Source organism: Malaclemys terrapin, chromosome 6 (assembly GCF_027887155.1).
Source record: "Malaclemys terrapin pileata isolate rMalTer1 chromosome 6, rMalTer1.hap1, whole genome shotgun sequence".
NCBI lineage: Eukaryota > Metazoa > Chordata > Testudines > Emydidae > Malaclemys > Malaclemys terrapin.
In genome coordinates, this window is record NC_071510.1 from 69,629,313 (window position 1) to 69,751,208 (window position 121,896).

The 121,896-nt window shown below is 40.6% G+C and overlaps 2 protein-coding genes across 5 annotated transcripts; both read left to right on the forward strand.

Annotated features, from left to right (window-relative positions):
- The first annotated feature begins 11,096 nt into the window (after nucleotides 1–11,096).
- Nucleotides 11,097–42,252, forward strand: NUDT12 (nudix hydrolase 12). Of its 2 annotated transcripts, none has more exons than XM_054031861.1 (7): nucleotides 11,097–11,130; nucleotides 16,938–17,151; nucleotides 21,188–21,768; nucleotides 23,222–23,389; nucleotides 29,439–29,552; nucleotides 32,338–32,537; nucleotides 35,759–42,252. In XM_054031861.1, the coding sequence occupies exons 2-7, from the start codon at nucleotides 16,946–16,948 to the stop codon at nucleotides 35,867–35,869; spliced, it is 1,380 nt and encodes a 459-aa protein (XP_053887836.1). In that variant the 5' UTR covers nucleotides 11,097–11,130; nucleotides 16,938–16,945; the 3' UTR covers nucleotides 35,870–42,252. The 2 variants fall into 2 exon arrangements, with proteins under 2 accessions (XP_053887836.1, XP_053887837.1); XM_054031862.1 differs by lacking the exon at nucleotides 11,097–11,130 and adding an exon at nucleotides 12,019–12,102.
- A 2,226-nt stretch (nucleotides 42,253–44,478) lies between these two features.
- Nucleotides 44,479–113,300, forward strand: LOC128839862 (uncharacterized). Of its 3 annotated transcripts, XM_054033203.1 has the most exons (13): nucleotides 44,479–47,640; nucleotides 51,941–52,033; nucleotides 53,277–55,850; nucleotides 60,063–60,254; nucleotides 67,264–67,431; nucleotides 68,373–68,474; nucleotides 78,113–78,223; nucleotides 81,446–81,624; nucleotides 97,786–97,943; nucleotides 99,757–99,799; nucleotides 109,824–110,010; nucleotides 112,197–112,332; nucleotides 113,046–113,300. In XM_054033203.1, the coding sequence occupies exons 2-13, from the start codon at nucleotides 51,976–51,978 to the stop codon at nucleotides 113,143–113,145; spliced, it is 4,008 nt and encodes a 1,335-aa protein (XP_053889178.1). In that variant the 5' UTR covers nucleotides 44,479–47,640; nucleotides 51,941–51,975; the 3' UTR covers nucleotides 113,146–113,300. The 3 variants fall into 3 exon arrangements, with proteins under 3 accessions (XP_053889178.1, XP_053889180.1, XP_053889179.1); XM_054033204.1 differs by lacking the exon at nucleotides 44,479–47,640 and having other exon boundaries at nucleotides 51,282–52,033; XM_054033205.1 differs by lacking the exons at nucleotides 97,786–97,943; nucleotides 99,757–99,799.
- The last annotated feature ends 8,596 nt before the right edge of the window (nucleotides 113,301–121,896 follow it).

Here is a 121,896-nt window from a genome sequence, read left to right on the forward strand (position 1 = left end):
AGGGGTGAGCCTTGGAAAAGGAGCTAGAGAGGGGATGACTGCATGAGGAGTCTGTGGAGGCTTTAAGTGGATTTGCCTAGCATCACAAAGGAAATCTGAGTCAGAGAGAGGGACAGAATCCACTTCTGAGCCAGCATTTGACAGCCTTAACCATGAGACTTCTCTCTCTGCAGTCCCCTGCCCATTATACTACATACACACTCTACAACTTCTACAATAAATGAAGCAGGAGTCTTACAGACAACAGCTTTTTTTCACAACAGAGTCCCGACTCATCGTCAGAGCAGGGTCCATATGGCAGGGGTCCTTTTGAAAAAATAGTCAAGTAATTAAAGACTGTATCATAATGTGAACACACAACAAAAGGCCAAGTTAAGGTTGTACAGGCAATCTTAATTCTGGCATTTCCTAATGGTTGAGTGCTTGACTTTGCAACCTTAATAATCTTTTAATATAGTTTTGTGTGTGATACTGCAAATATTGATTATTCTAATAATTTATGTAGGTTACTGATATGATTAATACTGTAATGACAGAGGTGCCACTTTGGGGAAATAGGTAGACTATGGTAACCCAACAAGTACCCAGAGAAAAGAGATGGTATTTGGGGGGGGGGGGAGGAGTATTAGGAAGGGAGCTTATTCAGGCATTAAGGAAGGGGAAGGAAGCTTTAATATCTACCTTCTCTCTAATTTTTTGCTGATGTTACAATACTGGATACCCCCATACGATTGGAACTTTGTAGCCAATAGTCATGCAAAAATTACAGATATTTCATTGGTGTTGCAGTTTTTCTAAATCTGAATATTTCAGAAGTAGATAGACATATTCAAAATGCTGAGTTTTTCTCAAACATCATGACTAATGGCTCATAGTTCATTAATGGGTTTGCCTTTTACCAACTTTCATGCCAGATGCTAATCCTCTAATTACATTTAAACTTCAGCATTTTTACCTACTTCCTTTAAAATAATAATTCAATCAAATATGTGCAAGTTTTGGGGTTAATATTTTTGTTTTCTGCTCCATTCAAACTATTTATTAATCTCACTCTTTTTAGGAAAATTAGAAGTGACCAGCCCTGCCTAAAATGTAGTGCCTATAGAAGTCAAATATATTTATCATTATTAAATAGATAAGACAGTAAAAAGGCCAAGGTTTCAACACAGCAATGCCTTTCATATAAGGAAACAAAGAAATAACCAACTCAAATGATATTTGATTCATTCTGTCTCGTCAAGAATAGAATGTCATGGTTGTGTCAAAGCTAACAAAAAGCCTTCCATTAATACCACTTAGTTGACTGAGGGAATAAGAAGCTTTATTGAATACATCCAACTTTGCTAAAAGGTCTTCCAGGGAACTAACTGAAAATCTCTAAGGACCTAATCTGAACTCAGTAAAAAGATTCCTGTTGTCTTCAGTGGGCTTTGGATGAGGCCCTACATGTCCTGTGCCAGCAAGCATCAGTTCTTAGGATGGAGTCTGTGGGGACTGTGTCTACTTTGATTATAGTACAGTTATGGTTAGAAACACCGAGAGGATTATTCTGGGGCATTACAATTGCTATTCAAGAATCCCAGTCCGATCATACTGATTTCCACCTGCCTCATCTAGCCTTAAATCCCTAGGTATGCCTTACAGTTCTGAGCTGAAGCCAAAGTGTTAAAAGATTAATCCATTATAATGCACTGTACAAAATCCAAAATGTTTGGCAACATACTCCTTTCCCAGATCCACCATTATTACTTTTCTTCACTTTCAATGAACAACTTATAATGAAAGCTGCCTTTTAGCCTTCACCTAGTGTGGTAACCCTTGGGGAAAATGAGTTGCTGTAAGAGATGTTAAAATGAGGTAATAAGAATGCAATACAGGCCCAAATGAGGAACTGGCAAACCTTCGATAATTTTGCTGCTGTTTCAGAATGAGTGTGAATAACTTCAAAAGAAATTATTTTTGTCTGTACTCTGATTCCAACTCTGAGACTTTATTCAGGCTAGGATGTGATTTATTCATCTTTTCCTCTATTTTTTGTTAGACAATAAATATCACATTTCACGCTTCTTCTAATACCAACTCTGAATCTACGTAATCAGACACATCACACAATTTGTTGAAAAAACTGTCTTATTTATAAAACAAATGTGTTCTACCCACTTGTGTGTATTTCTTCACTGCACTAGCAGAGGACAAGCTTTCTCTCCATAATTTGCCTGACTCTGGAGTACTGGAAGATAATACAGTGAAACTCTCAGCATGCCAGGTACCCTTCAATCAGCATGAAGAAATCTCTTTTTAAAAAGTTATTTCCAGATATACATTCCCACATTTACTTTTGTGATTCAGAAACACATTACTATTCTCTAATAATAAATTAACCAGTACATAGAAATAGAAAATACATAGCAAGGCAAAAGCCCTGTGGTTTTAAATATTAAATCATCTGTCCCTACAGTGCAACAGGCCTGGATTCCATGCATTGCAGAGTGTAGAAGATGCTGAGCTCTCAACCACTGGGTGGAAGGAATTAATGTGCATTGCAGATACTCACTCAGTAGAGGGTCACTGACTGCATTGCCTGGGCAACATTCCCTGCCAGCCAATTTAAAGAATACACTGAGCACTCACCGCTCTTGAAAGGAACTGCTTTGTCTCTCTCCAGGTGAAAGATTAGGTGTTGCTATCACAATCAAGTCAAATTTAAAGTATAGGAAATCAAAAAATACATATTGAGAAAATGTACTCTGCTTTTGTATGCATTCAAAGACATACATACAGTACTTAAAACTGCCTGAAAATATTAACAACTAGTGATCGGAGGATGCAGATTGCATCTTGATTAAGTGTAGGCTCTAGGATTTGTAATAGATGAAATCAAACAAGCTATTTTTTCAATATTTCTACCAGCATAGGACATGTCCGATCAGACCCAGGAAAGAGACCCCTTCTGGTTTGAATACAACACAGAATCAAAAGTGTAGAGATGGGTGTGTAGCCAGAGATTTTAATCTGACCTCCCCTAAAAATTCATTAGGGTGAGTGGGTAATTTTGATTTTCCTGTTCAGGTCCATATCTAATAATAGTAATAAAATTATTATTTTAAAGCCTAAACACATGATTAAATAACATTTTTAAACCCTCGTTAAAACTCATACAAATATAAACAAAGAGAGTCAAATGTAAAAAGAAGTGGGGAATCGGAGCTTTGCATGGGTAAGTATTTGGACTAAATATAGTGACGCAATTTGAATATGGTAACTGAAGTGCTACAGTCAGTTTTGTAATATTTTACTCTAAATGGATTAAAATACAATAAAGACACCGAAGTGCTATTTAGTCTAAATATTCAGAAGAAGAAATCAAGCCAAGTAAATGACATAAAATGTGTACTACTCAATGATGAATTTATTGTATCAATTAACCTCAACATGCCCACAAAAATCTTTCAAGTGATGTTAATTTTGCTCCATTTCAGGCACATTCCTGTGTCATGGTGGCTAATTTATTAAATACACAGCAAAATGAAATATCATTATCTATATAGCATTACTGTGGTACATAGATTCTTACAACAGCTAAGATACTGGTCATAACTAACAGCAAAATCTCCCCCCCCGCGCCCCTCAAAAGCTTATGATTTAAGACCCAAATCCTGCTACCTACCCCTATATAAGTAAGGAAGGCCCTTAATGACTGCACAATTGCCACAGTTCCTTTCTACAGGGGGAGGAGATTTGACCATGGAGAGGTCATTCAGGGGAACTGTTCCACAGCAGTTCTCTTCAGCAAGACAGAACAGGGGAGTTCAGGTAGACCGTGGGAGATATAATTGCAGACCCAACCTTTATAAATCAGGGAGGAGGTTCATGGGGCCTAGCAGATTCTGATGAGCATTCCATACCCTTTGCGAGGAGGATTTCATAGATGCAGCTTCTACGCAGATCTATAGCCCAAAGCCTATTTATTCAGGCTTTGCCCAGGGGCCCAGAATATGACACTAAGGCACTTTGTCTAAACTGGCAACTGAACGACAAAACTTTTGTCTTTCAGAAGTGTTAAAAAAAACACACACACCCCCCAAAAGACAAAAGTTTTGCTGATGACAAGTGCTGGTGTGAAAAGCGCTTTGTCGGGAAGAGCACTCTCCCGCCGACAAAGCAAATGCAGAAATGCCGCTTGTTGGGGGTGGAAGTTTTTTGTCAGGAGGAGAGCACTCTCCTGCTGACAGACAGTGGCTACACTGTGTGCCTTTTAGCAGCACGGCTGTAGCGACACAGCCATGTCACTAAAAGCTGAATGGTGTAGACATAGCCAAAGTAACAAATTATAAGTATTTATTCAGAAATAAACTGATACTGGGGTAGTTTAACATATATAGGTATATTAGCATGCACATGCAAGAAAAAAAATCCTAAAACACATAGTAAAATAAATTTAAGACTCAGATAAAATTACCATTGACATGAGTGATTTTTGTGTGTTTGTTTGTACCCTAAGAGAACATAAATCAGCTATTTTAAGAGCAAGAGAAATGTAGTCTCTCACAGGTTATTGAGTGTTGAGGTATGAGTTTGTTTAGCTATACTCCCATCACAAATGCTATTTCAAGTTGCCACGTGTGTGGGATAATAAAGGTATAGCCAAAAGGAACATTAACAACTTAAAGCCTATTAAACTGTGCCTAATATTCCAAGCTAAAGTATTTGCTTGATACTGATGCCACTTTACTGACCAGTACCAGAATTCAGTGCCTTGCAAAACAGTTTCTGGGTTGGACCATAAATCAGTGATGCAGAGTCAGATATTTTCATAATGTAACTTTATTTATAAAATGTACAAGTCATGTTCCCTTGAACAGTAGTGGTAACAGACAGCACACAGCAACTCCATCCTGTAGAAACATCAGGTAACATGTTTTTGCCCAGAAGTCTTGCACCTCTCTTTCTCTCCAGGGTATCAACCATATCTCTGCCTAATGCACAATATCCTCTTTCTACCTTAGCCCTGGTCTACACCAGTTGGTCGAACTTAGCCGCGTTAGGTCTATTTTTATAAGCAATGCGGCTACACAACCAACCCCGTTCCATTGACCTAAAGGGCTCTTAAAATCAACTGCTGTACTCCAGAATCACAAACAAGCTCCAGCATGGAGCAAATGGGAGACACTGGATCTGACTGCTGTATGGGGAGAAGAATCTGTGCAGGCAGAACTCCGATCAAAAAGAAGAAATGCTAATATATATGCCAAAATCGCACAGGGCATGGTGGAGAGAGGCTAAAACAGGGACACGCAGCAGTGCCGCGTGAAAGTTAAGGAGCTCAGGCAAACCTACCACAAGACAAAGGAGGCAAACAGTCACTCTGGGTCAGAGCCCCATACATGCTGCTTCTATGATCAGCTGCATGCCATTCTACGGGGGACCCTACCAGTATCCCATGACTGTCTGTGGACACCTGCAAGGGGGGAGTCTCACGCAACATGGAGGAGGATTTTGTGGATGAGGAAGAGGAAGAGAATGCACAGCAGGCAAGCGCAGCAGGCAAGCGGAGAATCCATTCTCCCCGGTAGCCAGGACCTTTTCATCACCCTGGAACCAATACCCTCCCAAGATGGGTTCCCAGACCCTGAAGGCGGAGAAGGCACCTCTGGTGAGTGCACATTTGTAACTACACTACAGGGGTTAAAAGCAATTGTGTTTAATGTTTAATTTGCTCTGAAGAATTGGGATGCATTAGCAGCCAGTACAGCTACTGGAAAAGTCTGTTAACGTGTCTGGGGATGGAGTGGGAATCCTCCAGGGGCATCTCCATGAAGCTCTCCTGGAGGTACTCTGAAAGCCTTTGCAGAAGGTTTCTGGGGAGGGCTGCCTTATTTTGTCCTCCACAGTAGGACCCTTTACCATGCCAAGCCAGTAACAAGTAGTCTGGAATCATTGCAACACAAAGCATGGCAGCAAATGGTCCTGGGTTTTGGCCGCATTCATGCAACATTCGGTCTTTATCTTTCTGTGTCAGTCTCAAGAGAGTGCTATCATTCATGGTCACCTGGTTAAAATAGGAGAATTTTTATAAGGGAACAGTAAAAGGACCCCATTCATGATGGGCTGTTTGCACTTGGCTAAACGGGATCATCCCGGAGAATAGCCACGCGGTGGCGGGAGGGGTGTGCTGCACATCTAACCCAAAACCGCAGCCCCTCCTTTTAAACAGCAAACCCAACTGGCATTGCTTGCTATGGGACAGGAGGGCACTGCAGTTTGAAACCATTCCCACGTGAAGGCAGAAGAAGCCAACCCCGCATACCCTTTGGCTTACCATGGCTACCTGGAAACCGAATTCTGTTGCCCAGCTGTGTGTGATGTGTCACCATATCGGCAGGCACTCAATATAAAAGGCAAAATGTGACCTTGTACCTAAAGCAAATGTGCTGTCTTCTGTGAATTGCTTGATTCACTGTGAAAGAGTCTCCCTTTTGTTCTCAGACATGTATCTTCTTAAATTTTACTCTCCCTTTTTATCCCCCCTGCAGGTGCAAATGTTTCTATGCTCCCTGTATCATCTCCAGCCCTGAGGTTATCGCAGATCAGAAGGAGAAAAAAATGCACTCGTGATGACGTTTTCCCAGCTCATGCAGTCTTCCTGCACTGATAGGGCACAGCTGAATGCATGGAGGCATTCGGTGGCAGAGGCCAGGAAAGCATTCAGTGAATGTGATCAGAACACACAGGAGCAGATCCTGAGGCTAATGGGGGAGCAAACAGACATGATCAGGCATCTGGTAGAGCTGCAGGAAAGGCAACAAGAGCACAGACCGCGGCTGCATCCATTGTATAACCTCCTGCCCTCCTCCCCAAGTTCCATATTCTCCTCATCCAGATGCCCAAGAATGTGGGGTGGGAGAGACTCCGAGCACCCAGCTACTCCACTCCCGAGGATGGCCCAAGCAACAGAAGGCTGTCATTCAAACAGTTTTGATTTGTAGTGTGGCTACAATAAGCAATGTGGCCTTGTCCTTCCCCACCCCACCCAGGCTACCTTGTCAGTGATCTCGCATTCTTTATTTATTAAAAAATGTATGGATTCAAAACAATAGGGACTTTATTTCCTTTGCCAGTGGGGAGGGGGATTGGCTTACAGGGAAGTAAATTCAACAAAGGGGGCGGTTTTGCATCAAGGAGAAACACACAACTGTCACACCGTAGCCTGGCCAGTCATGAAACTGGTTTTCAAAGCTTCTCTGATGTGCAGCACGCCTAGCTGTGTTCTTCTAATCACCCTGGTGTCTGGCTGTTCAAAATTGGCCGCCAGGCGATTTGCCTCAACCTCCCACCCTGCCATAAACATCTCCCCCTTACTCTCTCAGATATTATGGAGCACACCACAAGCAGCAATAACAATGGGAATATTGGTTGTGCTAAGGTCTAACCTAGTCAGCAAACCACGCCAGCAAGCTTTTAAAGGTCCAAAGGCACATTCTACCACCATTCTGCACTTGCTCAGCCTATAGTTGAACTGCTCCTTACTACTGTCCAGGCTGCCTGTGTATGGCTTCATGAGCCATGGGAGCAAGGGGTAGCTGGGTCACCAAGGATAACTATTGGCATTTCAACATCCCCAACAGTAATTTTCTGGTCTGGGAAGTAAGTCCCTTCTTGCAGCTGCTCAAACAGCCCGGAGTTCCTAAAGATGCGAGCATCATGCACTTTTCCTGGCCATGTTGATGTCAGAGAAACGTCCCTTATGATCCACCAGTGCTTACAGCACCATTGAAAAGTAGCTCTTGTGGTTTATGTACTGGTTGGCAAGGTGGTCAGTGCCAAGGTAGGGATATGCATTCTGTCTCTCGCCCCACCACAGTTAGGGAACCCCATTGCAGCAAAGCCATCCACTATGACCTGCACATTTCCCAGAGTCACTACCCTTGCTAGCAGAAGGTTAGTTATTGCCTTGGCTACTTATATCACAGCAGCTCCCACAGTAGATTTGCCCACTCCGAATTGATTCCCGACTGATCGGTAGCAGTCAGGTGATGCAAGCTTCCACAGGGCTATCGCCACTCGCTTCTCAACTGTCAGGGCAGGTCTCATCTTGATATTCCTGCGCTTCAAGGCGGGGCAAAGCAACTCACACAGTTCCATGAAAGTGGCCTTACGGATGCAAAAGTTGCGCAGCTTCTGGGAATCATCCCATACCCACAACACTATGCCGTCCCACCAGTCTGTGCTTGTTTGCCGGGCCCAGAATTGGCGTTCCACTGTATCAACCTGCACCACTGCCGACATGCTGTCCCAATTGCCACATCCTGTGCTTTCAGGAACGTCTGTGTCCATGTCCGCCTCACAGTCGTCTTCGTGCTGGCGTTTCCTAGCCAGGTTCTGCACATACTGCAGGATAACGCGCGAGGTGTTTGCAATGCTCACAACAGCAGCGGTGAGCTGAGTGGGCTCCATGCTTGCAGTGCTATGGCATCTACACGGGTAACCCAGGAAAAAAGGCACAGAATGATTGTTTGCCGTTGCTTTCAAGGAGGGAGAGAGGGGAGACTGACGACATGTACCCAAAACAACCCGCAACAATATTTTTGCCCCATCAGGCATTGGGCGCTTAACCAAGAATTCCACTGGGCAGTGGGGATGTGGGATAGTTACTCACAGTGCACCACTCCGTGAGTCGATGCTAGCCACGGTACTGAGGATGCACTCCGCCAACCTACTGCGCTTAGAGGGGACATACACAATTGACTGTATAAAATCGCTTTCTAAAGATTGACTTCTATAAATCCAACCCAATTTCCTAGTGTAGACATACCCTTAGTCTGAGAGTTTTACACCTGGAGAATCCCTATTTCAAGGCTGCTCATCAAGACCGTATGGCCCAGTCAAGTGCTCACTTTCCTTTTGCACAGCTGCTTTTCAACACAAACGAACCTCAGAGCTTCAGCTGTCTGACAAAGGAGAGTGCTTTAACCGACACAATTCTCTTACCGACTGAGTGCACTTATTGCAAGGCATTCCAGCTCCTTCTGTGAGGAGTTTCATCCTGGGTGCTTATATGTCAATGACCCTAATGAGCAAGTCAGAACCATGTACAACTTCCAAATATACTCCGCAGGGACTTGAAAGCCTATAGGGCATTTGTAAATACTTAATAAACACATAAATTTTGAACTACTTAATATGTTCCCTAAATCATTTATAATGAAGCATGTAACATTTAACCATTAACGTTGACTATTTAAATAATTCACATAGAACTGGACATAATTGAGTTAATTACAGAGCAGTATTATTTAAGAATAAACTTTGCTTTTACATCTAGCCCTCTGTAATGTGAAGCAAGGTGCCTAAATCAGTTTTAGACACCACTGCAATTGACAAAATCGCTGCTCAGCTGCCACCTAATCCTGTAAGTGCCTAAACTCACTTGGCACCTAAATTTCCATTGTAAAAATTCCCGAGGTGCCTACATATTTGCCCCTGAGCATGTGCACTGCTGTCTCACTCTAGGTGTCCGGATCCGTATCTCCCCATTAAGTCCCACTGCAATCCAGGAACAAGGCAAAATAGGCAGAGGAGTCTCATCCATGGGGCCCAATCCAGCTGGCATGTTTATGGGCCACATACCAGATCAGGTCCCATTCAAAATATAACCAGAGGAGAAGATGGTATCCACCTTACCACTTTCAGCCTAGTGGTTAAAGCAGTCATCTGGGATGAGAAAGACCTGAGTACAAATTCCCTCTCTGACTGATAGGAGGATGGATTTGAAGAGCTGTCTCTCCACCTCTCAGGTGAATACTCTAACCATGGAGCTATGGCTATTCTAACGTTGGATGCTCTCAAACTTTCCTGGTGAACCTGTTGCTCTTTGGATAAATACTTAAGAGTCATTAGGCCAAAGACAGTCATTAAAGAGAGAATATGAATCTGTACATTTGGGGTTAGCATGACCACTTGCAAGGTGTAAGATACAGGGTCCAGTCCTCCTGCACCAGCGACTTTTTCATTATTTGTAGCTAGTGGAACAGTTTTAACAGAAGAGAATGAGGGGGCCTCATCAGAATAATCCATAGCTCAGTGGTTACAGCACTCTTTTAGGATTAGAAGAGGAGTTTCCTACTTATTTTCTTCTCATAAGACAAGGGAGAATTGACCTGGTCTCCCAGGTCCCAGGGAAGTGCTCTAATCATTAGTCTAAAAGTTATAAGGTGGGCAGCAGCATCACCTCCTCACACCTCTAGACACTTTGTGTGGAGCAAGGCAAGCATCTCATTCTCACAAGAAATGCCTTAGGTGCCTAAATCATCTGACTTCAATAGAAGGGTTCCCAGACTGTGGGTGACTAGCAGAGACAAGCACCTCCTGCCAACTGCAACTTAGGTGCCTAGCTCAGTGCAAGAGGAAGGGCTTGTTACGCACCCCTCTCGTCAGCATCTTCCCTTGGCTAGTTGAGGCAGCTCCCCACTTAGCATACTGGTTTCTGTTAATCCCATTCTTAGTAGGGTTGCCAACCCTAAAGGAATTAAAGATTATGTCACATGGTTAAATCTCCAGGAATACATCCAAACAAAATTGGCAACCCTAATAATTAGGTGCCCAGCTCTCCCCATTCATTGTATGGGGGGGAGCCGAGGCTCCCAACTCAGGCTTTGCAGCTAATAGGGCTGTTCCTCTGATGTTTTCTAAGCATAATGCTCAGTGTTGCAATCTCTTAAGTCCCTGTGCGGACCCAGGCCCCGGTGCTCAGCACCTGCTAGTGCAGGCGGAACAAGGCACAGAGCTGAGCCCGTGGGTTGAGCCAGGCGCTATGGACACCCGGCCGGCGTGTTGTCGCCAGCTGGCAGGGCACATGGGAGGACCGGGCTCGGGGCAGCCAGGCTTCCGCACCCGGGCCCTGCACTAACCAAGCTCGGGGCGCCCGAGCTGCGACTGAAACGGACCCGGGGCCTGCAGCCGCTGGGAAACCGGGCGCGCGGGGCGCAAGCACTAGCCAGCCGGCGCCAACTACGGTTCCCAGGATGCAGCGCGCGAGTCGCCGGAAGTGCGGGCGCTTCTGTTCTGCCCGACCGGAAGCGGATGGTGGTGAGGTTTGTTTCTCTTCCGTCTGCGGCCGCCTCCTCCATAACGGTAATGGTAGCGCCCCGGGGAGCGGGGTTTGTCCAGCGCCTCGAACCGGCCTCTCTGTCCGCCCTCCCGCCCGTGCTGGGGGGGCTGAGGCTCGCACCGTCCCAGCCCCGCCTTCATGTGAGCCGCTGCTCGCCTCTCAGCAGTGCGGCCCTTCGCGCCGCTGCAGGCCCGGCGCGCCCCCTCCTCAGGCTCCTGGGGGCTCGTAACCAGACGGTTCCACCTTAGCGGTTATGAGACCAGAAACTGCCTAACGGAAACCTGGCTGGTGCAGCGCGGGCACGTGGGTTTTCCTGCCCTGTTGAAAAACCGGTTGTCACGCAGGTGCCAGCGAGGTGCGGCTGTCACCTGTCCAGAGCAGCCTTAACAAGACCAGGACAGACTCTAGTCCTGTAAAAACAACAAGGAGTCTGGTGGCACCTTAAAGACTAACAGATTTATTTGGGCATAAACTTTCATGGGTAAAAAAACACTTCTTCAGATGCATAGAGTGAAAGTTACAGATGCAGGCATTATATACTGACACGTGGAGAGAAGGGAGTTACTTTGCAAGTGGAGAACCAGTGTTGACAGGGCCAATTCAATCAGGGTGGATGTAGTCCACTCCCAATAATAGATGAGGAGGTGTCAATTCCAGGAGATGAAAAGCTGCTTCTGTAATGAGCCAGCCACTCCCAGTCCCTATTCAAGCCCAGATTAATGGTGTTAAATTTGCAAATGAATTTTAGTTCTGCTGTTTCTCTTTGAAGTCTGTTTCTGAAGTTTTTTTGTTCAATGATAGAGACTTTTAAATCTGTAATAGAATGACCAGGGAGATTGAAGTGTTCACTTACTGGATTATGTATGTTACCATTCCTGATGTCCGATTTGTGTCCATTTATTCTTTTGCAGAGGGACTGTCCAGTTTGGCCAATGTACATGGCAGAGGGGCATTGCTGGCACATGATGGCATATATAACATTAGTGGATGTGCAGGTGAATGAGCCCTTGATGGTGTGGCTGATGTGGTTGGGTCCTCTGATGGTGTCGCCAGAGTAGATGTGGGGACAGAGTAGGCAACGAGGTGTGCTACAGGGATTGGTTCCTGGGTTGGTGTTTCTGTGGTGTGGTGTGGTGTGTAGTTGCTGGTGAGTATTTGCTTCAGGTTGGGGGGTTGTCTGTAAGCGAGGACTGGCCTGCCTCCCAAGGTCAGTGAGAGTGAGGGATCATTTTCCAGGATAGGTTGTAGATCATAGATAATGCGCTGGAGAGGTTTTAGCTGGGGGCTGTATGTGATGGCCAGTGGTGTTCTGTTATTGTCCTTGTTGGGCCTGTCCTGTAGTAGGTGATTTCTGGGTACCCGTCAGATTGACAGAGCAAGACATTTTACGAATGCTTGATAAAGATCTCGTAGGTGTTTGTCTCTGAGGGATTGGAGCAAATTCGGTTGTATCTTAGGGCTTGGCTGTAGACAATGGATCGTGTGATGTGTCTTGGATGGAAGCTAGAGGTGTGTAGGTACGTATAGCGGTCAGTAGGTTTCCGGTATAGGGTGGTGTTTATGTGACCATCACTTATTTGCACTGTATTGTCCAGGAAGTGGATCTCTTGTGTGGACTGTTCCAGGCTGAGGTTGATGGTGGGGTGGAAATGGTGCCACCAGACTCCTTGTTGGTTTTGTAGATACAGACTAACACGGCTACTCCCTGATACTCTATCCCCGTGGTTCTCAACCTGCTCTGTCCATCCCTCATGGAAGGAAACCCAAGTCCTGTCTTCCTTCTTTAAGAGTAAGGTTGGGGGGTTTAGCACCTTCAATTCCCATGTCGTTGGCCTATACAATGTGGCTGGCAGGGTGTGAAAATGGGAGAAATCTACAGTTCAATAGAAATTGTTTTTATGGAAACGTGCCCAGAAATATTTTTAATAAACCACATAGATTGATCACAATACACAATTTTGATTTTGTTCTCTTTCCTGAAAAAGTACACGTATCAATATTTCCATCTTTAATGTTTTTGAAATACATTTTTTAGACTTGGTAAAAAGTTTATCTCAAGTATATTTTTTCTGAGAGTATTCCTTTTTTTTTTTTTTTTCATATTGTGTGGCACACTACCAAAATGAAATTAGTAAGGATCACAGTTTGTGAAGCGGACTGGACTAAATGACCTCTTGAGGTCCCTTCCAGTCCTTTGATGCTAAGCCTTGGTCCAGGGTGGTTTATTTTTATAGATTCATAGATTCTAGGACTGGAAGGGACCTTGAGAGGTCATTGAGTCCAGTCCCTTGCCCTCATGGCAGGACCAAATACTGTCTAGACTGTCCCTGTTAGACATTTATCTAACCTACTCTTAAATATCTCCAGAGACGGAGATTCCACAATCTCCCTAGGCAATTTATTCCAGTGTTTAATCACCCTGACAGTTAGGAACTTTTTCCTAATGTCCAACCTAAACCTCCCTTGCTGCAGTTTAAGCCCATTGCTTCTTGTTCTATCCTTAGAGGCTAAGGTGAACAAGTTTTCTCCCTCCTCCTTATGATACCCTTTTAGATACTTGAAAACTGCTATCATGTCCCCTCTCAGTTTTCTCTTTTCCAAACTAAACAAACCCAATTATTTCAGCCTTCCTTCATAGGTCATGTTCTCAAGACCTTTAATCATTCTTGTTGTTCTTCTCTGGACCCTCTCCAATTTCTCCACATCTTTCTTGAAATGCGGTGCCCAGAACTGGTCTAAACTGGAGTATTGTGTCCTAACCAGCGCAGAATAGAGTGTAAGAATGACTTCTCGTGTCTTGCTCACAACACACCTGTTAATACATCCCAGAATCATGTTTGCTTTTTTTGCAACAGCATCACACTGTTGACTCATATTTAGCTTGTGGTCCACTATACCCCCTAGATCCCTTTCTGCCGTACTCCTTCCTAGACAGTCTCTTCCCATTCTGTATGTGTGAAACTGATTTTTCCTTCCTAAGTGGAGCACTTTGCATTTGTCTTTGTTAAACTTCATCCTCTTTACCTCAGACCATTTCTCCAATTTGTCCAGATCATTTTGAATTATGACCCTGTCCTCCAAAGCAGTTGCAATCCCTCCTAGTTTGGTATCATCTGCAAACGTAATAAGCATACTTTCTATGCCAATATCTAAGTCATTGATGAAGATATTGAACAGAGCCGGTCCCAAAACAGACCCCTGCAGAACCACACTTGTTATGCCTTTCCAGCAGGATTGGGAACCATTAATAACAACTCTCTGAGTATGGTTATCCAGCCAGTTATGCACCCACCTTATAGTAGCCCCATCTAAATTGTATTTGCCTAGTTTATAAGAATATCATGTGAGACTGTATCAAATGCCTTACTGAAATCTAGGTATACCACATCCACAGCTTCTCCCTTATCCACAAGACTTGTTATCCTATCAAAGAAAGCTATCCAATTGGTTTGACACGATTTGTTCTTTACAAATCCATGCTGGCTATTCCCTATCACTTTACCACCTTCCAAGTGTTTGCAGATGATTTCCTTAATTACTTGCTCCATTATCTTCCCTGGCACAGAAGTTAAAGTAACTGGTCTGTAGTTTCCTGGGTTGTTTTTATTTCCCTTTTTATAGATGGGCACTATATTTGCCCTTTTCCAGTCTTCCGGAATCTCTCCTGTCTCCCGTGATTTTCCAAAGATAATAGCTAGAGGCTCAGATACCTCCTCTATTAGCTCGTTGAGTATTCTAGGATGCATTTCATCAGGCCCTGGTGACTTGCAGGCATCTAACTTTTCTAAGTGATTTTTAACTTGTTCTTTTTTTATTTTATCTGCTAAACCTATTAGTATTATTCCATTATACTTCACAATTGGTATCAAGGAGGATGCATCTTCTGTGGCCTGTCATTGAATTGGGCCTTTTAACATGGCAATTAAAGTATTTCTTAAAATATATTTTTATATATATACACTAGAGACCACACTCAATTTTGAACTTTATTGTTTTCATTTAACATATAGAGAATCTAGATTCCTTATTGGTAAATCTGAGGCTGAAACTTTATTTTTTTTCTTGGGGCTATAAAACTATATATATAATAAATTTAGTACTGGTGAGAGTTGCTGGATTAGCTATTTAGTGCTTTGAAAATCCTGCATATTTAGAACGAGGCAATGATTGTGCAAGCTTCCAAACTGACCTGTCAGTGTGCCTTTCTGACCATCTAAATAAAGGGGACCACCTCTGAGTGAAATGGTTCCATTTCCATGACCATCTGTGCATGTGAGTCCCCAGACCCCCCCCCCACCTCATTTCCCCCACTTCCTGTATGGCTCCTGGGATACCCCGTCCACTTCAAAATGCCCTGCTTCCCCTGCCAGCAGAGCTCTCCGCAGCCCTGGCTGCATGGGCCAGCTCCTTTGGCCACGCCAGATGTTCATAGCCTGATTGTGGGGGGGAAGGGGGTCGAGTCCACTCTCCTCCCCCCTCAGCTGCTGGGACTGTGGTGCCAGCAGCGGTGTCACTCCTGGCTGGGGCCCTTCAGTACTGTGTCTTCTGTCTCAGCCTCTAAGACAGTCAAGAAGTATTTGATGGTGTCTGTTGTTACTTGAGCACCTGTGTTTACTTTCAATTCACTGTATCTTCAAGCCTCTCGTAAAGTTAGTTTTCTTTCGTGAAGGAAAATGTGTAAGGAAAGATATTTTGTCATGTGAGTTTTGATATAAAGAAACTTGCTTGGTGATGACAATTTAATTAGAAATTAATGGCCGTACTTGGTCAGACCAGTGGTCAATCTAGCACAGGATCCTGTCTTTCAACAGTGGCCAGTGCCAGATGCTTCAGAGGGTATGAGTAGAACAGGGCAATTTATCAAGTGATCCCTCCCAGGTCAGCCAGTCCTAACTTCTGGCAGTCAGAGGCTTAGGGACACCCAGAGCATAAGGTTGCATCCCTGACCTGACCATCATGGTTAATAGCCGTTGATGGATCTGTCCTCCTCCTTACCTGATTCTTTTTTGAACTAGTTATACTTTTGGCCTTCACAACATCCCCTGGCAGTGAGCTCCACAGGTTGACTGGATTGTATGAAGAAGTACTTCCTTATGTTTGTTTTAAACAATGCCTATTAATTTCATTGGGTTACCCTTAGTTCTTGTGTTATATGAAGGAGTAAATAACACTTCCATATTCACTGTCTCCACACCATTCTGAATTTTATAGACCTCTATCATATCCCCACTTAGTCATCTCTTCTAAAATGAACAGGTTCAGTTTCATTAATCTCGCCTCAAATGGAAGCTATTGCATACCCCCGATCATTTTTGTTGCCCTTCTGTGTATATTTTCCAATACTAATATATCTTTTTTTAAATGAGGCAACCAGAACTTAGGCAGTATTCAAAGTGTGGGCGTACCATGGATTTATATAGTGGTGTTATGATATTTACTCTATTATCTATCGCTTTCCTAATGGTTCTTAACATTCTGTTAGCTCTTTTGACTTGCTGCTGCATGTTGAGCAGAGGTTTTCGGGGAATTATCCACAATGACTCCAAGATCTCTTTCTTAAGCTGTAACAGCTAATTTGGGCCCCATTATTTTGTATGTTTGGAATATATTTTCTAGTGTACATTATTTGACATTTATCAACATTGAATTTAATTGATTTTCTTAAATTTGACACTACACATGAAATTGTTATGATTGTATCATTTTTCCTGGTGATAATTGTGGGTGAGTTTTGTTGATCTACAAGTTATATTTTTCTTTATCCTTTCTTTTTTAAATAATATAAAATCCAAATTTTGTTCAGACATATTTCTGTTTTTTTTTAACATAGCTGAGACAATGACAAACATTGAAAGGAACCCCACGCACCAAATGATTTCTCAGCTGCACAGTTTTGCTGCTACTGGAAACAAGATCAGATTGACAGCGCTATGCAGTCATTCTCCATCCCTTATCAATGAAGCTGCTGAGAATGGTTGGACAGCCTTGATGTATGCTGCCAGAAATGGACACTTTGAGATTGTACAAATTCTTCTTGAAAAAGGGTAAGAAAGTTAGAGTGTCCTTTACTTAGGATTTAATTATGTCCTTCCTGCCCCATTGATCAATGTCTCTGAATGACCACTATATACAGATCCATATGAACATCTTTCTTCTCTGAAGTTACCTCCTGTGTTGGGGTCTCACTCAGTTCCTCATGCCAGACTGGTGGAACTCTCCTATCGCTTAAAGTTATTTTCATTCCTGAGAGTAGTGGTAACAGGAAAAGCATGAGCCATGCCCTAAACTGGACATTGCACACCTCCCCTTGCATGTATAAGTTGAATATGTTAAATTTAATAAATCTAAATATTCCAGTTATTTTTTCCTCAAAGCCTTAACCTTAATCCAGCACTTGCCTTTGTATTGTAGTGCAAAAAGATCACATCAAGTCACAAAGAATGAAAATCATATTTACAGGATATGGGACTGTATTCTGGAAAGCAGTGATTCTGAAAAGGACTTAGAGTCTTGTTAGATAATTAATTGAATATGAGCTCCTAGTATGATGCTATGTCTAGAGGGACTAATACAGGGGTGGGCAAACTTTTTGGCCTGAGGGCCACATCTGGGTGGGGAAATTGCAAGCAGGACCATGAATGTAGGGCTGGGGTTTGGGAGGGAGTGCGCGGTGTGGGAGGGGGTGCGGTGTGCAGGAAGGGGCTCAGGGCAGGGGGGTTGGGGTGCAGGAGGGGTGTGGAGTGAAGGAGGGGGCTCAGGGCAGGGAGGGGTGTGGACTGCGGGAAGGGGCTCAGGGCAGGGGGTTGGGGTGTGGCAGGGAGCTCAAGGCAGAGGGTTAGGGGCTCAGGGCTGGCAATCCCATAGGCCAGATCCAGCCTATGGGCCGTATTTTGCCCACCCCTGGACTAATATAATCCTTGGAGGTATAAATGAAGAGTAAGGAGTTGATATTACATCTGTATAAAACATTGGTGAGACCACTACTGGAATTCTGTATCCAGTTTTGTTTCCACACAAAAAAGATACTGAAAAATTAAAGGGAGTTTTAAGGCTACAAGAATTATTTGAAACATGCAAAAACACCTTACATTGAGCCTCAAGGGAGTTCAGTCTATTTATCTTATTGAAGAGAAGGGTAAGAGGCAACTTGATCGTAATCTACAGATACCTACTCAGCAGAAGATGGGGCTCTTTAATCTAACAGACAAAGGCACAACAAGATCCAATGGTTGGAAATTGAAGCTAGAAAAAATAAAACTGGAAATAAGGGGCAAATTTATAACAGTGAAACTAATTAACCACTGGAACAGATTACTAGAGGGTGTAGCTTAGGGTAGTCAATAGGTGAATCGCGGGCCAAAATCTGGACCGCCAGAGGCTTTTGAACAGTCCTCAAATATTTACTTATCATTTTTATTATTTTCTATGGAGTTTGGACCTTGACTATACCTTGACCAAGAAATTTGGACCTTGACAAAAAATAATTGACTACCCTGGATGTATATTCTCGATCACTTGAAGTCTGAATCAAGATTGAATGTCTTTCTAAAAGATGCTCAAATTCAGTCACAAATTAATGGACTTAAGGCAGGACTTGTGGGGTGAAATACTCTGGTCTGTGTGTTAGACTGGATGATCTTAATGGCCTCTTCTTGTCTTAAAGTCTACTAATCTATGAAGTATTTTTTCTTCCACTTTTATTTTCATTTTTCTAAGGCACATATTTTCATCTTGAATTGGCTTTTTTTTCTCTGAGCGTTGCTTTCCATGCAGTCAAAGGAGTTTATTGAAATATTCAGAGGGGCAGCATTTGTGCTAAACATGATAAGTAGGGGACTTACCTCTCACTCTGTCCCGTTACCCTCAAGGGTAAAAAAACCTTAAGAGTTAGGGAAGTTTTGTCAATCTCTTGCTAAGGAGCTAAAACTCAGAACTGAGATTCTTGAAAAGTGAAAGCTTCAGGGAAGTAGAATTACAAGATTAAATCATTTTGTTTTACATTGTTTAAAAAATATTTCCCAATCCAATCTTTACTATAAATTCCCCACTGATTGTTATAAGCAAGCATCAGTACCAACAGAAAATAGCTCATGGAGAAACACAAAGCAGTTGAAACATACAGGTGAATCTGACCCAATATCTACTTTTTTTTTGTGTGTGTGTGTGATTTATGGTGATGCTGTTGTCCATCATCCACCGGGGTTTGTATTTACAAAAACAAGTGCATTCTTTTCCTGACTTCCCAATCATAGTATTTCAGAACTTTCTGTTTCCCAAAATTGCTATTTTCAATATAAGAATTCATAGCATGCTGTTGCTCGGTGATTTTAAAATTGGTTTATAAGAAAATATTTTAAACTTGAAGCATTTTACAAAGTGAGGATCAGATTTTCCCCATAGAAGATGATTGTTAGGGCATGTGCTTAGCTCCCAGTTGAGAGAACTGGTGTTGCATGTCCATATGTGAGGGTAGAATTTGTCCCTGAATGAACAAATAATCCTAATCGGAAAAGGAAAATTCACAAGTCAAATTGTATGGGAGTATGGATTGGTTTCATATTATTTATGCTTGTGATCTTTTCCTCCTAGTCTGAAACAGATTATATGCACTGAAATACCAGGTATTCTAACATTTTTTTTATGAATAGTTTAATATATGCCCTACAGCAGTGTTTCTCCAGCGCTTTCATTCTGTGGACAGCTCTGTAAGAGAAAGATATTTCTGTGGATCAACTCATCTCCCAAAGCATGATTTTAAAATGCTCATTCTGCAGACCTCTGAGAAAGGGTTCCAGAATCTTTGCCTCTTTTAAGTGTCACACTTGTTTCCAAGATAGTCCATTGTGATGCTACTAAGGCTGAAATGTTTCTTCTTTGAATGAATTAGGCAAGAAAAGTAGAGTGATTACAAACAAAAATATTTTCTTGAAAGTAGAAATGTTTTGCTAACAGGCTATTTCCCTGATTCTTCTTTGATGTTGTTGCCTCTGCATATTCTCACTTGTGGAATATGCCTTTTAGTACCATTGATCTTTGGGATCCTTCTAGAAAGCATCGCCCACTCCAGCTGCAGGAGCTCCCTCTTGCAGCACTGAACGTTCAGAGCCAAAGCTATAAAAGGGCTATGTGGTCCATCTGCCTTAGTTCTTCTCCTTCTGCAGGGGAATCTATTCTCTCTAGGCCTGGAGCAATTTCTGGGTTTTGATCCAGGACTCCCTTAATTTCTGATGTTGTATTGCATTAAAGTTAATTAGGTAGTTACAAATTTTCTCGGAGCTCTACTGTCCTGCGACACGAGTACGAGTAGAGAAGTTATTTTACCTCTATATTGGGCATAGATGTGACCACTGCTGGAAATCTGTGTCCAATTCAAGAAGGTTGTTGATAGATTAGAGAGGGTTCAGAGAAAAGCCTCAAGAGTGATTAAAGGATTAGAAAAACCTGTCTTTATAGACTCAGGCAGCTCATTCTGTTTAGATTAACAGAGAGAAAGTTACAAGGTGACTTGATTACTGTCTATGAGTGCCTACCTGGGGAATAAATATTTGATAATGAGCATTTCAGTCTACCAGAGAAAGGCATAACGTGATCCAGTGTCTAGACACATTCAATCTGGAAACAAGGTGTACATTTTTAACAATGAGGGTTATTAATTATTGGAACAGTTTACCATGGGTCATGGTGGATTCTACATCCTGGCAATTTTAAAATAATATTTGGATGTTATTCTAAAAGGTATGCTATAGGAATTATTTTGAAGAAGTTCTGTGGCTGTTATACAGGAGGTCAGACTAAATGATCATAGTGGTCCCTTCTGGCCTCAGAATCTAAGACTCCAACAATTGGATTGAGCAGGAGGGAATGAAGGTGTTGGGAACATATGGTCATTTTATCATCACATTTCTAAATGTTCAGTGCTGTGAAGGAGTATGTACATGGCCCCAATTGGGACTACTTTTCTAAAGGGCCCCAAAGTTCAATGGCAGTGTGGATGTATCTCACAGTGAGAATATGCTCCAGCAAGACTCTTACAGAATCACAGTCACTATGGTAACCATCATTTTTCTTTTCTGTTTATAGGTGTGACAGGTCCATTGTCAATAAATCGAGCCAGACTGCATTAGACATTGCTAAATTTTGGGGATATAAGCATATAGCTAATTTACTAGCGAATGTTAAGGGTGGACAGAAGCCTTTTTTCCTGCCAAACGATAAAATAGAGTATGAAAATTATTTTAGCAGGACACTTCTGGATAGAAGGAGTGATAAAAGAACAGATTCTAAATGGTTAAACACAAAACAAAACCATCCAGCCACGGTATACATCCTTTTCTCAAATTTAAACCCATTAGTCACTTTGGGTGGAGGGAAAGATGGTTCCCAGCAGCCTGAAGTCAGGCTTTGCAGGCTGTGCCACAAGGATGTAAAGGAATACATGAGCCAGACTGAAAAAGTCACCTTGATTTTTCTTGGAGTAGAACTTCAGTTGACTACTCTGAATGGAGGAATTCTGAAGGAAGATGAAGAAGATGGACTGGTTGCTTGGTTTGCCCTCAGCATAGATGCTACCTTTGCTGAACAGTTTAAACAGAGGCATGAAGACTGTTATTTTCTTCATCCTCCAATGCCTGCACTGCTGCAGTTGCCTGAAAAAGAAGCTGGTAAGATGTCCAAAATGTAACTTTTAGCAATTGTCTAGTCAGAAAAGAGCAACTGGGAAGTGGGAGCAGGGCCATGGAAGGGCTCCTGTATTGGCTCCTATTTGCCCCTTTCCTACTGATTAGTTGCATGATCTTCAGCAAATCCCTACCCAATTTGTGTGCTTCAGTGATGCCCATAATAAGCTGTAATAATATATATCTTCCACATAGCAGAGTTTTGTTGTTTAATTGTTTGAAGTATGTGTTGCAATCCTCACATAAAAGGTGCAACATTTTTTATAGAAAGATTGAATTAAAAAAAGACAGCCAACTAGTACAGGCAAATTCCGTTGTTTACAGGGGTTTTAATTAGAGATCCATGACCTGATTTTTTCACTAGCTACAACTGGTTGTGTAAAAATTTGCATACACAGTTGAAAGATATTAATGTCTGCAAAACCAGACAATAATATTGCAACTGTATGCAATATCTGTGGGGAACATGTTGCATTAAGTGTATGAGTGGTTTATGTAACACTGGCCCACGGATTTAATTTACCTCTAAGTGGGGAGGGTTCTACTGCTCCACCAGGAACTAAAAACAATAGGGAGTGATTAAGGTGACTCACTTAATTATAAACACCCCACCAGAGAAGTACTACCTCCGGGGAAGGCTTTCATATACTGGTTCAGACAGGATTTTTCAGAAACCAACAAACAAAGAAAGAGCTTGTAATATAAAAAGACTGAGTTTAAATTAACTCAGGACCATCTTTCTGAACCAGCAAACAGACAGGACCTTATATCCAAGATGACCCCCAATCCTTGCAGAAGGATTGGAAAGTCTATAAGACTGATCGGTGACTCCCTAATATGTTTAGTGTTTTCTTTATGTTTTCTCTGTAATGCTTTTACCTTAAGGATAAATGTTCTTGCTTAGAAAAAATCTCTGGTATAATTTGTAGCTGCTGGCAATAAATACACTGTTTATAGCACTTGGAGACAGCAAAGCACAGGCGCTGGCTTTTAGGCAGACTGGCTTGCTTGGGATATTGCAGTGTAAGGCAGGGAGCTGTATAGTCTTAAAACTCCTGGTCAGGAGGGAGAGAGACACGGGTCTCCCTCCAAAAGAGGTGCTTGCTGGGAGCTGAAACCTTAAGTGGATACTATCTAGAGATCACGGGAGGGGGAATACAGGTACAGTTACCCTGAAACTGTTATGTCCTGCACTAGTGTAAATGACTGCACAGGGTTCAGGACAATGCAGGCCTTAAATTAACATAGTTACAAGGAAAAATAGATAAGGGAATTTGAACAATATGAGATTATCAAGAAGACATTTTAAACGGTGGTTTTAGTTTGATTTTCCTGTTGAATTACGAGAATTTTCTTGTTGTGCTATATATTTTAAAAGATTAGAAGGCTTGTAATTTGATTTTATGTGACTCTAGCATTTTGGTGCATTCTTTTAAAGGAGTAGTAGCCCAGGCTAGATCTGTTCTAGCATGGCATAACCGATACCAATTCTGTCCAACATGTGGCAGTGCAACCAAGATTGAAGAAGGAGGCTACAAGTCGACCTGCTTAAAAGAAGACTGTCCCAGTCTTCAAGGTGTTCACAATACATCGTACCCAAGAGTTGGTAAGAATATCATAAAAATAAACAATTGGCTGAAGAAGACTGGCTTGTATCATAGAATCAGAAATGTAGAATTGGAAAGAACCTTGATAGGCCATCTAGTCCAATCCCCTGCACTGAAGCAGGATTAAGTATTATCTAGACTATCCCTTATAGTTGTTTGTCTAACTTTGTTCTTTAAAACCTCCAATGACAGAGATTCCACAAACTCCTTAGGTAATTTGTTCCAGTGCTTACCTGCCCCTACAGTTAGGAAATTTTTCCTAATGTCTAATTTAAATCTTCCTTGTTGTAATTTAAACCCATATTTTTTGTCCTGCCCTTAATGGATTAAGAGAAAAATTTATCACCTTCCTTTTTATACCATTCTTTTACCTATTTGAGACTTATCATGTGCCCTCCTCAGTCTTCTCTTCTCCAGATTAAACAAACCCAGTTTTTTCAGTCTTTCCTCATAGATCATGGTTTCTAGACCTTTAATCATTTTCGTTATTCTCCTCTGGACTTTTTCCAGTTTGTTCACATCTTTCCCAAAGTGTGATGCCCAGAACTGGACACACTACTCCATTTGAGGACTTATTAATGCTGAGCAGAGAGGGGAAAAAATACTTCTAATGTGTTTTTTGCAGCACTCCTGCTATAAATCACAGAATGATGTTTGCTTTATTTGCAACAGTATTACATTTTTGACTCTCATTTAGTTTGTGATCCACTATAGCCCCCAGATCCTTTTCTGCAATACTCCTTAGCCAGTCATTTCCCGTTTGGTATTTGTGCAACTGATTATTCTTTCCTAAGAGCAATACTTTGCATTTGTCCTTATTGAATTTCATCTTATTTATTTCAGACCATTTCTTATTCCAATCCTGTCCTCGAGCCCCTCTCAGCTTAGTGTCATCAACAAACTTTACACATATACTTTCTGTGCCATTATCCAAATCATTTATTAAGAAATTGACTAGAACCAGGCCCAGGACAGATCCCTGTGGGAACCAACACAATATTTCCTTCCAGCTAGATTATGAACCGTTGATAACTACTCTCTAAGTACAGTTTTCCAGTCAGTTGTGTGCCCACCTTATAGTAGGTTTGTGTAAGCTATATTTCTCTAGTATGCTTATGAGAACATCAGATGAAATAGTTGTCAGCATGCCTCAGTGGGTCACAGCTGAGAATACCAGGTTCAGGACAAACTGCTGAGAAATAGGGCAGACTCACCCCAAACTGGTGGTTATTCTATTCTTATATTATACCACGCCAGTAACAAAAGTAAACTTCTGTCTCACCATGCTGGTTAACAGGAAGTCACAGATGCAGTCTCCTTGGGCATTCCAGCCATTGTCTTACCACCCAGACACTGGCCTCTATGATGAATGGTTACTTAAAATCAGTTTAATCACATATAGAGTCCTCTAATCCCAAGAGGTCAGCCACATAGCCAGGTAAATATATAACTCAGATCTGTCCCAATAATCATGCTGCTGCTAATCCTTTAGTAACTAAAATCTAAGGGTTTATTAATAAAAAAAAAAAAGACAGGAGTTAAAAATGGTTAATAGATCGTATACATACAAATAGTTGCAAAGTCCTTATATTATGTTTGTACAATGATTGGAATAGACTGCTAGCTTGTAAAGTCTCCCTGGTAATTTCCAAAAGATTGGAAAGTCCTCAGTCCATAGTTTAAAATGCTCTGTTTTGTTGTAAGTCCATACACCAGAGAATCAGGGCAGGAAAGGCAAAATGGAGATATCTCAGGGGTCTTTTACACTCTTTGCCATATGCCTGGAAAGTTACTGGCTCAAGATGGAGTCCAGAGTCACATGAGCATATCACATATCTTTACATGCTTCGATGACTCACATGGGCAGCCATTACCCATATACTTGCTGAGGCATCCTCAGGAAGGCTTATTGGGCAGGATGAGTTTCTTCTATGGCCCGCTGTTAGAGTGAAATATCCTTAATGGGCCATCAAGCTTGACTAGTCCACTCACAATGGGCTGGCAAGACTAGATGTAAGCTACCTTGTTGTTGTTACCCCAGGAACAAACACATTTGAGATATGGATACATAGCCAATATTCATAACTTCACATGGATTTAAACAAGATAATCTTATTTAGCAAATCATAACTTCTGTATCGACACCTTAAATGATATACTTTGTACAAGATGTGTTGCAAATGCATAACAGTGGTATAAATGGTCATATTCAATCATACAGCTTCAGAACTTCGGGGGGAGGGATAGCTCAGTGGTTTGAGCATTGGCCTGCTAAACCCAGGGTTGTGAGTTCAATCCTTGAGGGGGCCACTTGGGAATCTGGGGCAAAATCAGTACTTGGTCCTGCTAGTGAAGGCAGGGGGCTGGACTCAATGACCTTTCAAGGTCCCTTCCAGTTCTAGGAGATGGGATATCTCCATTATTTGAATTTGAATTTGAAAGAACGGTATCAAAAGCCTTACTGAAATCAAGATATATCACATCTATTGCTACCCCCCTCCCGCCCATCCACAAGGCTTGTTACCCTGTCAAAGAAGGGTGTTAAGTTGGTTTAACATGATTTGTTATTGACAAATCCATGTTGCCTGTTACTTAGCTTATTATCTTCTAGATGCTTACAAATTGATTATTTGATTTTTGTTTGCTCCATTATCTTATTCACATTATCTTATTATTCACTACTTACTTCACTGTATTCATGTACCTTAATCCCTTTTAATTCTCCCATCCTCTTCACTCAGTCCCTCCAAGTCTTTTTTTCAACTGTCTCCCAAGACCCCACTCTGTCAGTTTTATTCAAGGTAAAGTAGTCCAAGCTTCTCTGTCTTTCTTTGAGTTGTGCATGACAAAAAAAAAAGTTTTAATTCAACTTCAGCCTGTTGTGTTGCTGTGCAGAGCACTAAAAATCCTATGTTACAACAATGTAAGCAAATTATTAACATAACATTATCCTCTTCATCCACATAGCATCCAGGCCCTCATCATCTCAGGTCTTGATTATTGCATCCTCCTTCACTCTGGCCTTGACAAATCCGATCTATTCCCACTTACGTCCGTTCCAAGTGATGATGCAACAATCATTTTTCTGGGACATTGCTTTGACCACATGACGCATCTCTCTGTGTTCCTCCACTGGCTCCCTTTCTCCACTGCATCAGTCATAAGCTAGTTGTCTTTACTTTTAAGGGCCTTCATGGCCTAACCCTGCCCAACCTGTCTTCTCTTAGATGATATAGGGACATTGATGCAAGCCTTCATTCTGCAAAAGATGCCAGTTTTGGTTGTCCCATTTTTTTAAATTTTCCATCAAGAACATTCAACTTTCTCTCATGCTGCCTTTCATCATAAGAAGGGCTTGCCATAGATATCCACAAAGACACCTCATCATCCTTCTTCAAATCCTTTTAAAAACTCGTCTGCCATGTTGCTTACAAAAAAAGTTCTGTGGTGCTTAGGCAACTGTTTCTGCTGCGAGCACTCTTTTTCACGCCTTTGTTTCATGCTATTATTTCCTTGTGCCATCTGTTTGTTTTATCTACCTGCTATCTGTGGTCTGGTACTTAGATTGTAAACCCTTCAAAGCAGGGACTATCTTTGTATTATATACTTGTTCAGTGCTTCATACAAAATGCCTCAGACTCTAGGTGTTACTCCAATACAGATAACATTACAGTGGGGCATCACAATGCGCTTACATCTTACAGTCTGAAATAATTTTTAAGACAGTAAAATGATTCAGCAATCAGTGCTTAAAGGTCTGCCCCAGAAAAACTGCAACAGTTCTAGAAAATCCATGATAAATGGTGAGCCTGGCAAGAGATCTCATAGAGCTGGAATCTTTTCTTTTGTTATCCATGTAACATCTGCACTTGGAAAGTTGTTTGAGAATTTGTCGTTTTAAGCTTGTGCCGAAATCCATAATCTAGCATCTTTTTACCGTAAAGGTTAATTTATAGAATTGTTTTGCTTGCATTCTGAATGTTGTACATATTGTGCAAAAGGTGGTTATTTCATTTAATTATAAAAAGATGTTTAGAACTGTACTGTAAACTAGAATAGGGACAGCTGTGCAATATAGAGGATACTTACTTCAAAGACTAAAGAAACTATTTTAAGTAGCAAGCTTTTGTAACAAACAGGTAAAATTCAGGGGGGGGGAATTGCCTGCTCCTGAAACCCTTGTCATGTAAAAAGATACATGCCCATAGGTAACAAATGAGAGAATTCTGTCCTTTCTTTCCAGTTACAGAGTTGTGGACTTTCTGCCAGGGAAATATAAAACATTTGAAGTAAATTAAACAAGTAAACAGCTTTCCTACCTATGCCTTGTCATCATATTTTCCTTTATTTCCTTCTTAGTTTCTCTCTTTCCCTGTTGGCCCTTTAGTATATCCTATCCTATCTCTTAGAACTGGAAGGGACCTTGAAAGGTCATCAAGTCCAGCCCCCCTATATGTTGAATATATATTCCACATTTATTTTCTTGAAATTTATGCTTTTTTTAATCCATTTAAGTTAGTTAAATGGCCCCCATTACCTTAGTATCTAAGCACCTCACAGTCTTTAGATCCTCACAACACCTTTATGAGGAAGGAAGTACTATTATCCCTGTTTTGCAGGTGGAGAACTAAGCCCTGTAGAGGCTAAGTGACGTGCCCAAAATCACACAAGAAGTCTGTGGTAGAGCGGGGACTTGAACCCTAGTCTCCCAGGTCCTAAGCTACTGTCTTAATCACTGGACCATCCTTCCTCTCCTTAGCCTTTCAAAAGCTTGAGTTACTGCATCTTTCCTCTCATTCCATTGTCTCACCATCTTTTTTCTTGTATCTTCACCCTTTAACCTCTTTTTCTTTCCCCTCACTCTGTAGTGTGTCCCTCCCAATCATAGTATGTTGTATGTCTGGCCCTTCTCTCTCCTCTTTTGTCTGTTGCTTCACCTTTTTATTAATCCTACCTACTCCACTCTTCTCTTGTGCTCTGTGGACTGCAGTGCAACTTACTAAAATCATTAGTAATTTTTTCTTTACAGTCTACAGCAGAACACACTAAGAAAAGTAGTAAGATTAAATGAAAGATTGCTGAGCCAGCATTTGTTGGTGATACCTTTTTCTAAAAAAGCTGGTAGCCAGCAGGACTTGAAATACTACAATGTGCTCCATGGCAGGTACTTTTTGAATAAGACACCAATCTTTGATAAGCATTTGCCTAGTGAGATTGATAAATCAGTCATTCTAACAGAGGGGAAAATACAAGAAGAAGGATCAGTGAGGCAAGAAAGATAAAGCACGTAGGATGAATACCAAGGCAGAGAGAGAGAGAAAGGGAAGGCAAAAAGAAAACATAGATATTAGGATGGTTAAATCAGGGAGAGGCAACCAAGAAGGGAAAGAGATAACCAAAGACTGGTATAGAAAAATGGGAGGCTCAATGTAGATATGACTGATGGAAGGGAGAAAACAAAATAGAAAATTAAAAGAGAGAAACAGGGAGAGGAGAGGGAAGATGGATAAAAAATCCAAAGGAGAAAATGAGAACTAGAAACCAAGAGAAGGAAATAAAAGGGTAAAAATGAAAAAACATGACAACATTTAGGTAATTATAATAACAACATCTAGCTCTTTTATAGTGCTTTTCATTTGGAAATACATCCCATAGATCTGTGACTGAGGAAGAGGTAATGGCTTATCATTCTTGCTGCTGAAATTGTTGCTTTCTGTTGGATGTGTAACTAAGTTAATGCTGTGGGTACTTCTACAAATTGCATACAGTTGCAGGTAATTTATATCCTGGCTCTCAATCCTTGGCTAGTTAAGTACCCCCATTAGGCATGTGTATTACAAAGATAGGTGAATAGAGATCTTGTTAAAAAAACACACCCTGATAATACCTGCGTTGGGGCATTTACAGAATTGGACTTTCAAGCTCTTAACTGTACTATATCTGTATTTCCACCATGAATATTGAACAAAGAATTATACATGCCTGCAATTTGTTACTATATTTCGACCCCCAAAAAAGTTAAATATATTTCTTTCACGTGCATTCCAGATCCTGTAGTGATTATGCAAGTCCTTCATCCAGATGGGAACCAGTGCCTTTTAGGCAGGCAGAAGAGGTTTCCTCCTGGCATGTTTACCTGCCTTGCTGGATTTGTAGAGCCTGGTGAGATTTTCTTCATGACTTTGATGTCAATTCATTTTGTATTTCTATCCCACTTACCCTTGAAATTGCCTGGAGCTTTTCAAAAGGATTTTCCTGCAAATTGATTTTAAATAGTGCTGTACTTTGAAAAGAATGTCAGAAGTTTGATCCACATTAGGTCAACTAAATGTGTATATTATCTATTAGGCATGTTTTATAATAAATATTCCACACACCTTACATATTGGCAGTTGATTTTTTTTAAAGAAACATTTGTCAACTTGAATATTTTTTTAGGTTAATTTCAAAAAATTCCATTTTATGATAGAGCATTCCATGCCCTAAGTTTTAAAAAAAAAATCTTTATGCAACTATATAAGGATTTTTTTCTGTTCCCCTCATGGTATTTATGAGTATATTTTTGGCCAGGAAGAAACTGAAATTGAACTCAACAGGACTGCTCATGCTTAAAATTTAGCATGTGCTTAAGTTTTTGCAGAATCAAGGCCTAATTGACTGTACAGATGAAAGTGAAAGTTGAAAAAGCTTTGTAAAATGCACAAGGTAAAGTGAAGATACTTTTTTTCTGCTAGCTGTTTTCAGCAATAATAGTCTCAGGTAGTAACATAATTATAGTGGGTACAAAATTTTCAGACAGAAATGAGATTTGCAGTTTGTTGGCATCCCTTTCAGCTGAAACCTCTTTTCCTTTATTGTCTAGAGAATTTAGTACAAATAAACTGTACTCATTCACTACTATGAGGTTTTGGTACAAATGAACAGCAGGGGAAAAGGAGGGCACTTGGCTACACATATTAAGGACAGAGATTGAGGCTTAATATTGAATTACTTGGTTTTTGTCACTATCCACAACTGTGATTTAAACATAGTTTTCTGTATTGACTTTCCTTTGTTTTGGAAAAAAGGGGCAAAAATTATTTCATGAAACACTTACTCTAATATGTCTTATTCACTAAAGAGACCATAATGCATACCTAGGTCCAAAAATTCTTTGTGTGACTGACTTCTGCTATATGGTTGAATGAACTGATTCAGATAAAATAAGAATTGACTCAAATATTATTTTAGAGGTTGAAAAAGTTCGGATTTTTTTTTCCACTTCCTCACTTGTCCCACCTTCTCTTGTATTTTGCATTATTGTACCTCTTTGCACTTTTTGGTTTTGAGTAGACATAAAGTTCTGAAATACAAGGACACCCGTTAGAGTATTTCCAGGCTGAATTAAAGACTGTATTATCAGAAATCTCATGAGCCAGCATATTTTCATGCTATCTTCATACTAGTTTTGCTTATCAAAAAGATTTGGATAGTTTGGATAAACAACCAGTGAGCTTCCCAACTCTTCCAGGTTCACCCATCAGCTAATTATTTACTTGAAAAACCTTTTAACAATCAAGTGTTGGAGAACAAACATAATTTTTGAAAGGACAGCCTCTTATCTGGCAGCAAAGCGCCTAGTTGGTTGAACTCAACCTTTTGCATTAATAGGCTAGCCTCTTACTAGTCAGAATAGAAAACACAAAAGATGCACAGTATATTAAGATCTGCCTGAGAGAAATTCCAGTGACTGGAGATACAGTTTAAACTTCAGAGAAGGGAATTTTGGAAATATCTGCAGATAAGACCCTATGTTGATGCATGGGTTATCTACTTTAAGGAGCCTTTGACCACAGAATTTAAGGAAGAGGTTAGGAGTTATCTCATATAACAGTAATGCCTGTGTTATAATTTAATTTGGGCAGGGAAGATGTCACTTGCATATCTAAAGCAAAGATGGAAGAAAATAATTGGATATTATCCACAAAAGAAAAGTAGCAAGAGGAACTGTCAAGATATAATAGAGCTAGAATTCTGAGTTTTATATTACTGTACCAAGGGGTACTGGTCACCATTCAGTTTGGCAAAAGAGTGGTGTATTTCTTTATGCTAGAGATCTTCCAGAATAAAGGTGACATTTATTCATGTTTAAGTCATACCTGACAGCTCAAAAATAAGAGCCAGAAGGTAGGAAAATTAAGGAAAAAATTAACTGACTTCAGCCATTTCCCATGTACAAATAATAAATTATAAACCTATCCAGTGCACATATGCCAACAGTGTATAAATATTAATGTTCCTGAGGGTGGAGTTAAAGTTTTCCATTACAGTTTGAGTTAGAGGAATTTAGTGTCTGTTTTGTGTTTCTTTATATGTTGTGAGGTGCAAAGGAAGCTCCTTGAAGAGAGGAAGAATGTGTCAGAGTGGGTAATGTAGGCATGTGTTTGAGTGTATTTAAATATCCACCATCTTTTTACTGTTGATTGTCATATTTTGAGAGGCTTAGTTAAATTTTAAACTGTAACATTCCACTATTATAGTCATAGTACAAACCTTAAATTAAATTAACAAAATTATTTACCTGTTATAGTGAGCAAATGATTATTTGTTTCAAAGTTAATTTGAGGTAAAGTGTGTTATATTTTCTATACATTTTGCATAGTAATTTCAAGGAGTAATGGTAGCTTTACATAGGAAATACACATTACGATGCTGGTACTCTCATATTTTTATAGTATTTATTTTATTTTATTTTTATTCATTTTGAAAATGTTGCTTTAGTGCCTGCCTTTCTTTTATTACACTTCTGCTTCTCATACTGCAGATCTGTGTCCCATTCTGGGAATTGGACCCCTGTAGATAATTGTTCAAGGCAATTTTAAATCTTTTGAGTCAGTTCAAAGCACAGAATGTAATCCTTGCTTGGAGAATTTTCATCAGATGCTTGTTCTTTCCCCTTTTTGATTAGGGGAAACAATAGAAGATGCTGTTCGAAGAGAAGTAGAGGAGGAGAGTGGAGTCAAAATTGGCCATGTTCAGTATGTCTCTTGTCAACCATGGCCAATGCCCTCCTCCCTAATGATTGGTTGCTTAGCTGTTGCAGTGTCTACAGAAATTAGAGTCGACAAGAATGAAATAGAGGATGCCCGTTGGTTCACTAGAGAACAGGTAAAGTTCAATTTAATTTCTTTCTCTCATTGATTGTTCTGTGACTGTATCAGTTCTGGTGTACAATAGGAATGCACCCTTTTTCAGCAAGTTGAATAGGTGTTTATACGCACCACATCATACAGTGATTACATTGTAATTGTAAATTACACATAGCCAGAGAAAGATAGCTACTCATAAAAGACTGCGTGATGAATGCTGTGCCCACTGCAAGCCCATTTAAGACATTCTTGCTATGCTTAACTATTCAGTGCTTCTCTTTGGGCAGTATCTATTGTTCGTTATTCTACAATTCTTGGATGGAATTTTAAACATAACTATAAAACAAATTACATGAGGCTTTTTTGTTGTTGTTGCTGAATTCCTTCTGCCACCTTTTCTGTCGGATAGCGTTTACATTGTTATATAAACTTTAAACGGCAAGTTCTTTGCAGTCAGGTCCTTATTGTCTTATACAAATAAAGCAAATGTGCGTCTATAAATTTGTATAAATAACAAACAAAAACTACATTCAGCAACAGTGAAGGTGGCATCAGGCCATATCCCTCCACCTAAAACCTTAAAAGCATGGAAATAAGTTAAGGGGAAAGATATGTGCATTCTTTTCCACCTTCATATTGCTTTCACTTCCATCTCCTACAGATCCCTGCTCTATTTTTATTATGGAATTCTTCACTATCTGAAGGAAGGAGGAGTCAGTGTGTAGCATTGTGCAGCATTTATATGCTATGCAGTCATGTGTTTTATTAGCATATTAAAACAGGACTGGGGAGGGGGGCTATATCCTGTATGCTCATGATAGAAATTAAAATAAAGTTTATTGAAAAACACATGTATGCATCCAGTTCAGCCTGAGTAATACAGCAGTACTCCAGTTATCTGAATCACCTACTCATCTCCATTTCAGTTTGAATAATCAGAAATTTAGTATATTGGGATTCTCCTGTCTTCAGTCTGTAAATTTCCTTGATGGTTTCAGTCTTCTGTATTATCTAAGTTGTGCAGGAGTGAAGCATGCAGCTCCATTCCCCATATACTGAAATCCTATGTAAAGCTCCATTTTTACAAGGCAACATGCTGTAGTTTAGTGAATAGGCAAGTTGGGGTTATCAGAGTTCAGTAAATTAGTATTCTACTATACATAGAGCCTAAACCGAGCCTTCCTGTGCATTACTTTTTTTTGTTTCTCTGTCTAAATTTGTAATGAAAATGGAGAATAATTTATTTTCAAATTTTTCAGAAGGGAGTGTCTAAAATTAGGTTCTTAAATCTATATGTAGACGCTGAATAAGAGTGGCCTGATTTTCAGAAGTGCTGAGCTCCCACAAATTTTATGGAAGTCAAGGGGAGGTGCAGGTGCTCAGCACCTTTGAAAATCAAGCCACTTTTATTTAGAAGCCTAACTTAAAGTATCTGTTTGCCAATTATTTTCATAAAGCAGAAAGTAGGATGAACTGGATACTTTAAATACAATAGAGATTTCTCAAAAGATGATTGAAAGATTATGGGGCAAATGTAAACTTTCAGTGAAGTTTCATAGCCTTACACCAGTTCTGAATTTGGCTTTACATGTTGTAAGAGATTTGTGTATTATAAATAAGGTTAAGATTTTGTCACAGTTATTTTTAGTAAAAGTAAACTGTGACCTTTTACTAAAAATAACCGGGGGGGGAGGAGGTGTAGGGGGACTGACAGTTCTGGGGTGCCCACCACCCTAGAGCACAGGGCTGAAGCAGAAAATGTCACGGAAGTCTCTGAAAGTCACAGGATCCATGACTTCCATGACAATATCTTATCCTTAATTATAAAGAATCTACCAGAAACTAGTTTTAAAATAGTGCAAATATGTCCATAGCATGTAAAACACAATTTTATAAGGTGATGGTACTATGTGACTGTCTTATTGTAATTGTAAGGTAATGCACATTGGAAGGAGTAATTTTAACTAATGTACACATTTCTGGGTTTTAAATTAAATGTGACTATGTTGTAAAAGACCAAGGCATCGTTGCAGAGAATTCAGTGAAAATATCTTCTCCATTCTCATTGGAGGTCAATGCCCCAGACTCCAAATAGTAGAAAAAAAGAATGAAATAGAAAATAATAATAAAAATATTATAATGCCACTATATATATCAACAATACACCCTCAACTGGAGTGTGTTCAAGTTCTGTCATTCCATCAGAAAAAAGATACCACAGAATACGAAGTCATACTAAGACAAGCAGTGAAAGTGGTTAGAAGCACAAAAAGTCTTCCATGTGAGGAAAGATTGAAAAGGATTGTTCAGTAAGGAAAATACAAATAAGAGAGGGCATGATAGAGGTATAAATTAATGAATGATATAGAGAAAGTAAATCAGGAGCACCTCTTTACTGTTTCTCATAATACAAAACCAAGGGAGCCATTCATAAAAATAGACAGCAAATTTAAAATTGATAAAAGGAAATGCTTTTAATAAACACACCATATAATCTCTGCAACTCATTGCCCTGAGGGACCGTTAGGCCAAGATCTTAATAGTGTCACGCATCTTTCAGAGCAGTAGCAAATGTTGGGGCTTTGCAAGTCAGTTTCCCATTAAAGAAGAAATTAGTGGCATGGAGTCTGGGTATATTCTTAGAGCAACTTGTTTATTTTAAACAGTATATGCAGGTTTTGAACACAAGTGGTCACAAACAGCATGTGGGGTAACCCCTTTTTCTAGGGATCTCAGCCCAAATACCAATACCTGCTTTTCAGGAACAACTCTGCCTCAAGAATTTAATTAGCAAATTCCATTACTGCTTACCACAGCTCCCTAAAAATCTGTATCAGAAAATAAACAACACAACATTTTTTTCCCAGACTAAAAGCTTGTTCACACGCAAAGAAAAAGAACTTGTCGGATAGTGTAACAGTGCCATCTGGTGATTCCTGCCCTAGCAATCAGCTACACAAAAAGATTAGTCATGTATATGGTTAGTGAGAGTGTACACAGTTACTTTAGAATAATAAGCTTGAATGCTTTAGGGCATAATTCACTTGCTGCCTGATAGGTTAGAAAGCCTTCCCTCTTTTTTCTTGCACCTTCCTCTGATGCATCTGGTAATGGCCTCCATACTGGACTTGGAGAAGACCACTAGATCACTCCAGTATGGAAACTCCTATTTTCATAAAATGATAGATTCCGTGTGTTTATAAGACTAATTGACCAAAACAAAATCTGTATGTATTGCAGGTCGTGGACGTTCTCATTAAAGGAAACCAGCGTTCTTTCTTTGTGCCACCGAGTCGAGCTATTGCACACCAGTTGATAAAACACTGGATTGGAATGAATGCTAATCTTTAAATTCGAGGAACTGAGTTCTTTGAGTTAAATTACTGTTTCCAGTGACTGCTAATGTAAATAAATTAGAAATAATTGGTCATTTAGTGAAGTGGTGACCACTTGAGTTTCTTGGTCCTTTGACTCCTGAGATATACTTGCACTCAGTGATTCTTTTCAGAAATTTGTTGGAGTGGGACAGTCACCCACTGATTACCCCAAACAAAAACGTCAACATTAAAGTATAATTTTGAAGGTTTTTTTATAATCGGGTTATTCTGCCCTTCGCTATCCCTCCTTTTATTTTCCAGGACTCGTCTGAGCTCTTCTAGATCTACTATTTTTGTTTGAGACATTGTTAAAATCAGCCGTGGTGTAAGTTGTGACAACTCCGCTAATTATGCCTGCTGTGTCTGAGATTCTTTTCCTCTGTGTTTACCTGCAATTTTGTTGTTTGTTTTTCCTTTTTCTCTCCTTTTTCCTCTTTCTTGTTCTATACCTTCCTCACTTTCCCTTTTTTATCCTCCCTCCCTTTTGGCCGTTCGTCACTCCCTCCTACCCCAACGAACACTTAGCATTACATTTTAGCAGCAATGTTAGCATTTAATTCTAGAAGCTCTATTAGCAACAGGTATCACATGCTGGTAGTACATTCATTAGAAGCTAGGTGTGTAATGCTTTTTATAGCTTATATGATTAGTGTTGCTGATGCTAGAGTTTGAGCCAGCAATCTTGTGTGGATCCTGTCACCTCATTAACATATTGTCCAAACATTATTTTAAAGACCTTTTGCAATATTGTGTTTGCAATAAATGGGGGTGAGGATGGCTGCTCCAGAAGCTTAAATATTAGATACTGTTATAAGCAGCCACAGACTTGTTGACTGGTAGACAGCAAACAAGATTGCAGTTGATTGGCTTCTTTGGTCAGTGCAAATTAGTGTAGAGACTTCAGAAGACAAGTAGATTAAACTAGACAAAAAAGACACCAGAATTAATGACAGTTCATCTAAATACAAAATAGTGTTTTTTAAAATTTGAAGCATTAAGGAATGCTGCTTATATGAGTAATATATAATCAAAAATGATAGGTAACTTAAAAATACCAAATCTAAATGTAATGAAGAGAAGACAGCATTTTTAAACAATAAAATATTAATTTATTGATGTACGTTTAACATTAGTAATTTACGGTACTGTTTCAGATTTTGTGCCTTAATTATAAATTAGTGAGGAGAATTCAAATTACTTTCTTTCCAAATTAAAGGCTATAAAGTGTACTACAGTAGAAGCTCGTTTGCAGCAACACCTTGTAAGAGCAACTGCCGCTAACGAGCAACATTTCCCCTGGGAACAATTTCCTTACTGCTATTTTTCCACTTGGTAACAGCAACATAGCCGCTGCATAAGAGCGACATTTGTGACATCACATCCAGAGGTGGAGATTGTGTGTGTGGGGGGGGGACATGTATGAGCATTGCACCCCTTCCCCCCCCCCCACTGCATCATTCCACTCCCAACACAGGTGACCGCAAGGCAGTGAGAGACCTTAAAAAACTGATACCGACCACCCCACCAAATCAATCTTAGGTGCCGCAGCACCAACAAAACCATGGCCACCAACACCTTTATTGGCACCGACATCCCAGTCAGCCCCGACCAAACCTGTGGCACCAAGTAAACCGTCGACACCAATACGACCTCCTGCACTGACAAGACCCTTGGCACCAGGCAAGCCTTCTACTCTTATCTGCTGGCCAAACCAAAGAATGTACACCTCTCTCAGCACTGACACAACCATTAGTGTTGATGATGCTCCTCCTCCCACCTCCACAGGAGTTCAGATACCCTAAAGATGTGCTGGTATTGATATGCCTGATTCACCACTACCCAGACATAAGCTTCCTCCACTCATGCCTTTTCTCCAGAGTCACAGCACTGCTCCCTTTCCCCTCTGAGGACAGTACCACCTTTCCCTAGTGAGGAAGAGGAGGAGGAATACTCCGTCCCACCCTTATATTCAGGACAGGCACAAAAAGCGTCCTCTACACATCCTCATTATTCACAAACCAGAACCAAACCACGGCCCTGGTATGGACCGCCATGGATGCAACTGTACTTGCCAATCCCTCTACATTGGCCATATTGGGGTCCCTGGGCCATGTACAGAGCACAATTTCCAAACCCTCCTATAGAACAGAGCCAGACACACCCATGCTTGCCATCTTCATCAGTTTCTTGACCACCAGAGGCCCGATCCACTCCCAATAGAGGACCATGAAGAAGAACGGGAGGAGATTACAGCACCACTCCATTTTTCTTCCTCTTCCCTCAGTGAAACTAGCATGCCTCCATCCCCTATGTCAGCCGACGATTTCAAACATTTCCAGAAGCTGTTTGGCAGGATCGCAGACTCCCTCCAGAACCCTCTGGAGGAAGTGAGAGAGCAACAGCACAAGCTGCTCAATATCCTGCACTCCTTTACACTGACGAAGGTAGCCCTCCCTACCAATGAGGCCCTCTTGGACCCCTGGCCAAGGTTCTCCAGTAGACCCCTGGATCCATCCTTTCAACCTGCAAGCAAGTGGACAAGAAATATTACAACCTTACTAAGAACATGGAATTTCTCTTTTCTCATCCCACTCCAAACTCTCTGGTTGCCATGCAGTTCATGAGAAGGGATGCCAATACCACTCAACGTCAACCCCTTATGACAGGGACTGGAAGTGACTGGCTCTATTTAGTTGCAAGGCTTAGTCCTGTGCCACACTTCAGTTCCGAATCTCCAGTGATGAGGCTCTCATGGTCAAATACAACTATGTAAACTAAGATACAGGAATTCTGCCAGGATCTTCCCGACAACAAGGAAGAGCAACTCCAGGCACTCGTATCTGAAAGACACTTGTTGGCTTTTATGGGTTTACAAGCATCTTTGGACTCTGCTGATACACCTGCCCATTCCAGCACGACAGCCGTAGTGATGAGATTGAGCATCATGGCCACACCTATCCAGACTCCCTGAGAAAGCACAAACTACTGTTGAAGACCTACCATTTGAGGGTACCAAATTATTCATCAAATGCACCGATTAGTCCCTACATAAAGGACTCTCAAGCAACTCTGCTCTCTCGGCATCTATATTTGAGTGCTTCATAAGATGCAAGGGGTCTGAGCCTGAGTCGTCGTCATAGCTCCAGCATGGCCACAACAGATTTGGTATACTTACCTCCTTCACATGACCATATGTCCTCAAATCACTCTGCGACCAATTCCACACCACCTCTCACAAGTGCGGGTCAAATCCTCCATCCCAATCCACAGCTCCTCCATCTGAAAGCATGAATCCTACATGGTTTCGGGATTTGAAGGTGACCTGTTCAGAGGCAGTAAAATATGTCCTCCTGAATAGCAGACGTGATAAAACTTGCTGCACTTACCTCCAAAATGGACACGGTTCTTATCCTGGTGCAGCACCAATCACATCTCAGCAATGAATGCTCCTTTACCGCTCATCCTAGACTATATTTTACATCTTAAAGATCAGGGTTATCCACCAGTTCCATTTGTGTACACTTGGCCACCATCACAACAATTCCACTCCAGTATAGCCTGCCACTCCCATTTTCACCCACTCATGAGATTCCTGAAAGGTCTCCAAAACCTTGACCCTCACATATGAGATCCCACCCCAGCTTGGACTATGGCCTCATCTTGTGCTGTCTCACCAGATCACTGTTCAAGCCCATGCCAACATGCTCTTATATTCATCTGTCCCTGAAAACAGCATTTCTTTTCACCATCACCTCTGCCTGACTGGTAGGAGAAATTGGTGTGCTCCTGGCATACCTCCCCACACACAGTTTTTCATAAAGACAAGGTAACATTATGTCCACATCCAAAATTCTTACCCAAGGTACCGTCTTCCTTCCATTTATATCAACCTATCCACTTTCCCTGCTGCTTCCCAAAACCACATGGCAACCAGCAGGAAGCGGTTACACATATTGGACATCAGGCAAGCATTAACCTTTTACCTGGACAGAAATTGTAAATCTTTCTGAAAATCGCCACATGCTTCTCAACAGCGAAAAGATCAAAAGGCATAATCATTTCCAAACAACACATTTCCAAGTGGATCTCACAATGTATACACCTTTCCTACCAACTACACAATCGACAACCCACTGGAACTAAAGCACATTCAACACTGACACTCTATCCACCTCGATTGCCTTTCTCAACAATGTCCCAATTACTGACATTTGCAAAGTGATCTCTTGGGCCTCCACGGATACTTTTAGCTAACACTATGCAAATACCCCTGGCGCAACATCAGATGCCCTACTAGGATACACTGTCCTATCATCTGCATTAAATGCCGTTCCAAAGCCTCAGTCTTCCAACTAGAGGTACTGCTATATAGTCACCTACAGTGGAGCACCCGTAGGGACATCACTCGAAGAAGAAGAGAGGGTTACTCACCCTGTGCCATAACTGAGGTTCTTCGAGATGTGTGTCCTATTGGTGCTCCACTACCTGCCCTCCCCTCTGCTTCGGAGCTGAAAGATGAGCTCTGCAGTAGAGAAGGAACGGGGAGAGAAGGGGAGAGACGGTTGGACCACACAGCGCTATATATGCATGCCGCTCACGGCGTGAGACAGGGAAGAGCGCATGTGTGGGCCAATGGGCACTGCTACCAAAGATCTCCCATCCCAGGCACAAGGGGCACTGCCGCACCTATAGTGAAGCACTTCTAGGGATATACATCTCGAATAACCTCAATTACTGCACAGGGTGAGTAATCCTCTCTTCAGCTACTTCATTCCTCCCATATTTTGGGTTCCCCCACTCCAGAACTCCACACACACACAACATGGCTGCCCCACCCCTTCTGAAAAACCCTTAACACTTCATATGCCTTAGGTCAGATGACACTCCCAGTAACAATAATAGCCGCTTACGAGCAACATAGCAAAAGGGCACCTATACGTTGCTACTAATAAGCATCATATTGGAAAGATTTTTATTTAATAAACTAAACTGTGATTACACAGAGAATGTAGTGGTCTGAAGAGAAATGCAAATGACCTGAAGAAATTGTAATTATATAAGACTCATACATAGAAATAGTGTATTGCTTTATGGGATTCACTTATTCAGAGTAAATTAGATGTCTTTGTAGACAATGTGAGACCAAACTTGACGCAAGTGACTCTTTCATGGATTACAGAGTCTAAGTCCAACAGGAATATTTATATGGCCTTTTTCAAATCCCAGTAGAAATAAATTTTCCTGTGCATTGTTTGCAATGCAAACACTGCAGTACTTTACTATTATCAGAGTGGTTCTCAAACTGTGGTCCAGGCAGCACTTCTGGTGGCCCACAAAGAGCTAACAAGTCATATGTTGCTGACCTTTGTTCCAGCTGCATCTTCTGTTGAAGAACATGGATGTCTGTTAAATCATCTGGAAGAGAGGAGGGTGAGCTACACTATCTGCTTACACTAGGAGCTTCTGCTACACAAGTGGAGAGGATATAGGAAATGCTTTCAGGGGCCAGAGCTACCAGTAGGACTGGAACCAAGTGTCACCGATGGAACTGCTGCTCCTATTGACAGAGGAGGGTAGAGAGAAGGGAATTAAGTAGTAGCATGTTCAGAGAAGCAAAAGAGTAATAGGCAGCATGTGAAAGAGAGAGAAGGACAAAGTGATGTAGGTAAGTATGGGCAGGGGATGATGATGACTAAGAGTGGAGAATGATAAGCAAGGGGAGAGACTGGAATAGACAGGAGGGGGAGAAGAAGTGAAGAGCAAATGAAGACATTGTAAAGACAAATCACTTATCACATTAAGCAGCTAAAAATATGGATGTACAGCCCTTTCCTAATAATAGTTTTTCATGTTAGTTGCCATAGGGATAGAATGACTAGTGAAACTCATAGGCAGGAATCCACAAGACAATCTCTTTCTTAAGATGCAGACCACACTATGAAAAATTTGAGAACTCATGTACTACTGTAAAAGAACCTGAAAGACCCATTATTTTCTAGTCACTTATACTATTTTTGTATTTCTTCCCCCAAAGACAATGAAAGGTAAATTGTGAAAAATAAAGTAATGGTTTAATAATCTTTCAGTTTTAATCCTCTCTGGTTTTATTTGTAACATATAAGGAAATTTATTTTTCAAAATATTACATTATGTAAATGTTAAGCTGACGCCTTTTTAACCCTCTTCTCTACTAGATGTAAATGATCATCCCTTCTCTTCATCCCAAAAGTTGTACATTTCAAAAAGGTGCTGATGTGTCAAAACAGCTACATTCCCTCTATCTAATATATCAAACATGACTGGAATGAAACATTAATACTTGTATGTTATTATGTGAAATAAAGGCGATTTTAGCTAGCTGTTTGCCATGGCTTTCTTTGTATTCTGCTGCCTCTTAGTTAAAATGAAATTTGTTATTGTTGGAATCTTCATTTTGAATTTTAGTTTGAAAAATATCTGCTCCACATATATAGTAATTTTCTTAAGAATAGTTATTTGCAAATATTATATACATGGATCAGCTAACTGAAATGCTGCCACCTCTTGCATGAAATCCGGCACTGCAGCACATTAGGAATGTACACAACTGAAACTTAACATGGGGAATTAAAGTAGACAGAATATAATTACTCAGATTGGAATTTGCCCAAGATTAGACCGATTTTAATGTTTTGTGTCTCACTCAGTAGAGTGCACGTATAGCAGCAGAGTATTCCTGAGAACCATGACAGTGCATTGGACCAGTACTGATGGAGAGAGAAAAATACCGTCGATTGAACTACTAATACTGTTAAGTGGTTTTGCTTCAATCCCAATAAGGATGCATCTCTATGGCTCAATGTCTGACACGAAAGAAACCTCCTTGAAGCTTGTTTAAAACACTTCCATTTTGATACGAAAGCAAACTGAAAAGCATTTGTGATTGTATGGAAATGGGAGAGCAGAAGGGCTGTTTCTGAGGACATAAATACTTTTTATTTCCTATTCACTTTTACATTGATTACTATTAATGTTCATCTTGTATAAAATACCTTGTAATTATAAACATACAAATATAATGCATGCAATATATATATATATATATATATATATATACTGGATGTATAAAAGTCCAAAACAGACAAAACAATAGAACATAAATATATGAGGAAACACAGCAATCAGGATAAACTCACATTACAAATATAGCATATATGACCCGAGGCTTCAGAAGTGACATTTGTATACAAAAACTAAATATTTAATGTGTACCAGGACCCTTCCCTTAAGCATATTTCTTGTAACTAAAATATATTATAGTGAAGATGTAAATGTGTGAAAAATAAAATGTCAGTAGTTTCAATTTGAAAATTTTGGTGAGCTGCACATTTTAACATGGTGAATAACTATCAAAAGTTGAATTTTGTATGATAATTTTCTACATAAGTATCTTAAAGTTTGAATAGTGACGAAAACATCTCTAAGTCTTATCTTTCAATCTGTAAAATATGTGAAAGAAAAAGAAGGTGGATGCCAATAGGCTGATTAAAGGTAGACCGTTCCTGATGCAGCATGGAATTAAGTATACTAATCAGATTCTGTGCTTAAGGGACAGAAATAGAAATCAAAAGAAGTGGAGCAGGCCAACACACTGAACAATTCTGCCTCTTCTCTCATCTTTATTTTTAATGTAACTAATTGTATTGACCCAGACTTTCCAGAAAAGATGGACAGTTGATAAAGTATTTACCCAGGTGAGTTGTTTATTGTTTTTCCTATTTTATTTTAGCCACCAATGGTGTCTTTTTCCTTCAATAATTGGAAAGATACATGTCTATAGTTATACTATTATTGCTGACCTGGACTGAGAGTACAGAAAGGGATAAGTGCGCAGGGAAAATTTGTTTTAACTTGTTACCCTGTTTAGCTCCAACAAGCATGTCCTTTATCTTAGAAAACAAAATTACTCATGAAGCTTCTGTGTTAACACATGGGGAATGTGAACAGCTAAGAAAAATGGCTCATATGACAGTAAATGCTTCTATAAACTTCTTTTGTGTTTTAAAATAACTGGCCTAAGTGTCCAAAATGGATTTTGTAGCTATATAATTATTGTAACTCATATTCACATCTTCTATATTTTTATAAAATATAGAAATTCTATAGTAATTCTACACAATAAGAAAAAAAGTTCAATTTAAGGAATCAATTACATTTGAGTGTGTAATTTAATATTGTGAATTAAATGTGAATGAAGGTTTGCTAAATAGCATCAGATATTTTGAGTAGATTTTGTTTCCTGGAGTTAAATCTGATATTTTATATATGAAACTTAATTCTAATATACAAATACTTTGCATAGCAGAAGGCATAACAAGCTAAAGTCTGTCTTCCCAGTTATTTATATTGCCCTCATCTGTAATACTATCTGAGCACTTTTCTGAAGGAAGTATATCTGTATAGGATAGAATTCAAGGAGCGACGGATGGTGGCTGTGAGGACTGATACAGGTAGAATGGAGAGGTGCAATGCTTAACCAGCAGTGCTGGTTGCACTGCAGAGTTGATTACTAGTTTACCAACTCAGCAATATATGAGGGTAAGTTAACTAAAACTGGTTATATATTTTCTTGTCAACTCTCCTCTCTGCCTATTTAACCTCTTTAGAGGAAGTGTTTCCCCACTCCTGCACAAGAAGACAAGCACTCTATCATCAATCCTAATAAAAACAATTTAACCAAGAAACGTGTTTTCTCAACATATCTAGACTGAACTAAAAGTCAATTCAGGCAGGCCTCTTACATATTAAACACCACTGCATTCTATCACGATCATCACCCTCACTCACCTTTGAATCCTGTCCCATACAGACACTCCAGAGAGTGACCCCAGAAGTTTACATCAGTGCTGCTTCATGGGCAGAAGGTGCTGTACAATGTAACTGAGCTGCTCTGGCTTAGGGAATGAGAGCCTTGAGGATGTTGCAGGAGCTGTGGTGCCGCAAGCTACCAGGATGGAGTTTTCACTGTTGTATTTTATCTAAAATTGTTTGGTCTTTTTTTTTTTTTCTTTTTTTACTTAGAATCATAATGTTATTTTGATGTGTTCAATAGTCACAATAATCTCTGGTAAATGACATCCTGGCTGTCATCCAAAGAAAATTGTAACTGACAGTGTGCAAGCATTGCACAGTCTTTTTCTGTGGGACTTGTAAATTGTAAGTGTAATCAGGAAAAGATTTAAGATATGCATATTGTTGTGCATAACCATATGCATGTTATGGTTGGAGGAAAAATGAAATGGACGCTTGCTAAGTGCCAGGTTACAATAGACACCGATGGTTTGGAAGTCAAATAAACAGTAGCTTTTAGTGAGTAACCAACTGAACCAAATTAACCAGATGTAAAACAAACCAGACAATCCTTTACCCATAATATTAGTAATTACACTCGGGAGGCCACAGTGTGTTTTGGGTCTGTGGCCCATTTTGCAGAACAGCCTCACTGTCACTGAAGCATTTGAGGTGTGCAAAGCCAGAGCTGGCTAACGCTATGGGTGCCCCATTTGTGACTGGCTGACCAGGCCACTGTTACAGCAATCATGCTCTCCCTTACTGAAGTTGATGAAGATTTAGCCTGCAGCTACTAATAATTTCACATCCTTCTGCCCTGCCAAAGGATCGCCTGACCTGGCAGCTCTCTGGAATCATGCTTTATCAACTAGGATTATCTGCCAAGCAAAAATGAATATAAAAAGTTACTATAAAACACGTGCAGTACCACAAATACTCTAGGAGCTTCGACAAACTCATTTTCATCCAAAGGAGCTAATCCTGCTCCCATTTAAGTTATTAAGAGTCTTTCCATTGACTTCATTGGGAGCAGGATAGTGCCAAGAGTTCTGAGACAAAAATGGCAAAAGATGGAAAAAAGAAATGCAGCGAAAAATTTATTAAACTGACAGAACTTTTACAAAAAAAATTTTTGATTCAATATAATGGAGGGTGTAAGGCAAGGAACTTAACATAACCTTCATTTTTTTTTTTTTTAATTAAGCTGAGTGCAGAAGTCCTTTAAGTCGGTTACAAGGCATATATATAGTAATGGTACTATGAACATCAGTCATTCTTCTGAACTAATATTGGTCACTGGAAAATGTTAGAAGCCCCATCCCAGAACCTTCAATGTACAGAACTCCCATTAAAGTCAACAGGAGCTCTGTTTATGGAATGTTTGAAGGCTTGTGAGGGGAGGGGGGTATCTTTATTGATTTCATTCTTTTATACAATGCAGGGAGATGTATATTTTCAAATTTATGCAGAGGCTAAGTCTTGTGATGCAGGGCTAAAATGGGTCTCCACACCTTGCCATGGGCAAGACATGGTGCCCTTGTTATGTATGATTTCTTAATCTTTTTTTCCCCACAAAGTTTCAAAATAATTTAAGAAAAAGTCAGCTTGGCTTAGTAGTAAAGGGGACTCAGGAGCATATATTTAACTTTCACAACAGAAAATGTCAGAAGTGGCTTGGTCAGAGATGATGAACAATTGAAAGCTGAAGCTAGGTCTTTTTTTCCTTTCTTAAAAGGAAAGGGGGGAAATGTCTTCCCTTTCCTGTCACCGCCCCCCAGTGACAGCCCAAGTATAATTTTAAATATAATGTTGCCTGTATTTAAACTACTTCTAATTCTCAGTTAAAATAAAGTCCTCTTTGTAACATTTAAATAATTTTTACTTTCAGCTCTTAATACAATGAAGGGGTTTGGCTCTGTGTGAAGGACTACATGAAAGCTACCATCAATTTGGCATGACCAGCTTCCAAGTTGCCAATCTAAAGCTATTTCACACTATTAGTCTGATGTTAGATTATTCCATTTTCATTTTGTTACGGTATTAGCCATGCTAAGTTCAAGTAATTTGTTTGGGGGACTTCTTGACAAACCCTATGTGCTGCATAAGTGATGTTATTAATTCTATCGGTAGTACTCTTTCCTGCGAGTCAGTATGGTGTTGGGAGGTACTGTGCAGTGGGAGGTACCTTGTTTTGAGTGAGATGGAAAACCAAGACCCAAATATCTTTGGCTATTAAAAATCTCATGGGATATTTCATATGGATAGAAGTGTTAATCATGGTTTGTTGGCCTGACCTCAGTTTGAGAATAATTCCCACACCTACACTTTCATTTGGATATGCTATTCTTGTTTATTGCCTGTTCTGAACCAGCACGTAGTGTTGTTGGATGCTTCAAATTGTTGAAGAGTTCTGTCTAAGTGGAGGCTGTTTTTCTGTGAGCAAATTATTTCCATGTTTTGTGAAATGTTTCAGGATCTTGTTGAACAAAGGTTTCACCCATTTGCCTTGCCTCCCATTTCTTTTGTGGTGATTTTATAGTACCAGTGAGTGTGCAAGGCACTCCATGGAAGATATTTTAAAGAAAGCCAGGTCTCTTTTCTTCTCTGGAGAGCATACAATATAAATGAAAACTTGAGACAAGTGGGAATAAGGTGTAGAGCAGTAGAGGCAAGAGATAAGAAAAAAATTACTTAATTGAGGCCTACATGTCTTGGCAGTGCATGTGTTTTTTGTTGTGTGTGAATTTGTGCATTTAACATAAAAAAAATTTTTTTTGCAGGCCATCCTGAAGAAATGGGTATTTAGGAGTGATTTAAATGAGCTGACAGTGATGGTTTGGTGAACAGATAGATGTTGGAAGGGCATTCCTAGAATAAGAGGCAGTGTGGAACGAGGCATATGAGAAAATATGAAAGGTATCAAGGATATGAATCTCTCTGCCTACATAACTTGATGGAATGATTGGACCCTAATTAGAGTTATCTGTAAGGTTATCATTGTTCGTAATAGAGTACAATTAATGTACATGGCACTTTACAAGATGAAGGACAAGATCTGCTCTCTAACACAAAGAGTTTAAATTTGAATACAGACAAGATGCAACAGAACAAAAATGGGTGTAGAGATCAACTGATTTTGGGTGGGGAGAGCAACATAGGGACAATGTGGATTTTAAGAATGACTTCAAAGAAGGAGCGAGAGAAAGAGGATACATGGGAAACAAGCAGTGACTGTTCCAAACGTAGTTGGCAACATGATACAAGGAGCAAGGACAAATTGGAAAAGGAGATGAGCACAACAGTAAGGAGAGAGAGGATATTGAGGAGCTTAGGGAGTGAGAGAGGTAATGCAAGGCAATGAGAACAGAGAAGTAGATAGGGATAAGTTTATGTAGGGCCTTGAATGTGAAGACGAGGATGTTGAATTTGAAGACAGGAAATGATTTAGGGCCTGGTAAGAGATTCATATGGGAGAGGAAGAAAGGATGAGAGGCAGGTGATTTTAGCAATGACATTTTGGGTAGCTAGGAGAGCTGACTATTGTGCAATCACCAGCATTATATGTTTCTGGAATGTGAAACATTTTAGCTAAAGGATTGAATAGGACTGTTCAATGTAACCTTGCTGTGTGTATTATGGCTACAGCTAGGCCATCTAAAACATAACTATAATTAATTACAAAAAAGAATGTATACTACTTTGAAGCTAATTTTTATCCTGAAAGAATGTTAAACATTTTACAAAGATATTTTTCTTCACTGCTATAAAAAAATTAATATTGATTCATTGTTTCTTCTTTAGTTAAATATTATTGCACTATACTTTGTTCCTCCATATTTTTCTTTAATTTCCTCTATCTTTTTTCCTTTCAAGCCAATGACCATTATTGTAATGTCACTTCACTACATGTTTTTAATATTTATTGCTATCTTGAAGAAGGTCACGTTTTTAAACATAATAAAATAGATTTAACTGTGTTCCACAGCCTAAAATTTAAATTCCTACTACCAGTTAAACAAGAAAAAAAAATTCTTACAGCAATTCATACCTAACAAAGAACAGTGCGATCTCAAAAATATATGTTGTTAAGACTGTTTCTTTGGTCTAAGAGAGTTAATATTAAGGCTTGTAAGAAGTAATGAAATACATTGCTCCTTATTATGAACAGGAATTAGAACGGTATTCACAACAAAGATATGGACAGAAGCTTTAATTAGCTTTGTGGTTGTGGATAATCTTTCACTCATGTCTGTTAGTTAAGGAGATATAAATACTAGTCACTTATTCTGAGCCAGCCTTAGTGCTGCTGCTTAGATCAGGAATAACCTTAGCACGTAGAGCTCTATGCTAGTACATCTCAGGCTCAATCCTGCAAATTGCTGAGCACCCTTAACTCCCATTGGAGCTGATGATAGTTGTCAATGCTCAGCGTCTCACAGGAAGTTCACAGCAATGTACAGAATTGAGTCCTAGTTAAGGGTCTTATCTTGCAATCCTTATCCCTTCATGTAATCTTTACTGCAATCAATGGGACTGCTCATGTGACTAAGGATTACAGGTGATAAGATTCCTAATTCTCATCAAACTTTACAAATCTAAGATGTGGAACCACCAAAAAACAAGTAGGTACACTGGTACAGTGAAAGGAAAAAATAACATGTGAGAAGAAGTACAATGAAGAAGCCATGAAGGAAAAGACATGCAGCAGTCACCTCAATCATAAAACTTTTGCCTATTCTCTTACCTGAAGCAATGAATCTGGGGGGGAGGGGGAGTAAAGAAGCATAAATAATATCAGGAGAAGTAGTAGAAATAGCAACATTATTGTGGATCATGTATGTGCTTTTTAGGATTTACTTGCCAATTGTTTTCTGACCCCCGGGGATCGAACAGAAACTCAGAGTCCACACTTTAATAAATAACAATCCACAAACGTAAACTGATAAACAAGCATAGTCTTTATCACAAAGGGGTAGCTGTAGCCAATCACCCTGACTAAATCACACAATGATCCAGCTTTCCTTGTCAGGGAAAGAAGCCACCAAGCCAATTTTAATCATCTGAGCCACCCAGAGCAAGACCTTAGCCTTAGACCACAAGCCAAAATCTCTTGCTTCATCAAGAAGGAATTAGAGTTGCCATTAGGCCAAACCATGGCAATCTCTACTGGTTGATACCACTATTGCCTGATGAAGCTTGAAAAATAACTCAGAATAGAATCCAGGTCACCAGAGTTCCTGTTTAGTGCACTATCGACTTGGCCACACTTCCTCCCTAGTAGTGATATTTTGTTGAATTAAGCTTATACACCCAGAGCATAATACACCCAGATAGTGACACTTCCTGTAGGGAGAGATTTAGAAAATTCTTGAAAAAAACAAAACAAAACTGAAAGGACCTCGCAAATTAAACTTCTACTTTGTAATGGAGCTGCACCCCAATGAATTGTGAGCAGCACTCTCTTTTGTTTAACACACCAAACTAGCCTTAGCTTGAAATCTAATCTTACATTTAGAAGGTTTTACATCAGGAGAGGAGGTGCTTCTTCTGTGTGCGCACAGCTCGTATTCAATCTTTTGTTTTGTTTTGTTAGAACTACAGAGCATCATATCCTTGTCTGGTAAAATGTTCATTTAAAAAAAAAAAAGCACTCTTTAAATAGCACATCAAACAAGTGATATGGCTGAAATGCCCCATCAGAAAGCAATATGTTCACTACACAACTGCTTTCTCAAACTCAGCTTGCATTATAAAATATTGTATTCCAGTGCTAACATCAATACTTGGCCTGACAATCTCAAGTTTTTAACCAATATGTTTTCTAAGCCTTCATACAAACCTAATCACTCTAAACAGAGGCCACCAGGCAGTGTAAGCACCAACAGCCACACTGGCAATTTACAAGGCCATACTTAAATTATGTAGGATTTTAATTGTTGATAAATGCATTTGTTTATTTATAAGGCACTCTTTACAAAACACAGACAAAGTATGCTTTGAGGGCTGCAGGAGAAGTTTCTATGGGAAGATGGGCACTGCTTTCTCACAAGGGTTTTTAATTTGTTGGTGACTCAGTTGTGTGCTGTCTTATGTGACTAGACAAGATGGTCAGAGAGACAAGGTGGGTGAGGTAATATCTTTTATTAGACCAACTTCTGTTAGTGAGAAAGAGAGACAAGCTTTGGAACTACACAGAGCTCTTCTTCAGGTCTGGGAAAGGTAGGGCTTCACAGCACAATGCAAGGTGTAGTTAGCACATATGTTAAAGGGTCATTCAAGGTAGAATGGTTCGTTAACACCTCTGCAGTCATGGGACTAAAAGAGGGGGTTAGGGGATTACAGATTGTTTTAATAAGCCATAAATCCAGTGTCTGTTCAGTTCATGATTTTTTTAGTGTCTAACAGAGCTCACAGGCTTGTCTTTTGAAAGTGTTGTGCGGGTTTCCTTTGAAGATGAGGACTAATAGGTCAGCTATAGAATGATCGCTTTGTGAAAAGTGTTCACCCACAGGTGATAAGGTGTTTTTGTCTTTTATCATTTTCCTGTGTGAGTTTAAAAAGGGCTATAACTACACTGCATATGCACACTGTGATGTAAGTTGTTCTCTTGTTCCCTTGCGTGGATTACCCACATTGTGGGTAGCAGCCCTGGTGGGAGAGCAGCCTCCTTGGGCTTGCTACACCCACTCCAATACAAAAGGGCAAGGAGTGGATGGAGCTTTGGCTCAGCCCTTCCACCTCCACTGCACCCCCAGCACAGATGAGGAAGTAAGCTGCACCAGGTATGAGGCTGGTGAGAGTTATTTCCACCATACATCCCAAAACAAGGGAGGAATCAGGTATCAGATTGTGACTTTGCCTCTGAAAATCCAACTAGGCCCTATCTGCATCCTTAGCATCTAATAGGGTGACCAGACAGCAAGTGTGAAAAATCGGGACAGGAATGGGGGGGTAATAGGAGCCCATATAAGAAAAAGACCCTAAAATCGGGACATCTGGTGACCCTAGCATCTAAATAGATTTGAAAATCTGGCCCTGAATGACCAAGTGAAACAACTAGATGCTCAAGTTCCTATTTCCAATTCAGAATTCCAATCAGTGGGCTTATGGACTCAGGAAGAGAAGCCAAGTTAGAGAAAAGAAAGGAACCTTGCAGTTGAATAGGGAATAATTTTAATGATTCAATGGTTTTTTGTTTTGTTTTTTCCCCACCCAGGAGAGTAAAAATCTGGATGTCCTCAGGTCTCAGAAATGAGCAGAAAGAGAAGAAAAAGCTGCAAGGGCAGAAAAAGCTCAGATGCCAGAGAATGTAAGTTCGTGAAATGGTTAGTTTGAATGTATAGCACAAGTGTCCCAGCTGGTCATTTTCCAGACATTTTCTAGAAATATTTGAATTATAGTAACATAATTAAAACAAGATTAAAGACAGAGATCAGTGCATCTTAGTTCCCTAAAGCTATTTCCTGCTTAGGCTATTAGTTTTCTGCTTATGCCAAGACATCCATATTAAATAATTATAAACAGAGGTGATTGCTTTCTGAGCCTTGATTTGTTGTTGTGTTACTATCCTGACACTTTCTGGGAATGTGCAGGCATAGGTGGTGGTGTTTAAATGTCCCAAATTTATTTCAGACTTATTGTGTGTAGAAATTATAGTATGGACAAAAATGAGAACAATATATTTCTGAAAATTAATAAAGTATAATAGCTGAACTAATCCTGGTTAAGTAGATGTTACTATAATCTATTGTCCTTGCTCTTTAAAATCTATTTGAAAAGAGCTCAAACAAGACAGATTTTCATGTAATTTACACATGAAATCTTGCACAGTACAACTCCCATTGGGAAACAGTATTGTCTAATAGAACATTATAATGCCTGGGTACTTTGCTACTGACTTGCTGTGTGACCTTGGCTAAATTAATTAATCCCCTTGTTTGCTCATCTGTAAAAGGATTATAATAAGTACAACTCCCAGGTAATGTACCCAAAATTGCAACCATGCAATAGGATATTGATTGTTCCAATGTATGTTGAGGAGAGGAACAAATATCCCAGGGGAGAGAGAGAAAGAAAAGTAGATCTTTCTAAATGGACATGCATCCGACGAAGTGGGCATTCACCCACGAAAGCTTGTGCTCCAATACATCTGTTAGTCTTAAAGGTGCCACAGGACTCTCTGTTGCTTTTTACATGTTCTAGCATAGTACATTTGTACTGTGTAAAATCTCATGCGTGAGCATTTTAAAGACAAAATTGTATGGTTCTTACTAATTTCATGTGGGTAGGCTGATTCTTAGTGTGAGATACGCTGTTTACTTGGCTTTATATTATAAAATGAATACATTACATTTAAATAAAATGTGTAGTCGATCGATACTAAAAAGAAGAAAAATAGGTCAGTTCTTATGGTATATACAGTATTTCTAAAGTATAGACCCTCAGTGACATAAGCACTGAATATGAAAAACACTGTAAGGCTTTATAATACATTTCAAGATGCTGCTTACATAGACCACTGCAAAAGCCTTTCTTCCTTTTTTCCAATTTAGATGAACATTTGCCAGCCATTTGTAAATGCCAGCAAAATGTAAAAGGCCTTCAAAATAAAGCAGATGAGGACCTAGTGGAAAGTAACTTCCCTGAGCCAGTGGACGTGGAGAGGTCCGAAGAAAACAGGAAAGATCACTCTTGTACACCAATGACTGGGCAACAGAATAACTCAGGTGCATGTGAAGATAAAGAACAAGAAAATACAGATGACTGTGAAAAAGAAGGAGGGAAGGAAAAAGATTGCCCTCCACCAGCATTCTCTCATCAGCAGGAAGAGGTCCTAGCAGTGGTAACCTTCAATGAATCAGAAGCCTTATCAACAGGAAAAATTACACTGAAGCACAACCCAAGCTCTGCAGAGCCCTTTGATTTGGCTAGTGAAGTAATTACTGCAGAATTAAAATGTGGTGGTTTTAATATGAATGTAGAAATTAAAAAGGGCTTATTTGATTCTGGAACAAGCATTGTAATTGAGAAAAGGAAATGTCCAAAGAACAGAAAGTGCTATCGTGACAAGAAATATCAGAAAAGCCACTACTCTAAGTGCCGTAAGTGTCAGGATCCATCAACTGACCATTCTATAGATGACAATGAGAGTTACAAGGCATCTTCTAAACACAAAATACAAATTGCCAGCAACAAGAACACCTCACTGAAAGTAAGCATCATAGGAAAGGAAATTAAAGTGAAATACAACAATAGAAAGCAGTATCCAATAATTCATATCGAACCAGGGGAACACACACAGTCACGGGGCAAAACTTGCAGCAGGAAATATGGAAACACTTATTCCAATGATACAGACTATTCTGTAACAGAGGTATCTTGCAGCACTGATTATGAGTCAGATTTTAGCCTTCATGAAAAGGAAGAGTCATTTACAAACTATACATGTCCAGACTGGTATCTACTTCTTCCTCCACCTGAAGAGTTTGCTGACAGCAAAGAAATATGTTTAGATACCACTACAGAGGTTGCAACCTTACTCCCAATTAGTGATAGAAAAGAACCTGACACCTTGCCTGCAGTCTTATCAGCTTGGGAGGAAGGAAATCATATCTGTAAACAGAAGGAACCTGGGACTGAAGATCTTGCCAGTGAAAAGGAAGATTACTGTAAAGACAAGATAATTTTCTCAGAATTTAGTTATAATGGAGGTTGTCATTTAGATACTAATGGTTCAAGTGAAAAAAGCTTTGGTAAGGAACCTATTGATGAAACCAATGAAGCAGGGCAAATAAGAAACAACAGTCTCATTGACATAAGGAATACTATGATAGCTTCACACCTGGAGCCAAAAGCAGTTAGAAGAAAGTCTTTTCCAGATGCCACCATTGATGTATTGTCACCAGTTCACCTCAGAAGAGATTCTGGCTTTTATTCATTGCCATCTTTATCCTTAAAAGTACTGCCCAAGCAAGCCAAAGCAGTAGATGTTTACAGCAAGAATACTCAGACTCCTACCAGCTGTACAGAACTTTGTAAGTGTTCCAGTCTCACATCATTCAGCAGTCTGAGAGCTCTCAAATCTTATCAGTATGCCTTCACCTCTTACAATCATGACATGACCATTTACCATTCTGAGCTGGAAGGAAGTATAGATGATGCTTTCTTCTTGACTCACTATGAAGACTACATAGGGGACTGTAAAGAAATGGAAGAGACATTAGTGGAAACATTTCATTCCACTATCAATTCAAGTGTAGAACAGAAACTGGAGCATAGATACTCAGAGCCTCTGCAGAACCTTGCTGTATGTGATGAACACACTGAGTTTACAGAAAGCGGTTTTGATGAGGAGACACTAGAGAGTGATCATCACTTTGCTGTACAAGGCCATGTTGAAGTACAGAATAAAGCCCTGATATTTCAAGTCCCTTCTCCTTCCAGAAGCTCTTCAAATGACCATTTTAGTGACAAAAGCATAGCTAATACAGTAGCCATAGACTGTGTCCAAAGCCAACATTCAACTTTACAGCCAAGGAAGTATGTTCATCCAGCTACTACAGAGCCTGAGGTAACAATAAAGAAACGGAAAGGATCAGTGATGACTGTAATAACTGGAGAGCGAGAACGAAGGCTTATCATTCAAGGCGACAGTAAGGGGAGAGCTGATTCCTTTGGCTCTGGGATAAAAAATGAGCCTAAGCTACCCTGCAGCATACGAGAAAAATCATTTATGTCCCCTTTGTTGGATGCTGAGGAGTCAGATATAGATAATGAATTACAGAGCTTTTCTGAGATCCGGGACATATCTGGGAATATTCCTGATGAAGCCAATTTCCATGATGATTCCACACATATTACTTCAATGTCCAGCTCCTCAATGCATCCTGAAGATAAGCAAGTTTTCACTGAGGGTACATTTACCAAAGAAACAAAAGAGAACCTGTGCAGTGAACAAGAGATAACAAGCCAATTATCTGATCATTTAAGAATAGAGCCTGTAGCATGTCAGATAGAGCAGTTAGTTAAATCCAGCTCTGAAGAAACTGAGAAAAAATGTGAGACAAAGGATTGTTGCCAGAACACAGACACACCAATGTCACCAAGAAAGCAGATTAGTCAAAAAGGTAGGCATTCCAGAATTCTCTGCGTTATTAATACTTTTGCATATGCTGCACATTTGGGGAGTGGCTAAGCCCTTTGTGTTTTGGTGACATAGCTTGGAAAAAACAGAGGTGAATTATTAATATACAAGGGTCATCCTGCTTCTTAATCCCATTCCATCATCTCCCTGGTGGTATGTTTAGTTATTTGATTGTACTCTGTTCACCACTCCCTTCTCTGTAGAATCAGGCAGGCCAGTAGTTTATTAACAAAAGAACACTTTAAAACAGCTTTGCTACACAGAGTTTGACATATCGTAACAAAACAGTGTACCAATGTGATCCTCCTGGTGAGTAAAGCAAATACCAGAGCAGGTTTAATATAGGTGCAATGAGACACGTCCTCAGAGCTCTGTACTGTATTTAGAAACCATGTAAGTATGTTTAAGGATGCATGTGGTCTAGTGACCTCAGCAAAAGACTGAAAGCCAGGCACATCCTGGTTCTAATCTTGGCTGAGCCTTCAGCACGTTCGATAACCTTAATCAAATCATTTGACTTCCCTTCTGCCTCTCTCTACCTATCTGAGAAAATGTGGTACAGAGAAGTATTTTTGTAAACAAGATGCTGCATCTGTTCTGAAATTTCCTATTTATCTTCCTTTCTACCATCCATACATCCCATAAGAATACCTAGGTAACAATTAAAAAAAATTGTATCATAGCAATGTAAAAGAATGAGTTGTCTAATCCCTTTCCTTAACAGTTTTGAGTTGTTACCAACTATATATAGATCATCCTTAGGAAATTCAGCTGACTTTTTTTTTTGTTTAATTTTATTACTCCCAATGTGGTTACCATGGTCCCTCCTTAATTCTATCTTAAATTTTTCTAGATATATATAACTTTACACACTTAAAATTAGATTTTCAAAATGCTCAGCATTGGCCTAACTCTATGCCCATTGAAGTTAATGGCACAACTCTAATTGATGTTAATGGGACCAAAGGAAGGCCAATGAGAGTTTTACCATTAACTTCAATGGGAGCAGAGTTAGGCCAGTGCAATGCACTGTTGAAAATAGTGCCCTATATAAAATTAACATTCCATTACAGACCAAAACAAGGGAGGGGGCCAAGCGATGGTAGCTGATGATAGTGAAGTATTATATGAGAAGAGGAAACTGACTGGATCCCTTAACCATTCATTTCCAGACATTATTAACGTTTAGGGAGGTATTTTTAAGTTTAGATTTTTGTAAAGAAAGTGTAACATATTTGTAGGGGGGACTCCAGTAAGGTGACCAGATGTCCTGATTTTATAGGGACAGTCCCAATATGCAGGGTTTTTTCTTGTATAGGGAGCTATTACCTCCCACCGCCTGTCCCGATTTTTCACACTTGCTATCTGGTCACCCTAGACTCCAGTGAAATATACATTCAACCATAGTTCTTTTTGACAAAGCTTTTTGATAGTGAATTACACTACATTTATATTGTGTAAACATATCAGGAGTATCAGTTGCTATGGGGAAGAGGGCAGTTGCCCCTCCCTTGGCTTTTCATAGGCTTCTGTGTTCCAGCATGTCTTCCACCACCCTCCTACCCAGTCTCCCAACTTTGCAGGATACAATGAAATGCTCTATATGCTGACACAACTTTGCCCTCCCCTGAATTTGTTTGAAATAATGCTCCAGAAACAGATAGACAAAATTGCCTCAGGGCCGCACATTCAGACTTTAGAAGTCCTTTCGAATGTCCTGAAAAGCATGACCTTTTCTTTCTTCTTTGAATCCAAAATAATTCTTAAGATCCTGATTCTACCACATACATTTGCGAGGAATAGTATCCTAATCTGCAAGTGCTCCCATTGATTTTACTGTGGAGTAAGATACTATATAGCATAAATAAGGTCACAGAATCAGGCTCTTAATCATTTTAGGATATGGCAACATCCTGCTCCATCCAGCAACTGGCCAAGTGCAGCCATTTCATTGAACAGTCTACAGATAGAGAGGCAATGTGTGGCTTGCCATACCCACAACAGAATGGTACTTGAAAGGGACACACATGGCAATTTCAATGAAAAAAAAAGAGAGAAAAGAGGGAGGAGAAAAAAAAATCCGGGCCATATAAAATTCCAGTAATATGTTTCCTCTAGTTTTATTTACTTTTCCTGGTAACAGCAGGATTTTATTTATAAATCACCATTGAAACAAAGCAGCAGTTCCCATGTTTCCTGGCAAAACTTTGAATAAGTGAATTACTATATTTGTTCTTAAACCCACGGTGGCCTTCCAAAGTTAAAAAAAAAAAAAAAGAAAAGAAAAAGAAACAGCCCATCACCACCATAATCTAGTGTTGTTGTACCTCCATGACATAGAAAAGATACCACCATCCAATGTTGTAATAAGCACTAATGAAGAATAACATGTGCAACAATGGCTAGGTACAACAAAGTCTGGTTATGGGGAAATATCCTTGTTTATGTTTGTTTAATATTAATATTTAATCATTCAGCATCCATACTATGCATGAAAACCAAGGTGTATCATTTTTATAACATAAATATTAAAGCTGCTTGTGAATGTGCCATCAAAAACAATTTTCAATGGAAATTATGGTTTCTGAAAAATCAAAATTTTCTGTAGGAAAATGTGCCTCCCAAGCTTCCCCTCCAAAAAAAATTCTGTTGGAAAAATTGAAAGAAAATATTTAGTTTCAGAACAGATTATTCAAATCAAAACATTTTGTTTTGGCAAACCATATCAACACATTTCATTTTGGGTCAATTCAACATTAATCTGTGTCTGCCTGCCTCAATTGCCATGGTAACTCATATCCCTATTCTCCTTCTGGGGTAGGATCTCAGGTTGGAGATCATACGATGCAATGTAGTCTTCCCTCTGACTGAGCTGCAACAATGCATCAGGGGATATCAGTGATTTCAATTCATCATGGAACATATAGTCTGGCCAGGGAGACCAACCCATAGAAGAGAATGGGGGTGTGAAGCACATGAAGTACAGCTGACGTGACGTACCATGATGGCTCAGGCAGACGTAGCTTAATATTGAACAGATCCGACACTAAACATTTTGATTTTGTTCAACAAACCAAACCAACCAGTTCAGTTCAGGAATGTCAAATCATCCCATTTCAATTTAAAGTGTTGAAATGAAATGATAGCTGTAATAAATATGTTGAGCGTCAGCGTTCCAGATAACGTTATCTTTAAAGTATGCCACATAGAAAAAAGCTTCCTTAATTTGAATAGTTGTTTTCAAAATGTTATTGAAATTAAATGATCATTTTAAGGATATAAAATGTATGGGGGGGAAGGTTTTTTCAAACATTAAATTATATCAAAAATATTCCCATCATTTGCCACGAAGCAAGCTACTCTAGGAGAATTTAGTTTCCTGCCACTCAGCAGAAGAATGTCTGTCTGGAATAGAGGCACAGTGGCATAAACCTTAATCATTCAGGGATTGAGAAGCATGTAAAGAGGCTGTTGGGACAATGGTGCTTGGAAGAGGCACTCATTCAACTCATCCCAATGGAGTTACAGCTAGATTAAGTCTCCCTAGTGCTACCCTCTCCTGGTAATCCTACCTGCCCTCTCTGCTCAGACATCTTTGTCCTCCCAGGTGTAAATGGATGCAGCTAGCACCCTTTGCACCAATGGAAATGAATCTACCCAGGGTCTTTATTTCTAGATTTGTTTTTAATGTCTGAAATAGCAATAAAGTAGTACTACAACTGCTTTTTCTCCTAGTTATATTTTTAAGGACAAATTTTTAAATAAGGGCACCTGAGACATGCTTTACACATGCACATAAATGCACAGATTTCTTTGCACATGCAACTAACATGCTTGTGTTTGCAAATTGAGGGATTATCCAGGCAGATGGCTATGTAGGTGCTTAACTAGCGATCTGCACGCACAATCTGCTTTATGTATACAAGCATGGCAATTACACACACACACATTTTTTTCATATAAGCCTTGGTTATCTTTTTTTAAATGTGGCTCATGACTATTTTAAAATGCTATTTGCTATTTTGATTTTATGTTTCTCATATATTTGGAAACAGACTATTGTTATATTCATTATTTCATCATTTATAATGAGGAAAAGCTCAATTTTAAAAAGGTATAATTGACAGAACATTTTGTAAAAGAACTGTTATATCTCACATATCTAGCTCTCAGATAAAATCTGATCTTAATTTAGATTTGAAGTCAGAAGTGAATAAGACCATAAAGCTACCCGGTGAACCAGTGTTAAAAGATACAAGAGCCAGTGATGGCTCCCAGGAAGAAGCAATAGACCGATGGGCCAGGCAACGGAAGCAATTCAAAGACAGTAAAAAGTGCAGTTCAACTGGCGGGAGCTCCATAACCAGCACAATCACTGAGATATCAAGTGAGTACATAATGGTCTTGCAATTGTACCTCTTCTCTTATGTGACTGACACTGCCATCAGAACTATCAGCCAAGAAGATTTCATCTTCAGATTGCACAGCCCATGTACCCCATGAGAGGGTCTATTGTTCACTGCTGAAGAATACACTGCTGAGTGTATTGATACTGTCCTCTAAATTGAATTTTTCATTCGTTTTGGATGTCTATCTAGTCCTTAATTGGGTACACACTGTAAACCAGAAATAACTTCCTGATCCTGAGGCTTTTCTCTAGTTCTATTTTCACCAGGATTATGACTGAGGTTACAAACATAAATCATATTAATAGATACAAGAAGTATGCCTTCCCAAACTTCTTGTGATTATATTTGATTCAACTGAGCTATGTTTCCTTCTTTCCACTCGTATGAGGTAGGCTCCTCTGTCATTCATTTTTTGTTCCTCTGTCATTCCTCTGAATGACAGAGGAACAAAAAACCTGTTTAAGGGCCAGATTTTCGCACCCTTTCTCACATTCAGTTGAATTGTAAGTAGTCTTATTGAAAAGTCAATGGGGCTTGTCAGGGAATAAGACACTACTCCGCAGGGGGCATGGTGGCAGAGTCTGGTCCTAAATGTATAATGTAGAATTCTTGCTCTTGTCCTCTTCCCATCACTATAATCCTTATATTCATTCATCAAGCTCTTTTTCCTAAGACCTGCTACCTGGATTGCCCTTCACTGTCTCTCTGCTCTCTTGGAACAGCTATTCTTGTAACTGGGAGGTATACCAACCCTACACTGGGGAACAGGGGAACAAGGAGGAGTTCTGGTCACAAGAGACTCTGCCCAGCCGTGCCTTCTGGGCATGCTTTCAATGAAGGCAGAGCTTAAAAAGGCACAGCACAGCCCAGTCAGGGCAGTCGGTCCAAGGGAGCAGACCTGCATTGGTAGCTCCTGCAGGAATCCAGTGGGAGACCCACACCTCCAGAAGCAGACCTCAACTCAGAACCACAAGCATGGCAAAAGAGACAGCAGAGTATCTCCTCATGAGAAGGGAACCTCCTGATCCCCTCCTGGGAGGACAAGTTGTGGGCTGTAACCCAGAGATTAGGCTGGGCACACACCTGAACTGCGTGCCCCAGAGCCCTGGGATGGAACCTGAAGGAACAGGAAGGCCTGGGTTCTCCTACCGCCAACCCCTGGACTTGAACCCACAAAGTGGTATGACTAGCCAGTGCTCTGACCATTAGGAGACATGGTCTAGGAAGACAGTCTCCCATCACGCTGTCTCATTAAGAAATCTGTCACCTTTTCACATGTTTCAGAGTACATCAAACTCACTGGCTCTTTGTCTCAGAATTTTCTTTGGGCAGAATTTTCAAGTTGAGCTGTTTAATTAATTTATGCTTCATGCAGATGGATTCCGCAACTAGGAAACAACATATGTTGTACTTATCACACAACACTGGCTTTGCCTCTGTTTGTTATATTAGCTAATTTAAACAAACTGTCTTAACAGGTAAATGAACTTTTTATCCTTTTAAAGAACTGAAAATTTTATCTACACTGCTCCACTTCTAGCAAAAATACTTGTCATTGGGGTTGTTTTGGTTGCTGGCTTACTAAAATGAATTTTCTGAAAGTACTCCTAAAAGATTGATAGCCCTTGGACTGATGTCTTCAGTTTATTCCCAGAATGATTACAATTCACTCTACCACTGCTTATGTTGTATCTACAAATCTTGTACTGGAGGGATAATTGCTGGAGGTGAAAAGTCAGTGAGTCTTAGATATCTACTAAGAACTGGACTGAGATGACTAACTCATTTTACATAGACCACCAAAAGCTGTCAGATAGTAGCAACTGCAAGCTGTTACCAACCTAGGTTAGATCCAAACCAGCTTTGAAGATATGTGAAGGTATCTATTACAAATCTCCTGAGCCAAAAAACCACAACAATCTATAAGCAGACATAGCAGGACAAAATTTGCCTGCAGAACATTCATTGGTTTCAGTGGGAATTGATCATATGTATATTGTAATGTTCCACAGATCAAATATACTCCAATATCAAGAGGAACAAACATCCAAAACTGCAACTTGCTGGAGCCAGGGTTGCAGGGGCCTTGCACTACTGATGCTTCCCTCCAGGCTAATTTTTTGCCATCAAGTGCCTGTTGCCTGTGGAACCCATGAGTAACTCTGACCCACTTAATTATGAATTATAGTATTCCATATTTTAGACTGACTGTTGTCAGCTAGAGTCTATTAATCCCAAGCTCTACTTGGTTCAGGAATAGATTTGGTGGGAGAATTTGTCATTAAGCCATCATTGCACTTCATTGTATTCTTAGCCCATTCCATTGGTGTATGTATGCACTCAGAACAATTCTAACTTGTACTTGTCTGTGGTGTACCCCAGTGGTCATTTCAGTAGTTAAGAGCCAAAGCGCAGCATGCTCTTGGATCTGCCCCCTCCTTCCTTAACCCACTCTTGGTATGTCCCCTGTGCTAAGTGATGTGATGGAGAGTGGTGTAGAGCCATTCCTGCAGCTCTACACCACCTGTGGGATTTCTTTCTGAGTATTCTCCCAGGGCTGGTCCCCTCAGGTATATAACCCATTTACTACCATCAGGGTAATGTGAGGGGGGCAGGAATGGAACACAGAATATGGCCTTCTTCTTTACTATGTCTTCACTTGTGTTTGGGAAGTTTCTAGTGCACTTTGAATGCTACTACAGTCTTAATAATTAAATATGAACTATTGCCAAAAATCTGCATAACATATAAAATATCCAGTCCAGCAGGTAGGACAGTTGTTTAGTATATGGCCTAAGTTATCCTTCATTTTTAGACTCAGGAAATGCTATCAACCTAAGATGTGCTTTAAAATGACAACTTTACAGTGCAGAGTTACATCTGGTGCTCTTCAAACTGTTAGTCTTGCTCATCTCAAATTTTCTGCATAACAAGATGGTAGATGTGATGCTTTTACATCTGTAAACACAGTTAATCAATCTGTCGGAGCTAAAGAAGATGCTGAGTAACATACATCTGGTAAATAACTTGCTGAACATAAACTGAGAAAGAAAAATCTAATTTTTGTATTTTCAATTCTGAAATGACAGGTGCATGTGACTCTGCCCCCAAATACATGCTAAACAAGGCAAACCCTGCCCTTATCTCCTAAATATGCCTGAATTACTTCAGCTGTTTTCTGCTGGACGGACTATGGCTTGTTGTCATTTTACGTGGGACTATTCCATAATAAAATCTTTAAATATACAGCCCAATATTGTATACTGTCAGTGAGACTGTTCTAGAATGCAAATAGTTTTGTGGCACTTATCTTACTAAAGAAATATGAAACAATTCTCCATACAGAAGCATTGGATATTAGCATGTCAGTGGTATTAGTGTAGATATGGGATATTGCCACTTGTTAAAAGGGTTCAGTGGACAAACTGCCTGGTATTTGAAAGAGTAAGGGTTGAGTGTTCTGCACATGACCCTCCTATGTGAAAACCTCCCCATGAAGTCCATAGACAATTGAACATTTGGGGGATAGTCAGTTTGTACAACATTTCTACTACCTCGCTGATGGCTGAGTGGGTGTCTCTGAGAAATGAGTTAGTGGTCTCATTATCTAGTAGATAGATGTCCATTTTACAAAAATCACTATCACGGTTTGCACTAATTGGCAACTTTTTGGCAGGTTCAGTAGATAAGCCAAAGATAGAATTAGCATGCAGATTATCCCTCCATCCTGTGGGAATACCCTCCAGGTCACAGCTAGCATTTTCACAGATTTATAGACTATAAGGCTAGAAGAGACCATTGTGATTGTTTAGTCTAACCTCCTATATAACACAGGCCACTGGACTTCCCTGAATTAATTCCTGCTTCAAGTCCAATAGTTGCGTTAAACTAGAGCATGGCTTTTAGAAAAACATCCAATATTGATTTTAAAATTTCCTGTGATGCATAATCCATCTCAATCCTTGATAAATTGTTCCAATGCTTAATCAACATCACTGTTAAAAATTGCACCTTATTTCTAGGGTTAATTTGTCTAGCCTCAACTTCCAGACATTGAAGAGTCCTCTATTATCAAATTTCCAATCCCCTTGTAAGTACTTCTAGGCTTTGATCAAGTCACCCCTCAACCCTCTTTTTGTCGAACTAAACAGATTAAGCTCCTTAGTTCCTTCACGATAAGATATGTTTTCAAATCCTTTAATCATTCTTGTGGCTCTTCTCTGAACCTTCTACAATTTTTCAACATCCTTCTTGAAGTGTGAACATAAATACTGGACATAGTATTCTCAAGCCAGATACACAGGTAATATAACTTCCCTACTCAAGATTTCCCCATTTTGATGTAGCAGTTTGGTAAAGATTGCTTTCTGCTGCCCATGTTCTCCGTTTTGTGACTAAAACTACAGTTTTCAGAGCTGTCCCGTTCTGGCATCTTTCACAAGTACTGAATTCATTTTTTAATCCAGACCCCTAACACACACAACTCAAATCTATTCTGTAAAGCAGAGAGGCACAACTCACCCCACCTTGCTCTAGGCTGGCTCTTTGCAGACTGACTGCTGAAGCCCTGGCTCATACACTTCCCTACAGAGTCCCCTAGCCTGCAAGCAAGACCAGGAAACCCCCTGAGAATTTAAAGTGATAGTTTATGATTTTAACATTGTTTTCAATACACTACAATCAATAGTTCATATTCTACCATGTTGAAGAAGTTAAGCACAGCCCTGTATATGCAGCTATGCCATGTATATAAATAATGTCTTGCTGGTTCATAAGATTTCAACACAGATTTTATGTTGCAGCTTATGTAACACTATGCTGATTAGTGCTGTCTTTGTAACTGAATGACCAGTGAATCACTCATCTACATAATCAGATCTGTTCCTAAGAAACTCCCTATTTTAACACATTATCCAATGGAACATAAACAACGATCACTATGCTTTAAAGGCTCAGAATCTCAGGATTTTCACAAAGATAATGTACTGATTACACATGGGCAATCAGTGGTCAAGAGGAGAACACAAAGGTAAGTTGGTGTGTGCTTGTGGGTCAATGTGTACTGTTACTTTTGGCATTCCACAGTCAAAGTAATGTTGTTGTGTATTACTTAAGAGAAGGCAACAAAAATCTGACACAAGAAGAGTCACACAAAAAATACTGTGTACTGTAACCACGCCACTTACAATATGTATTTATAAATCTGCTGTGTGTTTTAATAAGAAGGATCAGCGGAAGTCGTCATAGAAATGTATTGACTTGGAGTAGGGTATACTATGTGTGAGAGTCATTAATTAAATTTTTATGAAACCTGCACGAGTACAAATGTAACACTGAGTCCAATTAAAAACTTACTCAAATTTGGACTAAAGTGTAACAGTCAGTAAATATGCAGAGTATAAACCTATATGTATGTGACTTTTAAAGTAAATATAATGATTTATCTGTGTAAAAGAGCCAAAATTATAATAGCGAGACAAGGTGGGTGATATCTTTTGAAAATATCTTTTACTGGTCCAACTTCTGATAGTGAGAGAGACAAGCTTTTGCCCTTATACAGACCTCTTCTTCAGGTCTCGGAAATAAGTAGACCCTGAGTACATTTCCCAGACCTGAACAAAAGGTCTGTGTAAATTCAAAAGCTTGTCTTTCCCACTGACAGAAGTTGGTTCAATAAAATATATTACATCACCCACCTTGTCTCTGTAATATCCTGGGACCAACATGGCTACAACAGCATTAAAAATATAACAGGCAGTCAAACGTTTCAATCATTGTTTGAGTGATGACACTTATTTTAGCTCCTGATTTTTCCTTCCCACACACTCCTGCTGTTTTTCAGTTTCTACTATATGGCAGTTTCCAAGCACCTCCAGTACTGAATCATAATACCAAATTTCCAGAAACTGTACTCAGTTTCCTAACCAATAAGACTGCAGAGAAAGATGTGCACTTAATAGGCCAAATTCAGACCTGTTCTGTAAGCCAGCACAGTTGAAATGAATCATAGAACTGGAAGGGACCTTGAGAGGTCATCTAGTCCAGTCCCCTGCACTCAAGGCAGGACTAAGTATAATGTAGACCATCCCTGACAGGTGTTTGGAGATTTTTAAGAGTAGGTTAGACAATGATGGAGATTCCACATCCTCCCTAGGCAATTTATTCCAGTGCTTACCACCCTGACAGTTAGGAAGTTTTTCGTAATGTACAACCTAAACCTCCCTTGCTGCAATTTAAGCCCATTGCTTCTTGTCCTATCCTCAGAGGTTAAGAAGAACAATTTTCCCCCCTCCTTCTTGTAACAACCTTTTATGTACTTGAAAACTGTTATCACGTCCCCTCTCAGTCTTCTCTTTTCCAGACTAAACAAACCCAATTTTTTCATTCTTCCCTCAGATGTCATGTTCTCCAGACCTTTAATCGGTTTTTTTTTTTTGCTCTTCTCTGGATTTTCTCCAGTTTATCCACATCTTTCCTGAAATATGGTGCCCAGAACTGGACACAATTCTCCAGTTGAGGCATAATCAGCGTGAAGTAGGGTGGAAGAATTACTTCTTGTGTCTTGCTTACAACACGCCTGCTAATGCATCCCAGAATTATTTTTGTTTCTTTTTGCAACAGTGTTACACTGTTGACTCATATTTAGCTTGTGGTCCACTATGACCCCCAGATCTCTTTCTGCAGTACTCCAACCTAGGCAGTCATTTCGCAACTAGGCAGTGCTTTCCGCAGTACTCCTTCCTAGGCAGTCATTGGCTGGGAACAGCAAACCGCGGCCACTGGGAGCTGCGGGGGGCCGTGCCTGAGGACGGTCAACGTGAACAAAATGTCTTGAGGCCTGCCAGAGAATCCTTTTCTTTTTCCATCCTCATTCTCATGTAATAAAGTGTCAAGTATTCTCCATCCTTTGCTGTCACCCCTTTTACACATATGGCATTTTTTAAATTTGGCAGTGAAACTAAATTATTCCCATTTGTATCTTCCCAGTAAACTCAGAGGAAGCCCGTTCAGTGGATCTGAGTCTCCGTAGTGAAAATGAGGAGAGAGGTTTCTACACAGAGAACTTTCATTCAGCTTCGTGGGTTTTCAGAGGGGATGACAGCAGTCCGGATAATAGCCCTAGATGTCTCAGCAAAAGGCCTAGGCCAGTAGCAGGTAAGCATTCTAACCTTACAAGTACAAAGTGTCCTCACAGTGTATCTAGGTGTTCTGTGGATGTATGGGCATGCTGAGAGAACTCAAGCTATGGACAGGGCCCCAAACACTGATGCTGAGGGCAGGAAGTGGAGGAATCCAATAAGTTCAAAAAGGCATAAATGTTTAGAATTTCTCCCAAAGCACACCATTTAAAATATTTATTGGAGAGTCTACCCTCTTTTAACACAGAGAGAGTCAATTTGCCTGAATGTAAAGTAACCTTCAAAGCATTTTCTATTTTGCAAATGTTACACAATTTGGAGACAACAAAGCTATCATAAATAATTTAATATGGGTTCCCATTAAACAAATACTTGGTGAAGGAATCAAGGTGCTAAAAGCTGAAGTTCTGAGGAGTGCATTCTAGGATATTTTTAACCCACTCATCAGTATAATATTTCCTAATGAATCAGACCTTCTGAGATGTGCAAGTTCCACTTAACGCTATCCCTTTTCAATTGCTATTGGGAAGACAGGTTTGGATTTAAATAGAAGCTTAGATCCTGATCTCGCATTGAAACTGGTCCCTGTATCAATGCTGAATTCCACTGACTTTAAAGGCAGTCCATATGGGCTTAGGGTCTGTGCTGGCAGCTCCCAACATAGGATCAAGGTTGTGGAGAGTCAGGCTTGGGGTTATGGAAGAGAAGGGAGGGGAAAAGATGGCCACAAAGAGGAAGAAGAGACACATCTCTGGAAGAGAAATAGGTTTTCAGCATGAAAAAAGAATGATAGCCCTGGAAAGAGATGGAGTTATACTTGTTCAAGAATTCAGCCCATATTTTGCAGATGCAACTTAGATGGCAAGCTTTAAAAGTGTGTGTCTATTTGTTCAACTGAGTTTGATTTGCAAAGATAAAGGGAGCCTTTTGAGGTCAATCCTTTTCCTTACTTTACAGTTCGTGAACGAACAGTGAGGATCGCAAAAGGAACTGGTGATTACCCCTGGGGATTCCGAATCCAGTTCTCAAAGCCCATCCTTGTGACTGAAGTGGATACTAGTAAGTGGTGCCTGTACATGTTAATTTCTATTATGAAAATATACCAAAGTGACTTACATAGTACTCAATAAAACAAGCTAACAATATCCCTGAATTGATTGTGGCAAGCTATCTAAGGGATCTAGTCAGCTGGGACCTCCACAAGTCTCACAAAACAGATGCTATCACATTCCTTATTTGGAAGGAATTCTTCCCTTTGAGAAGAACAGGAGTACTTGTGGCACCTTAGAGACTAACAAATTTATTAGACTAGTGGACTAGTCCACGAAAGCTTATGCTCTAATAAATTTGTTAGTCTCTAAGGTGCCACAAGTACTCCTTCAATGTTTGTAATGGCTCAGCCATTCCCAGTCCTTATTCAATCCTGAGTTGATTGTATCTAGTTTGCCTATCAATTCCAGCTCAGCAGTCTCTCGTTGGAGTCTGTTTTTGAAGTTTTTCTGTTGTAAGATAGCCACCCGCAGGTCTGTCTTTGAATGGCCAGACAGGTTAAAGTGTTCTCCCACTGGTTTTTGAGTATTATGATTCCTGATGTCAGATTTGTGTCCATTAATTCTTTTGCATAGAGACTGTCCGGTTTAGCCAATGTACATGGCAGAGGGGCATTGCTGGCACATGATGGCATATATCACATTCCCACCGACTGGAGCGGAGCCCTCCCGGCAGGTGGCAGGCAGCGCGCAGCAGGGTGGGAGGGGCCGCGTGGCAGCACCCCGCTGTAGCCCTGGCCACCCCTCTTCTCTTTCTCTTCCGCCCGCTCCCTCCCTCTCTCCCCTGCTAGCCGGTTCCCCTGCACCCGTGCTCCAGCACACAGATCACTGTGAAGGACGAGGACTGCCCTGCCGGGCTTGCTGCAGGGCGCTCCCGTCCTCCGTGCTGCCGCCCCCTACAGGGCGGCCGGAGCGGAACGAAAAAAAAAAAAAGCAGCTGTGCTGCCCTAGGACTGGTCAGAATGCCGCCTCATTCAATCTGCCGCCCCAAGCACCAGCTTGCTCGGCTGGTGCCTGAAGCCGGCCCTGCACATGATGAATGTTATTCTGGCCCTGGGTATATTACCATCCACTGTTTGTGTGGCCCCAGTAGCATGGAGGGAGACTATGGGCTTGGCTACACTTGCAAGTTAGAGTGCATTAAATCCGCTCCGGGCACCCTAACTCCTGAGGTGTCCATACTGGCAAGGCACTTAGAGCGCCTGGACTCCGCGGCAGGAGTGCCCCCAGTAATCCACCACCATGAGAAGCATAGAGCTTGCTGCGCCCTGGCTGAAATGCCCAGGTGTCAGTGTGGACGACGTGTTGTATTACTGTGCTGTGATTGGCCTCTGGAAACATCCCATAATCCCTTGAGGTCAAGTGGCCACTCTCATCATTGTTTTAAATTCGGCTGCAGGCATGCAGATATCCCCTTTGAAAGCCGGCATGCTTATCTGCTCCGGGACAAAGCAAACCATTACTGTGGAATGCTCCTACTACAGAGGCAGGCGTTTGTGTGTGTGTGTGAGAGAGAGAGAGAGGCGGGGGGGTGGGGGCTGATGTCGGGGTTTCTCCCTTCCTCCTGCTGCTGTCTGAACTTACAAGACAGCAGCTAACACACTCTCTGCCTCCCCAAAACACACAGTCTCTCCCCCCACATACACACAACACACTCCCTATCACACTCCACACACCCCATTTGAAAAGCACATTGCAGCCACTTGCACACTGGGATAGCTACCGCAATGCACTGCTCTCTGTGGCATTGCAAGAGCTACTAATGTGGCCACACCACGGTGTTTGCAGCTGACAATGTGAACATACGGCAGCGCTTTCCCTGCTGCTGTCTCTGAGGGCTAGTTTAACTCCCGGTGCTCTACATCTGCAAGTGTAGCCATAGCTTTCATCTACACTAGAAACTTCAAAGCGCTGCCGCGGGATCACTTTGAAGTGTGAGTCTGGTCACGCACGAGTTCTGGGAGAGAGCTCTCCCAGCCCTCCTGGTAATTCACCTCCATGAGGGGAATAGCTCCGAGCGCTGGGAGCACGGCTCCCAGTGCTCGGAGCCTGTCCACACTAGCTCTTTTTCACCCCCCTGAACCAGCAAGTTAGAGCACTATAAAATTTAAGTGTAGACAAGCCCTAACCAAGAATAACTGTGCTATTCAAAGCTGTGCAGCTGGGCCTTTTTCCTGGCCTTATGTACCAAACTGTCTTGTCTCCTGAATATGATGGCCCGACATGTGGCCAGTTTATATGGGCTTTACAGTTTGAACCTCAGAGGGCTGCAAATCTGTTGACCATACAGAACCCTTAAAAAGTAAATTTCAGGTCAATCTGTGTAGCGCTTCCAAACAGTATCATACTAAAACTGCACTGGAGAAAAAATCAGGATTGCTAGAAAGAAATGGAGTATAGAGAAGCCGATGCACAGAACCATGGACATAGCAGAAAAGGTCAAAAATCTTACCAGCTTTAAGACTTCAATCAGAAACCCAGACAAAGCCTTAAGGTTTGAATAGTTAGATTTATATATCAGTCATGCTTTGTGCATGAAACGTCTGCTCAGTTCTAAAAGTCATTCTAACCTGTTGCCTCATAGTAAATATTCTGCTTATTAAATGTTAAAAATAAAACCTCCAGAGTAGAAGAGCTTCCCATACAAAGGACAGGCTTATCCAGTGGGGAAAAAAGTAATACGTTAAAAATGGATAATTTATATTACACTTCCTTTGCAATATTGTCTAGAATTTCTCCCATGATCTCCTAACATGTAGTATGCAAGTAAATAAACATGACTTTTTCAGTATACCTCCTAGAAAATCATAGCTTTGTTTATCTATATGTTATGTGTACCATTAATATGTCTTGTCAGCGGTCAAATGCTAGACAACATTGCAAGCCGAGGAAAACTTGACTTCTGAATCACATACACACAGGACCCTATCTATAATATGATTATACGGTAGTTCAAATGGCCCCATAATTGCCCTATTTCCAGAAATTGCCATGTAATTTTACTCCAGAGCTAAGCTTCCATTCTTTTTAAAAATGAAATCTCTAGGTGTGATTGTTGTGAAGATTACCTTTACAGCATTAATCAGCTGTAAAATGACACTGAAGTTATTTTGAAACAGTCATTTTGAGAGAACTGTAAGCTGCTTACACTTCTATCAAGGGGATGTTAACTCTGAACCAGAATGATGACAAAACTAAATGTCAGAATTGCTAATAATTTCACTACTGATAATTTTAGCAGAAATGTTAAGTTACCACTTGCGCCTATCATTGCTAGAATTAGTGAAAATGTGACGACAAATCTAGGAACAGCTAGTTGCCATAAAGGGTTGCAAGGTGTCATGATCTGTGGGTCTCAGACTCGGGTCTGCAGGGTTTAAAAGAGCAGCCATGGTCCCACACTCCATCTGGTAGCCTGCAGGTACTTGCTTACCTGGGCCCCATGCACCCAGCCCCACTATGAGGCTCTGCCCCTGCAGACCTATTGGTGGAGTCCCAGAGCAGCTGATTGGTCTGCTGGCCCTACTTAAGACAGCAGCAGGAAGGAACAGGAAGCTGTTCAAACATCTGTGCTCCACCCTGTTCTGGGCTATGTGCCCTGTGCTTCCTGACCCAGCATCCTGACCCAGTTGACTCCTGACTCCTGTTTTGTGACTGCAGACTCTGGCTCTAATGGCTAGGTCTGGCCATTCACGACCCAGCTGTGACACTAGGCTGGGAAACAAAGAATTCATGTCACCACCCATGCAAAGTTAGTCACCTCTGCTCTTACCCAACAGGGGGAGAAAAAGAGGAGATGCTGCTTCTCTCTGGTACTAAATAGCTCCACTTGCTTCTGCTCTGCAGAAACATTCCTCCTGGCCTCTTCAGTCAGTAAATGTAACCCATAATAAGAGTTTATGTAAGGTATCTGGGGCTAGGATGAGGGGACAGTTTTGGCCTGAAGAATACATATGTCATATATAATACATAGCGAAGTAACGCTAATACTGTGTATAGCAAAAGAAATTGAAAAATTAAGTAGCTACTGTAAATTATCTATCTCTGCTATTAAGTTGGTTTTTTAAAACATTTTTGTTGTTTGAAAAAAAAAAAAAAAAAAGGTGATTAGTCTTTAAGGCCAGATTGCTTTATAATTCTGTTTCTTCAAAATGTGGCTAATTGTATTAAGGAACAGCATGTGAAACCCTTATGATTTTTTTTAACATTTTGAAATAGAAGACTGATGGAGCGGGGTGGGCTTAAATCACCTTTCAACTGGTAAAATCTTGTATGGCATCTTCTAGCCTGATACAACTCAAAATGGCTGAGTTGCCATTTTATACATAGCTGATCTATAACCTAAGTTTATTTTTCTGAAATTGCTAGAGACTCGTGCTACTGCTGTATCTACTACTTACCATTAACCTTCTAATTTGCTCCCCACTGCTTATAAACAGCCTCTGAAATATATTGTAGGCTCACATTTACTAAATGATGGTGCTTGGGTAATTTAAAATTATACGTATTTTAAACAATAAGGGCACGGAGTGATTTTTCTGAAGAACCTTTTTGCATGGTACATTTGGGAATGCTTAATTACACGCTGAAAAGAAGAAAAAATTAGTCTGAAACACAAGTAGGTAGAATTTAAGTGATCATGCATTACTATACCTAAATGGAGCATATTTTCTACTTATTTAACTTATCCTACATTTCTAGCTGGCATTTGCATGAATCTTTTGTGCGTGTGGTTTTCAGGAACTAATGTATAAACAAAAAAGTAATCCCATAACAGTTCTGAAGTAGCCACAATTTTACTGTGCCTATGTCAGTTGCTTTTTCTCTTAAAGGAAAAAGAGTTAAAAATATTTAAGGCAGAATCCTGTTAGCCTTCCTCACAAAGTAGTCCCCAAACAATGGGGTGATGACAGAAATAAGGCAAGCAGGATTTAGCCATTGGCATAGAGAGTACAATTTTGAAGCCTGATCCAATGCCCGTTGCAGTCAATGGGAGCCTGTCCTTTGAGTACACTCAGCCCACTGGTGCTAGAACTAGGGGTGCTGGGGATGCTGCTGTGCCTGGCTTGAAGTGGTTTCCATTACACAGAGGGTTTACAGTTTGGTTCAGTGGCCAACACCCCCACTATAAAAATTGTTCCAGCACCCCTGCCTCAGTCCTTTGTTAGATGTGTAGTACCACAGAACCTTATTTATTCCAATCTAATAGGGGAGATGAACTTTATTCTGATGATTGGGATTTCAGGTAAGAGTGTGAATGTTTATGTAAATGTTTCGTGGCAAGGGATATAACCCTATTTTGGACAATGAAGATTTTATCTAAAAGAAGTTCTACTGTATTAAAAATGATATTTTTAAAACCATTTTTGGCTTGCTCAAATGGAAGTGTTTGCACAGCATGATATTTTTCATCTGAAAGTGAATTAAAAATCCCCCCTTTCGCTTCCTGATTCTGAAGTGTTTCATATAGTTTCATGCCCACAGGACAAGGTACAATAATTAAAATTTAAAAAAAGATGGAGGAAAAAAATCTCTGTGAGAAGATGCATCATCTTAGGCTAAGCATGGGCTTGCTCTGAGGTTTATTTTTTATTGAATGTTTATTAAATAGTCCTATACTCTGTCTTGTAAAGGGAGAGATGCTGTAAAATAGTGTGTGTGTGTGTGTGTGTGCGTGCATGCGTGCTTTCAAAAGAGCCTTAAAATTTGTGTGCCCAATATTGTATGCCCAAGATTTTCCACCTGTAAAAATACAGATTAGCATATGCAGATAGCTTTCATGGATACATATCAGGGAGACAGGCTTTGGACTTTAGGGGTACAAAATTAGGCTCTCCAAGAAACTCAGCACAGATAGATCCCCGCATCTTCACAGAGTCCTTTGCATAATAGAAACTTTACAGACCAGGTATAGTCCACATAAAAAAAATCTGACTCTATATGTTCATGAACTCAGGGAACACATGACAAAAGAAGTGTGTTGAAGAGTGGCTGAACTTACTGCAATACACATCTGCAGGCACAGGGGAGTCAAATCCCTCATATTTTAGAGAAACAAGATTTCTGTTTCAGAGTAGCAGCCATGTTAGTCTGTATCCGCAAAAAGAACAGGAGTACTTGTGGCACCTTAGAGACTAACAAATTTATTAGAGCATAAGCTTTCGTGGGCTACAGCCCACTTCTTCGGATGCAAATAGAGTGGAACATATATTGAGGAGATATATATACACACATACAGAGAGCATGAACAGGTGGGAGTTGTCTTACCAACTCTGAGAGGCCAAGTAAGTAAGAGAAAAAAACTTTTGAAGTGATAATCAAGATAGCCCAGTACAGACAGTTTGATAAGAAGTGTGAGAATACTTACAAGGGGAGATAGATTCAATGTTTGTAATGGCTCAGCCATTCCCAGTCCTTATTCAATCCTGAGTTGATTGTATCTAGTTTGCATATCAATTCCAGCTCAGCAGTCTCTCGTTGGAGTCTGTTTTTGAAGTTTTTCTGTTGTAAGATAGCCACCCGCAGGTCTGTCATTGAATGGCCAGACCGGTTAAAGTGTTCACCCACTGGTTTTTGAGTATTATGATTCCTGATGTCAGATTTGTGTCCATTAATTCTTTTGCGTAGAGACTGTCCCGTTTGGCCAATGTACATGGCAGAGGGGCATTGCTGGCACATGATGGCATATATCACATTGGTAGATGTGCAGATGAACGAGTCCCTGATGGTATGGCTGTTGTGATTAGGTCCTATGATGATGTCACTTGAATAGATATGTGGACAGAGTTGGCATCGGGCTTTGTTACAAGGATAGGTTCCTGGGTCAGTGTTTTTGTTCAGTGATGTGTGGTTGCTGGTGAATATTTGCTTTAGGTTGGGGGGTTGTCTGTAAGCGAGGACAGGTCTGTCTCCCAAGATCTGTGAGAGTAAAGGATCATCTTTCAGGATAGGTTGTAGATTTTTGATGATGCGCTGGAGAGGTTTTAGTTGGGGGCTGAAGGTGACAGCTAGTGGTGTTCTGTTATTTTCTTTGTTGGGCCTGTCTTGTAGGAGGTGACTTCTGGGTATTCATCTGGCTCTGTCAATCTGTTTTTTCACTTCAGCAGGTGGGTATTGTAGTTTTAAGAATGCTTGATAGAGATCTTGTAGGTGCTTGTCTCTATCTGAGGGATTGGAGCAAATGCGGTTATATCTTAGAGCTTGGCTGTAGACAATGGATCGTGTGGTGTGTCCTGATGGAAGCTGGAGGCATGTAGGTAAGTGTAGCGGTCAGTAGGTTTCCAGTATAGGGTGGTATTTATGTGACCATCGCTTATTAGCACAGTAGTGTCCAGGAAATGGACCGCTTGTGTGGATTGATCTAGGCTGAGGTTGATGGTGGGATGGAAATTATTGAAATCATGGTGGAATTCCTCAAGGGCTTCTTTTCCATGGGTCCAGATGATGAAGATGTCATCAAAGTAGCGCAAGTAGAGTAGGGGCGTTAGGGGACGAGAGCTAAGGAAGCATTGTTCTAAGTCAGCCATAAAAATGTTGGCATACTGTGGGGCCATGCGGGTACCCATAGCAGTGCCGCTGACTTGAAGGTATATATTGTCCCCAAATGTGAAATAGTTGTGGGTGAGGACAAAGTCACAAAGTTCAGCCACCAAGTTAGCTGTGACATTATCGGGGATACTGTTCCTGATAGCTTGTAGTCCATCTTTGTGTGGAATATTGGTGTAGAGGGCTTCTACGTCCATAGTGGCCAGGATGGTGTTTTCTAGAAGATCACCGATGGATTGTAGTTTCCTCAGGAAGTCAGTGGTGTCTCGAAGATAGCTGGGAGTGTAGGGTCTGAGGAGAGAGTCCACATAACCAGACAAGCCTGATGTTAGGGTGCCAATGCCTGAGATGATGGGGCGTCCAGGATTTCCAGGTTTATGGATCTTGGGTAGCAAATAGAATACCCCTGGTCGGGGTTCTAAGCATGTGTCTGTACAGATTTGTTTCTGTGCTTTGTCAGGGAGTTTTTTTTAGCAGATGTTGTAGTTTCTTTAGGTAATCCTCAGTGGGATCAGAGGATAATGGCCTGTAGAATGTGGTGTTAGAGAGCTGTCTAGCAGCCTGTTGGTCATATTCCAATTCATTCATGATGACAACAGCATCTCCTTTGTCAGCCTTTTTGATTATGATGTCAGGGTTGTTTCTGAGGCTGTAGATGGCGTTGTGTTCAGCATGGCTGAGGTTATGGGGCAAGTGATGTTGCTTTTCCACAATTTCAGCCTTTGCATGTTGATGGAAGCAATCTATGTAGAAATCCAGTCTGTTGTTTCGACCGTCCAGAGGAGTCCACGCAGAATCCTTTTTTTTTTGTAGTGCTGGTAGGGGGCATTCTGTGGGTTAGTATGCTGTTCAGAGGTATGTTGGAAATATTCTTTGAGTTGGAGACCTCGAAAGTAGGATTCTAGGTCACCGCAGAACTGTATCATGTTCATGGGTCTGGAGGGACAAAAGGAGAGGCCTCGAGATAGGACAGACTCTTCTGCTGGGCTAAGAGTATAGCTGGAAAGATTAACAATATTGCTGGGTGGGTTAAGGGAACTACTGTTGTGGCTCCTTGTGGCATGTAGCAGTTTAGATAGTTTAGTGTCCTTTTTCCTTTGTAGAGAGGCAAAGTTTGTCTTGTAAATGGCTTGTCTAGTTTTTGTAAAGTCTATCCATGAGGAAGTTTGTGTGGAAGGTTGGTTTTTTATGAGAGTATCCAGTTTTGAGAGCTCATTCTTAATCTTTCCCTGTTTGCTGTATAGGATGCTGATCAGGTGGTTTCGCAGTTTCTATGAGAGTGTGTGACACAGTTTCTCAGCCTAGTCTGTGTGATATATAGATTATAATGGATTTTTTACCGTTAGTCCTTTTGGTATGATGTCCATCTGCTTGCATTTGGAAAGGAAGATGATGTCTGTATCTGTACGAGTTTTTTCATGAAGTTGATGGATTTCCACTCCATACGGCTAAATGCAGTGCCTTGCATAATGACAGTCTCTACACAAAAGAATTAATGGACACAAATCTGACATCAGGAATCATAATACTCAAAAACCAGTGGGTGAACACTTTAACCGGTCTGGCCATTCAATGACAGACCTGCGGGTGGCTATCTTACAACAGAAAAACTTCAAAAACAGACTCCAACGAGAGACTGCTGAGCTGGAATTGATATGCAAACTAGATACAATCAACTCAGGATTGAATAAGGACTGGGAATGGCTGAGCCATTACAAACATTGAATCTATCTCCCCTTGTAAGTATTCTCACACTTCTTATCAAACTATCTGTACTGGGCTATCTTGATTATCACTTCAAAAGTTTTTTTTCTCTTACTTAATTGGCCTCTCGGAGTTGGTAAGACAACTCCCACCTGTTCATGCTCTCTGTATGGGTGTATATATATCTCCTCAATATATGTTCCACTCTATTTGCATCCAAAGAAGTGGGCTGTAGCCCATGAAAGCTTATGCTCTAATAAATTTGTTAGTCTCTAAGATTTCTGTTAAATATTAGAGAAGTTTATAATTCAAAATACAAACACTATTTCGAATGTAACAGAATTATATACATTGTAGTACCTTCCCTAAATAAAATCCTTTGTTCCTATTTGCTTCTAGACAGTGCGGCTGAGGAAGCAGGGCTTCAGGTGGGGGATATTGTGTTGGCTGTCAATGGAACCGACGTCACCAGCATGCCACATTCACAAGCTGCAAATCTGGCAAGAAAGGGTAAGCTTGACCTCATCATTAATTCCATGAGACAGGATCATCGTACAGTGCTGAGAGTACAGTAGTGAATAGACACCATAGAAAACTTAATTAGTAATTTAAAATGTCAACCCTCTAAATTGAGTGTAGAGTCGCTTGTTTGTCTAGGCCTTACCAAAACATATGGGGAAATGGACAAACAGGCAAAATTATTCTAATTTATTCAGTCAGTTTACCAAACAAATTTTTCACAGTTAAAGAATGAGAGAAAAGGAAAGCTGATTTTAAAAAATATTTTTAAAATTTGCTTCAAAATATTGCTGCTATGACATATTTTGGACTTTTCTGGAATAGACTATAATATTTGTTTGAAAACAGATAATTTTGTTTAAACAAAATATTGGGGTAAAAGATAAATGGCACAAGTTAAGGATCTGTCCGAGGAGGTAGTATGCTGTCAAAGGGATCTCACAAAACCGGGTGACTAAGCAACAAAATGGCAGATGAAATTTAGAGTTAATAAATGCAAAGTAATTCACATTGAAAAACATAATCCCTACTATATACACAAAATGAAGGGGTCTATATTAGCTGTTAGCACTGAAGAAAGAGAACTTGGAGTGATTGTGGATAGTTCTCTGCAAACATGCACTCAAGGTGCAGCAGCAATTAAAAAAGCTAACAATTTAGGAACCATTGGGAAAGGGATAGATAATAAGACAGAAAATATCGCAATATCACTGTATAAATCCATGGTACACCCACACCTTGAATACTGTATGCAGTTCTGATCACCCCATCTCAATAAAAAGATATATTAGTATTAGAAAAAAAAAGTACAAAGAAGAGTAACAAAAATGATTAGGGGTATAGAACAGCTTCCATACCAGGAAAGATTAAAAACACTGGGGCTGTTCAGCTTGGAAAAGAGACTACTGAACAGAGATATGAGAGAGGTCTATAAAATCATGACGGGTGTGGAGAAAGTGAATCAGGAAGTGTTATTTACCCCTTCACATGATACAAGAACCAAGTGTCACCCAATGAAATTAATAGGTGCAGGTTTAAAACAAACAAAAGGAAGTATTTCTTCACATAACACACAGTCAACCTGTTGAACTTGTTGCCAGGGGATGTTGTAAAGGCCAAAAGTATAACTGGGTTCAAAAAAGAATTAGATAAATTCATTAAGGATAGGTCCATCAATGGCTGTTACAGTCAGGGACACAACCCTATGCTCTGGGGGTTTGTAAATCTCTGACTGCCAGAAGCTGAAGCTGGATGACAGCAGATGGATCACTCAGTAACTGCCCTAGTTCTGTTTGTTCCCTCTGGAGCCTCTGGCACCAGCTACTGTCATAAAATAGAAACTGGGCTAGATAGACCATTGGTCTGACCCAATATGGTCATTCTTATGTTCTTATGTCTGCATTGTTTATGCCCTTCAGAAGAATGTTTTGCAAATGTCTCATTGTTAGTGAGTGCATTCTGGAATTAAAATGAGAGAGAGAAGTAGCAAATCACAGAGAGAAGCTCAGACAAGTGTTAAAATCTCCACTCCTGTGATGTTTGAAAACACTACAAGCTTGATTCTCCTAATATTTAGAAAGAAGACGAAATTTGTATTCTATTTCTACTGTCTATGGGTGTGTGAGTTTGACATTGGGGTGTGATATGAGTGGAGTTGGAACCTGATGGTACAATGAGATGACAAGATAAAGATATGGTTTAGATAAAAGACCCCAATTTTCTTCTTGCTCTAGATGCTAATATTATATTATCTACTTCTACTGAGCTAAAATGTCATGTGACAAAGAGCACATTCTGTGATATTGCTTTTGGGGCTCATGCCTCAAAGAGAGATGTCTGCTGACAGGGGCCTCTGAGACACCAATATGCTATTTATGTCTGATGTTTCCTCACAGGGGAAATTCACAGTCTGGCTCTATGCAGCCATCAGCAATATCTTTGTTACTGGGGATCCAGGTCTAGAATGGACAGCAGAAAGGTTACTTCAGGGCACAGCGTTTTGTAGAAACAAATTGTCAGTGATAATAGTCATTCATATTTTTCCTGTAGCAGTAGTGACTAAAACCAAAATACATCCATGTTTGCATGTTGAGAGTTAATCTGCTGTAGTCCTTTTAATTCTCCCACATATGATTTTGATAGGGGCTCAAGGGAAATTCAGTAAATTGAAATATTTTTACAACACAGTGTCAAAATTATCTTGACACATAGCAAGCTCTTTAAATATAGAGGACTGATTCATACTGTTAAATTTAAGAGTGTGCCAGCTGTTTCCTGGATAAATTCCTGTTCATGGGGTTGGGGGGGAGGGTGTTTAACTCACCCAAGAAAACTCCCCATGGTCTGAATTTTGGCTTAACAGCAGTATTTCCAACATCAACTGTCACCATAAAAAGATGCAGCCTTAACAGCAAACATTTTGCAAATGAAAATGTCTCATAGTCATAGCTTTCAAGGTTTTTTAGGGATTGCTGTCTGTCCCAGTGCTGCTTAGAACTTCCATCTGTGTAATAAGGATTTCAGGTCTTTGGGGGTAAATACATGCATGTGCTGATAACATCAAGATATTGTATGATTATTGTAAAATAGTATCATAGCATAGCATAGGAGAATCTGATCATGCAAACATATTTTCAGTTAGCCTAGCAGTCTAACATCACTTTTGAGCAATTCCCATCAGCCAGCTAAGGAGCGGGGGGAGGGCAGGGACTGTGCACATGGGGCACATATCCAGTACTCCATAGCCTGGAGGATGGTTGATACAGAAGTTGTGGCAATCCAGGAGGACCCCTACATGCAAAGAAAGAATTCCCAAGGAACATATTTAAGAGATTAAAGGCTAAAGTTTCACAGGAGCCTCCTAAGTTGCACCCACAACATTTCTGTGTGCACTCACATTTGGACTCTGGATTTGGACTTACAAGTGTCCCCTTCAGGTATATATGCAGTTACCAGCTTTTCCCCTCAAATGTAGGCTTTGCAACCACATACAGGTACACATGAAAAATGTGCAGGCCTAACTTTAGGGGCTTCTTTGGAAACTGGGTCCTGAAGGTACCGTGCTGTCTCCAGTACAAAATGAGTTCAGATTTTTTTTTCTGTTCATTCCTTGTTTTATATTTCTACAAGGAAGAAGGATACACTTTTTAGTTTAGTTTAATTGTTATTTCCAGTTCTGCTCCACTCTCAAATATTTGTAATGAAAAATTTCAGGCCCTGATATCTTGACCCTCTTGGTTGGATCAGACATTAGCCGCTGCCCCAACACTCCCAGGCCAACATGTCGAGGATATTTGCACAAGCGAACTCACTCAGGGATACTGAAGGGCTGGAGGAAGAGATGGTTTGTGCTGAAACATGATGGCTGCCTTCACTACTACAAACACAAGAAGGTAAGGAGAAGAGGGTATGATGAGAAAGCAAACAGTGCCATAGTTTACAACGGAGAGGTGCAGCAGTGTTGTACTCAGACATGTAGTGGAAGTGTGCTCAGATATATTGACATCTAATACCTAGGACTGCTATCACCTGGATGGGTATTTTCTGCATAGATGTTAACAGAAGGCTCCCCCACTTCAAGCTCATGGCCAAATTCTACCTTCGTTTACACTCATGCAACTCCTTTGAACACATTAATTCAAGAATAGCAATGTTAGAATTAGAATCCACCAAAGCCTATCTTGTGGTTAGGGTTCTACAGTGTGTTATGAACAAAGACAGAACAAAGGTTCAAAGAGGCATTAAGTGAAGTGGTAATTTTGGAGGTGCAGGAGCTCTAGACCACCTACTGAGATAAATATTTTTAAAATTAGCCAGGAGCATGGGACTTCTGCACACAAGTGCAAAATTGTGGAGGGGCCAGCAAGGCTGGGATGTACAGGTACTGCACAATATTTATGCCACAGCTAACACTAGGCTCCACAAAAAGAAAGCCAGCTGGTGCCCATAAGGGATAATGTTTGAACTGGCCAAAATTTCTCTCAAGACTTCCACTGCAGTGTGGACCTCTGTATGCACCCTAACATGCTGTGGCTTAATGGCACGATCTAGGCTTAAATCAGCAGACTGGCAAGATGGTGGCTTACTGTTTGTGTCAAATATAAATATATGAGTGCTTCTAAGTTGTTTCTTCTTTGTAATTATATGAAGAGATTCAAAAATCTTTAACATAAATTACAGTTTTCCTTTAAATCTGCTTACCCTGAGCACCACCATAACAGAAGTTCATATTTTAAATACTGCTGGACAGTTCCTAAAGGTTCCAATGGTTGCATTTCAATCTGTATCCAGCAGATGGAGTATTTTGATAACGGATATTTTTCAGAGTTGTTATGCCTAGAAGAGCAGCTGAATTCATCTGTTACACAATCCTATTATAGCACAATTTGCAAGGCACTTTAGTAGGTGTTGCATATAATGACAAGTTACCAGTCCCTTCCCTTATGTAACTTTGCAACAAAGTTACTCGAGCAGAAAGTTATGCTTCCAAAATTAAATATACTGGGATTTCTAAGTGTGTCTATTTTTGGTCTTTTGTAGTAAAACACTTCATAGCTTATAAAAAGATACATGTCAACCAGGTCAACCATTAGTTTCCCCCCCCCCCCCTTAAAGCAAAATTAAATGCAGGAGGATATGAGGGTCAAATTCAGGGCTAGAGCCTTAGCTCTGTGGAGCTATGCTGAGTTACACCAGCTGAGGATCTATCTATCCCTCACTCTGGAGTAAACCCAACTTCCAGGGAGGTCTCTAGGCCAAATAACATAAATGATGGTGTCAGCTGGCCAGAAAATATTTGTAAGTAGATGCAAGAGATAAATTAGAGTAATTCGCAGTGACTTGGCAGTCAATGGATGTGCAACATAAGTGTAATGTATACAGTAAGGGGTGAAATGAGAGGCATAGCAGGCAGAAAATAATAGGAAGATGTAATATACAGCAGGCCCCACTCTCTAACATACATCCTCCTTTCAGTTGCTTTTCCTATTACTATCATTTCTCCCCCATCCAGTGCACCCTCTCTCAGATGTATGTTACACACCTCCTGAATGATAAATCACTGGAGAACTACTGACCTAAAACTGGAATGAAGCAGGGATGAATTCAACTCTTCATGTTTTGGGTTGTTCCTAATGTTCTCAAATATTTTATAAAATGTCCTTTACATAGAACTAATATGTCAACTTCAGACAGATAAGCAATCACCCAGAAACTGTGGTCCCTTTTGCAGCAACTTGTGCCCACGGCATAGAACTTTTAGGAACAGGAAAAAGCCTACTGCTCCACACACGTATATGCTTTTAATTGGTCTATCGTAATTGTACCTTCTTGTGTAGGTGGTTTTTTCTTTTGCATAATTGTAACCCTTAATCCCCTTTTTCTAAGGAAACAAATCTAGCTCCATTTTGTACTAATTTATGCTTTAGGCTTCAACAACCTTCTCTGGGAACTTATTCTAGGGCCTGTGCCAGCTTCCACCAACATAGTCCTGGCATAGGCCCCTGTAATGGAAAGTCAATCCATGGGAGTAGGGATGCAGCAGCACATAGCACCAGAACCCCTCAGCCACCAGCCAAAAAATGTACATTGCAGGCCAGGGAAGGCGTATTGCCAAAGCAATTGGGGATGGAGAGATGCTGTGAATCAGCACATCTCCTCAGCTGCCTCCACTAGCTAGCAGAACTCCCAGAGAGCCCCCAGTGGAAGAAATACCACCTACATTGAATTCTCCTGGTGGGCATTGGTCCCAGTGCAGTTTGCACCTTCATGTGGTGACATCTGGGAGCAGATATTTATTATACTTTTACATAAAGAATTTGAATTACTCCAACATAAACTGGTGTGACTCAGAACAGATTTTGGTACTGTATATCTAGGTTTATAATGAAGTTTGTGTATTGGACTAAAATGCCCCTTTACAGTAGTTGTAACATTTAGTTAGCACTCAGGAGGTAGATTGGTCAGAGAGGGGCACATCACTTATATTAACTACATGAGGTGTCATCTCAGTTTGACTCTGCTCAGGCCTCTGTTGGGCCTGCTTAACACAAGTATTAGCATATTAACTGTATGTTATCTTATTTGCATAGCCACAGCTACAATTAGGGTTGCCAACTTTCTATTTGCACAAAACTGAACATCCTTGCCCAGCCCCCTGCCCTACCTCTCCTCTGAGGCCCGACTCCAAGGCCCCGCTCACTCCATCCCCCCTCACTCACTCGCTCATTTTCACTGAGCTGGCTCAGGGGGCTTGGGTGCAGGAGGGGGTGAAGGCTCTGGCTGGGGGTACAGGCTCTGGGGTGGGGCCAGAAATGAGGAGTTCAGAGTGCAGGAGTGGGCTCCAGGCTGAAGAAGTGGGCTGGGATGTGAGAGGGGGTGAGGGCTCTGCCTGGGGGTGCGGGCTATGGGATGGGGCCAGGGATGAGGGATTTGGGGTGTAGGAGGGGGCTCTGGGCTAGGGGTGGAGACAAGGGGTTCGGAGTATGGGAGGGAGCTCCAGGCTGAGGCAGGGGGTTGGGGTGTGGAAGGAGGTATGGGCTCTGGGCTGGGGGTGCAGGTTCTGGGGTGGGGCCAGAAATTAGGGGTTCCGGGTGCAGGAGGGAGCTCTGGGCTGGGGCAGGGGGTTGGAGTGCAGGGGTGTGAGGGCACTGGCTGGGGGTGCAGGCTCTGATGTGGGGCTGGGGATGAGGGGTGTGGGGTAAAGGAGGGTCCCAGGCTGGGATCGAGGGGTTCGGAGGGCAGGAGGGAGATTAGGGCTGGGGCAGGGGGTTGGGGAGCCGGGGGATGCAGGGGTGCAGGCTCCGGATGGTGCTTTCCTCAAGCAGCTCCTGGAAGCAGCGGCATGTCACCCCTCTAGCTCCTACATGGAGGCGGGCCCAGGCGGCTCTGCCCCATCCACAGGTGCTGCTCCCTCAGCTCCCATTGGCTGCAATTCCCAGCCAATGGGAACTCTGGGGGTGGCACTTGGGGTGGGGGCAGCGTGCAGAGCCCTCTGGCTGACCCTACGCCTAGGAGCTGGAGTGGGGACATGCCGGCTCCTTCCTGGGAGCCGCACAGCGTAAATGCTAGCAGGGAGCATGCAACAGCAGAAGATGTTGCATGTCTACTATACTGTTTAGCCATTTTTTACATTAATATTAGGCCTAGACAGAAAATGGAAGTGATTTCTCTGGAAATTTCTTCTTTTTGAGGGCTGGGGGGAAATCAAAATATTTTGATTCAGAAATGCTGCTGTGGTACCTCCTGCTTCCATTTGAATAGGTTAGGCTTCAGGGTTGGACTACATCTCCCATAATGCACCACTGTCTCTCCTCTTGTTGAGCAGAGGCTATGGTCCCTGGCTATGGTGCATAATGGAAGATATAGTTCAGCTGAGGAGCACAGCCCATAGAGGAGAATGGAGACATGAGGAAACCAAACTACAACTCCCATAAGGTATCATGGTAGCATATTCAAACTGAAATATTTTGGTGTTCAGGTATTCTTTTTTTTTTTGACAAAAAATAAAAAATTTCCATGGAAAGCAGGCATTTTTTGCAAAAAAAAATTTCATTTTTCAAAATTTTCACCATAGATACAAGAACTCGCATTCAAAACACAAGTATAAGATGATGGGAAGATTTAGTTGGGGATGTTCCTGCTTTGAACAGGGGGTTGGACTAGATGACCTCCTGAGGTCTCTTCCAACCATAATCTTCTAGGATTCTATGCTTCTAAGAAAAAAGGATGGGCTTCCTGAAATATCTCGAGATAGAGTTTATTTTTATTTTCACTGAAAATTCATTTTGGAAACTGATCAGATTCAGAGTCAACCACCCACTCTTTGCTGCCACCGCTCTAGAAAGGACTCATTTCTCCATTCAGTACTGATTAACTTCTGGTAGTTACACTAAGGGAGCAACAACCTTCAGTCACCATCCTTATGGAGTTTGCATATAAAGTAGGATTCTCGGTGTAGAAAGTTGAACAAACCTCACAGAGAGTGAGGGGGAAAACTTCAGAAAAGGTCTGAGTCCAGGTTTAATTTTTGTAGCTTGGATAATCATTTGAACAATCCCAGCCTTGGAAGGTCCTGCAGCCCTCCTCCCCACAAAACTTCTTTCCCCAAGAGGCAATGGCTCCTCCTATGTGATCCTGTTTTCTTGGTGGTGAGCTATAGCAGCCTGCTACCCCCTCTGACAATTGCAGGGAGAGCCTGCTGTACCTTCTTTCTCCTAGCATTGTCAGTAGGCAACCTGATAGGCCTTTTTCTCCACCTCCACTGAGATTCCTATCAAACACGAACCAACTAGTAATGGTTACACTAGAGGGCAATTGGAGCTAGCAAACTTATTTAATTATTAATAAAACAAAAAACTTCTAAATGATTCAGACCCATCAAACTGAACACATAGCTCACCTATGTAACTGCATGATCTTATTTTGTTACCCCTCTCATAAGCCCCTGTTCTTTTGTTATTCTTGCTTGTTGCATAATAGATTCTTACCTCTTGGGGGAAGGGTGTCAAGCTATGTGTTTGTACAACTACTAGCACAATGGGGCCTCTCTCCTGACTGGGGTCTCCAGAAGCCATCACAATGCAAATAATAATAATAATCTAGCAGGGGAGGGCAACAGCATGGTAGGCCCTCTCTAGCTCTTGGGGAGAGAGGATGTCTTCCCTCCCCATTGCCCTGTCATTCAATGACCTGTAGGCCAGAAGGGACAATTTTGATCATCTAATCAGACCCCCAGTGTAACACAACCCATAAGAACTTTCCAAAAATAATCTCTAGAGCATATTTTTAGAAAAACATCCAATCTTGATTTAAAAATTCTCAGTGATGGAGAATCCACCACAACCCTTGGTAAATGGTTTTAATGGTTAATTACCCTCACAGTCAAAAATTGATGCCTTATTTTCAGTCTGAATTTGTCTAGCTTCAGTTTACAGACATTAGTTCACATTATACTCTGCTAGACTGAAGAGTTCATTATTAAATATTTCTTTCCCATGTAGATATTTAGAGACTGTAATCAAGTCACCCCTTAACTTGATCTTTGTTAAGATAAATAGATTAGTTCCTTGAGTCTATCAGTATAAGACAAGTTTTCTAAGCCTTTAATCATTCTAGAGGCTCTTCTCTGAACCCTCTCCAATTTATCAACATCTTTCTTGAACTGTGTCTCTTGAACAGTATTCCACACCAGTGCCAAATACAGCAGTAAAATAACCTCTTTACTCCTACTTGAGATTCCCCTGTTTATGCCAGGATCACGTTAGCTCTTTTGGCCAACAATCGTGTTCAGATGATTATCCACCACAACTACCAAATCTTTTTCAGAGTCACTGCTTTCCAGTATATACCTTCCAGGAATGGCTAGTAGGCCCCTTTTGCCTCTTCTGGGGTGGGCTTGTAGACTGACTCCACTTTAGTCTAGTTGAGAGGAATCCAGAAATATCTCAGCCTTCCTCCAATCAATTCTTCTGGCCTCAAACAAAGAAAGTATCAAACCATATCAAAACCCTCACCAGGATTGAACTGAGTTAAGTACTGTTATTGGGTTACAGGTTTTTTTTATGTGGAGAGTTTCTTATTTCATTCAAACCAGTTCACCCATCTCTACCCTTTGGAACGAAAGGAACTGTAGTCATGCCTTCTGCACAATCTTCTTTTCTCACTCAACCAGCTACTCAGTACTCCTTGGGAGCTCCATCAGGTAGAGTTCTAACTAACATGAGCTAGTGACAAGAAAGTGTACCTCATTGTTACTGTCATTTGCATTTGACCGCATAAAGACTCCATATTTTTCCTCTAACCACCTGATTTATTTTAAAGAATGTTGCTTTTTTCAGAACCCTCCCTACCTTGTTTATTGCCTCAAAGAAAATGTTTATCTGAATAATCCAAACCTTATGTTTAGATTGTAGGCTCTTTGGGACAGGAAACCTGCTTTTATCTGTGTTGGTAAAGGGTATGTAAATCTAGAGCACCGCATAAATGTTTTGTATTAATAATTATTATTCATCTTCTTGCCTTAGCAGTCTTCATACCATAGGGACACGTGCTGCATCAGTTCATACAGTTCTTGTCAACCATCAGCGGTGTGACAGGTTGTATCACAGAAACCCCCTTGGGAGCTGCCACCCGATGTGCAAAGACTACCCCTGCTTCTGTTTTCCCTGCCAGCTCAGGACTCCAGCACCCTGTCCTGCCGAGCCAGCCACTCCTGTCTGGCTCTAACACAGATCCAGGGTCCGAATCACTTGTCCCAAAGCTGCAGGTTTACCTGAAAACAGCTCACAGTAGTGTGCTTGTCTTTAGCACTCAGATGCCCAACTCCCAATGGGGTCTAAACCCAGATAAATCCGTTTTACCCTGCATAAAGCTTATGCAGGGCAAACTCATAAATTGTTCGCCCTCTATAACACTGATAGAGAGATATGCACAGTTGTTTGCTTCCTCTGGTATTAATACATACTCTGAGTAAATTACTAAATAAAAAGTGATTTTATTAAATACAGACAGTAGGATTTAAGTGGTTCAAAGTAGTAACAGACAGAACAAAGTAAGTCACCAAGCAAAATAAAATAAAATGCGCAAATCTATGTCTAATCAAACTAAATACAGATAATTTCCTCACCAGTTCCAGAGCACTCCCTTTTACAAGCTAATCTCCTTTTAGCCTGGGTCCAGCAATCACTCACACCCCCTGTAGTTACTGTCCTTTATTTCAGTCTCCTTCAAGTATCCTGGGGGGTGGAGAGGCTCCTTCTTTAGCCAGCTGAAGACCAAATGGAAGGGTCTCCCACAGGTCTAAGTAGACTCTTGTGGGTGGGTACCCCCCTCCTATGCAAAGTCCAGCTCCAAGATGGAGTTTTGGAGTCACCTGGGCAAGTCACATGCCCCTGCATGACTCAGTCTTTACAGGCCGACGCCATTGTCCACCTGGTATCTTGCATGTCTCCAGGAAGACTTCTTATGTGGATTGGAGCATTCCAAGATGCATTGTTCTCCAAGTGTTTCCTGATCAGGTACTTAACCTGGCGAATTCCTTCCTAAAGAAGCTGACCAAATGCCTCACAAAGCTTACTTAGAAACCAAGCAAGCATACAGCCCATATTCTTAACCTCAAGTAGAAAATGATATATATATGTACAAATAGGATGAATAGATATAGTAGACCATAACCTTTACGGAGCTATGTTACCTGGCACAGACAGCACAAAACATATCCCAGTTATGTCATACATACCTTTATAAGCACCCCCTCCCCATAAAGCCTTATGGGGTACACTGTCACAAGCGGTACCTCTTTTTCTTTACTCCAAAGAACACCTTAAAGTACGATGTTGCAATACTTATTTATTTAAACTATTTTTAAACATCTAAAAAACATGAAGCCCTCTCAACTGCTTCTTGTGGTCTGATGGTCCTTTGAAGAGCTCTTAACATAGGTACCTTTTCAATCTGGCCTTCCTAATGCACTTCTTCACTTTTTGATAGATCCAGTTTCTAAATGAAGTCAATGAGATCTGAATAAGGCCTTTTGGCAGTGTAATTTCTTCTGGGTATTATTTCTGCCAGGAGAAGGGAAGAACAATAGATAGATCTGGCTCATCCCTCTCTCTTTTCCAAGAGAATTACAAATTATGCTCTCATTTTTACTTAAGAGTTATATGTCCATGTCAACTATAAGATAAAGCCTGAAACATTATGTCCCCAGCCTCAGTTCACTGATGAAGACAGATTCTTCCACTTAGTGGATGTAAGAATTCTTTAAAATCATATACAGAGGACAAAAGTACTTTCTGGGGCCTATTTGCATATCTCCTTCCAACAAAATAGTTGGATTTACCAATTTCTAAGTATAGCTAGGGCCAGGTTCTGATCACAAAAATATAAGTTTTACATTGATGTAATTCCTCTGACCTCAACTAGTTTACTCCAGATTTACAGCAGGATAAGTGAGAAGAGAATCGGATCCTCTGTTTACACCAGATCGGGTACAGATTGCATTTTTGAGCTCAGCTCTTGTTTTAGTTCATATCAGCAAACACTGAGAGGTGGAGGGATGTCCTCCTTCAGCTCTATTTTACAGGCATGTGGGTCAAATACTGCAGTTATCCAACCTGAAATTTACTTTTCCATCCCACAGAAATTAAAAAAAAAAAAAACAGTTGAACTAATTGCCCTGATGCTTATGCAGTTGTTTGTTTAATAATTTGCCCATATGGTTGTTGTTGAAGACTTATTCTTGCCTATCACACATTTGTGAAATGATATGTATTGCAATAGATTTCAGTCACATTGCCTGCAAGGCCATTTTGTCTTCCCTTCAGAGAGATGATGTCACTGGCCTACATTCTGCAAGCAATTATGTATATGAGTAGCTTTATACAAGTGGTAATCTCATTGGATTCAGCAGGGACTACTCATGGGCATGTTTGCAGTATCAGGGTCAGAGTAGGAACATTGGGCCAGATGCTCAGCATAAATTGCTGCAGCTCCATTGGCTTCAATGGAGCTACAATTATTTATGCTGAGCGTCTGATCCATTGCTTCCAGGTCCTTCCCCTGGGAAGTTAGGCACCTGGGTGCTTTTTAAAATCTCTCTGGGCTTCTATCTGCATCTTTAGGCACCTAAAAACCTCTACAAATCTGACCCTTAAACTCTCTCTTCCCCCACTGTACTAGGCACAAATTAACCCACAGATATCCCAAAGGATGTTAAATCTGTGGAATCTGTATTCCTCTATTTATAGCTGGTATGTTTTTGTTAATGAACTACGTACACAGTATTTTTGATTCCCTGGGTAAGTGATGTGATGGAATTCTTCTTCCCCATCATGAAAATGTGTTTGGTTTCTACCAACAATAGAGTACAGATCTCACAGATTTGAAGAAGTCATTCCAATTATTTATTATACAAGAAGCTCAACACACTGGAGTTATATACAAACACAATGTTGATGGAGGATCATACAAGAATTTACTTGAACTTCCAAATTCAAGACTTTGACAATTTTGGGTTTATAATCAATTTGTCACAGAATAAAAAAGATTAAAAGAAAATACAGCATGTGGTGCCATGATTCTAGAAAGAAAAAGAGTGGACTTTATAGGATTTCGAGAAACCAACAAAAAACAAGTATTTAAAAAAATGGAGAACTTAAAACACTAATCTATAGTGTCTTGATATGTCCTTAATATCTACTGCCTAGAGTTTTACCATCAGCACATATAGGAAAAGAGGACAGAGAGAGAGACAGGCAGGTAATTGAAATGGAGACTGAACTAAAACAAATTAAAACTGTAGTATACTGGGAGATACAAAGATGATCATCCTCAAATGTGAAAGTGTGGCATTTATATATGTCTCCAGAAGAAGCTAATTGGCATTTCCAGAAATTACAGACCACTTGAATTATAGTCCAGAGTGAGTTAGTGCCCTTCATTTGCTCATACTGTATTACCTTTTCATTTATTCCATCTGCTTTCTCAATGCCACCAGTTCAGAATGGTGTGGAACTTCGTAATCAGACTTTTTAAAATACGGAAGATGATCTTGATGGCAACATTTTGGATGGACTGGAGGTGGGAAAATTGACAGAATGGACAGTGGAAAGAAGGAGGCTTTTTTAATTAGGCTAGGAAATTACCAAAACATGGATTAATGTCTTGGTTGGGACTGGAACAAAGAGACAAATTTTGGAGATGATTTAAAGATAAGTGGCATGGGTAGGAAAAGAGGTAATTGGCTTAGTTTGCAGTAAGGGAGATTTAGATTTGATATTAAGAAAAAAATGTAACTATAAGGATAGTTCAGCCAAGGAATAGGTTACCTAGGGAGGCTGTGGAATCTCTGTCACTGGAGATTTTTAAGAACAGGTTGGACAGACACCTGTTAGGCTGGGGTGCTGGAACAATTTTTATAGTGGAGGTGCTGAGAATCATTGAACCAAATTGTAAACCCTGTATATGATGGAAACCACTTCAAGCCAGGGGGTGCTGCAGCACCCCCAGCACCCATACTGTTAGGGATGGTCTAAGTATATTTAATCCTGCCTCAGCGTGGGGGGTTGGACTAGATGACTTCTTGAGCCCTATATACATTTCTATAATTCTATGCTCTAGGGAGGGCCAGGACATGAGTGAAGATGGAAACAGAGGAATAAAAACTGATACCACTCTTCCATTTAAATCCTCCGGCACAGGCAGCCCAAGCCTCACAATTCTGGCCTTCCATATATTTCTTTCACAGTTGTAATATTCTGAAACATGCTACAGAGAAACCTGCAGTCTCTCTGAACTCCCAGTATCTCAGTGAAGGGGAAGACAATACACTTTGTATCAGTCACCATGGCTATATATAGCACAGTTTTTTTAAAAATTGCATTTTGTAGGCTCCCAGGTTTAGTGCCTGTAGGAAGCCCTGAGGCACAGGGTGACTGAGTGACAGCTTGAGTATTGGGGGGAGGGAATGAGCAGAAAGAGTGGATTGTGCATTTCACAACAACAGAATCTCCTTCCAGCCAATAAAGGTGATTAGAGCCCAGTCTAATAAACAAGTATTACATCACCTTGCCTGAGTGAAAGATGTTGTATCATGTCTGTCTCTATTACAAAGCCTATGCCAATCCATCTCAATAGTTCAATCTTTCTCTTCCCTACATAAGATATATTTAATGCATTGAACTCTGTGGTAGCTAGATGCCATATAGATAGTTATAAAGCACCTGTTCCAACTGAGAGGACCCTAATCTAGGTGTCTCTCTCATTCGTGGTGGTTTCTTCAGTGGAATGGTTTTGCTTTGTTTCTTGGATGGTTGTTGCTAGCCAGTATGCAGCTGTCTTTATTACGGGATGCCTGTGTTAGTAGATTTGCCCTCCCAACATCTTTCTTGTTTAGAATACTTTGAAAGCATCCAATTTCTGTTTCTTTCTGGTCCAAACAATGCTCAACATCAGTAATTTACACACAGACAGACACATGCCTCTGACCAGATGAATGCAGGTCTCCTTTCTTCTGCTTCATTTATATCTGAGTTTGACACATCACTTCATTCCCATGCTGTACAGAACAGGGGGAAATTACACAGTTAGAAATAATAAAGCTAAAGTGAAAACACTTCCTAATTGGACAAAGCAATTTTCAGATAGCTTTAATGTAGGTAGCCCTCTACTTTCCAAAGTGCCAAACCAGCCTCCACCTCACCTCTCCATTTTGGGACTGTGTATTACAGAGATGACAGGTTTGTACAATTGTAGAAATCTGAAAACTAGACAATATGGTACATGCTCTTTGTTGATTGCACATACATTCAATACAGCATCAGAATGAGAGAGAGTCCTTTAAATTATCCTATTTTTTTTTGTATATTCAGATTCCAATTATTGTAACAAGAAAGAAATCTTCTGCCTACTGTGTGTGGACCTTTCACAGCATTTCAGTCTGACAAATATCCAGTCCTTTGTTCTCTTATACAGGCCTGGGGTATTCATTGCTAAGCAAAAGCTCTTTATATAAAAGGCTTAGCTATAAATAGATTTAGGTCTGAGCCATTGCTTGTAGAGATACCACTTGTATTCGTTCTTTATTCTTGCTCAGAGCTTTATCATCACAGTCAGGGAGCTGCCACATTATTTACAGACCGCATACAATCTGATTTCTTCTGTGCACCTTTCATGCCTCCCACTGCTACAGGACATATTTATCAATTTATGTTTAAAAAGCCACTGACACCTGGGTCTCCTCCATTTCCTCTGAATTCCTCTCATTGATAAATAAAAAAATACTGTTCACTGATGTGATGCATAAGTTGCATTCGGCAGACCAGCAGGTTGTATGCTCTTACCCAGAGACGTAGTCACACGCACGAATCCATAACTTGTCCTGATTCAGACTGTCCCAAATGCTGTCCATTGATTGTTCCTCCTATGGGGCCTGATCTTGTAAAATGCTGATTACTTCTTATGAGGTAATGCATCCTGCAGTTGACCCTTACAGGAAACCTAAACAATCAACAGTGTTTTCATTAGTTAACTTTTGCTGATACTACACAGAGACCTCATGAAAAATAGCAGCAAAAGGACCGCAGCACCTATGGTTCATATGTGGTATACATGGGAGACTGAAAACTGGAATCACTTTTTCACCTCTTTTCTTTTCTTTTCTTTTTTTCTGGCCTGTCTCAAGTATTTTTCCTCTCACTCAGATTTATTCCTCTTTTTAGATGTCCATTGTTTTCAAAAATTAAGTATTTTTACATTAAATTAATATTTGTGAAAGATGCCACGCATACAGCTCTGGAGACTAAAGTCTTCTATTTATTGACAGGAAACGTAGGTCTCGTGCTCTCCCAGCAAGTGTGCCCCACCCTATAGAGGAGAGATAAAAGGAGGTGAGAGAGGAGGAGTCTACAGCCAAGAAATTATTGAGCTGCAAATCCAAATTTTAGGCAGCAAAGGCAAAGAAGAAGGGACTGATTTTAGAGATGTTATATAGGGAGCAGCAACAGGAGTCAGCGAGAGACTCCAGAAATTGGAAAAAAATAGGGAGAAGTCAAAGCTGACCCCAAGGTGGAGAACTAGGTGGGAGTTGTAAGTTATAATGGGAAAGAGGGGAAGGGTGATGGTTGAGGAGGAAAGAAGAGTTCAGTTCCTGAAATGTTGAGTTTCAGAAAATGGGAGGACACTTAGGAAGAGATGACAGGCAAATGTACTTTCCAATTGCCACTAAGCCAAGTCTGATCCAGTGACCTGGAGATGACTGCCTACGTTTCTCATTGCTAGTCTTCTGAGCCACCCAGTCCCTCGCTTTCCCTTTTTCTAATGCTGTTTAATTTTTTGACTGCATTTCAGATTCCCTTTCATATTTTCTTTTCTAGGACTCGATTTCTTTCTCTGTAAAGTTATTTTTGCACCATCTCCTCAGGATTTGCCTTCTCTTGAATAGCTTATTTTTAATCTTTTCTTTTTTATCCCTTTTGTTGATTTTGAGTTCACTTGCTGCAGATGGAGTGAAATGTGCTCATATAGCTCTCCAGTTCTTTCCTTTTCTTACACAAAGCAGCTTAACTAGAATAGTAAATTTGACTCTATTCAAACAAAATCCTTTGATCATAGCAAATCACTTGGAAAATGCTCTGCATGTCATTTACTCTCTGGATGTATTTACATCAAATAAAATAGGGCTGGTTCGAGAACATGTAGCTGTGCATTCTATATTACTGACCAATTAATTCAATGAAGTGTTAGATACACACGTCCATTTTTTTTACTGGTCTCTTTCTAAGACTCAAATAAGCCTTTGCTTTTACTGACTGATACACTTTGCTAAAGGCTTTCATTTTTTGGTGAAATGGTTCCCTCGAAACTCAGGCCAACTAAGAAAAAATAACCACAAGAGGGGTTATTTCAGCTGCATCATGGAATACACATTCTGCCCTATACCCAGAGGACCCCAAGCTGTGTTCTGTGGAGGATTAGTGGTCCATGGAATATTTGCTGGTGGTCTGCAGAGAGCTGTTTCCAAGTCTTGGCTACTTAATGGAATGAACATAAATCTCAGACCCGTACAATTTTCCCCCTCCACAAACTCAATAAAATCTGTGCCACTAGCAATGAAACACAAACAGTAGAACCTTTAACTTCCACCTCTACCTACCAGTAGAGTTATGTTAATGTGTCATAGCCACATATGTTTATGTGTCACAGCCGCAGTAAGCATCAATGGGGTCAATTCCAAGCCCCAGGTATGGTCGATGTCTGATATCAAGATATTTTTCTAACAATAAGCCATTGGTGCCTTCGGTAGCAAGATACATTTGCCACAAAAGAGGCATAGTCATGCTACAGTTACTGTTGAAGGAAACCATCACAGTAAAACTCATGTGCTGGAGGACTAGGCTAATCAAAAACAGAACTAGGAGGTAACAAAGGACATTTGATCTTACTTTGAAGTGTAAACCCCATATCTGACCCACCCGCTTTATGGGCACATAAGGCTGAAAGGGAGTGAAAATGATTGCTTGGGAGCCAGCCATCGAGGTTCCATAAAAGGGGACGTAACCTGAGAGTGAGAAGGAGTTCTGCATGGGCTCACTATGATAGCACAGAAAAGGAGTTGGAGGAGGGATGGTGTGAATCTGCCACTGTATGGGTCCTATGGCCTATCCCCCACTACCACAGCAGTTCCACATACCATTAGCCTGTGCGCTAGAATACGGGACACAAACCATGAGCTGAAGTCAGAATTGCATCACCCTGACTCCTGTGGAACTCCTTGTGCAAAGACTGCTTATTCAGGGGTGAGGTTTGGAGCCTGAACATATCGTTCAGTTATGCTGATATTTCAGTGTGTTTTTTGTGATTGAAAGTATTATTTATAAAGTAGGTCACACAGCACTGACTGTTGGGAATGCCTTTCAGATATTGTATTGGCTTTGACTTTGGATGCTATGAAAGAGAGGGGAAAAAAGCACAAGGATTTGGAAAATGTGCTTACGAGTGTGCTTTTAGATTCTACTTTTCAAAATTAGGTGGTTATTTTACTCCTGCAGAAAAAGGCATGCACAGGTGCAAATGAGTAATCACATGTGCCCAGAGATTATTACATGCACAAATACTCATTTTACACACACAGATGGATATTTTGAGCATGCCAGAATTTGTTTGAGTGTATATTTTTCAGATGCAACATTAAGCACTTTCTGTGGTTTTTGAATAATTTTCCCTTATTGATAAAGGTCATGCAATTTCATTATAATTCATGCATTTTTAGTTTATAAAATCCCATTATTTGAGCATTATGCTAATAGCACTAATGCTGCCCATGTTTCCCAAAAGTAACTGTCAGCTTCCATTTTGCCGCTGGCAAATCTGATGCAATTGCCAGTGCTCCAGTAATAGTTAAAAAGCAAAGCGGTTTAAAACACTCTCCAAAAGACTTTGAAATGGGCTCTCTTGAAAGCAGTCTGATGCTAATGGGGAAAACTACTGACTTAGAGATTGACATTAAGGGCCACATTTTCAAAAGCACGGCAATCTAGCCTTTTAATTTATGCACACGATTTTGAGAGTGCAAGAATTTGGTACCTCAGATCTGCACCATTAGAGTTTCAAAGATGCAGAAATAATGTAAGGGGACAAGCCACACTGGCTTTCAAAGAGCCCTGTGCTCCTAAATCACCTATGAAGATGCTTTTTAAAATTACTGTTGTGCCCCCAAAAATTGGAAGACGTGCAAACACATTTTGCTGAAGCAAAAACAGTTGCGAGAGCAAAATTGCAGGGGCAAATTTAGAGGCCACGTTTGAAAATTTTGTCTTGAGTGAATCTACAGGGAAGGTTTTTTGAAACCTTCAGCTGCCACAATACATGAAAATTAGGGGAATATTTTCAGAGGCACAAATGTCAGTTTGACATCAAACTTCTATTTGGAAATGTCTCCGTTAGTTTATCCCAGGCCCTGGGAAAGTGACAGTTTTCATATTTCAGGAAACAGTTTCCCAAGATTGTGCTCTGCAGACCTGGCAAAACTTCCTTCCCCTTTATCTCATCAATTACAGGATGAAGGAAAGTGCAAACCTCTAGATGTAACAAAGTTAGAAGGTGCAGAAATTGGTGTTGACAGCAGCCTGGGTAAACCATTTGTGTTTAAATGCATGCCTCAAACCGGAAACAAGATTTTCTACTTTTGTGCAACTTCAAACCAAGAGATGAAGAGGTAAACAATCTATTTATATAACTGTTTTTTCTAGAGCTTGTGGGAGTGTTTTGTGCAAAATGTTCTCTAAAAGACACCCGTCACACCTATAGGAGTGAGGGTTTGATCTTGAAAGGTACCAAAAAATATTTTTCAGCTTTCTCACTTTCTACCAGTTTTCAGAACAAATAATGTCCTCATGCCATTCAGGATTTCCCTGGGTGAAAACATGCCTGAGTTTTGTGATCTTAAGAGAGAATCACCCCCCCACACACACACACACACACGCACGCACATTCTTACCCCCATATTCTCATCCCACTACTTAAATGGAATTGTAAATCCACTCATGGATTTTTACTTGTTTATATACATCATTTCACACCCAAGTATAATGTCACTCAATGTTTTGGCCAGCAGAGCACTGAAAAAGAGCACAGTCTCTTCCTTACCCTCCCCTCTGCTCACCCTGTCGCATTCATTTTTTTAACCCAATTTAAAACTTTTAACCCACCACAAGAGTCTGTTGGGTCTCACTGCCCTTAGCACTGGTTTTATCTCTCAATTAGGGAATATTGTCTACACAGTAGCTGGGAGAGTGCTTCCCACCTCAAGTAGAGAGACACGTGCTAGCTCTGCTCAAGTTCGTGCACTAAAAATAGCAGTGTGGCTGGAGAGCAGCGGCTCAGGCTAGCCCACCTGGTCTCCCCCAGGGATGTACTCACATGGCTAGCCAAGTGGCTGTTCATGCTGCCCCTGGCCACATTGCGTTTTTAGTGCACTAACTCAAACAGAGCTAGCATGTGTCTGTCTGCCTGAGCTTGGAAGCACACTCCCAGCTGCAGTATAGACATAATCTTAGGGAGCTTTTGAAATCTACTGCTTTCCTTCTGCTGCCACCCAGGGTTTAAAACTGTTTTTAAAAAGCAGCATGTAGGTAATGTTTCTTTTAAGCAACACTTTCAAACAGCCTGACTCTTTTTAGGCCAATCTAGCATCCATTGTCAGAGCAGTTAGGATGTGTTTAAAACCAGTTTTCCTTGCTTTTTGCTTTCTTCTGTATTTCCAGAAATGTAAAGAGATTAAAAGGAATGAATTATTTGATACACTCTACCTCATCTATCTATCCATCCATCTATAGTTCTGTACTTACATAGCTGCTATTAGCATAGTTAGGGTGACCAGATGTCCCAATTTTATAGGGACAGTCCAGATTTTTGGGTCTTTTTTCTTATATAGGCTCCTATTACCCCCCACCCCATCCCGATTTTTCACACTTGCTGTCTGGTCACCCTAATCATAGTATCTGAGCACCTCCCAAGTAGTTAAATCTAGAAATAACAACAACATGTGGTATGCATAGTGTAATTGTGGTGGGGTGGTCATACCAAAGAATTGCACAACCTGGTCAGGAAATCAGTTTCCTTTGTTTTAAAATACCCAGTTTGTTGTAGTATTTTAAGTTTACCTCCAACTCCTACCCAGCCTAGTAACAAAGAAACAAAGTATTGTTAATTCGTCTACAGATAAACTGTATTAAAAAGAATCCATTGTCTGTAATATTGCTGCACTTATAATAAGCCTAGTCTGCTGGCAAATTATTTCTGCTGCTAGTTAGAAGTGCCATCTAGTAAATAACGCTCTAAGCCCGTGCATGTATATATATATTTTCAAGCCTTAGGACGGTCCTCAATGTTGCATATGTCTTTGAAAGATGTTCGTATCAGCAAACTAAAAGACTCTGTGATGGATATTTATTCCATTGTACCAAGCCAAGCTATTCTTTTTTCTTTTTTCTTTTTTTTTTTTTTTTTTTTTTTCTGGCATTTTGTAGGTGGCTGGAGGCTATGGATAAAGCTGTGCATCCTGTCCATCAGGTAATGCTTTATTATTCGGGTGGCAAGCTAATTTAGTGAATTGAGCACAAGATTAGGAAACAGAAACTCCTGAGTGATACTCCTATCTCTGACACAATGGGTGCTGCAAGCAACTCAATCTCTCTGGGTTTCAGTTTCCCCATCTGTGGAATGGTGTCCATTACGCTTCTCTATCTCACAGAGTTGTATAGAATTGGATGTAGTGAATGCCAGTTAAAATGAAGTAAGATCAGAAGAGGCTAAAATAGGGAAAGAACAAGTTAAAGATTACTTGGACAAATTAGATGTCTTCAGGTCACCAGGGCCTGATGAAATGTATCCTAGAATATTCAAGGAGCTGACTGAGGAGGTATCTGAGCCATTAGCGATTATCTTTGAGAAGTCATGGAAGACAGAAGAGATTCCAGAAGACTGGAAAAGAGCAAATATAGTGCCCATCTATAAAAAGGGAAATAAGGACAACCCAGGGAATTACAGCCCAGTCAGCTTAACTTCTGTACCCGGAAAGATAATGGCGCAAATAATTACGCAGTCAATTTGCAGACATCTAGAAGTAAGGGTATGTCTACACTACGAAATTAGGTTGAATTTATAGAAGCCGGTTTTATAGATATCAGTTTTATACAGTCGGTTGCGAGTGTCCCCACATAAAATGCTCTAAGTGCATGAAGTCGGCGGACCACGTCCACAGTACCGAGGCTAGCGTCGACTTCCAGAGCGTTGCACTGTGGGTAGCTATCCCACAGTTCCTGCAGTCTCCGCCACCCATTGGAATTCTGGGTTGAGATCCCAAACCCTGATGATGCAAAACAGTGTCGTGGGGGGTTCTCGGTACATGTCATCAGGCCCCTCCCCCTCCGTCAGAGCAACAGCAGACAAGCGATTCGCGCCTTTTTACCTGGGTTACCTGTGCAGACAACATACCACGGCAAGCATGGAGCCCGCTCAGCTCACCATCACCATATGTCATCTGGGTGCCGGCAGACATGGTACTGCATTGCTACACAGCAGCAGCTAATTGCCTTTTGGCAGTAGAAGGTTACCAGTCATACTGCACCGTCATCGGCCATCTGGGTGCTGGCAGACGTGGGGCTGCATTGCTACACAGCAGCAGCCCCTTGCCTTTTGGCAGTAGATGGTGTATTACGATTGATATCTATCATCGTCGTATTCCAGTTCAATCAGAGGCACCTGGGCAGACATGGTTTGTCTCCTGGAGACTCAGTCCTGCCGGCAGTCCTATTGAACCATCTTGACGATGATGGCTAGCAGTCGTAGTACAGTATCTTCTGCCAAGCACCCAGAAGATGCCGAGGGCTATCAGTCATGCTGCACCGTCTGCTGCCAGCTTAAGATGTAAAAAATAGATGTATTCATTTGCTTCCCCCTCCCTCCGTGAAATCAACGGCCTGCTAAACCCAGGGTTTTGAGTTCAATCTTTAGGGGGACCATTCTGTGTGACAGTTGTTTGTGTTTCTCCCTCATGCACAGCCACCTTTGTTGATTTTAATTCCCGGTACCTGTACGCTATGTCGTCAGTCGCCCCTCCCTCCCTCCATCAGTTTCGCGCCTTTTTTCAGACCAGACACCATAGCACTGGGATCATGGAGCCTGCTCAGATCACCGCGGCAATTATGAGCACTATGAACACCATGCGCATTGTCCTGGAGTATATGCAGAGCCAGAATATGCCAAAGCAAAACCAGGACCAGCCGAGGAGGCGATTGCAGCACGGTGATGAGGAAATTGACATGGACATAGACCTCTCACAAAGTATAGGCCCCAACAATGTGCAAATCATGGTGTTACTGGGGCAGGTTCATGGCGTGGAACGCCGATTCTAGGCCCGGGAAACAAGCACAGACTGGTGGGACCGCATCGTGTTGCAGGTGTGGGACGATTCCCAGTGGCTGCAAAACTTTCGCATGCGTAAGGGCACTTTCATGGAACTTTGTGACTTGCTTTCCCCTGCCCTAAAGTGCCAGAATACCAGGATGAGAGCAGACCTCACAGTTGAGAAGCGAGTGGCGATAGCCCTGTGGAAGCTTGCAACGCCAGACAGCTACTGGTCAGTCAGGAATCAATTTGGAGTGGGCAAATCTACTGTGGGGGCTGCTGTAATCCAAGTTGCCAGGGCAATGAAAGACCTGGTGATATCAAGGGTAGTGACTCTGGGAAACGTGCAGGTCATAGTGGATGGCTTTGCTGCAATGGGATTCCCTAACTGTGGTGGGGCGATAGACGGAACCCATATCCCTATCTTGGCACCGGAGCACCAAGCCACCGAGTACATAAACTGCAAGGGGTACTTTTCAATGCTGCTGAAAGCCTTGGTGGATCACAAGGGGCGTTTCACCAACATCAACATGGGATGGCCAGGAAAGGTACATGACGCTCACGTCTTCAGGGACTCTGGTCTGTTTCGAAAGCTGGAGGAAGGGACTTTCTTCCCGGACCAGAAAATAACCGTTGGGGATGTTGAAATGCCTATCGTTATCCTTGGGGACCCAGCCTACCCCTTAATGCCATGGCTCATGAAGCCGTACACAGGCAGCCTGGACAGCAGTCAGGACCTGTTCAACTATACGGTGAGCAAGTGCCAAATGGTGGTGGAATGTGCATTTGGACATTTAAAAGCGCACTGGCGCAGCTTACTGACTCGGATTGACCTCAGCTAAACCAATATCCCCATTGTTATTGCTGCTTGCTATGCGCTCCACAATATCTGTGAGAGTAAGGGGGAGACATTTATGGTGGGGTGGGAGGTTGAGGCAAATCGCCTGGCCGCCGATTACGCACAGCCAGACACCAGGGTGGTTAGAAGAGTACAGCAGGGCACGGTGCACATCAGAGAAGCTTTGAAAACCAGTTTTGTGACTGGCCAGGCTACGGTGTGAAACTTCTGTTTGTTTCGCGTTGATGAACCCTCCGCCGTGCCCCCCCCCCCCCGGTTCACTCTACTTCCCTGTAAACCAACCACCCCACCCCACCCCACCCCTTCGAGCACCACTTGCAGAGGCAATAAAGTCATTGTTACTTCTCATTCATGCATTCTATATTAATTCATCACACAACTAGGGGGATAATTGCCAAGGTAGCTCGGGATGGGTGGGGGAGGAGGGAAGGAAAAGGACACACTGCAGTTTAAAACTTTAAAGCTTTAACACTTATTGAAGGCCAGCCTTCTGATGCTCAGGCAATCATCTGGGGTGGAGTGACTGGGTGGCCGGAGGCCCCCCCCACCGTGTTCTTGGGCATCTGGGTGAGGAGGCAATGGGACTTGGGGAGGAGGGCTGTAGCGGGGGTCTCTGCTCCTGCTGTCTTTCCTGCAGCTCAGCCATAGGCTGGAGCATATCAGTTTGATGCTCCAGCAGCCGGAGCATCGACTCTTGCCTTCTGTCAGCAAGCTGACGCCACCTATCATCTTCAACCTGCCACTTGCTCTGTTCAGCCCGCGATTCATCCCGCCACCTCTCCTCTCGTTCATATTGTGCTTTTTTGCACTCTGACATTGACTGCCTCCACGCATTCTGCTGTGCTCTTTCAGCGTGGGAGGACATCTGGAGCTCCGTGAACATATCATCCCGAGTCCACCATTTTCTCCTTCTAATCTTCGCTAGCCTCTGCGAAGAAGAAACATTTGCAGCTGGTGGAGGAGAAGGGAGAGATGGTTAAAAAGACACATTTTAGAGAACAATGGGTATACTCTTTCACGTTAAATTTTGCTGTTCACATTACACAGCACATGTGCTTTCGTTACAAGGTCACATTTTTCCTCTTATATTGAGGGCCTGCCAGTTTGGTGTGAGAGATCACTCACGCAGTGCCAGGCAACAGAATTGGGCTTGCAGGCAGCCATGGTAAGCCACAGTCTTTTGGCTTTTTTAACCTTCATAACATGTGGGAATGGTTTCAAACAGCAGCACCCTCATTTCCCATACCAAGAACCCATTGGATTAGCCATTTAAAATGGGTTTGCAATGTAAAAGGAGGGGCTGGGGTTTCGGGTTAACATGCAGCACAAACCCCCCCCCACACACACACACACACCCCCAATTCTCTGGGATGATCACTTCACCCCTCCCCCCCACCTCGTGGCTAACAGCGTGGAATATTTCTGTTCAGCTGAGCAGGAACGGGCACCTCTGAATGTCCCCTTAATAAAATCACCCCATTTCAAACAGGTGACCATGAATTATATCACTCTCCTGAGGATAACAAAGAGAGATAAGGAATGGATGTTGTCTGCATGCCAGCAAACACCGGGACCATACGCTGCCATGCTTTGTTATGCAATGATTCTAGACTACGTGCTACTGGCCTGGCGTGGTAAAGTGTCCTACCCTGGCGGACGGGATAAGGCAGCCCTCCCCAGAAACCTTTTGCAAAGGCTTTGGGAGTACGTGAAGGAGAGCTTTCTGGAGATGTCCCTGGAGGATTTCCGCTCCATCCCCATACACGTTAACAGACTTCCAGTAGCTGTACTGGCCACGATTGCCAGGGCAAATTAATCATTAATCATTAAACACGCTTGCTTTTAAACCATGTGTAATATTTACAAAGGTACACTCACCAGAGGTCACTTGTGTGCCCTCAGGCTCTGGGAGCATGCCTTGGGTGAGTTCGGGGGTTACTGGTTCCAGGTCCAGGGTGATAAACATATCCTGGCTGTTGGGGAAACCGGTTTCTCCGCTTCCTTGCTGTGAGCTATCTTCATTGTCTTCATCATCATCATCTTCCACGTACCCCGAACCCGCTTCCCTGTTGTGTGTTTCTCCATTGACGGAGTCAAAGCACACGGTTGGGGTAGTGATGGCTGCACCCCCTAGAATAGCATGTAGCTCTACGTAGAAGCGGCATCTTTGCAGCTCTGCCCCAGTCCTTCCGTTTGCCTCTCTGGCTTTGTGGTAGGCTTGCCTTAGCTCCTTAATTTTCACGCGGCACTGCTGTGCGTCCCTGTTATGGCCTCTGTCCTTCATGGCCTTTGAGACCTTTTCTAATATTTTGCCATTTCGTTTACTGCTACGGAGTTCAGCTAGCACTGATTCGTCTCCCCATATGGCAAGCAGATCCCAAACCTCCCGTTCTGTCCATGCTGGAGCTCTTTTGCGATCCTGGGACTCCATCATGGTTACCTGTGCTGATGAGCTCTGCATGGTCACCTGTGCTCTCCGCGCTGGGCAAACAGGAAACGAAATTCAAAAATTTGCAGGGCTTTTCCTGTCTACCTGGTCAGTGCATCTGAGTTGAGAGTGCTGTCCAGAGCGGTCACAATGAAGCACTGTGGGATAGCTCCCGGAGGCCAATAATGTCGAATTCCGTCCACACTACCCCAAATCCGACCCGCAAAGGCCGATTTTAGCGCTAATCCCCTCGTCGGAGGTGGAGTAAAGAAACCGGTTTAAAGGGCCCTTTAAGTCGAAAGAAAGGGCTTCGTCGTGTGGACGGGTCCAGTCTTAATTCGATTTAATGCTGCTGAAGTCGACCTAAACTCATAGAGTAGACCAGGCCTTAAACAGTCAGCATGGATTTGTCAAAAACAAATCATGTCAAACCAACCTGACAGCTTTCTTTGACAGAGGAACAAGCCTTGTGGGGGTATATCTTGATTTTTGTAAAGCTTTTGATACTGTCCTACATGACCTTCTCATAAATAAACTAGGGAAATGCAACCTAGATGAAGCTACTATAAGGTGTGTGCAAAACTGATTGGAAAACCGTTCCCAGAGAGTAGTTATAAGTGGTTCAGAGTCATGCTGGAAGGGCATAATGAGTGGGATCCCACAGGGATCAGTTCTGGGTCCAATTCTGTTCACTTCATCAGTGATTTAGATAATGGCATACAGAGTACGCTTATAAAGTTTGCGGATGATACCAAGCCTGGAGGGGTTGCAAGTGCTTTGGAGGATAGGATTAAAATTCAAAATGATCTGGACAAATTGGAGAAATGGTCTGAAGTAAATAGGATGAAATTTAATAAGGACAAATGCAAAGTACTCCACTTAGGAAGGAATAATCAGTTGCACACATACAAAATGGGAAATGACTGTCTAGGAAGGAGTATTGCGGAAAGGGATCTGGGGTCGTAGTGGATCACAAGCTAAATATGAGTCAACAGTGTAACTGTTGCAAAAAGAAGCGAATATCATTCTGGGATGTATTAGCAGGAGTGTTGTAAGCAAGACACGAGGAGTAATTCTTCCGCTCTACTCACGCTGATTAGGCCTCAACTGGAGTATTGTGTCCAGTTCTGGGCACCACATTTCAGGAAGGATGTGGACAAATTGGAGGGAGTCCACAGAAGAGCAACAAAGATGATTAAAGGTCTAGAAAACATGACCTAGATTGGGTTTGTTTAGTCTGGAAAAGAGAAGACTGAGAGGGGACATGATAACAGTCTTCAAGTATGTAAAAGGTTGTTACAAGGAGGAGGAAGAAAAATTGTTTTTCTTAAACTCTGAGGATAGGACAAGAAGCAAGGGAGATTTCGGTTGGACATTAGGAAAAACTTCCTAACTGTCAGGGTTAAGCACTGTAATAAATTGCCTAGGGAGGTTACGGAATCTCCACCATTGGAGATTTTTATGAGCAGATTAGACAAACACCTGTCAGGGATGGTCTAAATAATACTTAGTCCTGCCTTGAGTGCAGGGGACTGGACTAGATGACCTCTCGAGGTCCCTTCCAGTTTTATGATTCTATGCCATTTGCAGAAAACATTTAAAATATACAGCACCACACACATGTTAAGGACCAAAGTCTGCCCTCAGTTATGCACACAGCTCTCGTTGACTTCCATGGGAGTGGTGGGTACATAATTAAGGGCAAAATCTTTAGATTTAGCAGGCTTTTTTGGCAAAACAGAGAAGGGGGCTGTAAGTGTTTGCCATATAACCTTCTTTGCTGCTTGCTTTGATTTATTCCAAAGCTGAGCCAGGAGATGTATTGTGAGACTGGCAATGTCATCCTCAGCTTTTTATTGTGAAAATTGCCTTCCCATTACTCTCTTTGAATTATACCACCTATCCATAATTGCAAAAGGGTCATATGTCTGGTTTATAATTAATTAATTGTTGCTCTTGTTATATGTATTACCATAGCACCTAGGAGCCCCAGTCCTATGACCAGGACCCCACTGTGCTAGGTGCTGTAGAAACACAGAACAAAAAAGGTCCCCGCCCCAGAGAATTTACAATGTAATATGAGATGAAGGACAACAGATGGTACATACATATAGACAGGGGAGAACAATTGAAACAGCATTGCCTGTGGTCTCAGTACATCAGCTTCCTGAGGATTTCCTCAGTGTACTGGGAATCATTACATGGTGTGGAGCTAGATTAGAAACTGTTGCCACCTCTTTAAGTGTCTGCGTCAGGATCTTGGACAAGGAAAAGGGTGTGTGGTTGATGTCATATCAATGTTCCTTCTGCTGCCACCAATGGTTTAAAACTGATTAAAGAAATCTGATGTAACTATAAGCCATCTGACTCATTTTAGGCCATTCTAGCATCCACTGTCAGAGCAGACAGAATGCATTGACAACAAAGTTTGCTTGGTTGGTGGTGTGTGCGCACGTGCACTTGGTTGGTTTTTTGTTTGTTTTGTTTATTATTTTCAGAAATGTAAAAAGATGAAGAAGGGTAAATTATATGATCAGCCCCAACTCCTATATCTATCTGTTTATATAGCTATGTACTCTTGACACAATTTACAGCAAACAGTTCCTGACCATCCCCAAGCTCCAGGAGCTGCAAAGACATCTTGAAGCCACCTTTGCCAATTCCTACCTTCCTCCACTACAGCGATACTCAAGCTTTTAAAAAATTATATTTACCTTGATAATATCCCTTTAAATAAGGGTAGATTTTGAGCCTGTGTGTTCTCTGGGCTTGAGCCTTAGCAGAGATCATTCAAAGTTGGGGGTCAAACCTGGGGTAAAAATCTAAATGTCTTTAAAAGGACACTGTCAAGAAAATAAATCAAAATTTTAGAACAATTTTCTCATTTAAGTTAAAAATTACTTATTTTTATTAATGAATATTAATAAAAATTAATTATTTAAGTTAAAAAAAATCAGTAAAAAGGGAAGAATTTTAAAAAATCTAATTTACTTTTCAATATTCATGCTGTTTATTTTTCGCAGTTTAAATTAGTTATTTAGGCTTTAGATTATAGTCCATTTCTCCATATGAGTCATTTCTCCAATCAGTGTGCTGCAGGGATGGCTTTGCAAACATTTAAGGGAAATGTTTAGTTGTTTCTTTTTAAATTATTTCCATTAGAATAAAATCAATAATAGAAACATTTCTATTGGTTTCAGGTTTTATAGGAGCTTATTATTACACAACCTACATTTGGGGCCAAATAAATCTGACCTGAGAGTGTGAATGCAAATTAATCTACAGGGCCTGAAAACAAAGTCAATTAAATACATACAAAAAATTATAACTATGCACCCAAAGAAATAAACAATAAACATAGCTTAGAAAACAAGCTATAAAAGCAAAAGAAAAAATCTTACTTTAGTATGATAGGAAACATCATAATAATAAAAAAGCCCTTAAGCTATCAATGTCCATCTTACCTCTTGCAATAGAAAGACCTTACTTTGATTCAGCCACTAACAGCATAATTAGCCATTTATTAGACTTGTTTTCCAAGTTACTGGGTGCTTATTTTGACTGATTTGAACTTTTAGCTTTGTCTCTGAGCAGACAATAGCCCTTTTTGGGTAGGAGGGTTATATACTGATTTCATTGCACAACTTGTTTCATTAGTAAGTATTGTTTTCAGCTAATTGCTTTCTCCCATTTTTTAAATGAACTTTGCATTCATTTTTCAGTTTAGCAGACAAGCTTTTTTTGCATTGTCTGAAATGCTATCCAAGGTACTGTACCTGAAATTTTAGAACCACCAGCAAAAACATATTACAGGGCTGTAATACTTCATCTCAAATGCAATAGCTCAACACACTAATACACCAACATTATGTCCTCCTAATGAACCTAGATAGGGATATCTATTCCACTAATGCACGGTGTAAGACTACATTTATCTATTGCACTCAGTTGCAGTAAGTCCCAGCAGGTTTCCAGTTCACAGTAAAGAATATAGCTAGCTATATAGCATCAACTCTTTTCTCTCTCTCTGGCTTGTCAAGGATGAGGAAGAAATAACAATTGAGTGAAAAAGAAAACCCCTACGGAAACAGAGCAGGATGCTACTGATATTGCAGACACTCTCCCCAAGGAATTCAGATGACAATGACATAGGTTGACGCAACATTAGAAATTGCAGCTAAACAAAGCATGTTAGGTTTAGATGTAGAAGTTTGGATCCAGATGTCCTTTAGACGTAAAAAAAAGAGGAAGGGAAATTACATGGTTCCTGTTTAAACTCATTCTAGGCAGTTCAGCCTTATTAAATAATCTTTTCTATATTTCCTCCTGATTTTTACTAGCTCTGCTATCTTTCTTTGGCCTGTTCTATAATATTAACACCTGGACATTTACATCTTCTAGAAATGTCACTAAAGAAATCCACAGACATCTAGCACATGGTCATGCATTCATCCAAGTCTCATTGCCATATTCTGTTCTCAGATACATCTGTGAAACGCCTGTTGATGTACGAGTATCTGAGGACAGGATGTGATCGGTAGTTCTAGCTTTGGCAACAGTGAGAACTGAAGTAATAAATAAGGAGAAATGAAGTCAGGCAACTTCCAAAACAACTAGCGTGATAGTCCTCTTAGTACAGCTTTGGTCCATTCTTGTTAGTACCAGCAAAACTTGAAGTGTAGAATATGTGCAGAAAAAGACAAATAATTCCTTTAAGAAGGAATGAGAAGGAAACGAGTAGTTGCTATAAAATATATGCTTGTTAATTGCGTTTCCAGAACCCTTGACATTCCAAATCACTGTGGCAATAAAAGCTATTTTTAGAATAGGGGATTTGGGGCTAATGTCTTTGCAGAATATAAGCACGCTCTTCATGAAACTATTTTGTGTTAACTCTATAGAATCATGTATGGGTAGATGTCACCCTGCACAACACAAGCCTTCCACCCCTCGCTATCAAAAACCCAGAGTGTCTGGGTCTCCTCCACCAACTGGATAAAACCAGGGACGTGTGGACTCAGCACTACTGCATTCTGAAGGATGGCTGTTTGTATTTTTATGCCGGCATTCGCTCCACACATGCCATAGGTAGGTGATACTCTTTGTTTTTAAATGATTCATATTAACATGAAAGAGTGTACACTATTTTAATGCAAGTATTTTATTATTCTAAAGGTGAAATAGTGCCCTTACTGGCAGAAAGCATATTGGGGTTGGCAGGTTAGAGAGTGAAGCAGTATTGGCTGAATGTTAGTGACAAGAGCCACCCTGCCAGAGCAGTCAAAAATTGCTCAAGCTCCTTAGCTTCATCGCACTGACGGCACACTCCGCTGCAAACTGCCCAGAGTTATTGCTTGGAGCGGGTTTCCTTGTGATTATGGTATTTCCCAATTATATAGGCAGGGAAACACCTCTATCCACTGGAGGAGTGGAACTTCCATCTTTAGCATGATAGCACTCTTTAGCTTCAAAGGGTTGTACAACAATGAAATAACTAGTGCTTACAACATCTCTCTGAGGTTGAAAACTTAGACAGAAACTTGCCCAAAGTCATACAGTGAATCAATAGCAGAACTAGAATTAGTTATCAGGTATTTTGGGAGGTTAGTTCTGTGCTCTAACTGCTCAGCCTCATGCCCTTCTGGTCTTTAAATACACTATTGTTTAAAATAAACCAAATCATCTTTCTTTGACATTGTAGTGGATCTTCTCTTGCTACCCTAACTCCTTTTCTGAACTGTTCCGCTCTTATTGCAGATAGTACCTAACAAACACAGTTTCCACTGTCACTGTAATAACTCGTGTCTCCTTGGTACCGGATATAATGTCAGTAGGACGATTAATGTAGGACTCACAATTCAGAAGACAAACTTTGATAAACTTTGAATCAGCTTCCTGGGACATTTAAGTAGAGTTGTGTAAACAACTTATGTTTCAGTTCAGTGTCTGAACAGTTCAGGTTGACCGGAAACAAAAACTTTTTAAATTTTCCAGCAAATTGAAAATCTCCAAATTTCCTTTTGGGTTGAACAAAACATTTCATTTTTGAGCATTTTAAAAAATCTTTTAAAATAAAATTAAAGTAAAATTTGAAATGAAAAGTCCTTTTAAATAAACAAATTGAAATTGTTAGTTTAAAAAAAATCTCAAAATGAAAGGTTTTCATTTTGGGAAGGAATGTTTGGGTTTGGTATTTCAGTTGGAAAAAACAATTTGGTGAATTCAACATGAATTTGAAAAATGTCACCAGGTAATAATTATTTGAAAGCAGGTAAAATGATGTGTCTAAAGTGCTTGACAAAATGAGCCACATTTGCAAAAGCAACTTCTAAATTCTCATGACCAAAATTACACACCCACATTTTGAGGTTTGCCCCAAACCTGTGTTCAGAAAGCTGGCTGCCTGATTTTCTATGCATGAATGTAGAACATGGGTTGAGGCTATTCTGAGTATTTGGACCCATAATCATCTTAAGTCTTAACTTTATATCTCTGATATTGACACTTCAAGTCAGAGCCCTAGTGCCCAGTTTCACTTTGAAAAGTAGCTGTGTAAAAATGGCATACTTCTTACTCAAAAGAACAGCTATCTGTGTATTCATATCTGCTGACCTAAGTGACATAAGTACCTTTCTAATGCTTTTTATTTCCATTATCCCAATAATACAGCCAGAAGGGACTGAGCTGGATTTCAATACTTTTCATGTGGCAACAAAATTATTTACTAAGTTCCAATAAGTGACAGATCAGTTTCATCTGTGCAACACCATGGAGAGCACAGGTGTAACAGAGGGCAAAATTTGGACTATAATAATAAAAATATTTAGCAGTTGTATTATGTTTTTCATCCAAAGATTTGTAGAACCTTCATTGATGGTGATGATGTGCAAAATTAAAAGAACTCAATTTGACTCTCATATCTCAGGTTGAATCAGGGCTGGCAGATAAGAAAAACAAATATTTGTTTTACTTGTAAACCGAATACATTTGATCTGGAAATCATTGCAATTGAGGAACTGCCATTTCTCTAGTCACTTTGCAAAATAAAAATGGACATTAATGGTTTTTTACAAAGTATTTTTTTTTTTTTGTATATGTATTTTAATTCTCTGTTGCATGATTTTTGGAAGCATCACTACCTAGGTCTCTGAAAAGAGACTGTAAAAACCTTTCCATTGCTAAGTAGAAGGAAAGAACTTGGCACATATGCACTTTACAGTAGACCAACAAGTGGTTTATGCTACTCTCTAGTTGTGCTGTTTCCCTTTCTCTAGGTGGGATTTACCTGCAAGGTTACACTGTAAGCGAACAGTCACTTGGCTCCAGGAGATCTGTAATTGAAATGAAACCCCCATCCGAAGAGTTTCAAACCTTCTACCTATGTGCAGAGAATGTAAATGAAAACAAACGGTAAATTGTGATCTTTGTTTCACTTCTCTTTGCCAAACCCTTAAAACAAGTAAGAACACTGTGGTTCAAGAATGTTTGCCAACATCTTTCCATTTTGTTTTCACCTGTGTGCTTTCATCTCTCCATAACACTAGTTTTAGTCGCACTGCAGCAAAATATGCTGGCACATGTGAGTCATGAGTTCTGTTATTGTCATCACTGGAGTTATAGCAAGGCTGAACTGCAGCAGTTCAAGAAGGAACCTTGTCATGGTATCTCTCATAAGGATGTGTGGGTGGCCATACTAAATGGAAGCACCTGAGTGCCTTTCATGATAGGTCAGACTAAGTGAAAAGTAGGTACTTCTAGTTCTCACAGATGAATTACTTCCAACACTGATCATCATACTTAAAAAAATAGCCTACAAAGTCATTTTCCAAAGGCTACATTCTGTAGTCTTGGTGCAGAAAAAACTCACACTGATGTCTAAAACTAAAAGTTGTAGGATTTGACTTATAATGAGAACTATTAAATAATTTGGAAACTTGTGCCCAGATATGTTGCTCTTACAGCCAATTCTTCCCTTCCCACCTCTCCAGTCCACTTATTATTAGCATTTTTAGTGACATGACAGTACAACAGATTTATAAAAACTAATTTCAGGAGAAGTTTATCTTCCAAGTGCACATATGACACCCATTCAGTGGCAGTTGTTGGTCTTTCCTTTCTTTCAGATGGATTACTGCTTTGAAAACCTCAATTAATAAATGGGTAACCCTACACCAGGCCATTCAAGACTTCATGAACCGACCCCTGGAAGAGACAAAGATGTGAAAAAAAAATCTAGTTTTTCTTCATACTTTTCTTTATAATACATTTCAAGACAATATCTCCCACACAGATGATATTTTAGCAGCAGGTGAACTTTAGCAGTGGTATGTACCACATATCTTTTGTAAACATTAGTAAATAAAAGCTAATTTATGTTACCTGCATTGTGAATAGTCTTTTTATATTTCTATTTGTGGTTCAGGGTCCCCTAACTTAAGCAGAGTCACTTTGGATTTATACCAGTGAACAGGGATTTTGCCTTAACTGATAAACTACACTTCTTGCTGCATCATAGTACAGTAGAACCTCAGATACAAACACCTCAGGAATGGAGGTTATTTGTAACTCTGAAATGTTTGTAACTCTGAACAAAACGTTATGGTGGTTTTTTCAAAAGTTTGCAACTGAACATTGACTTAATACAGCTTTGAAACTTTACTATGCAGAAGAAAAATGCTGAATTTAACCATCTTAATTTAAAGGAAACAAGCACAGAAACAGTTTCCTTACCCTGTCAAATATTATTTTTTAAACTTTTCCTTTATTTTTTTAGTAGTTAATGTTTAACACGGTACTGCACTGTATTTGCTTTTCCTTTTTTGGTTTCTGCTTCTGTCTGATTGCATACTTCCCATTCCAAATGAGGTGTGTGATTGACTGGTCAGTTCATAACTCTGGTGTTCGTAACTCTGAGGTTCTGTTGTATTTATCTAAAGGGAGAAAGCACTGACTTTCAGTATACATTTTACTCTGGTTTTTTTTATGCATATGTTGTTTTTATCATGCAAACGTAATCCTTGTGAGGATTTACTTTTATAAGATGATCCCTCAGTTGGGTTTTCTCTGAAATATATGGACTGTTTTTAACTCAAAGTTGGGGCTGGGCGGGGCCAGAAAAGATTAAAATAGAGCATGCAGTGAAGTTGTAGCCAACTCGCTCCCAGGATATTAGAAAGACAACGTGGGTGAGGTAATATCTTCTAATGGACCAACTTCTATTGGTGAAAGAGAAAAACTCAAAATACCATTTTGAGGCATTTTGAATGATGTCAGAGGAATTTTGACAGAGAGGACTGATGGGGAGGCCAAAGGCTCCATATCCACTAGGGCAGTGCTGTGCATATGGAATTGAATGTATATTATTTTGTTGTTGTTCATGTTCACTCTATAGTAAGTAAATTTTAATTTTAAAGTATTTTTGGCCTGGCCAACTGCTATCACAGCTCACCACATTTATGGAGAGGAATGGATTTGAGGCTGAGAAGAACTATTTCCTCTGAACCTATGGATGAGAGGTAGCACCATAACCCTGCATCAAGTGTGTCAAAAATAGTCCTCTAATAATTGATTCAATGATGTAATATTCTAAATTCTAATTTTTACAAAAATATGATTATAGTTAATTTTTTGTATTACCATAGCACCTAAGAGCCCCAGTCATGGACCAGGACCCCATTGGCGCTGCATAGACACAGAACAAACAGACTGTGAGCTCTTTGGAGTGCAGTCTAAGACAAGAGACAACAGATGGATACAGACTGAAGGGGGAGACAAGGAAACAATGAACCAGTATTGGTCAACATGATAGGCAGTGGTCTCAGCACACCAGTGGCAAAACCACTGTCAAGTGTTTGGTAGGCATCACTGAAAAGGAGAATTTTAAAGAGGGTTCTAAAGGATAATGAGGTCACTTAGCGGATGTTTATGGGGCGTCCCTCCCAACTGTGAGGGAAAGCATGAGAGAAAGCACAATGGTGCTTGTTTGAAAATTTAAAAAGTTGGTAATGGAAGCTGGCATCATGGGCCGATCAGAGGCAAGATTCAGCCTCTCAATACTGAATGAGAGGTGATAGATAGCGTGAGGATAGGCTGTGAAGGGCCTTTAAAGTGAAGACAAATGGCTTATGTTTTGGTGCAATAGAGAAGGGGGAGCGGGGAAAAACAGTGGAAGGGATGCAGACAGAGGAGTGATGTAGTCAAAGTTAAGGGCTAGGAAAGTGATAATTGCAGCTGTATGCTGAATGGATATGAGCAGGTTAAGACTGCATTAATCAAGGCCCGAGTAAAGGATGTTACATTTACCAAGATGCAAGATGATGAAAGCCTGGATGAGAGTTTTAGCTAGGGTGACCAAATGTCCCATTTTAATGGGACAGCCCATTTTTTGGGACTTTTTCTTATATAGCAGCCTATTACCCTCCACCCCCATTCCATTTTTTCACAATTGCTATCTAGTCACCCTAGTTTTAGCTGTGTAGAGAGACAGGAAAGGCCATAATACAGAGATGTTATGCAAAAATAATCTGCTAGATTTTATCATAGTCCGGATGTAAGGACCTATAGAGAAGTCTGAGTCAATCACTCTTCCAGTATATAGAACTAGCCAATTAATTTATGATTTTTCACATGATTTTACTAAGTTCTTTATAGTTATTCACTCAATTACCTCTAATTTTAGACAGGAGCCTTGCAATTTGCAGCTGTTGTAAAAACAGAAGTGTAAGTGTGAATTGGATGTGGGTACACACATATACTGTTACAATCACTTAACTGAAAGAAGAACAGTTGCAAAGTTACCAACTCTTGAGATTTCATTGCGAGTCTTGTGATATTTGGTCTTTTTCTCAAAGGCTTTAGACCTTGGGGGTCATCTGAATACATCAGTAGCTCAGCTTTAATTTTAAAGCAAAAGTAAGTTTCTAGCCCTCGTGATGGTGGATAATAAATTTAAAAACATGAAGCCTAGACATGGCAAAGCCAGAAGGCAAGTGACAAAAGCTCCGAATGTTTTGCTTTAAAATAATGATTTTTGGGTGGATCTGGCTCCTGCTATTTGAATGCTTGAGGTAGCTATATTGCAGTTCACCCAGGAAGGAAAGTTGTTAAACATTCCAAATGGGTTGCTACAATGGTTTGAACAGTTGAATACAGAAATCACCATGTTTAATGAAATATTACAGGCAATCCGCTATATGATCCATTTTCTTGCACCAATCTTTTGTACCATCCACTGCTCATGCTAACAAATTCTTCCACAGAGCATAGTTTGTATAAAAGTAAATGATTCAAGTTTTTTTGAAAACAAATGAACTCTGGGGAAATGGTCATGTCTCATGTCTAGTGATAATGTTGTACTCCTTTGATGCACAGCCATGAAATTTATATTTCTGTTACAACGTTTAGAGCAGGAAATGGAGAGATCATAAATTATTCCTTTTTGTTATTGTTTTCTACATGGAAATCAAAATAGCACTTCTAGGCACTACCTTACTTGGGTCAGTGCAGCTGGCTTGAGACTGACAACTGCAAATATTTCCTGAGAACTAGCTTTGAGATCCAAACAACAGATGTTGAGATCTTGCAAGTAGAGAAGCCGCAATGAAAAATCATGAAGGAAAAAATTGCACCATATTAATAAGCAGAAAAACTAAACAAATTCAAAAACAATTGCAAAAAAAATTGATACAATGGGGTAAATGTGAGGCGACAGGACGGGGAGGTCCTCACAATCCTGATCCAGCAACGCACTTATGCCTAGTTTGGTCCCAGTTCTTCCTTCAGCCCTTACTCAGGTTGAATACTCCCTTCTTGTGTAAATACTGCCACTGAAGTGATTCACTGGTGGAAGTAATGTCAATCAGATTTCGTGCTTCTATAAACCACTTACGTCACATATGAAAGTAATAATGCTAGGACACATAGCACAGAGAATTGATATAAAGGTCATAAGACATAGGGCTCAATGACTTCAATACAAATACTTCCATGAGTATGTGCTACTCAGTCTGAGTGAGGGTCATAGAATTGGGCCTTTTCTCTTATGACCTTACCAGACTTTGCCCCCGAATAGGTGCCTTACAAATTAGATATATCTCTTTTCCTCCGCACTTGACATCATTTCTGAAGCATACTAGTGTTATGTTACTATGTTTTTGATTTATTTTCACATACATTCTACTGCAAATATATCAGAACTCAAAAAATAGTCTCACTCAGCGTAAGTCAATGGAGTTACACTGGTATAAAACCTGTGTAAGTGAAAGAAAAAAATCTGGCTCACTGTTTTTTATTGTTGAGATTTACACTTCCATGCTGTAGAATCAAGACTAGATTCTTAGCTGGTGTAAATAAGTATAGCTTCAGGATCTGGCTTTTTATATTTTGTGATCCTGATGCTTCCAAATGGAAGCAAAATCAATAACAAATTGAAGGGAAAAGAATCACCATTTCATTTTTCTTCAAATGATCATAAATACAAATCATCTGTGAAAAAATATGTCACTGCTTTTAAGAGTAACAAGCCAGCTCTTGGCTACAGCCAGATTCTACAGTGCACAAAGATGGCTTGTCACATTTCTCTGAGCCAGAGCTGGTTCTAGCCCAGCACTAATGCCTACATAGATCACAACAGCCCGGCAGTTGTTCTAATTTATGTCAAGTGGCTAATGGAAGCATTGCCTGAGTGGCAATTTGCCAGCCAGGAATTGTCATAGAGCAATGCACACGCTCTCCCATTCCTAACACTGCTGGGGACAATGGTATTTGGATCGAGAGGGCTGGCATAGGAAGGAGCAATCTAGGCCTACTGGTGACCCCATGCCAGAGAGGTCATAATCAGTGGGTCAGGGTCATACTTAGCTGTCGTCAATGTGGCTGATTTTATTTTCATTTTTTAAAGTATTCACAACACTCTTATCTGATATATATTTTGTTTGAGTGGTTTCTCATGGGACTTTTTCCCAGTCCCCTTGCAGATGTCCAAAAGGAATTTTTCTGAATAAATGTTCCCTCAACACACACAAATTTCTCAATCTGACTTTTCACCTTCTTCTGGAGTTGTAATTACATGTGTAATCTAATTCTAATTGGACAACTGTAATTATAAATAGCAGTATATAATTCTGCATTCATACATTTGAGTCAGCTTAATTATGAGTTCCTTTTGTCACTAAAATGTATTGATGGTGCTTGTAAAGTTGTATTTATTACATTTTTCTCTCAAGAGTTTTTTCCCAGATACCTGAAGGGGAGATTAAGGATTTATCAGTGTTTCTCTCTGGCTGTAGAGGTTGATTTTGGTTTGTTTTGCTATTTTTTTTTAAACATGCCTCATCATTTTAATTATATTTGAAAAGTGGGGGGAGGTTGAAAAAAATCCATGTATATTATTGCAAGTGTTTATTATGTGTTTTCTGCATTAGTTTGACATTATTGCAGCTTGCTCACTAATACAAATTAACACATAATTAGAAGCATGGGATTTATCAGACCTTTCATTCATCAAGTCCAGAATCCTGCTTGTGTTGCTTCAGAGAAAGGGGGAGGGGGGAATTGTATCCTGTCAATTGTGCACTGCTTCACACAGCAAAAAAACCCAAAACAAACAGACAAAAAAACTCTCACCCTTGTAGCAATCACCTTAAACCTTGAATCATGAGATATGATTCCCTTAATTTAGCATACATAGAACTGTAGCATAAAATGTTAGTCATTATCATCCAAATCATAGAAATCCAGCTAAAGTAGTTAACTCTATAACCTCCTGTGGCAGTGAAGTCCACAGATTGCATGTTGTTGGAGGAAGTATTTCTGTTTAGATTTTCTATCTTTAATGGCCATTTATTTAATCAAAAGACCACACTTCTTGAGTTAGAAAGACAGAATAACATAGGGAGGGCCTAGTAGCTTTTTAGTCTCCTCTTCAGAATCCTGAATACTTCAGTTTAGTCCCCTCTGAGTCTTCTCCTTTCCCTGCTAAATAGTCCTAGTTGCTATGTCTCATCATACTGTTACCTTTTTTTTGACCCAAGTAGCTAGTCAAAGTTCAGGGCCTTGGGGATGTTCCAGCTGGAAAGAGAAATTGATGGAGCCTGGTATTTTCTTTGATGCACTCTTGTTAATTTACAAAGAATGTACAAAGTCCTGCTTCTCTGAACACAGGAGGAACTAAGCACCAGGGATAGCTTTTTTGCCTAGCATCAGACTCAAAATATTCCCTTGTGCCTTCACCCAGCATACAGGCGCTTGTGTGGCTTTCTTCAGGTTGTCTCTATTGCTCTTTGTGTCTGCGTTCTGCCTTCTCTCTCTCTCACACACCTCCACAGACTTTTCTAAAACAATACTCAGACCAAAAAAACCCCCAAAACAACCCTCTACCCACACAATCAAAAAATATCTGTGTGGGTTCACATACTCCTTTTGTCTAAGGTGGGGGCTTGTGATTAACTCAACCTTACAGTTATGTGAAGCGTACATTCACACCAGACACCCATCAATCTCCAAAAGTTTTTAACTCAATCCATCAAGTTTAAACCAGCTCATAACAACACATTAACTTTCCCATATACCTAAGCCATCATCATTGCCTTCCTCTGGACCTTTTCAGCATTCACTACACTTTTCCTAATGCAGGGGGGTTTCATCGCTAGAGAGAGTGGTCCAAATGAGGGCAGACACTTGTTCAACATAGGAAACATTATGCTCACGCCTGCTCTTGAGCAGTACTTGCACTTGCATTGAAGCCAGTGTGGGTAGGAGGCTGGAAGGCTTGATTAGTTGTGGGATGCATTATTATTTTATTAATTTAGCAGGTAGGCATTTGATTACATTATATAGTCTTTTAATATGTAATATTTTAGTACTGTGTGGTTTACAGTGTGCAAAGTGACTGAAGCCTTAGACAGGCACTAATAGAAGTTGAAATGAATAAATTAGCCACCCCTCTTCCCATATCTTGCTTTTCTGTTACATGATCTATTACTCATGAACCAATTCTCTAATTTGGTGATAAATAAGTGAAACTTGTACTAATAAACTTGTTAGTGGTTGTCAACCATACATTTGGAATTAAAAGCTTCATAAATAGATCAGTTCACGTCAATAACTGTAACAGCATTGAGCTAGGAAGTTTTAAAATGTAAGCAGGGTCTGACAGAGTTCTCCCCTGACAGCTAGCTGGGAGGGGGAGAGATTTCAGGAGCAAACTGTATCTATATGAACCCATCTACTCTTCCAAGCTATCCAGCAGATAGAGCAGTGTTGCTCACAGTGATCAACTTTGGCTGGTGTTGGGTTACAAATCACTTTAGTACTGAATGTAGAGGTAGTGTATAAATAAAGGGGAAGCAGACCTGTGCTTCACTTGTCCCAAATGAGGGGCTCACCCTCAGTTGAAAGGACCTCTTTAACCAGAGGCTCTAATGTCAGACTTCTGTGAAAGTAAGAGGGGTGGGGACAGATGTACCAGTCAGGAGATTTGGACTCTCCCTAAGGGTCCCTAATCTGGTTGAGCCTGTTCCTCCCCACGATTCAAAGAGAGAGATAAGTAAGCTTAATTGGGAGCCTTTTGTTATCCTAAGTACTCAATAAGAGCTGAAATCACTTGTGGTGCAGCAGTGTTTCTGCCCAGTCTGCTGAGATCTAAAAATCACTAAGACAGCAGAGAGACAGGTGGCAGCAGGAGGTGACTGATGGGTGGCCCTCTGGAGAGTGGCAAGCAGTTGGCTGAGGAACAGTGGCTGGCCAGGCGGTGAAGAACAGTGATTGGCGGGGCAGCCAGACAGAGCAAATGCTCAGATTGCAATTAAGTTTCAATAATGAAACTTTGGGGAAGATGCAAGTTATGTTTGATGGTGTTTTCAGGGCAGCACGGACTGGCATTGCTGTGCAATTACTGCATTGTCAGTACCTCGTATTGTCTCATTTGTTTGCCTTCAAGAATTTATAGTTATTGCTAAGATCCGTCCATATTCAAGGTTTTCTTACCTCTGCCAGGAAAAAGATAGCTATATTGAAACGAGAATGCTTCCATTAGCGGAGTATGATATTGCAGGTCATGTTCTTGAAGCATGATTTATTCAGCAGGTTTGCTACATTCCAAGTGGAACTCTTTTTCTGCCCTATTCAGCAGAAAATGTACACAAGGGGAAGCCACAGAAGGTCACCTATGTGTTTCCAACATTGGGCTGAGCAATTAGCAGGAAAAACAGTTGTGCCACAAAAAAATTTTTTGCCAAGTACATAATTGCCGGCAGTAGAGAGCTGGTCAAGGACGGTTATTTGTTTGGTTCTGTTTCCCCCCGCCATCAGCTCCTGCAGCCTGATTTACCAGAGTTAATCTAGTGCTAAACTGCAGGAATGATGGAATACGCCTTAGCCAAACCTATGACACTGCAGCATTCTTGGATGGAAATCAGGTTGCCTAATACTCAGACTTCTCTTATATACCACCACTTACGCACATCTGTTATGCTGGCACGATAGCATGCTAATTTTAAGAAAGTGGGGGCAAGCAAAGGTTTATAGGTGGATTGACTGCAGTATATAGGAATTAACATCTCTTATTCAGGAAGATCCTCTCAGGGGCAAATAATGCTAAAATGGGCTGGCTAAACACTTAAGTATCAGCAGTGAGCCCTTATTCTAAAGTGTTATAGTATCAATGAGGGTCTTCACCTTGTTTTCTTTTCTAGAGAGTCTTGGTGCTCTGAATTTTGAACATGAAAAGAGAAAGCCATGTCATGTGCGAAGTGTTAAACAGTGACATTCCGAGGCCTTTAGTTAATTACTGTTTCTATTAAGGTCTCCCTCATAATTAATAAACCACTTAGAGGTTCATTAGGTTGATGCAATATGATGAAACTTGTCACCCTACAAGTACATATTATTATTAGAGAGGCTTTTGAAGTTGTAAAGAAGCATCTAGCGGTCACAATCACAGGCATTTTAAGTAATAATAAGATGATAGATAATTTT

Coding starts and splice junctions, on each gene's coding strand:
- NUDT12 (XM_054031861.1), top strand. CDS start 16,946: ATGACAAACATTGAAAGGAACCCCACGCACCAAATGATTTCTCAGCTG. Junction 21,769..23,221: donor GTTGCCTGAAAAAGAAGCTG/GTAAGATGTCCA, acceptor ATTCTTTTAAAG/GAGTAGTAGCCCAGGCTAGA. Junction 32,538..35,758: donor GTTGGTTCACTAGAGAACAG/GTAAAGTTCAAT, acceptor TATGTATTGCAG/GTCGTGGACGTTCTCATTAA.
- LOC128839862 (XM_054033203.1), top strand. CDS start 51,976: ATGAGCAGAAAGAGAAGAAAAAGCTGCAAGGGCAGAAAAAGCTCAGAT. Junction 78,224..81,445: donor TGCAAATCTGGCAAGAAAGG/GTAAGCTTGACC, acceptor GAAAAATTTCAG/GCCCTGATATCTTGACCCTC. Junction 110,011..112,196: donor TCGCTCCACACATGCCATAG/GTAGGTGATACT, acceptor CCCTTTCTCTAG/GTGGGATTTACCTGCAAGGT.